The sequence below is a fragment of the Cryptomeria japonica genome, chromosome 9 (genome assembly GCF_030272615.1).
Source record: "Cryptomeria japonica chromosome 9, Sugi_1.0, whole genome shotgun sequence".
Lineage (NCBI taxonomy): Eukaryota > Viridiplantae > Streptophyta > Pinopsida > Cupressales > Cupressaceae > Cryptomeria > Cryptomeria japonica.
The window spans coordinates 587,071,793-587,215,971 of NC_081413.1; the positions used below are offsets into that span (position 1 = coordinate 587,071,793).

A 144,179-nucleotide genomic window follows, 5' to 3' on the forward strand; every position below is an offset into this window, starting at 1 on the left:
GAATTTGGTAATGGGGTTGGGATCCCAAATGCGATCTACGTGGATCTCTGTTGCAAACTTAGGAAGATATTCAACAATGTACACCATAGTCTGGTATACCATATATCCCTCCACCATAGAACCCTCAGGATGTGCTCTTTGTCAAACCAAAGCCTTCAAAAATTTCAAGTGCCTCTCAACCATCCACATTGACCTAGTGTGTACAGGTCCACACAATTCAATCTCCTCAACTTGGTTTATGAGGTAGTATTCTTGTGCATTGAAAAAATTTGAAGGTAGACACTTTTGTATTTCACATATTAAATGAGGAATTTTTCTTTTCCAATATTTTATATCTTCTTTATGAATTTCTTTAGATGACAACCACCTAGAAGAGATTCAAGACACAAAAATATACAAACGAGACTTTACAAAATAATATATAATATATTACATAACAAGTAAAACAAATCGCAAATATATTATCTATACAACAAATTGAACAAAGATCACTACTTATCTCATGTATTTTTCAAGATCATATATGACTTGCTTGACATTATTGTCAAAGTTGTCTGGGAGAGATAGAGGTAGAACGTATTGTAACAATTATCAAATGATCTTTTCATTGTTTTCTAACATAATACAATGAAAAGTACATGAGTAGTATACAAATATTTAGTAAATACACAAGAACATGAACTACCTTAATGAAGGTATGCCAATCATGTGTTTTCATCCCTGGCCTCACTTTTCTTTGATATGAGATTGTTTATGTTCGCAGCAAATCCTGTGGGAAATCGAATTTTTGTATGACTTCTTTTATAGAATTGCTTTGTTGGTTCATTAATAACCAAGGAAGGGCACTTATATTAATCTGGTCTCCAGTGCTATTTGATTGAATGACATTTTTCATTGCATTATTGGATTCCTGAATGTCACTACAAATTTTGACAATTTTTTTTTGTCACGCCTTCCCTCCAATATTTTCCAAAATGTCTCTATTATTTTCTTTCCAATATGCATAATATCAATGCACAATTTGTAGCTGCTCGTAGTAGGGCAACCTACTAAATTATCGTGGAGAACCTTTTAGTCCCTTTGGAAGGTGGTCATTAATGCCTTGACGACCTTCGCGATCATCAATTACATCATTAGTAAACAAAACACAATAGAAAAATACAAATTCCAAACATAAACCATTAGATGGAATGACATTACCTTGATGATTAATTCTATTATATTCTAACTTCCATAGGAAAGGTGTCATTCTTCGTGGCTTTGTTGCAGTCTCTTTTTTCCCATTGAAAAAATGTTTTTCAGTATTTCGAGACTTGTGATTTCTGTGGAGGAAGTGCCTATAGTCATCAAACACTTGCTTTCCTAAACTTTTTGAATGACGGGATTTCATCTTTGGACCACAAACTGGACATGCAAATTTTCCCTTTGTTTGAAGACCTACAAAATAATGTATAATTAGATTAAATATGTTAATTTTTATAATTATAATTATAATGCACAACTTGAACACTCTAACATACCACAAAAATGTGTTAGCCCTTGGGCATCATGTATTGTCCATACAAGCATTGCATGTAATTGAAATTGTCTTTGTCCTATTGGTCTAGAGACGTCATACATAGTGACACCATTCCATAACTCTAACAACTCGTCGATAAGAGGCTCAATATATACATTCATATCTTTAACTTGGTACTTGCAAGTCCATAGGAATTTACAGGCATGCAAAAATCTACAGGAATTTCACCATCTCCAATAGTTCGATACCCTCTAAATTAGCTACTCAATCCTTCGATATCACGTGCTAGATAACCAAATTTTAAACCAGGAAAAGATAATTCATATAGATGCCCTTGAAGTGATAGTCTTGTTCAAGAGCAAGTTAAAATTGAATCCTTCGATATCCCTGCTAGGCTTTAAATATAACAAAACAATCGACTATAAATTTATTGTTGTTAATTAGAAAGTCAAGAGTTAAAGGGAGAAGGACACATCGAACCCGATTTGCAGAGGCAGAGGAAGAGGCAAAAGAAACAAAGGAATTGACAGAGGCAGAGGAAGTCGAGAGTTAATTCAATCCGTCGCGTGCGGTTTTCAAATCAACCCGCGCTTTTCTTTTCTTTTTAATAATGCATGTGGTCATCCAAATTCTGACTAACACGAGCTTCGTCAAAAAACATTGCCGACATTTCAACATTATCGAGCATTTTTTACATGTAAGAAAGACCATGTCAAAAACATTTTGTAGGGACAATAACATTTTCCATCACCTTTTGTTTTCAAGTTATAACACAATCTAGCAATTATCTCCTTATTTTGTTCTTTGCTGGTATTTTATGACATGGTCTTTCTTCACACACAAAAAAATCGGGCTATCGAAACTTCGGTGCATAAGCTTCACAAACTACGCAAAAGGATATCGCAAGTATGGAAGTCTTCTTAGAACTAGTTATATAGAAGTTGAAATGTTACTTAAACTTAGACTCTCTTCAATTATGAAGACTATTTTATTTAGATAGTTTTATTGGCTAAAAAAGAAGCTTGATTTTGGCAAGTTGATGAAAATATTTGAGTTTTTAAAAAAGAGAAACCTTTTTGTTGTGCCATCTAATAGAATCATCTTAGGAATGATGAATTTATGAAGAAGTCAATCAAGTCATTCATAATGTATTAAGGTTTTAATTTGAGAATTTTAAGGTTTCATCATTCATAATGTGGTTTTGAGTCAATGGCATTTAGGCTCATTCCACATTTAGCCTGTTAGGGCATAAGATTTCTTATAATTTATACAACCAATCAACATGAAACCAACTTCATATGAAAGAGAATTGAATTGACTATTAGAATCCAAAATATGAAGAAACTTAAGCGGTTACATTAAGAGTTATAATCAATTCTTTTGCTGCAACCCTGTCAACAAGGGTTTTATGACAGTTTTGACAAAAACTATTAGAACTTTCTTTATAATCCATGGCAGACCATCGAACCTATCTTGAATTAAAGATAACTCTTCATTCTACAACCTCAAATAGGTTATTAGGGGCAGAAGAGAATGTAATATTGGGACAAAGAGACAAAAGTCCAGCTGTTCGTTAAAAACCCACAGAAAGGAGGAAACAAAAATATATGAAGTGAATAAAAACCCAATATACTTAGCAGAGCTTCCACGTGGGACTAGCAGTAGTCAACGAAAAGTTTGCAACTCCACAAAAAGTGAGAAAAATGACCAAAACCTTCCTGGACAGAGAATTTTTAGGGCTTTTGCAACTTTCAACATATGATAATAGCAGGTGGAATGAAGAGGAACGACGCCTAGACAAATTTGATCGAGGGAGATCCATTTAAAATTTCTCAAATATGTTATATATGATGGGCAAACTAAGGCTATATGCACAAGGGGGTATTCAAGCAAAAATTCCAACTGTTAGATTGGATCCCAACACACTCTACAACTAGTGCCAAATTAGACTATGGAAGATTCAAATGCTTATCACCTTGTTTGATTTTAAAAGATTTTTTTGTGGATTTGACAAAACTTGGAAGTTGAAGTCTATTTTGTAACACTACTTAGATAAATATGGGGACATCACTGCTGCTTATGTCCCGATTCTGGTATAGTAAATAGGGTTTATTTATTGAAAAAAAATTATACAATAATTTTATCCTTTTTCTAACATAATCGATAATTGGAAGACTTTTCAATAACTAGGAACTGCAGCATTAGGAAAGTAAAGAAAAACAGATAAATGAGAACATGTTGGTAGGATGACAAGCTCAAATTTATGAGACACGCACTCTGAAATGAACTTGTATGCAACCAACTTTACATGATTCAAACACACAACCTACAAGTCCATAGGAATTTACAGGCATGCAAAAATCTACAAGAATTTTGCCATCTCCAATAGTTCGATACCCTCCAAACTAGCTACTCAATCCTTTGATATCACTTGCTAGACAACCCAATTTTAAACTAGGAAAAAGATAACCAAACTAGGAAAAGATAATTCATATAGATGCCCTTGAAGTGATAGTCTTGTTAAAGAGCAAGTTAAAACTGAATCCTTCAATATCTCTGCTAGGCTTTAAAGATAACAAAACACTCGGCTATAAATCTGTTGTTGTTAATTAGGAAGTTGAGAGTTAAAGGGAGAAGGACATGTTGAACCCGATTTGCAGAGGCAGAGGAAGAGGCAAAACAAACAAAGGAATTGGCAGAGGCAGAGGAAGTCAAGAGTTAATTCAATCCGTCATGAGCGGTTTTCAAATGAACCCGCACTTTCTTTCTTTTTTTAATAATGCCCATGGTTGTCCCAATTCTGACTAACACAGGCTTCGTCAGAAAACATCGTCGACATTTCAACGTTATCGAGCATTTAAAAAAAATGATCACAAAATGCCTTGTCCGTCGAAAACCTCCGTCAGAATTTGAGGCCAAATGTATTAGTGACATCTATGTCCAACACAAATTGAAGTCCATACAACTAGTCTTTTGCCATAGACCCCTTCAAAGCCCATTCTACATCTTCCTTCTACCCAACCTCTAATCCCCAAGCCGTCACCATTGTGACAATATCAACATTTGTCCAATATCTGTGCTTTGTCTCCATGAAATCTTCACCAAGAAGTACTTCCATAATCCGTATGAAGACATCGTCATTGAATTTAAAGAGGTTATTCATTCTTTTCTCACTGATTTTACCCATAGACGCTAATTCTTGTCGAGGTGTAATGAAGGAAAAGATGGCCTCCATCCTGACTTGCGTTCACCACCCGTCCTCAAATGTGGGCTCCAAAGAACCATCTACAGGTTTTATTACCTACTCAACCCTTGTTATATCAATTGATTGCCACTTCTTTCCAATAAAATCTTTTTAAAATGGCGGCGTACCACCTCATCTCACAAATCAAGCTCCAAATTACGAAGATCTTCCACTGTACACTTCATCCCATTATCTTGCACTACCCATTTAGACAACCTATTTGCCACGTCATTCCCTGATCTCCTCACATGCCCAATTTTAAAATATTCAATGGTTTCTAAATTTTGCTTGGTAACGGGTATAAATTTGTTCAACTTCCAAGCATTTATTTCACCTTTCTTTAAATCATTTATAATAATAAATGAATCTCCCTCTAGGTGAATTTTTTAAAGGCTTGTTTTTTCCCCCATTTTCAGAGCTTCAATAACTGTCCGAGCCTTAGCTTTGCTGTTCATTGTAAAGCCCGCCAAAATACCCTAGAGAAACTAACCAACTAAACAAAGAAATAGAGACAAATTTTTATTTTTAAGGAACTAATACAACACATGTAACTAAAGAAACATGTACAATTAGTTAAGTGTGATTATATGAACATAAATACACAAGCGAAAATAACTTAAATCACATAGATTCACATTCCATAGGGTATCTGATGTCATTACTTAGCATAACATTAAGAACATAAACAACATCATATAACTACTGTATACACCTAAAAATGGTCTGAAGATAATTAATTAAACAAGCAATTATTTAATTAATCCTACTCCCCAATTTAATTAAATTCACTAAACAATTTGATTAAATTTTCCCTTTCATCTACTTATTAATAAATCTAAGGATTTATTTAATAGGTTCATTTCATTTTACCCCTTTAATTAATTAATTCAAATTAATTAATTCCCTCCATCCAAATTCATTTCTTCTAAATCCCCTAATTAATTAAAACAAATCAAATCAATGAGTTGTTGAGATTAATTATCCTTTCCCTATTATTTGAATTTTTAAATTCAAATTCTCCTAACTTCTACCACTCTTAAACCTAACAATTCCTAAACCTAACCCATTCTACCTACCACCATGTCCCCTTTCATCTAACATCTTCTAGAACCTTGTGACACTTGTCACTAAGTTTTCCCTTTCATCTAACCTCTTCTAGAAGCCTCATGACACTTGTCACCATAGAGATGACAGATGTTCCCTTTAATCCAACCCCCTTTGCCAACCTCCTCCAATTTAACCATTGATATCTTCAAATCAATCTTGACCATTGATTCTTGCCACCTCACCCCTAGCCTTGGAAATCCTATAAATAGACCTCATTTTGGAGCGATGTGGGTCCCAAATTCATATCATTTTTTATTCATCATTTGCATTGTTACTATAGGTATCAAGCTTCTAGTTTATCATTTTTAGCAATGTTATCATGCTCAATTTTAGCTTAAATCTTAGCTTAATCATGCTAAGTCAATCATTCATGTAGCTTAATCATGTTATTCTTGCTAGATCATGCATTTTCATCATTCAAATCCTCCATCTAAGTGTAGTCAAGTCACTGGAATTTGCATAATCAGATCTGAGAGCATTTTTCATACTCGCATTTACTAAGAGGCAATAAGTCTATTAGCTATGGTTTTGTCTTTCATTGTTTCAATTTACTAACCATTGCTTGTAATGATTTATTGAGTGCATTGTGTTTGCAGGTACAGGTACACTTCACAAAGCACGACATTTTGGCGCCCACCATGGGGCCGAAATCATCATTTTCGGCCTCTGAATCTTCAACAAACATCCATCTCTGTCGGATCAGAATCAGAATGTCGTATGAGTTGATTTTCCAACTTGTACGAACTACCTTTTAGACTTGTGTGAGACTTCATTGTGGCTCATTTGAGTCCATTTTCCCTGTCATATAAGGTATAATTTCATGTCATATGAGTTCATTTGCTAGTAAATCATGTGTCGTACGAGCTCCTCTTCATTGTCGTACAGGAGCTAAATCCTTCTCATATGAGTTTCTGCTTTAGCATTTTCTGATTCGTTCTAGCTCATTTATGTTTCGTACAAGTCAATTTTGGTCCCTGTGTGAAATCTAAATATTTGTTGTTATGTCTGATAAAGCATGTCGTACGAGTCTCTAGTTCTTTGATTTTTTGATAAACTGCAAATTAGAATTTTCAAGTTTGTCTATACGTTGGTAATTTGCATTTTTGAAGGCCTTCTGGTCATTTTTAGCCCTTGAAAGCACCAGCCTAGCTAGGCATACTCTTTCAAAATCTGATCTACAACTCTTGGAGATCTTTCCAACGAGTTAAACAGTTCATAATTTTGAGTCCCGAGCAAAAATTTATGCCTATTTGAAGTTGGGATAAAATTTCATATAGTTTTTTTTTCTGAAAAATTCGTAATTCGGATCACTAATGCTAATCTTGTTTTGTTTGTGAGATTTTTGGAACCCTAACGAGTTTTGCAGGATGCTTGTCAAAGACAAATTCTTTAAGTTTTCTAGGCACACTTCAATTTTGCTAAAGGAATGAACAATCATGTATTTCATGTCTTTGATGATAGGCGAGTATGCTCTCACCTTTCTTAGGTGATCAGAAAGCTAGACTCATCTTTTACTTTCATAAGTGCATCTCTTTAGCAGGCATGCCCTCTCGAGGAGTTATTAACTCTTAGCCCTTAAGGCCGGTGAGAGGGGAACGACCTAAGTGGGAACGGCTAACGCCAAGTAATCCAACCCACTATAAAATAAATGTGTTTTTGATGAAAATCAAAGCAACGACAGTGCTCGGGAATAGCTCTCCTTAGTACCTTCTGGTATATCAAACCTTGGTTTTCAAGGTTGGGAGACCTCTTAATTGAGTTTATACCCCAACGTGTCGAACAGATCCCTTACTAGTTCCGGTTAAAATAGAAGCTACCTGATTCACCTCTGAAAGGGTGATAATCTTTGTGCAAGAGAGATAGTAACTCTCCCAAGACACTTGCCATATTGTGCCCCCATTAGCATTTGGAGTCGGATAATACGATGTTGAGAATCCATTGCGTGAGACTCAGCGACCGTATTCTGATTAGCTATTGGGTGTGTACCTAAGTCAGCGAGCAAAGGTTTTCATTCTCAGCCAACTTCCTTAGGGTTTAGCTTGATTGAGAGTCATGTATCACATCATGTGTTTGTTGTGTATTCATCCCTAAATTGTAAAATCGGACACTTAAAACCGAAAAACCAAAGTAAAACATCAAAATTCAGTGATCAAAACTCAAAAAAGCAAGCACTTTTTATAACTGCTCAAATACCTGTCGTACGAGTCAGGAGTCTTTGTCATATTGCTTGATCTTCTGTCATACGAGTCAAGGTTATATGTCGTACGAAAAACTGCTTTTCACATGAAGTCACTAGTATGTCGTTCTATCTTGTATCTCTTGTCATCCTATGTTGCATAATTTGTCATACGAAACTCTGCATTTGTTAGTCCAGAACTGTGTCTTACATGCCTATTTCAGCTTTGTCATTTCTACCTGATCAATTTGCAGTAAGCATAAACACTTGTTATCTGTCAATCTGTGCTTAGATTGTCTGCTTGGTTTGCTTGGTCAAGTTATCATCCGTCAAAATCAAACTATAGGAGATAAACACCTCAAGATTTTCAAAGTTCTCACCCCCAACAAGTTCAAGATCTAAACATCTCAAAGTGCATTATCACCCTCTTTGATAAACTGATCACTCAAACAGAGTTTCTCATCAGGATCAATCATCCTTTATCACGAAACTGAAATGTTTGGTCAGGATAACCTTGTCCCACATCGTAGGATATATCGTTCCTACTGGACTTGGTTCTTATCAAATCACCATCATTGCACTCCTAAACCGAAGATCGAAAAACTTGAAAACTTTTAAACACTTGAATTCTCTTTTAGTGTCATATCACTCTATCGCCTTGACATTGACAAATGATCACCTATCAAAACAACCTTTTGGACAATCAAATCCTAGTACAATATCAAACACAATGACCATTTTAATTAGAGCACAGAGACATAAGATCACTGAAACATTTGAAATAGCTGAAGATCATATCAACATGACATACCAAAGCAAAACACAAGAAGAAAACATGACAAACCAACATATCAGAGAAATCAAACAAGTTCAAAATCAAAATCCAACTATGTTAAAACCTCACAAGGATTCAAACACATCTCAAAAGAAAGGTGGCTCTTTTACGCACCTCTTAAAGAGATCCCTAAAGGATTTGTCTAAAGAAGATCAAAATTGTTCACCCATGTCTAACAATGATCCATCCATCCATAAGCAAATTGATGCTCCAAAGGCATCTATTCCTACACCTCCTGAAAGCTTGCAAGAACCTTTCATAGCATCCTTGCCAAATAATGCATCCAAAGTTGAAGTTCCCAAAGTTGTATCCATAATGACCATCGAAACTATTTCAGAGGATCATATTCAAAGCTCATCTCCTTCATATCCAAGCATTGATTCCTCGCAACATCCCAATGCGCTTCCTTGCAAATTGAAGTCCTCATTCATAGAACGCTTGTTAAACCTGTCCTGATAGATAAGGGAGCTAGCTTGAACATTTGCTCTATGAATCTTGTCCGTGCTCTAGGATATAAAAAAGATGCAGCTGATCCCCTTAAAAGGATAAAAATCAAAACATCTAGTGAAGAAGAACATTACTCCAAAGGAATTGTGATATTACCTATCAAAGTGGGACCCTTGCAAAAAGATACAACATGCCAAGTTCTAGACGTGGACCTACCATACAATATACTCTTGGGGAGACCATGGATTCAGGATATACAGGCTATTCCATCAACATGTAATCAGTGCTTAAAATGTCCATATGATGGACAAGAAATCACAATATCAGCACACTCAAATCCATTGTAGTGTTGTAATAATCTGAAAACAGCTCAAGAGGTCATAGTTTCACATAACAGAGAGGAAGCATCTTCAAGCACACAATCCAAGGAATAATCATTTGCATCAATCTTGTCAAACATAGAAGAACAAATACAGCTAAAAGATCAAGGGAATGAAGAATATTTGCTATCATGGAAAAACAAACTAGAGCAACTTGAAATTGAAAGGGAAGAAACAAATATAGTAGTTAATGTAGTTCACACGTATGCAGGACAAATGTTAGGAACTAGCCCACTTGAATCAGAATCACATTCGACTGACATGGACTTAACCGAGGACGATCAGGATTTTCTTATACGAGGTCATTTTGATGAGAGTACCATTCTAGACATCGACATACATACTGAAAGCTCTGACATCTCTATCATGACCCCTAATATCTTTAAAACATCTCAACCTGAAGATCCTTTATCCTTAAGCTATCCTGAACCTATCGACTAGGAAAATGAAGAACAAGTTGACATCTATAACTTACCTAATGACCATGTTGTATCCTTATATCTTGATGAAATCAAACCTGCAACAACTTTCACCAGGGATTCTGCCAATGTATCTTCCAGTCAAGTGGGTGTTAAATCTCCTAGTCGCAAAAGTGAAAATCAAGAAAACAATATCAGGTATAATGTTGAAAACCATTTATTGGCAACATTAGACCAAGAAAAAGTAAAAATAAAGGACACATCTAATGGTGAAAACCTCCTCGAGGTGCTGGAAGATGGGAGATTTGACACTCTACCTATGTGCTATCAAGAAAGCTCATCTATTCTGATCAAACTAACAGAGGTAGTTACCATGAGCACAACTGATCTACATCCAACAATCTTTCTATCAAAACCAGCAAGGTAGAAATACTGGGAACCCTCCAAAAGGAGGCAAATCAATTTCACCTGGTCATATGCAAGCATTACAAGGGCAGATTCACATCTTATAATACATCACCCGAATATCAGTCCGGGAGCAAGCATCAATAATAGAACACAACATGGATCAGGAGCAGGCATTCTATTTATCAAAATGGCTGTAGAATGGAATATAACACAACTTCAAGTCTTCGGAGACTCTCAGCTCATCATTAATCAAATCAATGATGACTATCAAACAAAAGATGCCAAACTCGTGCCTTACAAAAAGATGGTGGATGATTTCAAGAAGTACTTTGTAGAAATAACTTTTGAACAGATTCCAAGAAATGATAATAAAGCAGCAAACGCCATGGCTACACTTGCTTCTCTCCTATAGACATGGGAAAATCAATAGCGTTATGAATTCCTGGTTGAAGAGTTGTTTCATCCCACCTTTAATTGTCCTAATTCCCAAACCATCTGTCAACTTATTGGACATAATTCCTCCCACTATGGCCAAACCTACACATACCTGAAAGACAATATCTTACCTCTTGATTTATCAAAAAGCCAAAAGAGAAATTTTATTTGCCAATCCTCTCATTTTACTCTCGTCACAGATACCCTATAAAACGAGGTCTAGACAGTACTCTCTTAAGATGTCTTGAACAAGAAGAATCTGAGAAGGCCTTACATGAAGTCCATAATGGCATTCATGGCACTCATTCAAGTGGTCTTACCCTTTCAAAAAAACTCATATGCTTGGGCTATTATTGGCCGACTATGGAACGAGATTCTTTTAAGATAGCAAGAACATGCAAACAATGTCAAATCCATGGGAACTTGATCCATGCACTAGCACAAGAACTACATGCTTTAGCAACATCTTGGCCTTTCTGTCAATGGGGTCTTGATCTGGTTGGAAAGATAAATCCTTCCTCATCTAATGGACATAAATTCATCCTTGTAGCTACTGAATATTTCACGAAATGGATTGAAGTTGTACCTCTCATAAATATCATAGGAAAACAAATTGCTACATTTATCTTGAATTATATTATTTGTCGCTATGGAATACCAATGACCATTATCAGTGATAATGAGCGACCATTCAAGAATCAAGATATACAAGAGCTATGTGATAAGTTCAAAATCCAACATAGATTCTCCACACCATTTTATCCATAGGGAAATGGACAGGCAGAAGCATCTAACAAAACAATTCTAAAAATCCTCAAAAAGATAGTGAATGATGCTGGAAAAGATTGGCATATTCAACTAAACCTTACTCTCTGGGCCTACCGCACCAGTATCCGCACACCAATAGGTGCCACACCTTTCTTTCTTGTATATGGATCAGAAGCCATATTGCTAATCGAAGTAGAGATACCCTCTCTACGTGTATCACTAAAAGGTCTCATCCTAGATGAAGAACGAAGAGTATCTAGACTGCAAGAGTTAGAACTGATCCATGAACGAAGACAAAATGCCTTTGATCATTTAAAGGTATATCAACAAAGAATGTGTCGGAGCTATAATCACAGGGTCAAACCACGAGTCTTTCAAGTTGGCGAACTAGTGTTGAAGGAAAATCCACGCAACCAAGCAGATCAATAAAAGAGAGGAAAATTTGAACCAAACTGGTTAGGTCCATTTGTGGTCACAATAGTATTTAGGTCAGGAGCATATCAGCTATCAACACATAACGGGGATTAGCTAGAAGAACCTATCAATAGCATGCACCTGAAGAAATTCTATGTCCGAAAAATCAGAAAAATAAAAAACAGTAAAAAATTAGAAAAATAAAAAATAGTGAAAAAGACAAAAAGGAAAGAAAAAAATCAAATATCAGAAAAAGTGCAATAAAAACAGATGGTGAAAACCTGGCAAACAGGCGCTATCTATCTGCTAGCTCTTCCATCTATTAGTTCATGCATTTTTCCGCTTGTATCCATGCATTTTCCATCAGCGTTGACCACCATCATAAACAAGCCTTTGTACATATGCAAGCATCCCAGGTGGCTTCTCGACATGGTTTGGGTCATTGGATATATCATAACAACTTTGTTTCTAGGCTCGGGGCAAAATCCTACACCTAGTTGGGGGCAAAACTCTTGATCATTTTGAGCTTAACCAAACAAGTAGAACAATAGTTAGACAACACTTATCAAATGAAAACTGAGACATATCCAACATTGAACACAAGATCAAACTATCAACTATCAAGCTATCACGGAGTCAATCTAAGCACATCACACACTTTTCAGTGGATAATATCTTTTTCGATAATGATTGTAACATGATTGTTCAACTTTTCTATATTGCTTTTCGCTATCATGATTTCTGAGGGACTCCAGGATGTCATTGACTAGAGGAACAAGGAAGAAACATGATATTTTTCTTGTCTGCTGTCTGAAAATTAATCATTAATATGTGCAAATTTGTCTTAGGACATGATCATCAAAATATCATTGAAGACATTTCCAATTTGTGTATTGAAATGATTGATACTACCTGTTTTATGCAATCAACACTCAGGTCATCTCAGTTCAATTATACCCCGGTGCTTGTGCTAACTTGCTATATCAAAATCCAGGAAAATAGTGCTCAGGTCATCATGGTTTAATTATACCATCGATGTTTGCACTCACTTCCCACATTTCAAAAGCTCAATGATGACAAAAACGCAAAATAATTCAGTGATTGGTCGGGTCATAGTTTGCATTCCTTTGCATTTCATTGCATTTTAGCTTGCATTTCATTCTTGCATGGGATCCTAAAAGCTCCTTTTATCCAAGGTTAAATCTATCGCATGAATCATCAAAGTATCATCACAAGTGTATACACAATCAGAATGATGACTCATATCTCTCATGATATTGTCGACCTAGCAAAAATCTTATGCTATCTCTCTCAACAAAATCAACATCAGCATATCCAAATATTTCAGCAACTTGATATCAACAAACTATCAGTTCTTTATCTAATCAACCTTATCAAATCAAATAAATCAATCAAACCTAATCAATCTATCATGTCTTATACAGGATGAATCCTTCCTGAAACTAGACAATCTGATTCTAATTCATGTCTTATACAGGATGTATCCTTCCTGAAACCAGACGCTTTGATCATGTCTTATACAGGATGAATCCTTCCTGAAACTAGATGTTGTGGTCATTCATGTCTTATACAGGAGGTGTCATTCTTGAAACCAGACTGAATCTAATCAACTAGGATTTTTCAATCTTACCAATCTAAGAAATCAAGCTAATCGAAGAACTCACATTTTCAACAAACCACAGTTGTAGAAATCAAATCAAATCTATCGGGATATCAATCTCGCAAAACTCCAAAGATCAATTATCTCATATGATCTCTCGAGGGGGCATCATCGTACCAGAATTCAGCAATCAAGAGCTAGGGCATCCTATCAAATCAATATCAACATCAAAATGAGATTATTCTTTGAATCAATGCGTCATCACACCTCGCTTCAAACAAAGGCAAAATGTATACACCTAAAAATGGTCTGAAGATAATTAATTAAATAAGCAATTGTTTAATTAATCATTCTCCCCAATTTAATTAAATTCACTAAACAATTTGATTAAATTTCCCCTTTCATCTACTTATTAATAAATCTAAGGATTTATTTAATAGGTTCATTTCATTTCACCCCTTTAATTAATTAATTCAAATTAATTAATTCCCTCCATCCAAATTCATTTCTTCTAAATCCCCTAATTAATTAAAACAAATCAAATCAATGAGTTGTTGAGATTAATTATCCTTTTCCTATTATTTGAATTTTTAAATTCAAATTCTCCTAACTTCTACCACTCCTAAACCTAACCATTCCTAAACCTAACCCATTCTACCTACCACCATGTCCCCTTTCATCTAACATCTTCTAGAACCGTGTGACACTTGTCACTAAGTGTTCCCTTTCATCTAACCTCTTATAGAAGCCTCATGACACTTGTCACCATAGAGATGACAAATGTTCCCTTTAATCCAACCCCCTTTGCCGACCTCCTCCAATTTAACCATTGATATCTTCAGATCAATCTTGATCGTTGATTCTTGCCACCTCACCCCTAGCCTTGGAAATCCTATAAATAGACCTCATTTTGGAGCAATGTGGGTCCCAAATTCATATCATTTTTTATTCATCGTTTGCATTGTTACTATAGGCATCTAGCTTCTAGTTTATCATTTTTAGCAATGTTATCATGCTCAATTTTAGCTTAAATCTTAGCTTAATCATGCTAGATCAATAATCCATGTAGCTTAATCATGCTATTCTTGCTAGATCACGCATTTTCATCATTCAAATCCTCCATCTAAGTGTAGTCAAGTCACTAGAATTTGCATAATCAGATCTGAGAGCATTTTTCATACTCGCATTTACTAGGAGGCAATAAGTCGATTAGCTATGGTTTTGTCTTTCATTGTTTCAATTTACTAACCATTGCTTGTAATGATTTATTGAGTGCATTGTGTTTGCAGGTACAAGCACACTTCACAGAGCACGACAACTACCACATATTTTCCTACATTAATCGCAATATTCATTTCCACTAAGATCATAGGAAAGTAACCATTTAACTAAGTCATTATGCTCTCATGAAATATAACCCATTAACAATATCCATTTCCCATGCTATCACTTGCTCATGAATTTAAGACGTAGTGCTACTAATAAGAAAGGTTCATTTTAATGTTCCTACTCAATAATCTCAACCATTAGACATCCATAACAACTCTAAGCATTATCATTAACCATTTCTCAATAGAGATAACCACATCAATCCTTACATATTGTGTAACTCCTATTACAATTAATACAAATAACATCAACTACTCCAACACGAAACCATAATCTCTAATTACAAGAATCATTATCCCAATTACATAACATGTCTTACTCAAAGGATCATAACCTATATACAATATCTATTCCAATAATGAATCATAGTCTCAAGATACTTTATTAATATTTAAAGTACACAAGATTATAATGATATATTCCAATCAAATAGATACATGATAAACTGCTCCAAGAATCCAAGCACAAGATAAAGAATCTTCAACCATGCACATGAACATCCAACGAAGAGAAAATCCCAAAGGAAGAAGGCATCAAAGCACCCAACCATGTAGAACCAATAAGGTCCATCCCCCATGCTTCAAAGAATGACACGAGGTCCTACACACACTCTAAGCCTAGGCTGACACCTAACAACCAAAGGACATAAACATAACTAAAGACTAGCCACAAAATATATCCAAATCCACAACATAAGGATCAAACATAAAGCACAAAGACACCAGGGACTACCATCAAGAAAGGCTTAAGGTACCAGGACACATATAGGAGAGAGTGTCATCACATGCTATTACAATATAAATGGGAGTTCCTGGGGTCTCTTGCTTCGACACCCGTGATACCCATGCAAAATCATCTTGAAACCTTTGAGAGAATCAAGGGAGTATGGTCATGCCTACCTAAGGCCTTCCCAATCTCATCTCAAGCCTATACTACCACTCTAGGCCATGAGTGAGTCACCACAAATCATTCCATTATCTTATTAATGTAAAAACCTACTACGCAACCCATCTAGATTAATTATTTAAGATTATCACTTGTTTACAAAATAACTTCTAATGAGGTTTCTTGGTGGTCTAGACCCCGACACCCAACACAAGGGATTTCTTGGTGATCTCTCTCTCATGACCTCGACACCCACTTGGAAGCCCACTCCCCCTATCATGTTCGTAAACCTTGGGTATAACATACAATATTCATGCAAATATGGCTCTTCCAAAGAAATCACATAATATCCATCCAAAGGATCCATATCTGAATAGAACCATAAACACATCTGGTTCATAATGCCATAATGCAGTATTATCATGTAACAAACATCCAACCAAGAGCCATAAACCTTATTTAAGGTATAATTCCAAATAAAATTATCAATGATCACTGCGAGATACACAATTTCTCCAAAAGCCATAAATATAGACTATGAAAACGACTAAAAAATCATCAAATAAGTCAAATCAATAGTACAAAATCTATACACAAAACTATGGCACCTTTACACCAAACTTTGATGCATAAATTAACTAAAATGATACATTTAAACAATAATTTAGTGCATATCTTACCCAATTTAGTGCATCTGGATAACAGGCTAGCGCATTCACAAGACAAGACAACACATATAAACAATAGGATGGCGCATATGATGCCCAATTTAGCACACATACAAAATACAATAGTGCATACACAAAGTATAATAGTGCATATAACAAATAATTTAGCGCATTCGATAACCAGGGTACCACATTTACAACAAAGGATAAAACATTGTCTCAGATGCAAAGAAAAGTAAATGAAAAGTCCAAAATCAACTCAAAAGCAAATATGACATCAACATGAGGTTTCAAGGGCATAATTCAATCCAAAACAAGAGAGTACAACATAAGATAAATATCAATATATCAAGACAAATAAACAACTTCCCGACACTGCACAAAAACTTACTCCTGACAACACCAATAACGAGAATCATACATAGGAGTTCAATACAGCTAATATCCATCAAGAAGGCGAATCCAAAATATCCCAGCCAAAAGATCAAGGCAATATACAACAATAATAAACCAAAGGTTTCATTACTAGCAACCCAAAATAAGGTAACCAAAGCCACATAAATAAAGATCCACACCAACTGTATTATGCACAGAAACAATCTCACAACACACAACAATCATAAAATTCCTTTCCATAGACACAATGAAGACAATATTTTTGAAATCAAAATGCTTAAGAAAGTTGAGATCCACTGACCTAGAAATGAAGAAATGGACAAAGGAAAATTGAAAGAGAATTCTGAAGTTGCCAACCAAAATCTAACAAACTCTCCCCATACAACACATCAACAAAGAAAATCCAAAACCAAGCTCCAATCCTCAAGCATTCACAGAAAAATCCATCCGAAAACCAAGTTTAGAAAATACAATAATTTCCAACCATGAGAGCCATACAACAATATCAAAAAATCTCTATTTAAAATAATCATAATAATTATATCTGTATATGGTGAAAATGGATAACAATAATAACAATATTGAAAGGCTAAAATGAATTCAACCACCAAACCCTAGCCTAACAATCAACAAAGATCCACCATAACATATGAAGATAACCTAAGACAATGCAAAATAACTCAAAATCACAAAGATTATACCATCACATGCCCAATAGGGTTTTGATCTCCATTCTTCCTATCTCCATTGATCTTGCTTGATATATTTGCTCTCAGATTTTTGTATACACAAGAGCTCAACAAAGAACGGAATGTGGTTGCAAGTAGGATCGTAGCGTAGTCAATTGATCAAGTAGTTAGGGTTAGACAATGAAGAAAGCATCTCCTTAAATAGAAGACACAATGAGAAATGGAGGGTTAAGATTGAGAGGTGTAAAAAGAGAGGTCGGCTAGGATTAGAGGGTAGGTAAAAGAAATACCAAAATAATGAAAGGGGTAGGTAGTGTAGGAATTAAGAGATGAATGACATGTGTCATGTGTAGAAAAAGATAATGAATTAATTAAATAAATAAAGATTTATTTAATTAATAGAAGAAGTAAGACAATTAAATAAATAAAATATTTATTTAATTTAGGAAAAGGATAATTTAAATAAATAAATGTATTTATTTAAATGAGAAATAAGGCTAGAAGAGGATAAATGAATTAATTAAATAAATAAAAATTTATTTAATTAATAGAAGAATTAGGCTTAGGCAATTAAATAAATAAAATATTTATTTAATTAGACATGACAATTTTGAGTGTCTACATTTTGCCCCTCTTTGAGACAATGCGGCTTGTCGCGTTGTTTCAAAGAAGATAAAATGAACTGATACAGAGTTGCCCCAGAATGGGAATGATATGCCCCCTCGAGAGATTGGATGAAAATGTCTGAAAAAATTGTAGACAATCTCTCGATAAGAAAGAGAGGCTAGAATGGGTTGACCGAACAAAGTGACAAAGTCACAGGAAGAAGAATACTGACTCGGGAAATGAGGGCGAGGGCTAGGGTAGGCTATAAGATAGACCACGGGCAAAAGACATCCTCATTGTCATCCACACCCTTACAAGATCACAGTGCAGAGCGAGAAAAGAGCAGCAGCAGTCAGCAACGATGGCTTTGGTTCATAGATTCGACCGCGTTCGCCGATTCCAGCGACCAACAGATGCAGGAGAGCCGGTAAGTACCCGAAAACCTCCTCGTACTTTCATGCATTTCAAGTTTTGTCATTAATGCATGCTAAGTAGCAATAAATGCGTTAGGAATAGGGTAATTGAAATATGCAAAAATGCGGAACCGCGTCTGTGTCAGTGCCAGGCGCGTCTGTGTCGGACAGGCGCGTCTGTGTCGGGTCTAGGCGCGTCTGTGCCTGGAACCGCGTTTGTGCTGAATACGGACGCGTTTGTGAAATGTAGAGGTGTCTATGCCCTGTAGGGGCGTTTATGTCATGTAGGGACGTTTGTGTTCCCTGGTCGCGTTTGTGCATGGTATAGGCACGTTTGTGTTCAGAAAGCGCGTCTGTGTTGCAGAAGCGCGTTTGTGCAGTCTATAAGCGCGTTTGTAAGCTTAAAGCGCGTTTGTGTTGCAAAATGCATAGGTTGAGTCTTTTTAGGTCAAATCGGTAGTTCTGTGATGAACATACGCTGTCGATTGGATAAGCTGCTGAGAGGATACACTCAAGCAGGTCCTCTAGGAAGACTAGGATAGATCAAGGCACTTTGTGATGAACAGGGAGCACCAAGACAGGCAGCACTTTGTGATGAACAGGGAGTGCGAATGTGAGTAACACTTTGTGATGAACAGGGAATGTCACACACGTAGTACTTTGTGATGAACATGGAGTACTACTAGGATAGATAGCAACACTTTGTGATGAACAATGAGTGTCACTAGGATAGGTAAGCGTATGCATTTAGGTAGCAAGTAGCATTTTGTGATAAACAGTGAATGTCACGATAACTGACATGATTGATTGGTTGACTGCAGGAGTATCTGCCTATGTTGGAGTCACGGGAGAGATTCCCATCGACTCAGAGGTTGCGACCAGAGTTGTCGATTCAGGACATGATTTCTATTGAGGAGATGGGTCTCACACATGTGTTATATGTGCCTGAGTTTCGAGCAAACATGGGTTTGCTGACTGCACTGGCGGAGAGATGGCACTCCGAGACTTGCACGTTTCACTTGCCTATGGGTGAGATGACAGTGACGCTTGAGGACGTCTACAGGATTCTGCATATTCCGATCGATGGAGAGTTGATTCCATATGATCGAGATGGTGACAGGGAGGCACTGAGACGGGTATTCCAGGATCTCGGGTTGGAGATGCGAGCAGGTCACGTGGCATGGGATACCATGACCGCTACAGGTTTAGCTTTACCAGCTGTTATCAGAGGAGTCATCGGTGGGTACTTGTGTCCGGACAGAGCTACACGAGGATTGGCAGTTGGCTGGGGAGGGGCATTGGAGACACTGGTGACTGAGCACACCAGATATGCATGGGGGCCATGTGTCCTGGCCCATTTGTACTATGAGCTGCATCAGTTTGTGTACCACGGATCAATGGGCTTGGGCTGCGGAGTGACTCTCCTACAGGTGTGGGCATATGAGCACCTGCCGATCACACGACCTATCCACTTCAGAGGCAGAGGGCATGGACGGAGCTTTGTGCATTTGTACGATATGATTACATCACAGCCTCGGATTGGTCGACTGGAGCATTGGAGACGCGTCATAGATGATATTGATATGGTTATCTGGAGGCCGTACCTGGGGTGCGAGGAGTGGGATGACGACGCAGTGGAGCTACTCTATGCATTCAGGAGCAGATATCTGATTGGGCGGACGCCCTATATTCTGGAGAGGCAGCTTGTTGACAGGGTATGCAGACAGTTCGGCAGGATTCAGCGGATGCCACGAGGCTCGGGCATGTATGCCCGTACAGTCAGAGATCAGGTACAGTTCGGGCTGCTATTATCATATGATCAGGCCGTGACACAGCTGGCAGAGATGATGCCATTACCATGGGACATGTGGCTGGAGGTAGAGGATGCAGGGATGGACGCAGAGTACTCTGCGTATTGGGCAGAGCATCCGTTTCCGAGGTTGACAAATCTGGGAGAGCCGCTGGAGGGAGAGGTGGGAGGGGATGATGATGATGATGGTGGAGGAGATGGAGGTAGGGGTCGGCGGAGGCGGAGGGGAGTGGTGGGAGAGAGGCGAGTAGCACCTCGGAGGGAGGGAGGACAGGAGAGAGCAGCTCAGGTGGTGAGGGGTCGAGGTGGATTGCCCCTACAGGTACCAGCAGCACAGGGTCTTAGAGCACAGGGACCTAGACAGGTGCAGGGACAGGGACAGGGACAGGTACCTATTCAGGCACCTAGACAGGTAGAGGGGGAGGCACAGGTGCAGGCACCTGCAGAGGAGGAGCCACAGGCAGAGGCTGAGGGTGGAGATCCTGAGGAGGATGAGCTGCTAGGGCTGAGAGAGATCTGCCAGGGCCAGGCAGACGAGATTGCAGATTTGGAGCGGGAGAGGGATCGCCTCAGGATCAGGCTCAGGGACACAGAGCGAGAGAGAGACCAGGCCATCCAGCGATATACTGAGGCCGAGACAGCTCTGAGGGCAGGGAGGCGGGCAGCAGAGGATGCAGGGGCAGGCTACGCATATGTGCTGCGAGCCGGGGAGGAGATCGCCTACTGGAGGGATCTGTACTATGGTGCTATGCCAGCGGATCAGCGGGCGAGGAGCTTCCATAGATCGTCGCGCACAACGACGGCTACGGGAGGGAGTCGTAGGAGGCAGGCATCCAGCGGTGGGGTCATGGGTCCTCCACCACCACCAGACAGGCAGGGGGATCCTGGAGCAGGATCATCTACAGCTCAGCGTCCGTCGAGGCCAGCGGCTCCGAGGGAGGGAGTTCATCATAGCCATAGAGGGCTCCCCTTTGTATCAGTATATGTATCATTTTTGTATTGTAGACACCTGCGGGTGATTTTGTAGCCATAAAATTTTTGACATCATTGTATCATGACACATTTTGATTATATATGAGATGATCCATTTTTGCGGCAGCTATATGCATGTGTACCTTATGTGATGAGATGTTCTTATGTGATGCATGTTTTATGATATGGATGTTTATATGATGCAATGCAATATTTTTGTTCTTTTATGTTGTATATGTGATGCATGATGCAAATGTGAATGTATGTAATGCAGATGAATATGATAATGCAAATGATTATTTACATGATGAAAATGTGAGATGTGCTAACATGTGTTGTATGCAGGATGTGATGCAATTGTGATATCTATATGTATGTATGAAATGCTTATATGTGGTGATGTAGGTGTAAACTATATGAAATGCAAATGTTTTTGGTGTGTCATTATACTCAGTCATGTGATAGCGGGCTACGCGGACTCGAGAAGGACAATGGAAGTCAATCAAGAAAGGGGGATGGAAGACAGAAGATATGAACGTGAAAGAGCTTCTTGTGCATTATCATCATTGAGCTTATTATGGCAAGTAGGTTATGACAATCGAGGCATCTGTTCGACCCAGAAAGTCATTGTACCTGTTTGCATGGAGATAAGACAGTCACAAACAAGGAATGCCCCAGTTCATACTAGACTCACAATGTCCTCATATCCTTGGACAAGTCATAGCATTACTAAGAGACAATCCACAGACAGCAAATGCAAATAGGTGATGATACCCCATCCTCGCCTTTCTAGTCAAAGACATCTTGGAGATAGAATCTCTAGTCAAAGACATCCTGGAAAAGCTAAAAGACATGTCACCAAAAGATAAAATCAAAAGAAAACCAAGACTCGACACCAACATCCACTGTAGTCCTCAAGTTTAGTGTCTTTTGTCACTTGTATAAGTCTTATTCGATTATGGTCACAATGTTTACTTTCACAAAAAGGATAGATAGCACTGAACCATATGTTGTCTGAGTCTGTTGAAAGATTTGATTTTGTTGAAGCTCATTGTTGCTGCTGTCTCATCTGAAACTAACTGAATCCATGAAACTGATACTTTATTGCGGAGAAGATGAAACTTTATTGCGGATCTGTGATGCAGATGTTGCTTTATTGCGGATTGTGCGCAGATAGACTGAAGGAAGCTGGAAGAAACTGTACTCCTCGAAACATGTGATGTTCTCAGTTCCACACCCATTACTAGACGTAGGATTGGCCGTAGTCACAGATAGGATCTGATTTATTATGGATGGAAAGGGAGTGAAAAGGGAGGGTTATTATGAATGGCTAACCAATCTTGGGTAGATCAATAACAAGCCATGATGGGACTGGGTAAGTTTATTGTGAACGAATAGGTTGTGAGTGTGTGCAAAGTGAAAGATGAAAGAGAATCCTGAAGGAGGGAGGAGCAAAGTCTCCACGCATGGCGCTGGCGACCCAGTTTTCACCATGGTACTTGCCCAGGGCGCCACCGAAGTGGTTTTCACCGTTGGACGAAATTATTTCTCTTTACTTTTTTCGGTTTTTTAATTTTTTTTTTGTCACAAGGCGCCTGTTTGCCAGGTTTTCACCAAGTAACGATTTTTTTTGTTTTATAATTTTTTTGTATTTTTGAATTTTTTTGATTTTTTTGTGTTTTCGAATTAGGATACTCTGAAGAGCTATGTGTAAAACCTGCGAAGGTGCATGTTGTTGATAGGATCCTCCAAAGGTTCACCTTCTGTAGTTGAGAGCTGATATGCCCCAGAGCCATATACTGCTGTAATAATGTAAGGACCAAGCCAGTTTGGTTCAAACTTGCCCTTCTTATCTCTGTCTTGCTGATTCTTGGGGTTCTCTCTGAGTACTAAGTCACCTACCTCAAATGTGTGAGGTTTAACTTTGTGATTGTAACTGCGACTCATTCGTTGTTGGTAAGCCTTGAGATGATTAAAAGCAGTGTGCCTTCGTTCCTCCAGCAGTTCTAGTTCTTGTAAGCGAGAGACCCTGTAGTCTTCATCGTTGATTATGTTTCTCAAGGAGACCCGTAGAGAAGGTAGCTCGACCTCAATAGGCAAGATGGCTTCAGAGCCGTAGACAAGTGAGTAGGGTGTAGCTCCTGTAGGTGTGCGGACACTTGTACGATAGGCCCAAAGTGCAGGATTGAGTTGGATATGCCAGTTACGGCCAGCGTCGTCGACTGTCTTTTTAAGGATTTTGAGAATTGTTTTATTAGACGCCTCAGCTTGGCCATTACCTTGGGGGTAATATGGTGTGGAGAAACGGTGAGAGATATGGAAGCGGTCACAGAGTTCACGAACATCCTGATTTTTGAAGGGACGCCCGTTATCAGTAACAATGGAAGTAGGAATCCCGTATCGGCAAATGATGTAGTTCAGGATGAAGGTAGCGATTTGTTTCCCAGTAACTTGTGTGAGAGGCACGGCTTCAATCCACTTTGTAAAATACTCTGTGGCTGTAATAATGAATTTATGTCCATTGGAAGAAGGAGGGTGAATTTTGCCTATGAGATCGAGTCCCCACTGACAAAAGGGCCAAGGAGATGCAAGTGGTTGTAGTTCCTGTGCTGGTGCATGTATGAGGTCTCCATGAATTTGACACTGCTTACATTTCTTGACAAATTGATATGCATCTTTTTCCATAGTAGGCCAGTAGTATCCAGTCCTGATGAGTTTCTTGGCCAAGGTAGGACCACTAGTATGCGGACCACATATCCCTTCATGCACTTCTCGTAACGCAATCTGAGCTTCGTCACTCTCTAAACATCTAAGAAGGGTGCCATCTAGACCTCGTCGGTATAGGATGTTAGCTAAAATGACGTATCGAGAGGATTGGCGAATGAAAGTGCGGCGTTGATTGTTCGATAGATTGAGAGGTAAGATATTGTCGCGAAGGTATGTGAATACGGGACCATATAACTGGGATTCAAGACCAACAACACATATCATTTCCGTAGGGGTGATCTCATATGATGGAATCAGCAGGTTGTCTACCAGGAATTCATAGCAGGTCTCATTTTGTGGTAGATCAATGAGCGAAGCAATTGTAGCCATGGCATCAGCAGCGCGATTTTGTTCTCTTGGTATCTACTCAAACTCTATCTTTGCAAAGTGCTGTTTCAGCTCATCTACCAGTTGTTTGTAAGGCATTAGTTTTTCATCTTTTGTTTGATAATCATCAGTTGCTTGACGGATGACAAGTTGAGAATCCCCAAAAACACGAAGTTCTTGGATCTTCCATTGAACTGCAATTCTTAACCCAGTTGTTAATGCCTCGTATTCCGCTATATTGTCAGTGCACGGAAATGATAAGCGGTATGACTTTGGTATAGAATCGCCTTGGGGAGTTATAAAGAGTATACCCGCTCCTGCCCCATGCTGTGTGTATGAGCCGTCAAAATATAATTGCCATGACTTTGCAGGTGATATTGTTAGAATGGACTCATCTGGAAATTCTGACTGTAGAGGAGCATCATCTATCATGGGAGCATCTGCCAGTTGATCTACAATTGCTTGTCCTTTTATAGCTTTTCTGTCCACGTATTCAATGTCGAATTCACTCAAAATCATTACCCACTTGGCCAGCCGCCCAGTAAGTGTAGCTTTGTTGAGAAGATATTTTAGTGGATCAATTCTGGCAATCAACTTAGTCTTGTGAGTGAGCATATAATGTCGTAATTTTTGTGAAGCAAAGACCACAACGAGACATGCACGCTCGATTGGTGTGTAGTTTAGCTCATATCCCACCAATGTGCGACTGATATAGTAGACTACTTTTTCCTTGCCGTCAGGTATTTGCTGTGCTAGGAGTGCCCCCAGTGTTGTCGGAGTAGCTGATATGTAAAGTAGCAATGGTTGATCTGGAATTGGTGGCATCAAAACTGGCGGGTTCAAAAGATAGTCTTTGAGCGCCTGAAAAGCCTGTTGACAGTTTTCATCCCATTTGAACTTGATGTTTTTGTGTAGCAGGTGCTGGAAAGGATTACACTTATCTGCAAGTTGTGCTATGAATCTTCGTATGGACTGGAGTCTCCCTTGTAAAGATCGAAGTTGACTGATATTTCTTGGTGGTTGCATTTCCAAGATAGCTTTGACTTTTGTTGGATCCGCTTCTATTCCTCTTTTAGACACAATGAATCCTAGGAGCTTCCCGGAGGTTACTCCAAAGACACATTTCTTTGGGTTTAATCTTACCTTGTATTTTTCTAGCCAATCAAAGACAACTGAAAGCATGTCCAAGTGTGTGTCTCTGTCTATTGATTTTCCCAAAAGATCGTCAATATAATCTTCCACGGTTATGTGCATGAGATCATGAAAAATAGTGGTCATCGCTCTTTGATAAGTGGCGCCTGCATTTTTCAGCCCAAAGGGCATGACATTCCAACAAAAGGTTCCCCATGGACAAGTGAATGATGTTTTATGTTGATCTTCAGGTGCAATCCTGATTTGATTATATCCAGAAAATCCGTCCATTAAAGATAGCATTTCATGACCTGTTGTGAGATCCACAATCAAGTCGATATTTGGTAATGGGAAATCGTCCTTTGGACAAGCCTTATTGATATCTCTGAAGTCTGTACATATTCGGATGTTGCGATCCGGTTTGCTGACAGGTACTAAATTGGAAATCCATTCAGGATAATCAATTGGGCGTATGAATCCGACATCCAATAATTTCTCTAGCTCTGCCTTGACTAGCAATGCCACTTGTGGATGCATTTTCCTTAATTTCTGCTTTACTGGTTTTGCCCCTGGTTTGACTGTTAAATGATGCATAACCAAATCCGGATCCAGTCCAGGCATATCAGCGTATGACCATGCAAAGTTGACTTGTCGTTCCTTGAAAAAGCTTATGAATTTTGTCCTTTCGGCCTCTGTCAATGATTGAGCCAAAAATATGTTGTGTGGAACCTCTGCTGTACCAATGTTTGTCTTTATAGTCTCCTCTACCAACATGGATGATTTTTCCTCGTATGATGCTGGGAGAATGTCGAGCCTTCCATCTTCGGGTGCCTTAGAGAGGTTTTCGCCCTCAGATACGTCCTTTCTTTTTACTTTTTTGGGGTCAGATAGCGCCACAGTGTGGTTTTCGCCATAAGACCCTTGTTTTGTTTTTATTTTCACATTTTTGCGACTAGAAGGCCCGACACCCTCACCAAAGTATGCTATGTTGTTGAGCTCTATGGCGTATCCTGCTTTGTGGTCTCCAGGGGGAAGATCATCTCGAATGCCAAGGTAGTCGATAATAGCTTCGTCATTTTGAAATGTATCAAATTGTGCTGGTCCTTCATGATCCTAGTCAATGAGTTGAGGATGAACAAGGGGAAGGTCATTAGTGTTTTCAGAGTTTGCTGGACTAATAGTGAAGATGTGGTTATATTCAGGTATGTCAAGGTAATCGTCGAGGTCATCAATGGCACTCTCCTCATCAGTTTCGATCGTGAGCGAATCCAAATTGTCATCACTAGTAGAGCCTTCTGGGACAGGTGTCCTCATCCTATGTGATTTTGACCTAGGACCTTGAAACGAAGCTTGTGCGGGATCCTTATGGGTTGGTTCTTGACCAACTCTGAACTTTTTGTAAAATTCCTCCTCCTTTGTGGGTTCATCTGGCTCTCTGAATGTTTCAGTGAGCTCATAGTCACTGGAGGATTTGTCTGAACCCCACTCCCACTCATTAGAATCTGTGGAAGGATAACCCTCTTGTTGAACTTCGGCAACTTTGATTCGCCATACCTCTTTTGTTCTTTTATTATGTAGTCTGGGATTCAGAAAACCAAGCCCCTTGGAGCGTTCTCTTCTTGTAGTTAGCTCAGGTTGTAAGGGCTCCATGACACCTTCTTTGCGTAGTCCGAGAGGGCTTTTTCCGTCATACCCGAATCTTTGCAAAATTTTGAAGCCTTTGCCATAGTTCTCACAGGGTATAATAGTCTGATCATGTGTGTCCTCTTCAACGTCCTTATAGAGCATTTTATATAAATTTTCTTCTTCTAGTTCACCCCATTTTTGAAAGATGGTAGGATCCCATTTGAGCATCATGATGGAGATTTTCTTGTTAGGATGTGGCCTCCCATATTCCTTGGGAGAGGTCATGACTTGTCGTAAAAACATTGTTTGATTCAAAGTGTATTCTCCCATGCCTTTGTCTTGAAACTTGGCTCTAAGTTCACCTTGTTTGGATGTCGAGGGCTTTAATGACTCAGGATCAATATATGCTGAAGAAGGAGTAGCCTCACGATTGCTGGGGATGATAGTCTCAGTATGTGCTCTCAAGTTATTACAATATATGAATGGATTTGGATCACCATTGACAGTCACTTCAACTCCATTGTGAGGAAACTTAATGCACTGATGGTATGTTGATGGGACTACCCTCATTTCATGAATCCAAGGACGTCCTAGCAATATGTTGTATGTGAGATCAAGATCTAGGACTTGACAAACCACATCCTTTGTGACTGGCCCTATTCTTAGCGGTAAGGTGACTGTGCCCTTGGACGAGCGCTCTTCATCATCATAAGCCTTGATGGTGATTTGGTTTGTAGCATTCACAGCCTTGTCAGAATATCCCAATTGTCTTATGGTACTCAAGGTACAAATATTAAGACCTGCTCCTCCATCTATCAGGACTCGTTTTATTCTATGTTTATGTATGAAGGCTTCAACATGTAGAGGTGCATTATGTGGCTGACTTATGGAGGCGTCATCAGCTTCTGTAAATGTGAGGGAGTGTGGAACGGATAGGTATCCCACCATGGCTTGAAACTGGTCCACGTTCAGATCAGTAGGGACGGCAGTATCTCTCAAGATTTTGTCAAGGATAGCTTTATGAGCAGGGGATATGCGTAGAAGCTCAAGAATGGAGATGAGCGCGGGTGTCTTCCCTAACTGTTCTACAAGGTCATACTCAGGCTTGATTGATGAAGAATTGGTATTCTTAGTTGAGGCACCTGGCAACGTGATCTTACCTCGACGGGTTGTAACATGACATTCAGAGGTAGATTCGAACGAAGATCCCACACCTTTTAGGACAATTTTGGGTCTCTGAGAAGGATTCTCAGGATTTTTGTTTTTGATAGTAATGGTAGAGATATGATTGTCCATTGAGATGTGATTGATAGTAGAATCATAATTGTAAGGTGCTCTAGTATAATTGGCTTGATCATATGTGACTTTGCCTTTTCCTTTGTCATGTTTTGGGAATGGTCCCTTAAACATCTCATGCTCTTGATTAGATGAATGTCCCTCAATCTCTATATCTCCTCTGTCAATGAGATCTTGCACAATGTTTTTCAATCGATGGCAATTACCTGTCTTGTGACCCTTGCTCTTATGAAACTCACAATACTCATCATCATTCCACCAATTTGGTTTTACCTTTGGTTCATAAGGAGGAAAATCTGGAACTGTAATTACTTTGTTTGCTACAAGCTTTTTGAATACTGATTCAAGTGGTTCCCCCAATGGAGTGTACTTCCTTCGTGGTCTAGAAGTTGTTTGAGTGTTCACCTGATTGTTGGTAGAACTTGATCCTGAAAAGATGAACTTGGGTCTCACTGTGTTGGCATCAACAACACCATCATTAACTGTGTTCTTGTTTTTATTCCAAAATTTTGGTTTGTCCTTTCCTTTGAAGTCCTCTTTGTTTTCTTTGAATAGTTTGATAACTCCTTGTTCAATTAAGACCCTTTCTGTTGCTAGGCCCTTTTCAATGACATCCTTGAATGTAGACAAACAAGCTTTTCTGAGATCATAGCCAATAGCCTTGTTAACATTTTGTGTGAACATTTCTACCATTTGTTTTTGTGGGATTTCGCAAGAGCATCTCCTAGCTAAGTTTCTCCATCTTTGTAAAAATGTTGCGAAAGATTCTCCTTCCTTTTGTTTCGTATTGCACAAGGTAGTAACTGAGACATCTATTTCAATGTTGTAAGAGAAATGCTGAATGAATGCCTCTACTAAGTCACCCCATGACTTAATACCAGGAGGTAATTGAGAAAACCATTCCATAGCTTGATCGCCTAAGCTCTGTGGGAATAACCTCATCAAGTATGTTTCTTCTGCCGCTACCTCAATGCAAGCTGTGAAGAATTGTCTTATGTGTGCCTTGGGGTCTCCTCTCCCTCTATATTTGTCGAATTTTGGTGTCACAAAGTGTGGAGGAAATGGAGGCATTGGAATGCTCTTATCAAAGGGATAAGGACATATATCTCTCATAGTGTATGTAGGTTTTGGTGTACTCATGTCCTCCATTTTCTTTTGTAAATCTCTTATTTGTTGCTCCAAATTATTTTTGGGAGGAGATTGATTTCTTGTAGCATACCCCATGTTTGAAACACCCATTTGAGGAGGAGCTTGTTGCATATATGGATGATACTGATCGTAGACATGTCCATATGGAGGTCTATATTGTTGCGATATGTATGGAGCATTTGGCATAACTTCTTGTTGGGGAACCCCATATCTGTTTTGTGTGTATAAACCATATTCAATAGGCCTTTCGTTTTCCATTATGTTGCCCCCAATTTTGACACGAGGTCTCCTTGTGTCAAAATTTTGAGGATGTCCTTGAGTATCCACTTGTTTTGATTGATTCATACCTTGAGCATGTGATTGAGCATAAGGCCTCCATGATGGTCCTTGAGTGTAAGTATCATATGTTTGAGCTTGTGCATGTGGGATTGTTGGCTTTTGAAGCAAAGCTGATGGTGACTCCGGCATCATATTATTCGGTCCTCTATTTCCTCCACTATTTGGTCTCCTTTGATCCATGTTAGGTTGAGTTTGTTGTGAGGGTCGACTTTCCATAAGTTGAGATAAGTCAAAATCATGCGGTATTTTAGCTCCACTTTGTGCCATCATGTTTAAAAAGTATTGACGATCTCTCCTCATTATCTCTTCAACCAATCTATTGAATTGAGGATCCATTGTGGATTCTTGTATGTCTGCTGATAGTATTGAAGAGTTGTCCCCTGTGTCATTGTGCGTAGCATTGTTGTTTATAGTGTTTGCGCTTTCCACATTTGGATTGTGTCTATAAACATTCATGTCTGGTAATGTAGTGTGCTCAGAATTGTAGAATAGATCATTGTCATACTCATAAGAACTCATATTTACGGATTCTTGAGCTTCTTTAGCTATTCTCCTAGATTTTTGAAGGTGGGTTTCAACCATGAACTAGGTGTTAGACCAAGATGTGAGAAACTAGATGAAAAATGACAAGAGTATGGAAGACCAAGAGTTGTATGGAGTGTAAGTGAATCTTGAGGTGTACTTGCAATGTCCAAAGTGTAAGACCAAGTATTTAAGTAGTAGAGTAGGTGTGACTTCCAAAGAGAGGATAGTTTCTCTTGATGAGGTAAGCTGACCTTGACCCTAAGTAAGACCAAATGAGACCCAAAGGTAAGAAACCTTGATGAGGGACCACTTAGCAAAGTGTAGTAGTATGTAGTGTGTTGAAAGAGTATAGTGAGGACAAGCAAGTGACCTTTTTGACTCAAGTTTAGATAATTGTGAATGTAAAATGAGATGTGAAGCAATGATGGACTATGTGAAACCTTAGAACAAGCTGAATGCTAGATGAAACCTGAAGAGACAACCTAAGAAGCTCAAGTATGCCGAAACTGATTTTCTTTGTTTGCTTGACTGTTAAAGTTTTCAAATCCTGACACAGACGCCTCTGTATACTACACAGACGCGGTTCCAATACACAGACGCTGATAAAAACACAGACGCTATTCTGTACTTCACAGACGCGCTTATCTGACGCAAACGCGGTTTGAACCGACACAGACGCGTTTCTGTAACCTTAGTGCAATTTTTCCTATCTGTGAAGTTGTTTTGTTGTGACCAAATCTGATTTTTCAACTGTTTTTCGTGACAAGAGGACACAATGTTGATGACTCAATGTTTGCAGACTGTTTAGATTCCAAAAGTGTGTTGTTTGATGTAAAAAGTTTTTGCATACACTTGAAGACACAAAAGACACAATGTTTTGTTGTTTTGTCTTGAATGTTTGAGTATTTAGCATAAGACAAGCACAAATCTTAGGGCTGGCCAAGACAATAGTTGTTGATCCCACATAGGGTTTTACCCCCGAGGCTACGCTATTCAAAGCGGATACTTAGATGCTTGACCTCACTGGCTCCACCCTCGGCACTCACTTCTCGGGTCAGCCAAGCATCAGTCCCCATGAAAACTCCCCATGGCGAACTTTGTATCTTTACTAAGAACCGTATGTGTGTGGGCCACTACCAGAGGTCCAACCTCCTGCCTCAACAACTAGAAGGATTTGGGCATCTAAAACAAAGAGGTGCTAGTAAGGGCATCCGCTCGTGTGGCCATACATGCGACACTTTCAGCTCTGTAAATACAGAAGGCTCCCAGCCGGTAGGGGTTATGCCCTACAAATGATCAAATAAATTTGATCAAACGGGTTTATGGGGAGATATAGTGTCGGTATGAACTAATCAGCACACATTATTCATAGTTTTCACCATGAATACATTTGATTATAGTGGTTTGGATGAGGTGGGTTTTCCTCGCTACCACTTGGGTCGTTCTCTTCTCACTAGTAGTCCTAATGACCACACGGGAAGACAGACCCTCTAAAGATCAAACAAAAAGAGCCTATTGCTCAAGACACAAAAGACAATGATTCAATTTTAGTGCACCAATGGAAGTGTTTGCTAATCTATGCAAACAAGGCACACAACAAAATTACAAAACCCTAGCCAAGGCCTTGCAACAAAATTGTTAGTAGTTTGGGTTGTTTCAAATGATAACCCCTTCCTGCAAGCACACAAGTTAGGTAAATTTTTAGAAAACCCAAAAGACTTTGTGAAAAGGGGCCTTCAACAAAAACGTTTTTGCCTCCAAAGCAAGCTGCACAAACCAAGTTAGCTAGATCTGCAAGGGTTAGCCGAAAATAAACCAGATCTGAAATCCTAAGTACAAAATCCGAAAACCCGAATCTCAGAAAAATTGAAATTGCAAAACAGAAAGCACAGACGCCTCTATACCAGACACAGACGCGTCTGTATGACACAGACGCGGTTCTGTTATGCACAGACACGCTCAGAGATCACAGACGCTGTCAAATGACGCAGACGCGGTCCGATGAAGCGCAGACGCGGTTAGGAGTCACAGACGCACCTTTCGGAAACCTGCAAAAATAAAAATTGACAGAAACACAGACGCGATTCCCTCTATCGCAGACGCTTCTGAAACCCAAAAACGCGATCCGAACGCTCGCAGACGCGGAAAAAACCTAAAATATCGTCGAAATTGTCCGATCTGCAACTTCAAAAATGCAAAATCTGCAACAAAAATTGTTAAATGCAAAGGGACAAGAGTCCCACCGGGCGTGCCAAAATGTATATGGTGAAAATGGATAACAATAATAACAATATTGAAAGGTTAAAATGAATTCAACCACCAAACCCTAGCCTAACAATCAACAAAGATCCACCATAACATATGAAGATAACCTAAGACAATGCAAAATAACTCAAAATCACAAAGATTATACCATCACATGCCCAATAGGGTTTTGATCTCTATTCTTCCTATCTCCATTGATCTTGCTTGATATATTTGCTCTCAGATTTTTGTATACACAAGAGCTCAACAAAGAACGGAATGTGGTTGCAAGTAGGATCGTAGCGTAGTCAATTGATCAAGTAGTTAGGGTTAGACAATGAAGAAAGCATCTCTTTAAATAGAAGACACAATGAGAAATGGAGGGTTAAGATTGAGAGGTGTAAAAAGAGAGGTCGGCTAGGATTAGAGGGTAGGTAAAAGAAATACCAAAATAATGAAAGGGGTAGGTAGTGTAGGAATTAAGAGATGAATGACATGTGTCATGTGTAGAAAAAGATAATGAATTAATTAAATAAATAAAGATTTATTTAATTAATAGAAGAAGTAAGACAATTAGATAAATAAAATATTTATTTAATTAGGAAAAGGATAATTTAAATAAATAAATGTATTTATTTAAATGAGAAATAAGGCTAGAAGAGGATAAATGAATTAATTAAATAAATAAAAATTTATTTAATTAATAGAAGAATTAGGCTTAGGCAATTAAATAAATAAAATATTTATTTAATTAGACATGACAATTTTGAGTGTCTACAATATCTCCTCACACAACCAAAATTAAAATGATAAAAATAATATTATCGTTACCAACTCTTTCACAATAATTGAGAGAAAATAATTAAAATAAATAATAATCTCCAATTACAATTCCCAAAGACCAATAGTAAAATGGAGTGAGTAAATAAATAAATAAACAAATGAATAAACAATTGAATAATATTATCTTACAATCAAAACTCCCAAAATGGCCAATCATAACAAGGGGTAAGTAAGTAAACAATTAAACACATAGATAAACAATAAAACAAATAATCAAATAATCAAAACAATAAATAATTAACTAAACAACAAATAAATAATAAATAAATAAATAAAACCATAAATGCACAAATAAGCACAAATACTTCATCAATATAATTCCACCGAATAATCATCAATTAATTCTAAGACTCCCAAAATAAATATATATTTATATTTATTCATACCTACCATCATTTAATAATTCACAACAATGAGTTATACATAATAATTAATTAATTTTTACAACTCCAAATAACCAATAAAATAAATAATCAAATTCATGTATAATCATAAATACTTGAATAATACAATTTAAACTCAATACCATTAATATCTCCCACATACAAATATAATATAATATTTTTACAATATAATAATCCACAAAATAATACCATTACCTTAATAATATAGGACTTGCAATCTTCCCACATGAATAATTAATTACTCACACACAAAGCTATGCACAACAATATATACTATCACCTCAATCATAAATCAACAATCAAACTAGGAGCACAAAAGGACCCAACAAGACAACCAAGACTTAAAACACTAAAACTGACAAGACATCAACTAAGCCTAGAGTGTGATAAGACCATATGCCATCTCTAATCAACTTGCCACTGAGATTAGAGACACACTCAGACCTATGAAACTAGGTGGAGTTGATGTCTAGTACTTGCATCTTGTGAAATACCACACGTCTATACAATAACATATACACTTGCATATATCATAGATAATCAAATAGGTGAAAGAGAGTTGTGACATCACACCCTACTCATAAATAAGTGGTATAACATCATCCCTTTCACATTCACAATAGTAATACAATCATGGCAACCACAACATCATTAATAACCTCAACATATCCAATATGAACATGAAGTAGGGTTAACACATAACATGATATCATCATCCACATAAAACCATAATGTATTAGCTGTCAATATGAAATGTCTAGCACAAGATAAATCATTATAAGAAATAAACATGAACCACATGTCCTAAATAGCGAAATTCTCACAAGGCTAATTGTAAACCTAACTTCAATAATTAAACCAAAGCATAGAGTCAAAATCGCCATAGTAATCGGAATGAATCCACTAATGTCAAAGAGCATATCAATATAAATAATGAAACAAGAGGCATCAAGAACATGAACAAGTCCATAAGTATCTATCACATCCTATCATAAAGAATGAATCAGGGAGAGGCACTACATTCATTCCCTCAACAAGCTTCAAGGAACCAAAGGCTACAATATTGTCCTCCCAATCTCTCGCCACAACCCAATCCCCAACAATCTTGGGTTGCCTTTTGAGGCCCTGTCAAAGTTTATCTTATACCAACCTTCCCTTGGTATAGTCCACTCCACCACCTTCTTTAGATAATCCTTCGGATTAACCTGAATATGCCCATTACAGGCCAAACTTGAAACAATCTTAGTGAAAGACAAATGAAGTATAAAACAGTCTAATAAATACAAAATAACTCATCCTAATTGCCCCTCTTAGGACAAAACCTCCCCAAATGTTAAAAAATCCCTATACAAAAGGCTAAAAAGATTGACAGTATTTTTTTAAATTAAAAAAAAAACTAAAAAAATCTTTTGTCTATAGGGCTTAACAAATAGGACTTTAATAACTTGAATGAAAGATTGTCACCACCCACTTAATTGTTCTAACTTGGTTAACTTTAAATTAGTATTCTAATTGAACCCCTAATTATTGTCAAGAGACATTCCACAATGACAATAAAGGATATAACATAATAAGGTGAATATGTTAACAAAAAATTATATCTTTTATCTTAAATTTGGTTTCTATTTAGATGTCAAAATATTACTATTTAACAATAAACATAATCTTTCAAGAGAATAAACAACACATTTAATTCAAATCTCCATTTATGTAGTAAATAAAATAGTGCCAAAGTAAATTAAAAAAATAACTTCTATGTAATTAAAATACCTCTAAATTGATATCTCTTGGCATTTTTTAGATAGGTTTATTTCAAACATCTATACAACTTAAATAATTTTTTCACATTTCTATAGAGATGTGTAAGAGATTAGACAATTGATGGATAATATCTATAGAAGATGGACAAATAATATCTGTAAAAGATAGACAAATAATATAATGATGTGAAATTACAAAATTACCATTGAAAATCTAGTATTAATTTGATTTTAATACAAATCATTATAAAAACATGTCCTGCAACTCAAATAATCAATACTATTTTTTAAATAAAATGTACAAACTAATGAGTAGTATTTTAAAAATCTTTTCATACTTCCATAAGCTTTAAGTTTATGCTCAAAATATTTTGTATATTCAATAATTTTATTATTTAATGACAAAGTCCATGTTGTATGCATCTAAATAATATTACTCTTTAATTTTGGATAGCACAAGAGTAAAAACTTACACATTTCAAGTTTTGCTTGATACTTACTTAAAGATGCCCTAATATCCGTGCACTTAATATCCCAATAATCATACACTTAAAGATGCCCTAATATCCATGCACTTAAAATTGCTAATTCCTTATACAAATATCCCATTAATCTTAGACAAATGAACCAATTATAAAACAAAAGAAGTAAAAAAATGAGCTCCTAATAACCCTAAATTCAACAATGTTCAAAATAGAGAGAATTCTAGAATATATATATTTTTTGATTATATATCAAAAAGTCAGTACAAATCACCATAAATGTCTGGGTATAGCGAGTATCAAGGCATCAAAGGAAGGTGCAGTCATCAAAAATTAATAAACTACGAGTATCACCACATATGGAAGATGATAATCACTATTACATCATATTATATGAACAAGATAGAGAATCTAAGGAGTAGTAATAGACTATGTGAATGAAATTTCAGAGCCTAGAGAAGAGATAACTCCCACTATTGGGATCCATGCTACCCAACCCATGTCTCCATCTTGCCATACTTCCATACAGCCATCAAGAATGTCCTGCCTGTGAGGGCGTGAGGTGCTCTGGTGGATTCGGCCAGCTTCCCCCCGAGAAATTTCCATATGTAGGTGTTTGCGATCAATCTGTCTCATGAAAGCCACGAGTGCTTGCTCAAATGCTGCCTTTCTTGGTTCATCTCTCTCCCATGTGAATCCATGGGATAGCTCTCTGATGTAGACAATGGTAGCTCCTTCCTTTATCCATTTGTCAAACTTCTCTGAGTCAAGCTTTAAGACCACAGTGACCTGCAATGAGACAGTATGAAAAAACGAGTCTCCTAAGAGACTCAGTGAGGTGCCTGGTGTTGTTATTAAAGACATCATCATTACGATATTTCCAAATGAGCCAAAGGACTTCTAAAGATAAACAAGACCAGAAGATATTTGCAATTTTCCTACAACCCTTAATGTAGCCTAAAACAACATTAATGATTTCAACACAATTAACATCCAAATTTAAACCGAACAAATTCCAGATCTCTTTTGCAAAATGATAGTAAAAAAGGATATGTTTCATAGTCTCAGGAGTTCTACAATTTGCAGATTAGGTGGTTACCTTCCTTATCCTTAAGAGGGAGTTTATTTAACAACAGTCTCCAACCAAAAAACTATTTTTTTGGTTCATTCGGGGTCATCCAAAATTTGCCTAATCTGTCCTTCCAAATCCTAGGGTCCACTCTAGATCCTAGCATTTATTTAGGTGAAGAAAAATGGTATCTGCTTCAGTGAGTGATGCATAGATGATTTTGGCCTTCAGAGAGGAAAGAGGTGTGCCATCAACCCAACCAATTGCAGAAGAGGATGAGAGGGAATGAGATATGAGCAGTTGGGGAAGAGCGTTGGATAAGGCAGATCTAAGCATGTGTATAGATTCTGTGTTGGGATACCGGAATAGCAAAGGCAAGTTTCAGATCCTCCCATGTTCTCAGTTGGCCATTCTCCAGAATCTGTGCAAAGTGTCTAATTCCCATATTGTTCCATTTAAGAGCAAAGCAACCTTGAAGAGCTACTAGTGGTTTTCCATGATAACTTAGATTCCACCAGATAGATCTATCACTAGTGAGTTGTCCCTGTTTACATCCCTTCATATTGTATTGCACCAAATGTTTCACCTGTTCCCAAACTTTCCATAGGGATTTGAAAACTCTTGATCCAGCTGGGGCTACATCCATCTATCCAAGAAGAAGGTCAATCATAGGGAGGCCTTTCCATTTCTTAGCTTTTTTTGGAATTGAGGAAGATATATTGTTTCTTATTAAAACTTTCCGTGGCTCCTCACCATCAATGGCATGGAGAATCCATTTGGAGGCAAGGGCTATCCCTTGAGTTCTTAGATCTTTTAGTCCCATCCCACCATATAGTTTGTGCATAGCACACCATTCCCATTTCACCGCATGCTGCTTCTTGATACCTTTCCCATCAGACCAAAGGAATGCCCTTATTTGCTTTTGAATATGGTTAAATTGGTAGTTTTTTAAGAGCCAAGCAGCAGAGAAATAGATGTTGTATGATGCCAAAATCTTTTGACATACCTGAAATCTTCCAGCCAGAGATAGATAGTTCCTATTCCATTTGGAGAGTTTCTTTTCTATCTTATTCCTTACCCATTCCCACATCTCCTTTAGGTTTGGACAAACAGAGAAGGGGATACCTAGATATTTCACCAATTGGGAAGGACCCAACCAATTGAGAGAGAATTTTGTGAGCCAATCCGGAGGTCTGTCATCCCAGCCAAGTAGGTTAGATTTATGCATTGAAATCTTACTTCCAGAGGCCAGGCAAAAAACTTTTATATTTTCTAGCAGAGTAGTAAGGTTCTCTTCTTCTAGTTTAATTAGCATTGCAGTATCATCAACAAATTGGACATTACATATTTCCTTTTGAATAGATAAGGATATGCCCCTGATAGGAGGAGTGACAGAGGAATCTTTGATTAGATAGGCCATTGCATCAGCAGCTATAACAAACAAGGCAGGAGTAAGAGGACAACCTTGCCTTATTGACTTGGATAGTGCAAATTTGGGGGATCTTATTCCATTTACTTCAACTGAGGCATTGACATCACACAATAGAGTTTTAACCAATTTACAGAACCCTGAGGGGAATCCTAGAGTCTGGAGCATCTGAATAATATATTCCCATTCTATTCTGTCATAGGCTTTCTCGAAGTCAATGAGTAGCATTGCCCCATTCTGACCTGTTTCTTTAGCCCAATGGAGTGACTCCCAACATGTGATTAGGTTCTCTAGAATATACCACCCTTTGACAAACCCTGTTTGTGTAGTACTGATGATTTTTGGTAGAATATTTTCCAATCTACTTGCTATCAGCTTTGCTAGTATCTTATATGATACATTTAATAGTGTACTGGGTCTCCAGTTTTTGACAAGGGTTCTATCACCCTCTTTGGGGAGGAGTTTGATCAGACCTTGGTTTATGTTTCCCCCCAGGGATACCTTGTGAATATCCTCTGAGTATATCTCATGGAGGTCCTCCACTATCCATTCAATGTTGTCCTTGTAGAATTCTACTGGGAACCCATCGGGTCCAGGAGACTTGTCATTACTGAGGGTCTCTATTGCTTCTTTGATTTCTTTTTTGGAGATTGCAGCCTCTAGAATCTTGCTATCCTCATTATCAAGGAGTTTGCGGACTAAGGACATGATTAATCTCCTTGCATTGTCCTGTTCTTTCCTAATTGGTTCTGCAGAAAACAATTTTTTGTAGTATTGAGCAAAACATTCAAGAATTTCCTTTGGATCAGAGAGATTTTATTGTCCTCCCATATGGAATCTATATTCTCTCTTGCTTGTTTCATTTTGAGCAGATGGAAGAAAAACTTAGTTCCTCGATCCCTTGCATCTAACCAGTTGAGTTTAGCTCTTGCTCTCCAACCATTAATTTTTTGGTTTTGTATCCTTCTAAGTTCGTTCCTGGCCCTGATGAGTTGATAGGTGAGTGTTTCACTTTCTAGGTCCCCTTGTAGTTCTAATTCAGCCACTTGTAGTGCATTTTATAATTGCATCTCATTAGCTCTGATATCTTTAGCTTTCTTTTTACCTACCACCTGACAAAGTAAGGTCTAGGTTTCAATATTTTGGTTCCACCTTTCTATTTTTGATAACTTGCTGTTTGCACATTTATTGAACATTCTAACCAGGTATATTGCACACTTGAGATCACCATCTTCTAGCAAGCTAGTGTTCATTCTGAAATTCAAATTAAGGCTGGGTGGGGCAATTTTGCTACTCGATATCTTCAACCCAATCATAATGGGGTGGTGATTAGATAATGTATATGGAATGACTGCATACTGAACTCCCTCCTCATTCTTGACAATTTCAAAGTAGTCCCTGTTGAAGTAAAATCTGTCTAGCTTGCAACACTTTCTTATTGTATTGTTGATGGTTACACCAGATGTACCAGATTAATTTGTGTTCTCCTTTTTTACCCTGCTATTGGATCAATGAACTTCAACTTGTTGATCATCCTTTCCCAATGAATCCTCTCCGCTCCTTTCCATTCAACTTTGTTTCCCCCTTGTTTGTCTTGTGCATTGAGTACCATATTAAAGTCACCTCCTAGGAGTAAGGGGATGTCTTCTAACTTTGAAATCTGTGTAGGGTTTTAGTCTGTCGTAGCTACTTTGCAACTCAGTTTTCCTACGGAGAAAATGGTGGTACTGGTGCGAGCAGCCCTGTCATTGAGAACTTGTTGATCATCCTCTCTCAATGAATCCTCTCCGCTCCTTTCCATTCAACTTTGTTTCCCCCTTGTTTTTCTTGTGCATTGAGTATCATATTAAAGTCACCTCCTGGGAGCCAGGGGATGTCTTCTAACTTTGAAATCTGTGTAGGGTTTTAGTCTGTCGTAGCTACTTTGCAACTCAGTTTTCCTACGGAGAAAATGGTGGTACTGGTGCGAGCAGCCCTGTCCTTGAGAGCAAGTCTCAGTCTCTGTTCTTCTAACAGGGTTTCGCTGTTAGCAAACAAAGGTGTAAGCCTCAGGGGCTTAAGGATTTCTTCACATCCATCTGTAGGGTTTCGCAATGGACGCTTTCTTGGAGGGATAACAATACCGCAACCTGTCATTCTACCGACACTGAGACGCTATGCAACAATACCCACTACATCGTCTGTGAAGACCTTTCTACTCGATGGCTGCGATTACGAGCACTGGCTCATTGTCATGGGAGCCCCCGAGGGTAACCCCACCAGAGATGAGATTATTGATAGCTACATCAAGACGCTTGCACAGGTCGTGGGAAGGTGAGGACCTCTAATTTTACTGTTTTTTCTTTCCCAAAACAGACAGAATTGCTATCTTAATTTTTGTTTATTATGTGCAGAGGGGGTTTTCGATTTAGTGTTTGAGGTTTTTATGCTTGTCATGTTTTATCTTGGGTATTGGGAAACAAGCATAGGTTTGACTATGTAATTGCAGCAAAGATAAAATCTTCGGTGCTGGGAATCTCCATAGTTCTGGCTATGTAGGTTCAGAAGTGCAGCAAAGATAAATTCTTGGGTATTGAGAAACAAGTATAGGTTTGGTTGTGTAAGTGCAAGATAAAATGGGGCATTAATTTGATTTAAAATGGTTTCTGATTGTTTTGATTTTACAGCGAGGAGGAAGCTAGGATGAAAATGTACTCGGTTTCAACAAAGCATTATTTTGCTTTTGGCTGCCTGGTTTCAGAGGAACTGTCCTACAAGATTAAGCGTATGCGTAGTTCTTGGATAATAGTAGCTATGCATTTTTTTTTACATCTATTTGAGTTACCTAATGTAAATTTTAATGAGTTTTTGTCTTTAATTGCAGCTCTTCCTAATGTTCTCGGGGTGTGGCCTGATGCGTACTCGGATCCACGTACCAAGTCGTATGGAGGTAAGAATGTTGTCCAAAACTGTAAGGTTTATATTGTGGTCGACAACTCACTCTGTAATCATGTGTAATGGTGACTTATTATAGATCTTCCTAGACACATGGTGCATTTGGAATATTTTCCAATGATTTTGATGTAGAATACTTGATAGGCTCATGTAGTATTATGTGGATTGTGTTTAACTTTGTTTAGGTAATGCTTTTCATGGTGGAACTTCTTTTCGTGCAGTCCGCTGCAACGATTTGAATGCATAATATTTGTATTTTTTTTAGCTTTAATCCACTGGTGATTTGTATTTGATGGCACTAGCCATCCAACATTCGGGATGTATTATGGGGGCATCATGAAGAGCATGTTCAATCCATCACATGGCTTCCGATCACGCTTTTCAAGACCATTTGCCTCTTGATGTTTTTTCCCACTTTGATAACATTTCCAAGTTTATAAGAGGAGTTTGTGTCTCCTCTGTGCAATGAATTACAGCAGAAACAAGTCCTACAGTCATATATTGAAAGCAAACTGTAATTTCCTGCAGGGCTTCAAGCTGAGCTCTCTTATCCTTAAGACAGTCTTGTAGGAGACCCTTCCGGAATCCTATCAACATGATCTACTTTGGCCGAGAGAACTGCGAGCAAGTTAGCCTGTAGCTTTTCAAGACCATTTATCTCTTGACATTTTTCTTCTGCACTAATAACAATTCCAAGTTTATAAGAGGAGTTTGTCTCCCCTGGGCAATGAATAACAGCAGAAAAGTCCTGTAGTCATATATTTGATAGAAACTATGTCTAGTTCATCATATAGAAGGAAGCAAAACAAATGCAATCAAAGAAATCCCAATTTCTAATTTTAAGAACATGAGAATTGTTGTGACCACATCACACATCGCCCCATCAAGATGGGGACCCCCCGTTTTTTTTAGGTTTTGCCTCCTCTAGGAGTAGTCTCTCTTTGCTCTTTTCTAGTGAATGGAGTGGAGTAGGTCATCAAGTGTTGCAAGAATGATTCGAAGATGAAGGACTCAAGATTGAACAAGCTAAGTAAAGTCATGTGAAATAGCTAAGTGAAGAGTCATTCATAACGTTGCGTACCTTGTCCCAATTTGAGAGCAAAATTTTGTTAAGACCATGACCTTGCTCACTCATTGGAGAGAATTTACCTAAGTAACTTGACCCTGTACCTTGCTGGGGTTCTAGAGCGAAAAAATTTCACCAAGGTCATGTCATTGCTAAGGTCCTAGAGTGAATTTCCTCCATAGATGTTTTTAAGGGTCGAATTGATAATGTTTTCATATGGACATGTTGGAAAAATCGAGGTCAAAATCAACCAAGTGAAAGAGCGATTTTCAAGTCTTGTCCTTGGAGAGGTCCTAGAGTGAACTCAAAGGTCATGTCCTTGCTAAGGATCCATAGCGAATCCTTCTTTATATGATGTACCTTGTAAAAGATCAAGAGTGAATTTGCCCATATTGAGACATGGACCAGCTAGGACTCAAACCTAGGACCTTCCATACGCTGCTGGAGTGCTCTACCATTGAGCTACTGGCCCCTCTTGGACTAGTCCATCGTTGGTCAGGGTGTGGCTTATTTCCAACACCAACACCCCTTAAGCCACACCTCTTGTGTGCTTGGGGCTACTAGCTTGGACCTGGCTCTGATACCATGTTGAGACATGGACCAGCTAGGACTCGAACCTAGGACCTTCCATACCCTTTTGGAGTGCTCTACTATTGAGCTATTGGCCCCTCTTGGACCGGTCCATCGTTGGTTTTGGTGTGGCTTATTTCCAACACCAACAGTCCAATTGAAAATCAACAATGAATTTCACCTCCAAGTCTTGTCCTTGCCAAGGTCCAAGAGCGATTTTTATCTTCAAGGTTATGTCCTTCCAAAGGACATAGAGCAAAAATCTTTACCAAGCTCATGTCCTTCCAAGGGTTATGGAGCGAGATTTTATTTTAGGTCTTGTCCTTGCTAAGGTCAGAGAGCGAATTTCATCTTGTCCCTACCAAGGTCCTAGAGTGAATTATTTCCAATCGATGTACCTCCTGAAGGTCTTGGAGCGAATTGCAATACAAGGTCACGTACCTTAGAAAGGACATGGAGCGGATTTTTTATCCAAGTCATGTCCTTGGAAAGAACACACAACGAATTTCATTTTTGAGTCCTGTCCTTGGAAAGGACCTAGAGCGTAATCCTTATCATAGAGTCTTGTCCTTGCTAAGGACATGGAGCAAACTTTTTACCTTGACCTTGTCCTTGCTAAGGTCCTAGAGCGAACTTGACCTTCCCCTTCCAAAGGACCTAGAGCGAACTTGTTTCAAGATGGCGTACCTTCCTAAGGTTCAAGAGCGAAAATTACCTTAAGGTCATGTCCTTCCAAAGGACATAGAGCGAACTTTTTACCTTGACCTTGCCCTTCCAAAGGACATAGAGCGAACTGATTTCAAGATTCATGTCCTTGCCAAGGACCCAAAAGCGAAATTCCCAAAGACAAGCATTTTGGTGCCATAAACTTATTCAAATTCGAATTACCAAGAGGGAAAGTTCTAATCTGTTAAGTCGGCCAGCATTAAGGAAGCAATTTATTTTTTGTTTTTATTAAACCAAGTCGGCCTAAAACACCAAGAGTCATGACTCTACCCTAATCGCATATATAGGGGGGATCAAATTAATCATTTTAACATCAATTTGAAACACAATTCCTATCTCTAAAAGCGAATTTTGTCAGCAGATTAGTGAATTTCTCCAATTGAACAACGAACTTCATCAAGCATCAGCAATTATAAAGGACAAATTTCATCATTGAATGCAGGTCTGGTCTTTTAAAAAAAAGGCGAATATATCATTTGAAGATCAGGTTGAAGCAAATTTATTCAGCTAGGAGCCTACCATACAGCGAATTTACCTTGGACAGCCCAGATTTGCTTTAGACATCAGAATTGCTTTCCAAACAGTGAATTCATTAGTTAAGCAAATCATCAAAATCAGAAGTAAGGATTGCATTCAAGATAAAAAATTAGGTCTGATTAGAGGCAGAATATCATAGTTCACTCAAGTTAGGATGCATGTATAGAGTTAGATCAGTCTTATTGAGCATTTGATTAGAGTCATTAAAGTGTAGGATTGGTTTAAACTAGTATTTCATCTTCATTCTAAGGTTTTGCAAGCCTAAAAGTCTATAATTTTCATAACCTTATCAAGACCTTAACTTGAACACTTTTAATAGTTGAATGATGGCAGCACCCAAGGCAAGTGGATCTACCTCATGACAAGGTCTCATCAAAGAAGATCAGAAGACTGATGACTTGGAGACCAAAATTACATCCTGGTGGAGCAACATTGGAGATACAAACCCGGGGATCTTCAATGTGAAGAAGTTTCGTGAAGCACCATACATTGGCAAACCATCACCCCATAGCAAGAGGATAATAGAAAGCGGCATCATCAAGGCAGTTGGCTTCCCTCCTATAGTTAGATGTCATGAATTAATGATTGAGTGTGCCAAGCACTATGATTCACATTCAAGGACAATTGTGGTTGAGGATGGAACCGTTCTTGCTTACCTATCAGAAAAGCTATAAGTGAAGCTTTCCACCTACCAGAATAGAGGGATATGAGTTAGAGAAGTTTGGAAGGAGCGAAATCAATATATGAAGATGATCCCGATGCATGCCTATCAATCATCAATAGGGATTGGTTGCGAAAGAGTAGACCTCGTCTAAACAAGATACCTAATGGGCCACACCGAATTGACTTCCAAAAAGAATTCAGGGAGTTGATCACCATGCTTAGCCGAGTTATAGGTGCTCCTCAAGCCTTTAGTTTTGATAAATGGATGTTCTTCTTCATACAAACAATCATCCAAGGGAAAGGAATGATCAATTGGGCAAGAATCATTAGTAATAGCCTAGATGTACAATTGAGAAGGTTAGTTCCCACCAAGTCATTCCACATGAGCTCATATGTCATATATTCTTTAGCAAGGAGCTATGAATATGCGGGACTACCACATAGAGGCAGAGTTGGAAGGAGGCTTAGAGAGATAAGGGTTTGTGATTCCTATGAAATATTGCATCACCCACCTAATCAACACTATAGATTGGTCGATGATACTTTCACAATGCACATCACTAGGATCCTACAAGGTGGAATCCATCAGAGATTGTCTCTCGAAGCACAATCACTTGTCAAACAATATGGTGCATGGTTCATTCAATTTCCCAAATTCACATACATAAGGATCCAATGATGTCCTTCCCCTCTTTATATGTTGCCACATTATCCAACAGACCGGATAGTACGACTTGAGGTGACAAGACAATTGTTATCATGTACCAAGGCATTAAGGTATAAACATGGAGGTGTCATCACTAATTCCATCTCACTTGGGAATTCAATAGACGTTTGTCCTTCTCTTCAAGTAGCTGAATGTGTTGAGCCAGAGTTATCTCTTTATTCATTTACACCATTTGCTTCTAGAGATAACTTTGATCCCTATGGTAATGTAGAAGAAATGGCTGGAAGAAAACATAAGCATGTGTTTTAAGTAGAAGACTTTTGGATGAACGCACAAGACGACTTAGAGTTAAAGAAGAAGATGCACTCCCAAATACCTCTTGATCTCATCAGGAAATGCAAAGTCTATAGAGTGGCTGATCAAGCACAAGATAGTGGTAGGTATATCCAATCTACCTATGAGATGGAAGAAAAAGGAATAAAGATTAATTGGGATGAAAAGGAAGTCACGGATTTGAGGGAATTGATGAATCAAGTTTTAACTTGCGCACATAGATGGGTAGATATTCAACATTAGAAATTGGACGAGCAAGATGTGACAATGACATTCAATTTGGAGACAAGGACTGAAGAAGAAGAAAGGGCAAGTGTAAGTGAGAGCACTTCTCATTCCAAAGGATCAAAGAGGAAGAATGAACAGGGAAAGAAGGAGATGCCCAAGAAGAAGCAAAAGACAAATTTTGATCAGCCTCCTAGTGATTCTTCTAGGCATGAGAGAGAAATAAATCATGGCAAGGATCAAAGGATAGATGAAGGCGTGGTCCATGAAGTAGATGAATCAATGGAATCAATAATACAAAATGATAGGAATGATAGACAAGATAAAGGAAAAAGGCCTCAAGAATCATCAAATCCGGCCCTTCATATCCAGATTTGTGATGATGAGGAACAAATGAGATAATAATGAAGTAACTTCTCCTCCTAGGAATGAGCCATTGCCCGAAGAAGTGAAAGTAAAAGAAGGGAGGTCTTCTATCCCCGACTGGCTCAAGGAAAGACTTGCCAAGGAGGTAATAGTGGAAGAAGAAGAACAAGCATTTGATTTGGAGAGTCTTCTAAATGGACCTCAAGAAGTCATTGAGAAGAAGAAAGCTTCAAAGATGTCTAAAGTAATAAGAGATGATACATGCTCCAGGAAGATACAGATTGCCACTTTGGTAGTAGATAAATATGAGGATGAGATTATGGCAGATGAATATGATTTGGAAACATTTGACTTAGGTCCACTTTTTTTTGAGCAAGCCATGGAGGAAGCAACCGATTAAATGAAGGCAGTCAATGAGAAGCTAAAGGCTGAAATAGAGAACAAAAGGTTAGAAAAAGAGGTAAATGCATGGAGGAGCTATTTCGATCATTTCAAGGAACCACTAAGACAACATGATCCAACAATCACACCTCCACCAATGCTTTTCATGAATCAGTAAAATCATATGGAGAAGATAGCAAATTCAACACAACTTCTAGATACATGGGTCAATAAATCTTTCACAATGGCTAATGAATTTGTGAGAAATATGATGAAAATACTTGGTAGAGCCATTTGTGTTCTTGAGATAGTTCATAACCTCATGGTGACAGTTGATGCCTTCACTCATACCAAAGATGTCACCATCCCAGTATTGCAAGCAATAAGGAAAGCACCTAGACAGATACTGGCACAAGAAGGGGTAATTAGGAAGGAATCGACTCCTAATTTGTTATAGTGGTCTACTTTGCTTCAAATGAAGAAACTCCTTTTTGAAGATATTAGTAATAGATGTAATCAAGTTGAAGATATCGTCCATCCTATTCATGACAAGATAATTGAGGTGATGTGCATCATTCTTGATAAAAGGGCAAAAATTGAAGTAGATGTGGACATTCAAGAATTAGAGGGCAAGATAAAAGTCATTTTTCAGGGAGAAGGTGGATCGATCACAGAAAAACAGTTGGATCATATGCATACCACTATGTTACTTATTGATAAGACAAAATAACTTAAGCATGGATGGGGATAACACTTCTTGCAGCCTTTGATGAAGTAGTCCACCTAGAGGAACGAATGAAGAATCTACCTGAGATTCCAATTTCTGAAGTGGAGAGTATGATGTCCAAATTCATTGAATATGCCAAAAAGGAACGTGAGAAAGGGAACCAAATTCTAGAAGAAAGTTTGTTATGATTCCACTCGGCGTTCTATTTTCCTATTGGAGGATGCTTCCTCATTTTCCGTGTCCGCACATGTTATCTTCTCATTGGTTAATTTAGGATGATGATTATCTTGATAGGGTTTTCATTTGTATCAAACCCTAATTAGGGTTTAGGTGGCAATATCTTGGTCCTTGATCTTTATTCGATCTCGGTCCTTTATTGTATTTGGGAGTCTTATATAAACTCCACTCATTTCATTTGTAATGGTTAATAAGCTATGATAGCAATAGTAATAGCAATAGAATAGAAGAGAGAGTAATAGTGCTAGAATAGTGGCAAGAGAAAGACTTGAAGAATTGTTGTTGTTTGGCTATTGGATCAATAAAACATTGAAGTTATGGTGTTTTTGCTCAATCCTTGAAGCCTATTGCATGGTTCTTTTAGTTTCTTAAGCCTATCTTTGATGTTAGTTTTAGTGTTTAGATTGAATGATAGCATGTTGCACTTGATGTATTGTGAAACTCGTTATCCACACCACTAGCTTCTTGCTGATTGTAAGCGAGCCTTGTGTGGTCAACTAGAACTCTTAAATTTGTTTAAGTTCGATTATTGCTCAATCATTGACATGCATTCAACTAGTGGTGTCTATGATTAGTAGTAATTTGAAAATCTCCAAACATCCTTAGAAGATTGCATTAGTTCTAGTGGAGTTATTCATGTATGGCAATGCTATAACTAGTTGAGTTTTACTTGTGTCATTCTTCATCCATCCGTTCTTAGGATAGTTTAGAACTTCTTTAAACCCTATTTTTTGCCATTTTTGATAATTATTTAGTAGTGTTAGTGTAATGTCCCCTAACTAGATTTAAGCCTGTTTTAACCAGAATTAATCCATCTCCACATACTTATGACTTAAACTACATTGACTAGGAGATCAAACCATCTTAACCGGAATTCAATTAGTGATAACATAATCTTCTTCCTGATATTGAATTGATAATTCAATCAAATTTATAATCTCACATTTATTTGTTCATTCAAATTACTGTTCCTATATATAAATATATATATTTAAGTTCAGATAGTATTACACTCTGTGGTATTAATTATAATTATTATATTAATATCTATTATTGTATCAATATCCATATTTATAACCCTTCCTTAATTCTTATCAGATTTGTATATATATATAAATGAATTAATTATACCAATAATTTATGTATTTGCTAATTACTTATTCTATAGATTATTAATATTACTACTGCTTTAAAATATTTATTATTAATGATATATGTAATGGTTGGTAAAGACAGACAGATCTGACATGCATTAGATCTGGTCTGCCAATATGTATATAATTTGAAATGTAACTCATACGTATTGCAGTCTATAATAATATTACTATTAAATTCTGCATACAGACATTGTATCGGGTTTCATGTATTAGGCATACGTATCAAGCACATCCCCTATGCATACCACCTAGAACCAAGATGTAACTGGCTGGAACTTCATAACAGTTTTGAATTGATCTGATCAGATTAACTATACGTCCCCTTTTTTTGATGGAGTGGATTGATGGCCTTCTTGTATCTTGCAATTAGAAAGGGATGCACTTCTTCACATGTGATGAGACACCTCTTTTACTAACAACCTTTTTCATAACAGATCATGCCTTTTGGTTTATTGATTTAGTTAGTTGTGCAATCGCTGCCACTCATCATTAATAACTATTGTTTGATTGTAACCCTTGTGCCAATTCAAATTATTGATTTATTTAAATTGATGCCTCAATAATATCAATCCTTTCTTATTGATAATTGAATAATTATTCAACTGCTGCCATCTAATAATAGTCGTTGACTTATATTAGGCTTGATAAATTATTATAGATAACTAATTGTATTTATGTCATTGTTGTCCGAGGCATAGAAATTGATAGATGGGGTTGACTAGTCTTCATCGTCTTATTTCCCAAACAATTGCTGATTGTATGTAGTCACAGCTTCTCATACTTTATGAACTGATCGGACTACGCAATGTTTCCCTTGTATGTTGTTTGTCACAGTTTATCAAATTCCCGAATAGAGGTGTGCGTGATTGTTCCTTGGTGTGTTGCACTATGCTTTGGATCATGCCCTGTTAATATTTTGATAATCACCTGAAAGAGTAGAGATCCGTTCCAAGCCTCCGATTGCTTTCTTAGGCTTATTGTTACGTGTTAGTCTTTGTTCTATAATCATCCTTATGCATCCATAATATATCTTGAGAATATCAATCATCGGTTAGTGTTTATTTTATTTGAATATTTGAAAGATATTATTAGTAATAAAAATTGATAATAATATTTAATTAAATAAATAATTATTTGTTGGTAATATATATATTAAATAATATTAATAATTACTTAATTTAGTATATATATCTATGACGATCAAGGAGGGGACATGACAGTCCTCCCTTCCTGAAATTGCTTGTCCTCAAGCAATTGATAATTCTCTCTCAACTGAGTCATCTCCTAATAAAGCACAAGGTATACATATGTATAATGACATGAAGCATACATGAAGTATACACACAATATATTTAGTATGCAAGAATACATGCAAGGAGTGAAGCATGAGGCATTAAAAGTATGTAAGACATGGAGGGTATGAAGTAATACACACGAAGTCATGTAAATACATGCAAAGGCTTGAAGTATACATGGAAGTCTTGAAGCATAGACAAAAGTAATACCTGTAGTAATATTCACAAATACACATAAGATATGAAGCGTACACATCACATGGGGGTGCAAAGCTTGTAAACACTCCATGTACAATCCCAATACATCAAGCATAGACATGAATACATAAGACCTTAGTCGTACATACAGATACACATAAGATGTAAACACAAAGCACATCAGGCAAGAAGCATCTACATAAAACATGGAGTATACACATGAATATACACAAGGTGTGAAGCATAGTGAATACGATTAAGGCATGCAACATACAAGTGAAATACATGTAACACATGAATCATGTAGTACATAAGTTATGAAGCCCATAAAGTATGAAGCACGCATATAAATTCTCTTAAGTCACGAAGCATATATGTGAATGTATGTTGTTATAAGATAGACACTTATGTAGAACAAGCATACGCTAGATAGGATGTAATTGCATGTAAAACATACATGAGATCTATACTTAGAGAATGCACATGAGGTCAACATTCTGAAAACACATCAGTCCTGAAGTAACTCTGTTTAAGATATGAAGCATTTGAGAAAGGAATATAAATTGCACATGGAATAACACATTGAAAACATATGAATCATGATGCAAAGCATATTCAAGACATAAAGCATGCGTTAGGAAGGTGTGCGTGACACAGTCATGCTGAAAATGTGACAAACATGGAGCAATCACATACAATACAATACAAGTATACATGTACACATACAATGGAGCAAACATATTGAAGACACAGTCGACACATAATTATCCACAAATTATGAAGAGTATATATATATTTAAGAGAAACATACATAAGGCACGTGAATACACTTAAAGCATGAAGCAATTCACTTAAATACATATCAGACATGTAGCACAAACCCCTAAGTATATACATAAAGTATGAAATAGTACGCATGTAAACATAAGGTAATATACATAAGGCACGGAGCATAGATGTGTAATGTCCCCTACTAGGTTTAGGCAAGTTTTAACCAGAATTAATCCATCTTAACATACTTATGACTTAAACTACATTGACTAGGAGACATAACCATCTTAACCTAAATTCAATCACATAATCTTCTTCCTGATATGGAATTGATAATTTAGTCAGATTTATAATCTTACATTTATTTGTTCATTTAAATTACTGTTTCTGTATATAAATATATATATTTAAGTTGAGATAGTATTACACTATATGTTTTACTAATCAACCTTTGTATATATACATATAAAAATAAATAAATTAGATTCTATTCCCTATAATATAAATTACTAACACTGCCCTTTTACTAAGTCACTAATCATTATTCCACTTAGTAACTGTAGTGGCAGACAGATCTGATGTGCGTCAGATCTGGTCTGCCACAGTATGTGAAATTATTAATTATGGTTGCCTTAATATTAGTATTATTGTAGTTTATGTTAATATTATTAATATTACATTCTGCATACAAACATTATCGGACTACATATATTAAGAATAATATATATGATAAAATCAGAGTAGCACAGCGGAAGATGGATTAAGGATAGATCTCTATGATCATTCAATCATTGCTTGAGGACAAGCAGTTTTGGGGAGAGAAGGATTGTCATGTCCCCTCTTTGAAACTAGAGAAGATGGATTAAGGATAGATCTCTATGATCATTCAATCATTGCTTGAGGACAAGCAGTTTTGGGGAGAGAAGGATTGTCATGTCCCCTCTTTGAAACTAGAGACTTTGACCAAATGGCATTATCGATAGACATACCTCAGTGAATAAGGAGCAGTGAATAAGCCTATAATATATGACAACTGTAGAGAAATTGTTATTGATGTCCAAGAATTGGCACCTACTCGTAACAACAAATATGAAGAAAACTAATATATATATATATATATATATATATATTTGTAGTATACATATTCTACAATACAGAATACATATGCACTTTGAAGACTTAGCTATACATATTCTACAGTTGGCAATATATATAGAGACAACACTGCATAATCTCAGTCTGTTATGGCAGCGAATATATATACAGACAACAGAAAAGAGTATAGTCTCATAATGACAATAACAGTAAATAAACACAGTAAATACACTCAGCAACAAGTGTATTCTAATACAATTGCATCACAAGATTATTTTAATAATTTATTATGGATTGGAAACTATCATTTCAGTTTAGACATGGATATTTAACACAGTCCAATCCTATTACATAATCCAAATAACAATTGTTCCCATACACCATAAAATACGAGTCATTAAGAATCTGGGTTTTTGATGATGCCGGCTAGTCACAGTTGCAGTCGCTGTCACTAAATGCGGCTGCTATCTATATACTTCTAGACGTGGTTTTGATTGGCACATATAACACAAGCTGGCATCTACATTTCCCTCATAACCCAGCCGCTCCTCTACCGCCTATCTGAGTTCTTCCTGTAACTCGATGAGTATCACACCATTAAATTGGTTCTGTGCAGCCTGCTTGCTGTTAGCTGAGTTAAAACCCTCTGCTGGAGTTTCCTAGGCGGCACAAGTATTACTGTCGGTGCTGAATGTAAGCCGCACCATTCACTATATGCATATCTGAGTTAATAACCTTCAGCGCTGTGTGTAGTATACTCATCAATGAGGCAATAGTCTGCAAAAAAATCACGATTATATCATTATACCCCATTAATCCTGAATCCTGGAGCTAGCTGATTTATTCCCTGAAGAAATCCTGATTCATGAAAAAATCGTTGACCAAGTGTTGATCCAATTCACGTTAAAATCATGTTAAAAACCCCCAAAATGACAAAAAAGTGAAAAAAAAATCATTGTAATAACTTGCAAAACCCTAGAAAAATGAGTAAAATTACTGAATTGCTTAGAAATAGGGTTGGTCTGAGATAAATCAGAGTCAATGTGGAATCAATGTCGAAAAAGTTTGTTAGTTTGGCCATTTTTGGGGGGTTCATCATTCCCCACACTTGTTCAAACTCACGAGCTCAACGACCCAACAAAGGTAGAAAGCCCATGAGCTCAATGACCCAGTAGGGGTTTGAATTGGTGGCTACCTCACCAATGGAGTTTTTCTACCACAGCACTAAACGTTCAAAGACATATTTAATATATGTAGACATAGATATATGATTTTTAATTTATAATTGATATAGTTAATTTTTGCTCAAACAAAGACATACAATTCATTATGTGAGCAATATATCTAAAGTGCTCCACGAAATAAATCTGAATGACAACAAACAAGCTTACATAGTTGTAATAAAAGAGTATCCAACACACAATCATTAAAATTTGTCTCTACCTAAAATAGTAGTTTCAAGCTAGGTATTGCCAAAACCAGTGGCTTGCTAATCTTTTACTTCAGCTACCAATTGCCATTAGGGAATATAAAACATTGCAACTATGGAATATGATTTGATAAGCTTTCTCAAATATTGAACTACCCCTAGAAAACTCCTTGCCTCAATCACAATGAAAGTCTTGGATCACTTCAAAATGGCTTCCACTTTTACTAAATTCCTAACGATTGTTGGATCTTTGTCTAATAAATTTTGATCTCAGCTACTTCATAGACTTAGCTGATCTTTGATCTCAGACTTAGACAACTATTTGGTGTATTTGGTGACTTCCCTTTCAAAAAGTCAAATGAATATTTGCCTATGTAATCGGCAATATCAATATAAACAACAAAAATCTATTTTCTACAATTCATGGGTTAAACTCCTTATAATGTAATACTATATGTAGTAAAACACTATAAAAATAAAACTTTACACTATATGTTTTACTAATAACCTTTTTATATATACATATAAAAATAAATAAATTAGATTCTATTCGCTATAATATAAATTACTAACACTGCCCATTTACTAAGTCACTAATCATTATTCCACTTAGTAACTGTAGTGGCAGACAGATCTGATGTGCATCAGATCTGGTCTGCCACAGTATGTGAAATTATTAAGTATGAATGCCTTAATATTAGTATTATTGTAGTTTATGTTAATATTATTAATATTACATTCTGCATACAAACATTATCGGGCTACATATATTAAGCATTCATCTTAGGCACATCACTACCCCCAAGAACAAATATGTTACTACCTGTAACTTAATAACAGTTCTGAACTAATCTGATTCGTGGTAGTCCCAAATGGAATGATTACTTCAAATCAGAGATTATATTGGTATGAAGTTAATACGGTGAAATAGATATTACCTGCAATTGTTATGATGCTGGTTCCTTGTTTAATACTCACAAGAATATGTCCAATGGTTGTCTAGTATAAGCTGATTCAATGGGAATTGCTGATGAGATAGCCCCCGATGCTTAAGAATTTGCCTCCTATTCAGATTGTCCTTTCCGCCCTCCCGTTTCTGTTTTCTACTTCCTTTCTTTATATGTTTCTTATGACCTTTTATAGAAAGGTTGTGTCCCTTTATTTTTCCCTTAACAGATTGTTTATTTTGATTGCACCTCATTATTAATCGCATTTTGAAGAGGCATTTATAATATTTTAGTACGAGTCACATTCTTCTTGTTAACAAATTTCAACCTTTAACACCGATTGGCATCTTTCGATACAACATACCTTTTGATGAATATAAATAATTATACTCACAAACGTTTCGTGACCAATGATTATGATTATGAATTAATAGTTCATGAAACCGGCCATCTTCAACACATACCACTTACTTACGTATTATTTGAGTCACCATCTGCTACATACTACGTATTAGCATTGACTAGGGATATGTTCTGCGATCTGCAAAAAAACCACAATCTGTCATTTAGTGTCTTTGAAAAACGATCTGCCACAGTATCCATCCACAGGTGTATAAATACGATCTGTTGAGTGTGATGTAAATACTTTCGAGCACCATAATGCAAGGATCGTACGACATCTTATTTAGCATGTAATCATGATGTATGAGGTATCGAGTCTTGCTATAGTATGAAGGATCTGCTGCCACTTCTGATCAGCCACATTGCTGATGTATATTACTGTATTACCGTATTAAATAATAATAATTAATAAATAAATAAATTTCAAATAATTATTCGTTGGTAATTAATATATTAATTAATAATAATAATTGTTTCATTTAGGATATAGCGATCAAGGAGGGGACATGACAAGATGCAAGGCATGGAGCATTCACGTAAGCACAAGTAATACACAAATACATTGAGGCATGAAGTATGTACATGAGACATGAAAGACTTGAAGCAATGCACACAAGTTCCAAGTATTTATAAGAAAGGCACTCATGGAGTGAACACTCTAAAGACACATCAGTCATAAGGCATACATAAAGATGCAAGGCATACATGCTGAAAGCGTATCAGACATGAAGCAACACACAAATATATATAGTATATAAGCAAAGAGTACTTGAAGCAGAAAACATATCGGTCATGAAGCAAGACACAAGGTATACATGTTGAAAATCACATTAGACATAAAGCAATCTATGAATACACGTATTATATATATACTAAGAATACAAGAAACATACATTAGAAAGGTGCATGATGTAATCATGCTGAAAACATGACAGTATTAAACAATCTCATAAGCATTCATACAAAACATACATATTCAATGGAGCAATCGGGTTGAAGACATATATAGTATAATCATAAATTAACATTTTCATATGCAAATATCATAATATATCTTGTGATGTCATTAAGACCATGCCTAAACTTAAACCAATCCGTCCCTTTTCCCAGAAGAGGGTTTGGCTGCCTAGGGCGCTTGACACCACCTCTTTAATGTAGCCTAGATTACCGGACTTAGTCCATTCACCCTTGGGGCCTGCAGCCCATATTTCAAGAGGAGTCTTTCACCCTTGGGGCTTTCTATTGGATGGATTTACTCCGCCCCTCCCTAGCAGCAGCCCCCATCTCCTTTGGGGATGTGGAGAAATACAGGACTGATTATAGTTTTAGGACAATTATAATCTGTTAATTATCAAAGGCAACATCTATGTTACTACCTCAATTAAGCCTAGCTAACTAACTTTGTAATATAACTTCTTAAAATTATCCCTAATCTCCACGGTTTCGTCCCTTTTCCCAGAAGAGGACTTTGGCTGTCTAGGGCGCTTGACACCAACTCTCAATTAGCCCAGATTACTCAACTCAGTCCATTCACCCTTGGGGTTTGCATCCTAGATTTCAGGAGGAGTCTTTCACCCTTGGGGCATCCTATCAGATGGATTTACTTTGCCCCTCCCTAGTAGCCCCTAGTAGCCCCCATCTCCCTTGGGGATGTGGAGAAATACGGAACTGATTTTTAGGACAATTTAAAGATATTCTGTTTATCAACTATTTATTTATCTTGTTATTTATTCATAAATTACTATTTATCGCAGTTGGACTTGCTGCTAAAGCATACCTCAGATAACCTTGCATGGCAATTTATTGCCCAACTGTTTACTCATTTTGTTTCCTTTTCTAAGCATTAACTAACTCCCGTAGGATGGCAGGATCATAGCTTTGATACCATTTGTAATGTCCCCTATTAGATTTAAGCCTGTTTTAACCAGAATTAATCCATCCCCACATACTTATGACTTAAACTACATTGACTAGGAGATCCAAACCATCTTAACCAGAATTCAATTAGTGATATTATAATCTGATATTGAATTGATGATTCAATCAAATTTATAATCTCTCATTTATTTGGTCATTCAAATTACTGTTAGCTATATATAAATATATATATTTAAGCTCAGATATATGAATTAATTATACCAATAATTTATGTATTTGCTAATTACTTATTCTATAGATTATTAATATTATTACTGCTTTAAAATATTAATTATTAATGATATATTTAATGGTCTGTAAAGACAGACAGATCTGACATGCGTCAGATCTGGTCTGCCAATATGTATATAATTTGAAATGTAACTAATACGTATTGCAGTCTATAATAATATTGCTATTAAATTTTGCATACAAACATTGTATCGGGTTTCATATATTAGGCATACGTATCAAGCGCATCCCCTATGCATACCACCTAGAACCAAGATGTAACTGGCTGGAACTTCATAACAGTTCTGAACTGATCTGATCAGATTAACTATACTAATGCCCAATCGTCTATATATCCTGCATATTCGTCACCCTTTTTTGACGGAGTGTATTGACGGCCTTCTTGTATCTTGCAATTTGAAAGGGACGCACTTCTTCACATGCGATGAGACACCTCTTTTACTAACAACCTTCTTCATAACACATCATGCCTTTTGGTTTATCGATTTAGTTAGTTGTGCAATCGCTGCCACTTATCATTATTAACTATTGTTTGATTGTAACCCTTGTGCCATTTCGAATTATTGATTTATTTAAATCGATGCCTCAATAATATCAATCCTTTCTTATTGATAATTGAATAATTATTCAACTGCTGCCATCTAATCATAGTCGTTAACTTATATTAGGCTTGATAAATTATTATAGATAACTAATTGTATTTATGTCATTGTGTAATGTCCCCTAATTATGCCCTGTTCATTATCAAAATAACATCTTTGTTATGCTCCTTATTAGAGCAAATTCAATCTTATTTTCTAGTAACTCTAGAGAACCAACCCCAATCACTAACTATTCCGTCCCTTTTCCCATAAGAGGCTCTTGCTCGTCTAGGGCGCTCGACACCAGTTCTCTCAGGTCCCAGATTACTTGACTCAGTCCTCTCATCCTTAGGGTATGCAACCCAGATTTAGGAGGAGTCTTTCACCCTTAGGGCACCTCTTGACTGGATTTACTCCGCCTCTCCCTAGCAGCGTCCATCTCCCTTGGGGATTTGGAGAAAACGGATTCAGCTGATGATTGGATTGAATTCAGAATTTTGTCATAAGACTTGATGCTTATATGTTAAATTCATTGTGTAATTATTGGTAAATATTTGGCTTCATTTATTGCAAGTTTAGATTAATTCCATACATTGTATTCTGTGAAAGTTCATTCGTTCAACTAGACTTACTGGTATTGTCGAATGTAAATATTATCTCAATTCATTGATAAATGGTGACTGTAAATTCATTCTTAAATTTATATCTACTGTCGTCGTATTAATATTTCTAAATTATAATATTTGTAGCTGTATTATTGATATCAGTCTCATGCCAAATTACTAATGAACCCAGCAAGAATAAACGATAGAATACATACAGATTACATATGCCAGTCCACGGTGACTGTCGCTGCTGTTATCACGTATTCTATTTTCCCACGATTATTTCCGCAAAGGTTCCACCGTATGATTATATATATATATATATATATTAATGTAGAACAAATATCAGATAATGTTATCATTATTATATTATTATCTATATTTATATCATTATTAAATTCTACATAATAACATTATTGGGCTTCATATATTAGGCATACATATTGAGCATACCTCCCCACGCATACCATCCAGATCAAGGATGTTACTGCTGTAACCTCATAACCGTTCTCATCTGATCTATTCCCTTAATATATATAGCACTCCTATCCCTTCATCGAAAGGTCACATCTTTATATTAATTATTAAGAATATACTAAACTGATTTTACTAAGTTAATAAATCTTAACTTATTTACTAATTTTGTTGTTATATCCTAGTATAGCAATTTTTTAATTGTTTTAGAAGTGAATGACCTCTTTAATATAGTCGTATCCTTTCTTTAAGGAATCGCAACACATGTCTGAAGTAAATCGCATCAATTCACAAACATATCTCTTCGTGGAGTCATTTTGTAACTAGTCTTTTTAAAATATGATTTTTGTATTTTTTTCCAGATGTGACTTGGTGTTTACTGGCTTTTCCAAATATGAGTTTTATTGGCCACGATATCTTTGGAACTGGTCAACATACCTTTGTCTGTTAGCAAGAGGAAATATTTGAATATCCTTTACACGGTGCTTAATAATATTATCATATTTATTATTAGTTTTGATGTTGTATTTATATTAAAGTTTCTGTAATATGATAATATAATATTTTATAATATTATATTATTGATGTTGAGTGTATTACTGTATTTATTTACTGTTATTGTCATTCTGAGACTAGTCTTTTCTGTTGTCTATATATATTCGCTGCCATAACAGACTTAGATTATGCAGTGTTGTCTCTATATATACTGCTGATTGTAGAATATGTAGCTAAGTCTTCAAAGTGCATATATATATATATATATATAGAGTATTTATTCATTAGTTTTTTTCATATTTGCTGCTATGAGTAGGTGCCATTTCTTTGACATCAATGACAATTTTTCTATAGTTGTCATATATTATAGGCTTATTCACTGCTCCTTATTCATTGAGGTATGTCTATCGATAATGCCATTTGGTCAAAGTCTCTAGTTTCAAAGAGGGGACATGACAGTCCTTCCCTCCCCAAAATTGCTGGTCCTCAAGCAATGATTGAATGATCATAGAGATCTATCGTTAATCCATCTTCCATTGTGCTACTCTGATTTTATCATATATGTTTTATCCCTTTATGACAATCTATAAGCAAACTTACTATACTCAACAAGTTGCTTAATATCATTTCATGGTTGGAGCCAATGTACTATCACACGTTCTTCCTTGCTCTAGGTTTTACTACTATTGTTGTGTTCAATGATCTCTATGTTGTTCCTTCTTATGTTATTATGAGTGTGGGACTCATGTTTGTAGAAAGGATCTTAGCAATCTATACATACACTTCATATTAGATGGGATGTAAGAGTATAGCTCTCAAAACATTTATGAGTACTTATGAAACATGCAAACATTTATAGTATCGGTTTTTGATTGTACTTTTTGTTTTCATTGCCTATAGTATATATAGTTTTTGTTGTTTTTCATAACATATAGTATAAATTACTTCTGCACAGTTTAAATTGTTGAGCCTTGTTTGCACCGACATTTGGAAGTTTTAACATTGTGGCAAACTATCACAAAACATCTTGGGGTATTTGTTATTCAAGGTTTTGACTTGATCTGTACCTATATTTTAGGTTCTTCATCTCTAATTTTGATGAATCTTGCATATTTTATGAATATCAAAGTCATTACTCTCTTAAAATATTTAAATTGTCTATTTAACTGTTTTACTTTATCACATATTTAGCCTCTTATATTAATTTGTGGAAATATTTTTGTAATGCGTTTACTATGTGTAAGTTATTGATACTCTGATCATATCGGGCGTGGCTTATTTTTTTATTGTAATGTGATCTTTAGGGGAGCCCTTCATTAACGGACAAGCAGTACCCTATGATCCTAAGTACCATGAGGAGTGGGTGAGGGACAATGCACGTTGCAATAAGAGACGATCTGATGACAGACCAAGAAACTTTGATTGGTCAAGGGACTTTGAGAGACGAAGGGAAATGAGGAATAATGCTTACCAATGGCGACCCTGGAAGTATAACCGAGGTTATTAAGATATAGAAGTTCTCATACCATGAACCGAGACAAACAACTTATAAACAATCTATTCATGTTAATCTATGTAGGTGTCATGGAAATTTATGCTATTTCTTTAGGAATTTTGGCACACTTAGCTTATAATGCAACAAATTTGTTCTATGTATTGGCAACATATTCCACTAGGAATTATCTATAGGAAAATAACAAATCTAAATTACATGTAAATTCTCTGGACTGTATAACTCACAAACTGTTAATGGTTTCTTGTCTAATTCATATGCTTTGTTGTCAGTATCAGTTTGAATTTATTTTGTTGGAATGTATTTTCCACTTTGTTATAATGAATTTGGCTCAAAGGTTAGATTTATGGATGTATTTACCATTGTTATCATGAATTGGCTTGGAAGGTAAATTTATGGATAAAAGTTTTCTAGTATTTAAGTATAATTTTGTATGTCAACATGTATACTTTGGTAGTGTGAATTGTGTGTTGCTTCGAGTTAGATACACTTTTGTATGAGTCACTCTGTTATTATGTTTGAGGGTTGGAATATTTGAATTCAAGAACTTGTGTTTATCTCTTCTAATTGTGAACAATCAAAATTAACTTGAATGAGATTTCTTCACATCAGCTTGCAGTGGGTTGAAAGGAGTAAAGCAGAATGTTGTTTTGATGTTTAACCCACTTCTTTAGGCCTTTACAATTTCACGTGTCTCTAGCATAAAATTAAAGCCTCACCATAGTGTAGCATGCAAGGCAGGAGCTTGAGCTTGAAACTGTGCAACCTTGTTTACCATTTTAAATGTTAGGTTTTGTTTGTAGCAGTGCAATTTTATCACAAATTTACCTACACTGAACCAAGAGATGATGTTAAACCAGTACACCCAAAAAAACAACCATATAGAAATGGATTTGCTTGAAATTAAGGATGATTGCAAAGAATAAAATAATTAATGTTGTTGTTGAGGTTCTTAAACTTCAACTAAACATTCATGAGGTATCCGGAGGATATGGTCAAATGAGGTTGAAAATAAAATTTCATTCCATTTTATCAAAATAAATGGTCTTGATGATGAAAATCAAAACACTCAGTGTGCTTCCATAGTGAGATTTTCCAACAATTTAAGTAAATTTTTAGAAATTGTTAGGGAAGTGTGTTTTGTTTTAGCAGATGGATTAAAGGGCACTTCTAGATCACACTTTTCATTTGATTGCAAATAGAAGCGATAAAGCAGCTACGAAGAATTTATATAGTCAACCAGTTCTCTTCGAAAATATGTGACTTGAAAATATTTTAACTACTATATAATATTTTACACCTGTATAATTTTGATTGTGATTTATTTGATTCTTTCTTGATTAATTATGAAGGCAATTTATCTGATTCTTACTTGATTTGGTTATATATTAAGAAATTAGTACATTATTCATATAGTGGTACTATAGCTGCTATGAGTAATTTGAATTAAAAGAATATTGTTAACTTGCAATGCAATAATATCAAACATATTGTACTAGTTCTTCCAATAAAAAATGTACTATCATGCAATCATCAAAGTTAACAAATATTACTTTCAGAGTTCCCATATTTTTGCTTGTTTGCTAAGAGCATATGTTGGGGCATTTTGATCTATGAAGAGGGACTCAAATGGAATCAACATTGATGAATATTGAGACAGCTGAGGGTCGGGATGTTTTTGGTAGTGCAACGTTGAAACATTAGATTTTTGTGGTGTTTTGGTGGCAAAGTATGTGAATGAGAACAAAGAGCCACGGATGTGACTGAAATATGAAGCAATCTGGCAAAGAGAAGTTTAACAACAAAACTAGACAAAAACTCATGGAAATGGATGATGTTTTTGAGGTGAAAGGAGGAATGAGAGACTAGTCTGTTTAGTATGAAAAATGGCAGGAAAAAGAAATGAAGACAATGGAATGTTAGCAACCTACAATGGAGATAAAGGTAAAACCTTAGAATTTCTATTGCTTGATGATGTGATTAATAGCATTGTTGAGCTTCAATATAGATCTATAAATTTTTTTTCTTGGGAGGCATACCATTTAAGACTGATTTTTTTGAATGGGCAAAAGTTAATTGGGAGGACAAAGGATGGGAAATCAAAACTAAGAGGATTGGGAAAAATGTATGCATCATGTAAATTCAAGCATATGGTACCTAGGTGATGCATTGGTGCAGGCTTATGGATCAATAAGTTTACCACTAATAAAAGGGAGGACCCGTCACACATTTGTGTGTGGATCTTTCTTTTTATCAATGGGCAAATTTTTGGTTTTTTTCTATTTATGCTCCTAACATAGTGAGAGAAAGATTTGAACTATGGGAATGAATGAATAAAAATTTACACCAAGATGATTGGGTGATTGGTTGTGATTTTAACATGGTAGAACATGACTCAGATTGTAGGCCCTAATCAGAGTTTTTAAATCCGGTTTGACCTTGGTTGAGTTTTAAAGTGGCTTTCTTGGATGGTTGATTTACCATGTTGTGATGTTATAGTCAAGTATTATGCTTGAGGTGTGCACCATGGGCTAACACTTTCTCTCTCTCTCACACACACACACACACACACACACACACACACATGTGCATGTGTGGTTTGTTGTAACAGGAGATTGCAGGTACAAGTACCTTGTATATATATATATATATATATATATATATATATATATATATATATACACAAGGTACTTGTGTGTGTGTGTGTGTGTGTGTGGTTCGTTGTTGCAGGAGATTGCAGGTACAAGTACCTTGTAGGTACGTGGTATCATCTCCACCTGGCTTCGCAGGTCGGAACGTTCCTGATTGGTCCGATGGAAATGGATTAGGTAGTCGTAAGACCCTACGTTTTACCCTAGTCGTGCTCTAGTGGGTGTCGTCTATCGTTCGTCTGTTTTTCCCCTTTGTTGAGTATGCGGGTCGTGGATTTGTTTGGTGCTCTTGAGTTACGTGTTGTCTGTTTGGTAAAATTAATTATTAAATCTTACGCATTTACTTAGATTAAATGTGTTTTTACGCATTCATGAATTAAAGAGACTAAATTAAATATGAGGACCCCTTTGTGTGATTAATCAATAAATCATATTGCTTAATTCATATTTATAGAAAGTTTGGTTAAATGGTTAATTTTAAATGATGAATTAATTAAGTATATGCATTTTGAAAGAAAAAGTTAAATAGAATTGGAAAATTAATATCCATGACCTTCTTTGGCATTTTGAAATAGAAATGTTAGTTCTAATTTTTTTGAGAAAATCAATTTTGGGAAAAAAAACAATTTTTGGATAATAAATTGTTTGGAAATAATTTTTATTTGGTTGAAAATAATTTTAACCTAAAAAATAGATTTTTGGTCAAAATTTTTTTCCTTTTTAATCTAGGTTTTCAAATAATTTTGGAGAGTTGTTTTTGGAATGAAAAATTGTTGGGCATTCTTGGTTGGAAGAAATTCTTGAGCTTGTAGGTTGGGCTCTTCATCAAATCACTTCCAGGATTGCATATGGAGGTAGGATTCTGGTTAATTTCCGTTGTTTTAAAGAAATTACTGATTTGTTTTGGAAGAAATATGTGTTTTTTGTTAAAAAATCTCTTAGATTTGTGAAATAAGGAAGAGTAGCAATGAGATTTTGAATTTATCCCTCCTTGAATTCATTCCTCATTTCCAAATTAGTTTCCGGTTTGCTGAGATTGATTTCAAGATTGAAATTGGGCATGGGTTTTAAATTGAAAAATTTGTTTGTGTTTGGTATAATGGGAGTGGAAAATGTTTGAAATTTGCTGGTAAAACTTTCCCAATTTGAGTATTTTGGCATGCTGGTAATTTGCAAAAATAAAATAAAATGCATTCCCTGGCTTTTTTTGAGTTTATTTTGTTGGTTGGGGGTTTGTTTTCTTATTGAAAAAAATAATAATAAATGAAAATCATTATGGATTTTCTGAAAATCCCGTGACTGTGTGCAGAAAAATGGGGGTTTTTGTTTTTGTTAAAAATATTATATAAAAAAAATTAAAAAAAATGTGTGCATATGACTGGGCATGGGGAGCCATGGCTCAACCCACGACCCACTGTGGATACCACAGTCTATGGCTCCACGACTATGGAAACCACAGACCATGGGAATCCACGGCCGTGGAAGGCACAACCCTTGGAAACCACGGCTGTGGAAGCCATAGCCCGTGGAAACCACGACTGTGGAGGCCATAGTCTGTGGAGACCACAGTCTGTGGTTCTCCACGGCTGTAGAAACCACAGTTCGTGGTGACCACGGATTGTGGGGACTACCTCCCCTTTTTTCTTTAAAAAAAAAAAAAAAAACGTTATTTTTTTATATATTTAATGTTATTTAAAATATATTTAAATAAATATAAAGTTTGTATATTTTTAAATATAAGCTCGTTGAAAATGTAATAATATATGTTATTTGGAAAATCTTAGAAAAAGAAATAATATATATTATTTGGAAAATCTTAGAAATGAAATAATATGTTATTTGGCAAATTTTAGAAATGAAATAATATATGTTAATTGGAAATTTTAGAAATGAAATAATGTAGTATTTGAGAAATTGGAAAATGAAATATTATATTATTTGTTAATTTTTAAAAATTAAACAATATATTATTTGGAAATGTTTGAAATTATATAATATATTATTTGGGGAAATTTGAAAATGGATAGATATAGTTAGAAACTTAATGACATTTTCTCTTAGTGAAATATGGATATTAGATGAGAAAATATATTTATTAATGTTTTTTTTATGTATTGGAAAATAGGCAATATCATATAATTGTCATTTTGGTATTGAAATTATTATGTAATGGTGATTTTGTTCAAATATTGTATTTTGAAATTTAGATCAATTAGAAAACTTTGATCGTTTTGTATTTTCAGCGATATAAAAAAAAAAAACATGATTGTGATGATAGATTAATGTTAATGTGTGTTTAATTTTTTGTATTCGCATTTGATTTAAAAAAGAATGGCAAGTCCTTGATTGCGAGTGTTGGATATTGTCATGTGGTTACTTAGTAACTGGTTATGTCCTTGATCATGAGTATTGACTATTTTTATGTGATTGATTTGAAACTGGTCATGTCTTTAATGCGAGTGTTGGATGTTGTTATGTGGTTGATTGTAGCTGGTCATGTCTCTAGTCAGAGAATCGCCAGTTAGTACACCTCGTGTGAGGACTTGTTTGGCCAAGTGGGTTTTCTTACTGTATTGAACTCCGTATACTAGTCCTTGTGTATACCTTGGGTTGAGTTAGTTTATTTATGGTTTAGTGTCATACGGGAGAGTGGCTTTCGAGTGGGCGCCGCACCCAAAGTGGTAGCAGGGTAACCCATCGAAAGTGTGTCTAAATAAATGATAACTTAATAGTATATTAGGGAATTAGTTGATGAAAACTCTAAGTGAGATAATTGTGCCTCATGCATGGAATGAGTGCTAGTACAAACTCGAAATGTAGTGAGAAGGCCTGAAACAACAAACCAATAACCTTGTCTTCATGAAAGGATATGTTGGGTCCACATGAGACTGGGATGGGTCCGAGGGTTTGGGAAAGGTTGCCAGGGTAACCCAGTGGATGGGGCCGGGACCTATGGAGACTTGCCAGGGTAACCATACCAAGCTATGTGATGACACTCGTCCCTTATGTTCACTAGTATGCAGTTTGTGTTGTCTTCGCTTAAGACACTATTGTAGAGTCATATCTGATTGTTTATGCCTTTGAGAGTACTTGATATTCATGTTAGACCATGGGTTTCTTATGATAGGTTGTGAGGATTTAGTTTCGTTGGTGCTCCAATTGTTTTTTTGTATTTGCTCCATATCATGCTTTAGATGGATCCTCTTTCTTCTTCTTGGATCATTCATGTATCTTTTGGATAGATGTGGTGATAGGGAGGACCCTAGATTGATTGAGTCAGCTTGACTCACTTCAAGGCCTTTTTCCCTACGGGAATACTCCTCTCTATTCCCCTATTCCACTCTAGGTCCTCACTACCGAGGGTTGTTACTCTACTCTTTGTGAATTCACTTTTGTAAATCCACCAACTCACTATTCCACTGAATCTAACCAAACACCTTGCAAGGTTTATTCCACCATTAATTATACCTACAAGTTCTCCTAAGTTGTTTTCTCCTCATGTTTGGACCTTCTCTCCCTTCTCTCCCTTCTTCCCCTGGTCTGAGGCTAATAGCCTAGACTCCGGTCTACCCTGCAAGTGATTCCTCTTGGTCACTTATTCCTAGCCGAGCTATCATCAAGCTCGCTTAGGGCCAGTATGTTCATACGACTGATGCCATTCCCTGGTCTACTACAAATAGAACTCTACTGTACATGGCTAGCTCTTCCTGACAACCTCCAATGGTCGTGTGGATCCCACGATAGAAAATCAAGACAGAGCCATGTTATAACTACTTGTCACCAACCAACATAAAACAAGAACAAAAAGACAACTTTATCTACAGAGTCGAGCTTGGCACGACTTCAAAATTGTAACTCACAAAACATAGAAAAGTAACATTTACTCTATCGCACTGACATTTAAAGATTTAAGCCATTATTTACAGTTTACAAACACAAATTGAACTCTGAGAAAAGAAACTAGAAAACGATCTTCAGATTGCTATTCAAAAGAAGTTTGTTCCTGTGGAATCAACACATCCGACAATCCCAATCCAACCTCCTTCTAACCTCTTTACAAAATGCCCATTGGGTCTTTTATAGCCTCCGGGACATGTCATGAATCTTTCCTAATAGATGAGATTGAACTCGACACAATTGGTTTCTTGCTGTAACTGACTTTTTATTTCCATCGGGTCATCGGGAGAGCGTCAAAACATTCACTCCGATGACCGATGACAGTTTACAAAGTGCGCACTTTCTCATCGGGTTATCGGCATAGTATCAAACACCTCTTGCCGATGGCCGATGGTGTGCTCCCAACAGAATGCTTTCCCATTGGGTTATCGGGGTAGCTTTAAACATGTTGGACTGATAGTCGATGATGCGCTCCAAATCATATGCCTTCCTATCGGGTCATCGGGGTAGCTCCTAACATGTTATACTGATAGCCGATGGTGCCCTCTGAACTCACTACACTCACTCCAATCCGCTGGCGACCTCATTGGGTTATCAGGGTAGGTGGAAAACACTCCCGCCGATATCCGATGGTTCCACTTCAGTCTTAGCGTACTCATCTGGGCATCGGGATAGGGTAAAACCGGTTGTTCCAATAGCTGATGGTTGCGCTCCACATGCTGGCGGTGTTATTGGGGCAAGTCTTGCCAAAACACAAAGTTTCACAAAGAAGTAAAAAAAGCAATGCACGACAAGCTCCCTATAAACAACCTGATGGACTTGAACCAGTCCTTATGCCAAAATTGAAAAGGGTATTTGCTCACCCTTAGGTGCTCCTGCACCATGTGGTCATATGTATTATTTGTTTATGTACGCCTTTTGGCCGAATGTAATTGATGTGAACCTTATGTATACTTCACCCTATTAATTATTAGAGGGGTCTTGCAGTTGAGCAGACTCGGAGATGTAGCCCATTAGGGGTGAACTCCGATATCACTTTGGTGTTATGCGGTGTTTGTGTTCATCTGGTTCCTTTTTATTTTGGAAGTATGAATGGCATTACGATTGAAATGTATAATGTAGATTAGATGATATTAATCTTAAATGCATGTATGGAGTTATTAAATGCAGTAATATGGATAATGAAGATTGTAGGTTTAGTGTAATGCAAAGCATTCATTATCTTTTAATGCAAATAAAGTACGCATGGGAATTAAATGTATGGCATATGTTTTAATTTAAGAATGGATGTAATGTATGGTTAAATTTCATGAATGAACTTAATCATGCTATCTATATTTTAACCTATCGAATGAATTTAACCATTGTTTAAGTATAATAATGCTATTAAGTTTAATCAACTTAATTGGATTAATTAACGTGAGTTGAGTTAGCGATGAACAAAGTAATCACGGTGGGAAACCCTTTACGTGTTAGTTAAGTCTTCCGTTGTGTAATCTGAACTTGATGTTAACTCAATGTATCATTTTACTGTTTTAAGTTTAAAAAGAAAATATTTGCACTCTATTATGATGTTTTAGTGTTTTCCCTTTGGCGTTTCCTAGTGGGGCATTACAACATAACCATGTTAAAATTAAGTAATGAGGAATTTGATAAATGGTTTTTTTTGTTGAAGCTCATTGGTTGTGATTGATCCTATTCACAATTTTTTTTCCAGCTATCACCATAACTAGTTCACTTGGACTGATTGTAGATTGGGTGTAGATAGAAATCTTAGTAGATTGGACATGTTTTTGATTAAGTAAAAATAGGTTTTAAGGGACTTGAAACCCTTTACAAGGCAGGTTTTGGAAGGACTTGCAACCCGAACCAAAAGATAAACTTGAAAGTCCACTCAAAGAAACAGGACACAAATGAGACACAACATGGCCAAACCAAGGATGGGGTACAACACAAAAAGGACCCCCAACAAGAAGCAACAAGCTTGAAGAGACCAGCAGCCCCAACCCAACCAGGATGGATCAAGAGTTTGACCTACCCTTATGGGATCGAAGGGTCATATCAAAAGAGGACTGAGATGATTTAGATTTTTTACTTTTAACAGTAATCCATCCCACCTCAACCCTAGCAACAACCTTTTGCCAAGAGGATGGATCCAGAATAGAGGACCTCCCATCACCAAGAGGAACAGAGCCAGCTTCCGGAGAGGCAGGGATAGCAGAAATCAAAGGATTAGACAAAGATCCAACATCAATCTGGGAAGCCGGAAGGTCATCCACCAAGGAAGAAGATCCAACAATCTTCAGACGATCATTATCACTCCCAAGTTACATTTATCACAACACTCTTGTGGGTATTGTGTGAAAGTTGATTATTTTACTTCATTGTCAGATTGTTTCCCTATATCATCCGTGTCATTTCCTGGATTGATGTTAAGGAATTTGACTTTCAACTTCCCTTCAAAATGAATACTTTGCACCTTAAAATATATTTTTGTGTAACAACCATATTTGGGATTTGGAACTTTAGCACATACTTTTAGTAGAATGGAAGTAGAGAACAAACTACAGATTAGAGAATGCCTAAATATATCATTTTTTCTTTCCAATCAATGCGTTGTGACTTTGTTGCCTAATGAAAAGGTACTGGTCTGAAGCCATCCTTAAATACCATCACATTAAATCAAATAAATAAATCAGTAGTTTATTTGGGAAGTCCTTCACGTGCATTCATGACCATTAATATAACCAGAGAATTATTCTTAAGAGAACACTCAACATATATATTTTATATGGGCCATGCTTACACAATTTAATTAGCTATATAGGGCTTATTAAGGCAACTACTTGTTCTTGGTGCAATGACAATATTTGGAACCAAAAAATCAAGTTGGGTTTAGCTATTCCTATTTAATAATTTTTTATTTTATATGATTTCACAACATATTTAGGTATGCCCCTGGGAATACTCTCTTGAGTTTCAACTAAGATTAAGATGCAAAAGATAAAACCCACTCTTGTTAATTTTGCTCAAAATCATCTATAGTTCTCTTCATCAACTGTTTTCAGTTTATTTTTTACACTCTAGCCTTGTGATCGAAACTTGTGCTCTAGGAAATGGAGTACCTATTTTGAGACATAACAAGTAGAAGTCCCTGGAATTCCTAAACATAAGGAAATAGTTTTATCATGTATAACTGTTGCAAAAGAAATGAAGCAACCTTGTTTTATCTTTGATAGAGTTTCAAATAATAGGTATGTTAAATAGACCATTGAGGTATACTTACTGAATTCCCTAGCCAACAATCAAATTAGTGTTGAACCTTTCTATACCATGTGGCTAATCAACAAATGGCTAGTCCGTAACTACATGTTGGACTCTAGAGTTTCAAGAAATGACATTTTTCTTCAAGTTATCAATGATTGATGCAAGAGTCCAATTCCTATATTAAGTATTGTTTCATGGATCTCATATGTAGGAATAGATAGGCGACTCCTCAACATGCCTAGGAATCCTACAAGACCAAATAATTTCCACAAAAGAGAATGATGGGTAAGGAATTTATGCTATCTGGTAAGGAATTTTGGCACACTCAGGTTATAATGCAACAAATTTGTTCCATGTATTGGCACACATTCCACTAGGAATTTCTCAGCTATCTAAGAATGATTGTCATAACCCTCTTACTTGGGATATTCGAAAAAAATTATTTGATTAATTTTGGATAAGGTTGGAATTGATCGATTATTTATTTAGTCTACATTAAAAATTAACCAATAAATCAAGCAAAAACTCAAAAATTTATAAATGCATTAAATTATATAATAAACTTGATTAAATATAATAGTAGACTAATATATAAAGAACATGGTGTAGGAGAAAAGAGGAAGGCCAAGACACATGACATGCTAGAAGAGGAAATTTATTATTAGCATATTCTATGACAAGCGGAGAATATAATATTTATTTATTTTGGAAGGAATGCATTTTATTTTAGCAAATACTATGACATGGGAGATACGAATTAATTCTATGACAAGAATATCTCTATTCATGGCATTTTTATGACAAGGGAGTTACAAAAATAATTCTTGATAAAATGGAAGAAATAAATAAATTGACAACAAGGGAGTTACAATTTTATTTCTGACATATTCTCTTACAAATATTAATTGAAGAATCTCCCTATTTTGAAAATTATTTTTACAGATGGTGAAAGTTATTTACATCTTCAAAATCTATAAATTAGGAGGATGTTGGGTGCATTTTACAGACTCCTTTCCGAGAGATGTTATTGAGTTTCATTTTTATGAATAGTTATAGTTTAGAAGAAGTTTTGTGAGCATGAAATATGGGTTGAATATTGGAAGTAGATTCTTTGATAAAATTTATAGAGAATATAGGTGCTACTTTTGAGGGGGGTGATTGCTATCAGAATTGTTGTAGGAATAAATTTGAAGAAAGGAAGTTGGAAGCAAGAGAATGGTTCAACAGAGAAGGATTTGATCTATTTTGTGAATCCAGGTTCTTTCTTTTGTATATTTTCAAATACCAGTATTATCATTTTGTTAAAAGTGTTAAAATAAATCTCTGTGTTTGTTTGAATAAAATCTGAATGCAAGTAAATTTTGTTTGAATGCATGCAGTTTCCTTTGGTATTTTTGAGGGGATTATTTGAATCCATTATATGGTGAGTTAGATCTGAATGCATGTAAATTTTATTTCGGATATTTTGAGGACGATTATTGAATGCAAATACATTTTGAAACTCGAAGAGAATAGTTTAGATTTACTTGGTCAAATATTAAATGTTAGAAAAAATTTTAACTTGGAAAAAACGAAAAAAAATGAAATGCCTCAATAAATCTGTCAGTATATTTCTTTGTAGAAATTTCTTTCAACATTAAATTTCAGTATGTTTCTCTGTAAGAATTTCCTTTAACATTTGTGAATACATTTCTTTTTAAAAATTTCTTCCAACTTTAAATTTGTGAATGTGTTGCTGTAGAAATTTCTTCCAATAAAATAAAATAAAATTCTTCTAACATTAAAATAATAATAATAAAAATACTAATGATATTTTTTTTATATAACATTTCTTATTTTTCTTTTTAATTAAAAACATGCTTTATAAAATAAAACAATATAAAAATCAAGAAAAGATAACAAAAAGATATTTACACTTATCTTATTCTTCCCATTCTATTTATTATCAACTTAAAAAGAATTTTTTCTCAAAATGGTATTTTGTTTAGTTCCATATAAAGATAAGCAAATAAATGAAATATTATAGAACCAAATAATATTAGTATTTAAAATGCAAATATGTGTAGTGCTAATAAGTTTTCTGCAATGTCCTAAAAATCCAATATGTTATTCTCTTGCATTTCCATATAAACTTGTGAATCAGAAAAGTTTGAGGGAGACTTTCAATCTCTGGGGTTTTTTGTGCAAATATTTTGTAAAATTTGGGTGTCTGCAACATTTTAGGAATTTGGGTAGCTTTTCTAGCTCTTCGATAGCCATTTAGAATGCTAAAAAAAGTCAAGATTTGGCTTTCATTTCACCAAAATTAAAACACAGAAAATCAAAGAAAGATTGGAGGTGTTCTAATTTTTGCATTATATTTGTGCCTTTCGCCTTGTTGAATAAAAAAAATGGATTTTAAGTTCTATTATCAACCCTAAAAAACCATCTAGGTATTTGTTAGATTTTGAGCAGATTTGACAAAAGGTGTTGTGTGACCATTTTTTTTGTTGGTTGAAGGTTGAATTTAATTCATCTTTTCATCTTTTGCTTAGATTAAAAATGTTTTCTAGGTTTTGTTTATTGTACAAAAGTATCTTTGGCTTTTCGTTATGGTTTTCATTTAATGAATAGATATTACAAAAATCAAATTAGAAGTTCAAACCTTGTTTTGTGAGAAAGGATAACAGTGGGATTGGAAATTGAGCCCACTATAGATGTAGAAAAGCTTAAGTGGTTTAATAGATGTGATGAAACATATGAAACTTTTTGTTTGTTTGTTTGTTTCTTTTGATTTTCTCGTTCCTATTCAATCCTTGAGTACTCCTAATGAAATTAGGACAAAGTTAGCAACTTTATTTGGAACTCAAGATTCAATGAAGGGTCATATGTTGGATTATGAATTCATAAGTCCGTGTTGAGACAATTTTAACACAATTCAAGATTTCTTGACAAAATTGAAATCAATAAGGCTATAGGTAAAGTAATGTGGAATTGAGAAGAAAGATGAACAATTGATTCTTAGCATAGTTCTCATAGAGTACTGTCGCGAGTTTTTCAGCTAAAAAATCGCCAAAAAATTCGCTGAATTTTTGGGAAAACTTGTCGAGTTTTTTTGCAAATCTTGTTGATTCTATGGAAAAAACTCGGTTGCATAAAAAAAGGCTCAAGATTAAAAAATTATCTTTTTTTTTTTTTTGTTTCAGGGGCATAGTCTTTAACCTCCCACTAGTTAGTGGGATCTCTTGTCATTTAAAAAATTTGATTACAATGAGGGGGTCTAGGAATGGAGAACAAAATCAAGAATTGATACAACTAATTTTATCACTATCATAATATCATTGATCAATGATGAAATATCTTACTATCAATATCCAAGATTCAAGTGATTATTAGAAATTTAGAAGCTCTCGAATTTTTAACTGGACCAAGGAAAAGGAAGATGTAAAATGTTGTAATATGCAGTTTATGAATTATGTTGAATCATAATGGTGTTCAAAGGCAATGATCATAAATTCATGATAGTTGGCAGCTAACTATTGTATTAGGATTCCACATGAGGGTGTGTTTTGTACTTAATATGCATTCAAATCAATCAAATTTAATAGAAAATACTTTAGTACTCATTTATGGACTTATTGGATACATCTTGTCATGAATTTTGCAAAACAAAAAAGAAGTGTTTTTAATGAAATTTAAGCAATTTTTTTTAAATTGCCACATTTTTATCGAGTCACATATTTTGGGATTGTCAAGTTTTTGTCGAGATTGAGTTTTTCAACTATGATTCTTAGTATTCTCTCTAAGGTAAGTATTGAATATTCAGTATTTGTGTCTAGCTTCTATGCTTCTAAGGGTGCACTTTTGACTCAATTTACCATGTCATTGTTGAATGATTTTGCTATTTCTCTCACACAAGAGCAAGATAAGCTAATCCAGATGGGCACTCTTAAATCCTCTAAGTCACATGCCCTGGTTTTCAACCAAGGCACAAAAGAACACAAAAGGAAAAAGTAGTATTAATAAGAATGAGAAACAAAAGAATAGCAATGAGAGTTTAAAAAACAAGCTAACCCAAAAGTAGCTAATGAGACCTAATCTTCTAATGGTGGCAAGCCTAAAAAAGAGATGGTCAAATGTGCCTATTGTAAAAGACCTCACGATGAGCATAAATGTTTGAAGAAACAAATTGATCACTTGACACATTCTTGAAAAAAACAATATCAGTGTTCTTGAATTAGTAAAGTAGAGTTCAAGTGAGGTGTCTAACAAAGCTAAATAAAACAACAAGGGAAAAGAAAAGGGTGAGGCCCTTGTAGCATTTACTTCATCACCATCCTCTCGGGTTTTTTATTTGGGTGCCTTCATGACATGGCTTCATCAAATGGTGAATAGTAACTTGTGGCATCAATGGTTTGGCCACTTAAACTACCGTTACTTGCAATAGCTCAACCAACATGACATGGTTATAGGATTGCCTCCAATTCTTTTTTCGGATGGTGTTTGTCAACGATGCATTATGGGAAAGCATCTAAAGGAGAAGTTTGACAAAGGCAAAGCTTGAAGAGCTTCACAGCTTTTGGAGTTGTTACATAGTGATTTGGTTGGACCATTTCCACATCTATCTTTTAGTAGAGTGCGATATGTTTTGACATTTATTGACAATTTTTCCAGATACACCTTTGTATATTTTGTCAAACAAAATTCTAAAGTCTTTGATTCATTTTTGAACTTCAAAGTATTTGTAGAGAAATAATTTGGGAAATTCATTAAATTTCTACATGCAGATGATTGGGGGGAGTATGTCAATAGCAAGTTTGAGCAGTTTTTGTGTCTCTAAGGGCATTGACTTGTAGCATATAGTTCCCTGCAGTTCTTAGTAAAGTGGAGTTACAGAATGGAAAAATTGGTCCCTGAAAGAAATGACCAGCTGTATGATACTCTCCAAATCTTTGGCACCACCAGATTGGGTAGAAGCCATTAATTGTGTGTTATATCCAAAATCGAGTCCCTTACAAAGCTATGCAGTGGGTAACTCCATTTGAAGCATGGATTGGTCAGAAAATATCAGTTAAGCTCTTTCAAGTGTTTGGTTCTCATGCTTGGGCCCACATTCCAACAGAGAAATGCAAGGTCATGGATACACAAAGTAAGACTTGCATATTTGTTGGATATCCAAATGATGTTAAAGGCCACAAGCTTCTTCATCCTATCACTCATGTGCTCATTGAGAGTGTTCATTTTGATGATTATCATCCAATCTCTTCTCCTAGCATTTCTCGATCCACCATCAATTTGGAGACATTACATCATGATGATAGTTATTCAAATGATCTTAATCCTCTTTCTTTCGATGAAAGTCTACTCTCTCCACTTTAGATGGTGACAATGATGATGAGGATTCACATTCCTCCCATAGTCATCATTCAGAGGATGATGATTCTCCCTCATATTCTCTAGTCTTAGGACATCTTTGGGCTCGTCAGACACTAGAGTCAACAGGTGATTGGGTTGATGATTCTTCAGATACTAGATGAATAAGGTCACGATTTCAGTAGGCTCCACATCTCTTAATTGCTTCAGTTTTAGATCCAGAGTCCTTTCAGGAAGCTTTAGGTATTCCCAAGTGGGATGTAGCCATTGAATTAGAGTTTAGTTCCTTGGAGAGGAACCACACTTGGGATCTTGTCCCTCTTGTTAAGGGAAGAAAACTTGTTCGATGCAAATGGATCTATTAGACAAAATTAGCTTTAGATGAATTTCTTGATAAATATAAGCCTTGATTTTTTGCCGAAGGGTTCTCCAGGGTTCCTAAGATTGATTACTCTGAGAATTTTGCACCATTTGCGAAAATGAATTACATCTGACTTGTCCTTGCTATTGCTGCAACTTATAGATGGGAAGGTCATTAGATGGATTGAAAGAGTGCTTTTCTTCAAGGTAACCTTCAAGAGGATAAATACATGGAGCGGACATAGTGGTTCATTCAAGATCCTTCACTTGTTTGCCTTTGTCAAAAGTCTCTCTATGGTCTTAAATAGGCCGTTGAGCCTGGTATGCTGATATGGAATCCATTTGACAGTTGGGTTCACTTGTTGCCATTTTGATATGAATGTCTACATTTTGTAGCATGATGATATTCTAACATTTTTGGTTCTCTATCTTGATGACTTAATTTTAAGGAGTCACTCATCCACAATTTAGGTAGTGAAGACTGCCCTTCATGATTATTTCTTGATGTTAGATGTAGGCTTTTGAACTACTTTTTGGGGATTGAGTTCACTTAAGTATTCTTTAGAGATATTCCTTGCACAACCTAAGTATGCTCTTGATTTTCACCCTAGTTTTTGCATAGCTAACTATAAGCTTGCATCGACTCCATTTCTGTTTTGGATCAAAATTGAGGCTAAGTGTTCTTCACCTTTGGTGGATGGAACTTTGTATCAACATCTTGTTGGTTGTCTCATATACTTGATTCACGCGAGACCTGACATTTCATATGTTTTAGGCATAGTCTCTCGATTCATGTAGGAGCTGTATGAGGTGCATTAGAGAGCAACTAAGAGGATTGTTCTCTACATTTAGGGTACTCACAAATATAGGATTCACTATGCAGCAGGCATGGATGTTGACTTGATGGGATACACAGATTCAGATTAGGTAGGTGATTCTTAGGATTGCAAGTCTACTTTAGGATATTGTTTCTTTCTTGGTTATGGTCTAGTTTGTTGGTTGAGCAAGAAGAAGTCTGCAATTTCTCTTTCATCTATAGAGGTTGGGTATTGAGGAGCAGTTAATGTTGCTATTGAGGCTATTTGGCTTCAAAATATTCTCATTAAGCTGGGCAATGCTTTTTCAGAAGCCTACAATTATTTTTTGTGACAATGAGAGTGCCATACATATCGCTCACAATTTAGTCCATCATTAGAAGACCAAACATATTGAGATCCACATGCACTATATTTGGGACTTCATTCATAAGCAAATCATTGATGTTAGGTACTTTTTTATATCATGTCAAATTGCAGACATCTTCACCGAACCCTTCATTGAGAGCAAGTTCCTTCGTTTGTGAGCTTTGTTGGGGGTGCGATAGGTGTCTACATTGGGTTGGGGGGGGGGTGTAGGCTTCTTAGTCCTCTTTACTCTCTTTTTGGGGGTATTCTATCTCTATTTGTGTGGGAGGATTCTTTATCTTGGGGGGACTTCTTTGTACATGGGTACCTAATATGACCTCTTTTGTCGAGACCCATTATCTTTTCACCCACCTAAGCTACACTTAAGGGTGGGGGGCAGGTGGGGTGGGGGTGTTTATTTTCCTATTCCAAGTTTTTTTGTACACTTATAATTAAGCTTGCTTAGGATTAATTGAGTATTAGTGCAAGTGGGTGCAAGGTGTCGACATCTTCCATGAGAGTTACACTTGTCTATTTTAGGTTATTGTGGTGGTCTCTTCTCCCATTGGTCATATTTTCCACCTCTCCCCTCTCATTTTCTATATATGCTGACTCCTCGCTAGTTTTGGTATTCCATTCTATTGCATTCTGCAAATTTTTCTTTTGTATTCTACTAATCCTATTTTGTTTCTTTAGCTTTTGTAGTTCTTTCTTGGAGGCTAGCTATATGTTTTTATTTTGATCTTGTATCATTTGCATACACAATTTTAATTCTATTCATTTGAATTTGGTATTTTGGGATATTCATCCTTTCAGATCCTAAGACTTATACCTTGCCTTCTATCATACCTTCGTTTGAGTGAGAAGAAGTTGAATATGTGCCCAAAACCTGGAGAAGTCTACAATGTCTTTCCAATAATCCTCTTGTTATGCTCTTAAGAGTGTTGATAATGCGTAGTTATGACATGGTTGCTTTCTAATTTGATAGAATGACTTTTTAATGGAATTTGTTAATAATATGGCTTGGAGAGAGTTTGATTTATAGATGTTGAGGATGGAGGATGGATGGTTGAGATTTGATTTATAGATCAACGATTGAGGATTCATGAGAGATTAGGGTAGAAGAGATCACCAAGTGGCACATTTGATTGAATACATTTGGCGAGGACTAAGACATCAAGGGCTAGGAATGGTTTGACCAAATCCAAAGGAAGATATTGAGTCCTCTAACATGTGTAAGACGATATATGGGGAAGAGAGACTTGTGACAAGTATTCTCTCATAGATACTTATGGAAGATGGACCTATGCAAAGCATCCTTTCGCACGTGTGAAGACACATAGGGAAGAATAACCTATGACAAGTGTCCTCTCACACATGCAAGGATACATAAATTGTTTGCATTTATTTAGTTCTTGGAGGATTGGATTTAATTAAATAAATGTGAGGAATAGGGATAATAGATGAGCGAATTAAATCAATGATTAATATTTGTTTAATTAATGTGTGGAATATTATAAGTTTGGCACAATTAGGTGTGGAAAAATTTAGGTGTCTATAGAATGTACTCAAAATGTAGCCAACCATAAATTTTTAGGTTGTACTTGTGTATTGTATGGATACCCACACACTCATGCCCATATAACTGCACTCAATTCCAATTCAACAACTTAGGTTTAATCTTGAAGTTGATGTTACCAAATATATGTGAGGTTGTATGACTTTTGACACAAGCAGAAGAAATAAACATGGGTTGTACACTCCCTTGCTAGCACCAACAAGAGCTTTGGGAGTCAATTCCATGGACTTTATTTTAGGTTTGTACCTTACAATGTATGACCATGGTTAAGATATTCTAGTAGTGGCTATGTTTTTAAAACTGGCCATCTTAGCAATTTATCAAAATATATCCTCTATGCTGGATATTGCAAAACTTTATTTCTACCATATATGGGTATGCTTTGGTTTCTAGATTTTTACAAATGAAGACATTAAATGTTTTTGTAATTTAAATAGAATCATACACTCTCGGATGGATACAAAGTTAATGATTTGGAGTGGAAGTGATTAACTGATTGATATTGCATCCATATTTGTAAATATTAATGTAAATGGATTAGAAGAGCCTATCTTCCATTTAACACAACAATAAAGGTGTGTACAATTATATAAGATACTACATTTAAATTATGTATTGGGGTTTAAGCCTTTTGTCAAAAAGGGGCAAAAAAAAGTTTTTATATTATATAAAAAAACAAAAATAAAGTTAACCATGTTTATTAAAGGCTCTACTCATATTGGCTTCCAACATCAAACAAATAGTGATCGAACATAGTTAGAAACTTGCTATTAGAGATATCAAATAAAGACTTCGTCGACAAATTGGTCTTTCACGGTATCCCTTCTCCCCAAAATCTAAAGTGGAGACAAAAAAAATGACTAGGAAAATCAAAGTTGGAGGCAGTTCTAGTCTAACTATCCTTGCTTGATTTTTGTCAACTCCACTAAAGTCTTTTCAACACCTTTTTCCACCAAAAAGGGTCGTGATTGAACATAGTTATAAACTTGCTATTAGAGATATCAAATATAGACTTCGTAGGCATAAAATGGTCTTTCAAGGTATCCCTTCTCCCCAAAATCTAAAGTGGAGACAAAAAAAATAACTAGCAAAATCAAAGTTGGAGGCAGTTCTATTCGTAAACTATCCTTGCTTGATTTTGTTCAACTCCACTAAAGTCTTTTCAACACCTTTTTCCACAAACAAGGTCGCTCGACCTATACTTCATTCTTCATGAAAGGGCTAGTCACAAGGCACAAATACAAGTTATAAAGAGTTTGCTAGTCACAATGTCCTCTGTTGTTGATATCCATGAGACATCTAAAAAATTTCTTAACCATGGTGGTTACATCTTGTTTAAAGTCTTCCATGTCAGTGTTAGGTTAAACGAGATGAAGTCCTTAGAAGTGTTAACCTCCATCCTCCTAGAAGGTTTTGTTAGATCTCTAAGTTTTATTTGATGCTATATGCCAATACTTTTGAAGTTTTCTATTTCCTTCGTGAATTTGCTATGGTTTTGCGGTGTCGTTTCCAAAAAATTATTTATTAAAAGAGGCAACAAAGGAAATCACACTAAGAGAAGATGGACATTTGAAAATTGAAGAGGTAATGTGGTCTTTTAGGACAACAAGGTACTTAATCATTGGTTCAATCTCCTCTAATAGAGCCTCCTAATATAAAAAATTACCACTAAAAGAACCATTATCTAGGTTGACTTCAATGCCATAAGAGTTTTAGACTCCTTGTATAAACCTAACACCTTCATCTTCGCCCATGGAAGAAGTATTGATTGTGTATGGTCAATGAGTTAGATAATTGAGATTCCACAAGGTATGAAATGGTAAATTTTTTAAAAATAATGCTCTACTCTTGTCTGACATTTCATGAAGATATTTTAGATGCATCTAAATCTCTGTAGTTGTCTTGCCAACCAGCACTTGTAGAAGCATGTTGTTGGTGATTGATGACTTAATGAGCATAAACACTTTCCGGTTGCGCTCATCGAATTTGTCTTGGTCTTTTCCTGCTGTTGGGGTACAAGTAGTCTTACCCACAATAATCTGGTCTAGACATCGATATTCAAAGATTCTTAGCATGCCCTATTTTCACATGTCGTAGTTTTTTCCATTGAAGTGTTGACTGCTATCCAACGTGATGTTGGTCAACGATGCCATCCCTCTCGCTTTTCAGTGTGTGAAAAACAAGGTCATCAACAAACTTTGAAATTTTGATTTCCTAGTCAAAATCAGTCAAAACCTGAGTGGCACAGATCCCAAGGTACTAGAAAATGTGAAAATTCTTTTTGACACAAATTCCAAGGTAGCAAATTTTCAAGAAATTAAAAAAAAACTCTTCTATTTTGAAAGAAAATTGGAAAAAAGGAACCTCAGTTTTTATTCAAAAAACTGGTAAAAAATTATGCAAAAATAGAAAGCCAGGAAAACCCTAGTCTGGGGTAAAACAAAGTTGAATTTGCATAAATGTTGAGAAATACACAGAACTCACAATTTTAGATAAATGCCATGTTTTTTCTTTTAAAAAATCGATAAAAACCACAAGCAAGGAAGACTGTGTTGCAAAACCCATGCTTTTTCCATAATGTTCCATGATTGTTGGGGACGGGGAGATAGGGGGACAAAGGGCAAAAGTTTCGGGGACAAGGGGGACTTGGGCCAAGGGGAGAGGGGAGTGGGGGAAATGCGTTTCTGTGGAACACTATTTTTCTAGAAGACATCACACAAAACCATCAAAAAATCATGTCCAGACACAGTTGGCGCTCAAGTCCTATTGTGGAAAATAGAGGCATGATGGGAGAATCTGAGAAAAAAATTTCTGTTGTGAGCAACATCGTTCATAAGAATTTGACATGATTTTTCAGTTGTCATGAATCAGTAAGTGATGCAAAAGATCTCAAAAGACGCTACACAAATACACCAGAAAATAAACAAAGGGTAGATGTGGGATTCGTAGATGGAGGGCACCCATGCAACTTGAAAACAAACCCGCGGAAAAATACTCCGCAAGTTTTAGATGTATTTCAGACAAAAATTCTCCTCAAATTTCCCTTAAAACCCTCAAAAATGCCTTCGACAATTGTCTGAAATAAACCTTTCATTCTTATTGAGAACAAACTTTTGATTTTTAACAAAAACCCGAATCAAAAACTTCTGAAAAATTAATTTTCAGGATAAACATGAATTTTGTGTTAAATTTTTTTTTGTCAAAAAATAACCGGCTTTGATACCATGAAATGGTAAATTAAGACGAAAGACTCCATATTAAGGAATTTACAAGATGATGTTTTTAAAATAAAAATATTCGTAAACAGAAAATTAGAAACTACCTAAATAATGAAATGAATAACTAAATGACCATTAAATAATACATTAGTTACTTCAATAGGATATGGGGGGTTGTTAGCAAGGTTTGACTTTTTCTTCTAGGGATTTTAGATGATTGAGAGGAATTTTGACTTAGAGGCATAACTACAATCACAACAAGGTTTTTGTAATCTAGTGAGTAGATAACAAAAACTTTTTAAGATAAATTTGATATTTATTTACATTCCAAACCCTCATTATGCTCAATTGTGGGTGGTGACAGTGTGAGATTTTATGCTAAAAATCCAATAAATATCAACATGTATATTTAAAGCTTTGCCACTTGGTGGTTGCATTTTTGCCTTGGCTTTGGCACCCTTATCTGGCACTAAATTTAGTTATCTTACTCTTCTTAGGTGGGGTTGTGTTGATCCTTTTCAATTAGTAGCCATTCTATGCTGGTCAAACCACCTTAAAGTTGTGCCTCCTTTGCTTGATTTGGTATGCCACTTTCAAAGGCGTGCTTTGCACTGATTTTTGCCACTTTGAGATTGAGGCCCGACTTTGTCATGACTAAGCCACTAAAAAGTTGTGTTTGTCTTTGTGAATTTATTATCTTTCTTTCATGTTCTATGGCACTGACATTTCTATTCAGAGGGCATGTTGGGGAGTTCTTTCTTCATGTTGGTTCGAGGCTTCAACCCTACATCCACTTCTGTTTTTTGCTGGAGCTATCAAACTCTCAAGAATTTGATCATCTTTCTGCATTATTCCTTATCCAATAGAAATCTGCAAACGTCTTTAGTAGACTAAATGATGAGTTGGTAATTATTCTGAAAGAAAAGCTTACTTGACTTTGATAAAATAACAAAAATGACATTGTTAGTGACTACAAACTTGATTTCAGGTAAAGTTTGGTTGGGGTATCAACAAGGATGTGAAGTAGGTAATAGTTTATATGTTGTGCACAGGGGCTGGGAATGAATAATAAGAACAGATTCAACATGAGTGCGGCAATTAATGATAACTTCTAGAAAACCAAAACCAACATGAAGTATAAGGAAGTCCATGGTCAACATTGAGTGCTGCGCCAATACAATGTGGGTCACGTGTAAAAGGAAAGCCTCATAGGAGAATCGACCCTTTTTGCCATGGACATTACACCATATCATTAAGAATTTAAGGAATCCTCTATGTGCTCACTCATCCATCTTAACTTCTTTACATCTGATTTTCAATGTGGAACTACCTCTGAATTTACAACCTTTATTTTAGATGCATTGGTCGTGAACAACTTCATGGGGAGAAGTTGAGTCCAAATTGTAATGCATTTGCAGAAGTGGGTCGAATCATGAACATCAAGAAAAGGCATATGAAACTAAGAAATACCAAAGATGGGAAAGCTTGTTGATAATTCACTGATGAAAATGGTTTGTGAAAGTTGTTTTGATAAGTTTTGTGAGTACCAAAGTTGTTTTGCCAAAGTTTTGTTTTGATAAGTTTTGTAATAATAATACTAATGTGTTATTGTTGAATGTTTTGATCAGTTGAAGCCACTGGTTAAGGCACCAACTAGGGATGTTATTACAACCGATCGCATTAACCATATTTAATGAGTCTCCCTCCAGATGAATTCTCTGCACCCCAAGCTCCTTCCCTAACTGAAGACCTCTTAAGGCCGCTCTGAATTCAACTTCATTGTTTGTAGCAACTCCAATCTTTCCAGAGATTTCTTTCATATAGAAACCATCGAAGTCCCTCAAAATACAACCAATACCACTTTGACCCGGATTGCCTGCAGAAGCACCATCAAAGTTTACCTTGCTCCACCCAGGCTTTGGCACATCCCATTTCACCCCCACTCTTGGATTGACCTGATCCACTGGGGTTCCCAAGACAAAAAGCTGTGGAATGAGTAGATTTGGAAGAGCCAACTTAATCTTACAATCCCAGTCTGTGAACAAGTTCTTCTTTAATGATTTGGATTGAGCAACCTCATTTAGGAGCTCAATCAGGTGGATCTCAATTTTCCCACAAAGAGACATTAAGCTCATGTCTTTACCTTGGAAGATTCTACGATTACTTTCTTTCCAAATTTCCCAAATCAGAAGCGATGGTAGGATATAAAGAAAATCAACAAAAATAGCCTTTCTTGCCGGTTTAGGCCATTGCGAAAACCACTTATCCAGCCCTGATGGGAAGGGGCCAAAGATTCCCAATTTTCCCATGAAATGCCACCAACAGTGGCTGGAGAATTTGCAGTGGAGAAGTAGATGAGTCACAGTCTCTTCATGCTCTAGGCATAAAGTGCATCTACTGGGTCCATTGATACCCATTGAATAGAGCCTTTCTTTAGTTAAGATCTTTTTCTGACAAGCCAACCAGGCAAAAGAGCCTGCTTTGGGAAGGAGGTGTAAAAGATTAACATGCCAATATTTTTTGTCTATGGCCACTTCTTTCAATTTGTAACCAAAACATACTTTGTATTTACCATTAGAGGAACCACACCACCTAATAATGTCCTTTTCAGTGGAAGGGAAAATAATCCTTTTGCTGAGAATGTCGGCAAACAAGTCTTTTTGATGCTGATCCAAGTCCAGGGGATCCAAGGAGTTCCATTTCCAATTTGCGAAACCATTTTATTGGATAGGATAACTATAATCACAAATATTATGCCCCCAAAGGTGATAGGTTTCTACCATAATAGGTTGCAATGAGGGATTGAGACATAAGGCATCTTCACCAGCCCAAGAGTCAATCCAAAAGGAGGCATCCCTACCATTCCTGACATCCTAGGTAACCCGATCACTTATGATTTCCCTGCTATCCACAATAAAATTCCAGATGGCCAAGCCTCTGGGGGGGTTGTTTATAGTGAGAATCCTTTTTGGCTCTAGGGAGTCCAAATATTTATGTTTCAGAAGCCTTGCCCATTTTTGCTTCCCACCACTACAAATTTACCAAACCAATTTTGCATCCATAGCTAAATTCATACTCGAGATTTGGTGAATGCCAACACCCCCTGCCTTTTTTGGTTGGCAGATATTTTTCCAAGCTACCAAAGGAAATTTCCCTTTGTCATCCAAACCATTCCAAAAGAACTCTCTCATTAGAGAGATCAATTCATCTTCAATTGCCATCGGTAATCTCAGGAAAGCCATGGAAAAAACCGGTAGTGCAGAAAGGACCAATTTTATCATAGTGAGTTTACCAGCGGAGGATAACCACTTACCTTTCCAAATTGCAAGCTTGGATTTGCACTTATCAATAAGATGCTTCCAATAGTGATTTTTGTTATTGCCAATGAAGAGGGGGGTTCCAAGAAATTTCCCTGGGAAGTTTGCAACTCTGAGATTAAGAATCCTTGATAATACACCTTGCAAGTTAATCGAAGTATTGACAAAAAACACTTCAGATTTGTGCCAATTGATTTTCTGCCTGGAAGCCATACAATAATCATTGAGGCATAATTTAATTGTTCTTGCATCCCTCCTGCAAGCCAAACCAAACAGTACGGGTATCATCGACAAACTGCAAATGAGTCATTTTTTCTACCCCTGTTGCCACATTGACTCCAATCCAACGATCATCTTGCTGAAGAGATCTTATTGATCGACCTAAGGCTTCAGCCATTATGATGAAGATAAATGGTGATATTGGATCACCTTGTCGAATTCCTCTTGTTGAGAAAAATAAGCCGTGAGATGAGCCATTAACCAAAACAAAGAATTTGGGGGAGGATAGACAACTCGTGACCCATGTGATCCATTCCTTGCAAAAGCCAAATTTATTAAGAACATCAAATAAGAAATCCCTGTCCACCATATCATAAGCTTTCAGAATATCCAGTTTTAAAATCATACATGAATCCTTGGTTTTCCTGGCCGTGTGAAGCGTTTCATGAGCAATGATAAATGCCTTCCACAATGGATTTTCCAGGGGCAAAACCACTTTGTTCATATGATATGATGTGTTTAAGGAGGGGCTTCAATTTGTTGTCTATGATCTTTGTTACAATATCATATACCGTGTTGCATACAACAATGAGCCTAAAATCGCTCATCTGTTGAGGGTTTTGCTTCTTCAGGATTAGAGTAAAAAAGGTGTGATTAATATCACCTAACATAGTCATTTTCTTTCTTGATTCTTCTACTGCAAGATGAAGATCTTGAGCGATGATATCCCAGAAATGATGGAAAAAAGCAGCAGGGAAGCCATCAAGGCTAGGAGTCTTGTCAATACTTAGCTGAAAGGTAGTTTTCCTTACTTCATCAATTGAAATAGGAGTACATAGAGTTGTATTTTGACTATAAGATATTACAGATGGGATTGAGTTAAGAATTCTGGCTCTTGCTTCATGATCGATCTGGCGATCACCATTCAACAAGGAATCAAAGAATCTTACAGCTTCTTGTGTAATGTCCTCATAGTTCCTGACAGTGACTCCATCCAGTCTCATAATCTCTGATATTCTGTTTCTATTTCGAATGGCAATGGCTGACCGGTGGAAGAATTTGGTGTTTTTGTCACCTTCCTTTAGCCATAACTCCCTTGATTTTTGACGCCAATGGATTTCCTCACACTGAAGGATTTCATTTAGATCAGATTTGAGAGTATTTTCTTTGATAAATAAATCCTCATTCATTCTTGAAGTAATAACAAAGTTGGTTATTTCTTCTAGCTCAGCCTTAATTCTTAATTTTTCCATATGAATATTCTTGAATTGGGTCTTATTCCATTCTTTGATCTTAACCTTAATATACTTGAGCTTCTTATTGAGTACGAATAATCTCAAATGGTTCCCAAGAACTGGTTCATTCCACCAAAAATATATAAGATCATATAGCTTAGGCACTCTAAACCACATTTTCTCAAATTGGAAAGGAGTACCTCCCTCCGCTTGTCCCATAGCGACCTCCAGACAGATCGAGTAGTGATTTGATCTGATAAGTGGGAGAATCGATGAATCTAAAGCTAGATTTTGTCCTAGCCACGCACCAATAACAAGAAACCGGTCAAGCCATTCAACAATATTAGTAAAACCCACTCTCCTGTTCGTCCATGTGAAAACTCCATTATTAGGAATAATGTCTAGAAGGTGATTCTTCTCAACAAATTCCAAAAAGTCCTTCTGGGACGTACTAGTCCTCTAGATACCCCCACTTTTCTCAATGCTGGAAAGGATCACATTGAAGTCCCCGGCTACCACACAACTGCCATCGGTAATACTGTTTAGTTTGATGGTTAAGAGATCCCAGAGAGCGCGTTTATCACCAGCAGAAGATGGTCTGTACACATTGAAAAGATTAAAATTCTCATTCTATCCAAGAATAGTTACTAGGCAATGTTGCCAATACTTATCTTCCCCAACAAGAGAGATCCTAACATTCATGGGATTCCAAATGATTCCCAAGCCACCAGAGGCTCCATCTGATTGCCTAAACAACCCATTCCACTGTTTCCAAGCTCTCATTTTAGCATCAGCCTTAGCCTTACTCCACTTAGTTTCTTGTAGTAGCCAAATATCTCCTTTGGTGTCATCAATATGGCACTTAATCAAGCACCATTTGTCAGGGGCATTGATGCCGCTGGCATTCTAAGATAAGAGTTTCATTACTCCTGGGGAAGGGCATTTCCCTTCCCTAAATTAAGTTTGGTTTGACCACTGGCAGCACTAGCCACTGCTAGCATAATTTTTTTTGATTTTCCCCCCCGCACACCTTTTGGCTTAAAATTTGGTTTTTCAATAGTTGAATCCAACTTCCCAAAACATTTTGTAGTAACCTCCAATATAAGATCAAAGTCAGGTTCAAAGTCTTCATCACCCTCTGAGGAGGAAGATTCAATTTCACCATCTTCCAATTCAATACCTATCGAGGAGAAAATCTTCCCTCCCATCTCCCCAGAGTACTAGCCTCCATACCCTGAGTGTGAAAATTGCAATCTTCAATTACCAACCTAGGCACAAGAGGAGAGGGTGGAAGCGAATCCGCTAATTTGGATTCAATATCTGCCTATAAGGTTTTAGTCTTTTCCAGAAGTATGAGAAGATATTGTTGTCTCTTGCTTTGACCAGAGGAGGGAGGAGCTATGTTCAGAGGAGTTGCCTCTGTCAATGGAACATTCTCATTATCATGAGTTTCGTTGCTAAAATCTACCCCGATATCAGTGGAGCTAGGAGGTTCCGGTTGCAGCTTTTCTTCAATAGGAAATTGCATACATGAATAACTTCACTATATCGTAGCCGAAACATCACAACTAATGCCGGTGTGATCCAGGGAGAAGCATTTAGGAAAAATATGCAACTGATCTTCTCTATCAATCTTTTGGATCCAGATCTTTCCAGCACCAATAATTTTGACTTCATCGGGGATCTTGGTGATTTGATCTATGCTAATGCAAATTCTGAGGAAGCTTCCCCATGATTTATCCTCCAAAATGTCATCAACTGATACAAAGGTGCCAAGGTTTTTTCATATATCCTTACTGACATCAATATGCCAATAATCCGAGGGATAGTTGTACAATCTTAACCATACCTTGCTGTCCAGTAATACATGCGTTCGAGGATTGAAATTGGGCTGCCAATCAATGCTGTGAACTTCAATGCCATCCAAGATATATGGACCTTTGTTTTTAGCTTGCCATTTCTCCTCATTGCTCATAAATTCAATCATATAGAAATCATTTGGGAGAATATTAATGTTAATATCCTTTCCCCATTGTGCTCTACACCAGGATTCAAAGTTGTCCTTAACCCGTTTTCCACCACCCCACTTGATGAAAAGGCAAAACTCAAGCAAACTCGACCTAGCATAATTAATTTTATTTTAATCCAAAAAGATGGTAGGTCTTGAGGTTTTTCTTACCGGTTTAGGATGACGAGGTCGCTGAGGGAGGAAGGTCCATCTTCGGAAGTCAGGGTAACTGTCTCAGTTCGACCAAGGGTTCTGAATTTTAGGACGGAAGTTGGATCTCCAAAACCTGGCATGGTCCGCCCTTGAGTTATCTTGCTCGAAGCGCCCATTCCGCATTTGGAAATTACCATGAGCTTTCAGAGGGACCAGAGTAGGTTCAGAATGAGGATTGCCTCTCTAAATTTCGGCATGGGGATGCTAGATTCAGGCGATGGATACCAGTTTCAGGGGGCCTCGGAAGCAGGATGCTTAGCTTTGCGAAACCAACCTTTGTTATTCCAAATGAAACCATTTTCCTTCTATTTATGCGGGTCAATAGGGCACTAGTTACCACTTGAATATGGATTTCCATAGTTCATCCGCGGTCTGGAATATCTGTTACCTTGGAACATGTCTGCTTCCCAGCATTAACTGGTTTCTGAGCAGATTGAAATCTACCTGTTTGGATGGGAAAGACAATATCTGCTTCATCAGTCCATGAACCAACCTTTGCGGCCTGAGCGTCAGAACTTCGCACATCGGTAGACCAGCTCCTATCACCACTTGCGATCCTGCTACCTTCCAACGTCCTTCTCAACATTTAATTTGACTAACTAAAAATATTTAATTTTTATATACAAGTTATTTTATTTAATTAAAAAATAAATTATCAAATATTATATCTTTATAAAACCCACTATAATTATTTTAATTTGTATGAATAAAATACATTTTATAATATTATATAAAAATTAAATATATAAATATAATAAAAAACCTTTCCAAAATATTTATAACATATTTAAAAACACAACACTATTTTTGGGGTTTTATCCTTAAATTTATGGATCATTAATGATAAAGAGGGCTTGCGAAACCAAATAAAAAATTAAAGAGGGCATACAAAATGAAATAAAAAATTGCATGTGCTCTGTCTACTGTCTCATAATTTCATTCCCGCTTATTTGCATGTTTTAAATTTTTATTTGGGCGGGAGGAGACAAATTCAAAGAAAACATTACTTAAACTTGTGACTAATTGCGGACTGTTCACAACACCCAATGTACCATTCACAAACGAAACGGAAAACAGAAAAGGACACGGCTTCTGAGGGCCCCACACTAAGCGGTCAAAGCTTAGTGTGTGCTCTTTAAGGCTGGCCGAACCATTGCTACACAGAGTAGGTTGTTGATGCACGTGGCAAGCCATAACATTTAATGATGGATGGCGTAGCATTCTCTTATCCAATGTCTTCTCTACTTGTTGAGAATTGTGTAAATATGTATCATGAATATTGGTGGGATCGGTCTCCAATATTATTATTCATCTATTGATTCTATTCCAATTATTCAATATGTTGCCAGAGATTGTACAATTTTTTTAAACAATTCATCTTGCAACTTGTATCATTCATTTCTTTAAAAATCCGCTGAATCCTAAGTTACAGATATACAACATATACACTACTTTAGATTAATAGTATTGGTTTTTGTTTGTACTTTTTGTTTTTATTGCATATAGTATATACAATTTTTTGTTGTTTTTCATAACATACAGTATAAATTACTTTTGCACAAGACATATATTTCTGTAGTTTAAATTGTTGAGCCTTGTTTGCACCGACATTTGGAAGTTTGAACATTCTGGCAAACTATTACAAAACATCTTGGGGTATTTGTTATTCAAAATTTTTGACTTGATCTGTACCTACATTTTAGGATCTTCATCTCTAATTTGATGAATCTTGCATATTATGAATATCAAAGTCATTACTGTCTTAAAATATTTAAATTGTCCACTTAACTGTTGTACTTTATCACATATTTAGACTCTTATATTAATTTGTGGAAATATTTTTGTAATGCGTTTACTATGTAAGTTATTGATACTCTGATCATATCGGGCGTGGCTTATTTTTTTATTGTAATGTGATCTTTAGGGGAGCCCTTCATTAATGGACAAGCAGTACCCTATGGTCCTAAGTACCATGAGGAGTGGGTGAGGAACAATGCATGTTGAAATGAGATACGATCTAATGATAGACCAAGAAACTTTGATCGGTCAAGGAACTTTGAGAGACGAAGGGAAATGAGGAATAATGCTTACCAACAACCACCACCCCCACCGCCATCACCAAGTAACATGGAACACCCAGTACAAAGCAATGCACAACCTGGAAGTAATAACCAGGGTTATTAAGATATAGAAGTTCTCATACCATGAATTGGGACAAACAACTTATAAAAAATCTATTTGTGTTAATATGTGGAGGTGTCATGGAAATTTATGCTATCTTGTAAGGAATTTTGGCACACTCAACTTATAATGCAACAAATTTGTTCCATGTATTGGCACACATATTCCACTAGGAATTTCTCAACTATCTAAGAATGATAGAATTGGGTGAAGTTGTAGGTTTATGGCTGTTTAGATTATTAGAAAGAGATGCTTCCAAATATGGATGTGTTGCTTGCAATTTAATTTTATTTCCATATGTAGGAAAAGAACAAATCTAAATTACATGTAAATTCTCTGGACTATATAACTCACAAATTGTTAATGGTTTCTTGTCTAATTCATAACTTTTGTTGTCAGTATCAGTTTGAATTTATTTTGGTGGAATGTATTTTCCACTTTATTATAGTGAATTTGGCTCAGAAGGTTATATTTATGGATGTATTTACCATTGTTATCATGAATTGGCTTGGAAGGTAAATTTATGGATAAAAGTTTTCTAGTATTTAAGTATAACTTTTGTATGTCAACATGTATACTTTGGTAGTCTAAACTGTGTGTTGCTTCGAGTTAGATACACTTTTGTATGGGTCACTCTATTATTATGTTTGAGGGCTAAAATATTTGAATTCAATAATTTGTGTTTATCTCTTCTAATTGTGAATAATAAAAATTAACTTGAATGAGATTTATTCACATCACCTTGTAGTGGGGTGAAAGGAGTAAAGCGTAATGTTATTTTGATGTTTAACCCACTTCTTTAGGGCTTTACAATTTCACGTGTCTCTAGCATAAAATTAAAGCCTAGCCATAGTGTAGCATGCAAGACAGGAGCTTGAGCTTGAAACTGTGCAACCTTGTTTACCATTTTAAATGTTAGGTTTTGTTTGTAGCAATGCAATATTATCACAAATGTACCTGTTAAAGATTGTGGTGGCCTATACCGAACCAGGAGATGATGTTAAACCAGTACACCCAAAAAAACAACCATATAGAAATGAATTTTCTTGAAATTAAGGATGATTGCAAAGAATGAAATAATTAATGTTGTTGTTGAGGTTCGTAAACTTCAACTCAACATTCCTAAGGTATCCAGAGGATATGGTTCAAACGAGGTTGAAAATAAAATTTCATTCCATTTTATCACGATAAATGGTTTTGATGAGGAAAATCATGTACAGACTAATGAGTTCAGAGAAACACTTAGTGTGCTTCCATAGCGAGATTTTCCAACAATTTAAGTAAATTTTTAGAAATTGTTGGGGAAGTGTGTTGTGTTTTAGCAGATGGATCAAAGGGAACTTCTAGATCACACTTTTCGTTTGACTGCAAGCAAAAGCGATAAAGCAACTATGAAGAATTTATATAGTTAACCAATTCTCTTAAAAAAAGTGTGACTTAAAACATTTTAACTACTATATAATATTTTACACCCCAGTATAATCTTGATTGTGATTTATCTGATTCTTTCTTGATTAATTATGAAGGCGATTTATCTGATTCTTACTTGATTTGGTTGTATATTAAGAAATTAGTACATTCATATAGCGGCACTATAGAAACTTTGAGTAATTTGATTAAAAAGAGTTTTGCCAACTCACAATGCAATAATATAAAACATATTGTACTAGTTCTTCCAATAAAAAATGTACTATCATGCAATCATCAAAGTTAACAAATATTACTTTCAGAGTTCCGATATTTTCACTTGTTTGCTAAGAGAATATGTTGGGGCGTTTTGATCTATGCAGAGGGACTCAAATGGAATCAACATTGATGAATATTGAGATAGCCGAGCATTGGGATGTTTTTGGTAGTGCAACGTTGAAACATCGGATTTTTGTGGTGTTTTGGTGGCAGAGTATGCGAATGAGAACAAAGAGCCACGGATGTGACTGAAATCTAAAGCACGTCTGGCAAACAGAAGTTCAACAACATAACTAGATAAACAACTCGTGGAAATGGATGATGTTTTTGAGGTGAAAGGAGGAATGTGAGACTAGTTTGTTGAGGATGAAAAATGGCAGCTGGAGAAATGGTGAATGCCAAATTGGCAAAAGAAAAAGCATTCAATTGTAGAGAAGTAACTGTTTGAGGAAAAAGAAATGAAGACAATGGAATGTTAGCAACCTACAATGGAAATAAAGGTAAAACCCTAGAATTTCTATTGCTTGATGATGTGATTAATAGCATTGTTGAGCGTCAATATAGGTCTATAATTTTGTTTTTTTTGGGAGGCATACTGTCACAACCCTCCTTTATCTCTTTTTGATTTAAGTACAATTCTGTTATATTTTTGGTTAAGCTATTTAAAATGATTGAATAAATGTTATAAAAGAATAAAAATCAACACACACACACACACACACACACACACTCGGAGAATATAATTATTTTTATTTTTATTTATTTTCCCACTCCCAATTATGGCACATGTTGTAGGAGGAATTAAAAGCTTCTAGAGGAATCTTCAAAGCTTGCATGTAACTCACCCACTAGGTTTTTAATCAATTTGCATGAGTCCAATATTGGAAAAGAATCCCACTCCTAATTAATTTCTCTAGATAGTGGAATTAAGGGATTTTTCTTATAAATTGTATGCAAGTTTTCAAAGAAGGGAGTTGATTATGTTTTGAAATTTTTTTTTCCTTGTTGTTAGTAGTAGGATCTTCCTTGGTAGCTACATTTTGGTTGTAGGTTTGTTAAATTTTTTTGAAGATCCCCCTCAAGTGGCAAGGAAGGATCTAAGGAGGATAGCTAGAAGATTGGAGAGGATTCAACATCAAACTTCGATAAGCCAGGTTCTCTTCTTTGTTATTTCACATTCACATATGAGAAAATTGTATTATCCAAAATATAGTTTCTAGATCTTCCTTTATAAATTTTTTTAGTGGTAAATCCTTCTTTAGGGATAATATTGATAAAGATAATTTTATTATTTATTTAATTTTTCTTTAGAGAAGAAATATTAGATCTTGCTTGCATGTGAAAGATAGCTTTATTTTTATTTAAATTTCTTTAGAAAAATATATATATGATCTCGCTTTTGCTTTTCCCAAAGTTTTTTTTGATATATGCAAAAAAATCATATTTTCCCTTCTTTTAAATTTCTTTTTTTGAGATTAAAACTCCTCTCTGTGTGATTATATGATATGAATCTTAATCTTTATTATTCTCCTCTCAAATTCATTTCTCTGGCTCTTCGAATGGAAATATGAAAATAAGTCTCATTCTTTAAATAAATCTCTCTCTGTGAATGCTGGAAATAAACTCTCTCCCTGTGAATGCTAGAAATAAAGTCTCTCTCCCTCCGTGAATGTAGGAATAAATCCTCTCTGCAAATGTAGAAATAAATCCCTCTCTGTGGAAAAAGAGGTATTAAACTCTCTGTGAATATTAGTTGAATAAAATGAGGTAATAATCCTCTCTGTGAATAGTTCTCTGTGCTATCTCATCCCTGTGTATAAATTCTTATTCTCATCTGTTTACATTAACATTTCTGTTATGCATATATTTATTTATATATTGCTCTCTTATACTATCAAATAAACTAAGAAACCATATATATATATATATATATATATAGACACACACACACACACACACACACACACACACACACACACACACACACACACACACACACACACACACTATACATTAGACTTCGCAAATATTAAAACCTTAACAAAAAAATGTATTCGAATTAACGCGCACCGTTATCGAAAACAATTATTAAGGTGGTCAACGCATGGGAGGCGGAGTAACTGCCGGGACAATAATATTGGTAACCGCCGGGGGCAGTGGTACCCTCCACTACCCCTGCGGTCACTATCACAATAGTGGCCGCAGGGGGAGTGGAGGGGCCCACGGTGTCCCCTCAACCTTGCGGGCCTGCGCATGCAGGACCGCAGGGGTGATGGGACCCGTGATCCCCACCCCCCCTATTTACTATTAAAACAAACAATTCGCTTATCATTTTTTTTTTTTGTAGTTAGTTTTTTTTTAATATATTCTTTTTAAATTACAAATTGGAATTGTTAGTAATTACTTTGGGTTAAAATTTTAAGTTAATTGCTAATAATTGTTTTAGTTAAATTTTAAGTTAATAAATTAGGATTATTGTGTAAAAAATTTGAAATTTAAAATTATTGTGAATAATTGGAATCTCTCAATCCCTTGAGGATTTATTGGATTACTTGGTTGGTGATTTTAGGCTCACTTAAAACAAATAAGTCTTATTATTATGATTTGATCCAAAATTTCCAAAAGTATAAACTAATTGCTCATTTTGAACTAGTAACTCTATAATTATATATTCTCACGATAGAAGTAAACATTGCTTAATTTTGTATGTAAATGACACTATTCTTGCATCATACGCTTTACTTATATATATTAAATTGCATTCATTGATGAGCAAGTTACATTTCCATTATCTTCACGCAAGTTACATGTTTTAATATGAGAGTTCATAATTGTCATTATCATACCATTATATATTAATTAGTTTAGTTGTAGAAGAATGGTATTTCTTTTTATCAAATGGTACTTGGATGCCATCGAAGTAGTTATTCAAATAATTAAGCTTCGCAATGTCTAATTATCTACATTCTTTTCGTGATTATTTTCAAGTATGATGTTTTTTTTCATAGCTCTTAGTTAGAAAACTAAATAAAGGAAGATGGAAACCAAAACCTAGCAGCGTTCGGTATATACAGTGCCTATGGGTCACACTTATGGGTAATGCCATCATGTTGAACTACTGCACTTAACGCCTAATAAAGCTGCATCAACAACATCTGTGGCATCGTCCCTATAAATCGTCGGGGAGTAATAAGGGGCATTTGGAAATTAAAATCCAAGGGGCGGGTAATCCCCCTTAGATCGATAATTTAATAAGATAATTCTAAAATGATCTTTCATCCGCTGAGTTAAACCATAGTAAACTCCTATAGGGATGATGAATGAAATGCTCTTATGAAATTGATTTAATCTCAAAGAATTGTTGTCGATTGACAATTGGTCAAGGGTGACGCTTATGATAAGAATTAGGATCTAGTAGTTTTAGGCCACAAGAAATAGGCCATCTTGAGCCTTTGCTTAAGCGCTACCACCGTGGGTAGCAATCGCAGAGAAACTATCTGGGAAATTGACCCTAGAAAGGGTTGCGTACCCACTAATCAGTTTACATCAAACCATAGAGTAGAAAATAGAACTACATACTTTACGCCTTGATCCCGTGCTGAAACGGGTATGTAGGCAGTCTAGGGACGGAGTTTTCCCTAGTACTCAAGCGTTTGTGGGTGGGGTCTAGGCTTGGTAAGAAGAAGGATTGAGTAAAAATCCCAATTTGAAAGATAAGTATAATAAAAATGAAAAAGTAATTCAATGCATACTCGGAAGGAATCTCGTATGGATTCGCTTGACTTCCCAAGGCTTTAAGCCAAATTCTGAGGCAAATTTCAAGCTTGTATTATGTTATTTAATTACTCCTAAAGACGACGACCTTGGTGCACTCCTATTAGAAGAGTGTAGTACTTAGTGAGTGGCTCAGGACCTGAATGGTCCCGATGAGTCTAAGTCTTTGGCCAGAGCACCTCCTATCCCGATTGGATAGATGCCTACCCCGTAAGGGTAGATGCCTATCCCGTATTGGATAGATGAAATCTTATGTCCCGTATGGACAGATGCCTAACCCGTATGGTTAGATGCTCATCCCGGATGGATGAATGCCTAATCCTAATGGATGGATGCCCAGAGTATGCGATTGAATCAAACACAAATGATTAAATTAAACAAAAAAAAAGAATGGTCAAATTTTGTTGGGTTAAATATGGTGGGTTATTACACATACCATCTAAGATTGCATTTTTTGAATGGGAAAAAGTTTATTGGGAGGACATAGGATGAGAAATCAAAACTAAGAGGATTGGGAAAAATGTATGTATCATGTAAATTCAAGCATATGGTACCTAGATTGTGCATTGGTGCAGGCTTATGGATCAATAAGTTTACCACTAATAAAAGGGAGGACCTGTCACACATTTGTGTGTTTATCTTTCTCATTATCATTGGGAAATTTTTTGATTTTGTTCTATTTATGCTCCTAACATAGCCAGAGAAAGATTTGAACTATGGGAATAGATGAATAAAATCTTACACCAAGATGATTGGGTGATTGGTGGTGATTTTAACACGGTAGAACATGACTCAGATCGTAGTTGGCATAACCATGTTAAAATTAAGTAATGAGGAATTTGATAAATGGTTTTTTTTGTTGAAGCTCATTGGTTGTGATTGATCCTATTCACAATTTTTTTTCCGGCAATCACCATAACTAGTTCACTTGGACTGATTGTAGATTGGGTGTAGATAGAAATCTTAGTAGATTGGACAGGTTTTATATCACTCCCAATTTACATTTATCGTATCACTCTTGTTGGTATTGTGTGAAAGTTGATTATTTTACTTCATTGTCAGATTGTTTCCTTATCATCTGTGTCATTTCCTGGATTGATGTTAAGGAATTTGACTTTCAGCTTCCCTTCAAAATGAATACTTTGCACCTTAAAATACATTTTTGTGTTACAACCATATTTGGCATTTGGAACTCCAAATGATATCTTTAGCACATACTTTTAGTAGAATGGAAGTAGAGAACAAACTAGAGATTATAGAATGCCTAAAGATATCATTTTTTCTTTCCAATCAATGTGCTCTGACTTTGTTGCCCAATGAAAAGGTACTGGTCTGAAGCCATCCTTAAATATCATCACATTAAATCAAATAAATAAATCAGTAGTTTATTTGGGAAGTCCTTCATGTGCATCCATGACCATTAATATAACCAGAGAAATATTCTTAAGAGAACACTCAACATATATATTTTATAAGGGCCATGCTTACATTGTTGCAAAATAAATTAAGCAACCTTGTTTTATCATGTATAACTGTTGCAAAATAAATGAAGCAACCTTGTTTTATCTTTGATAGTGTTTCAAATAATATGTATGTTAAATAGACCATTGAGGTATACTTACTAAATTCCCTAGTCAACAATCAAATTAGTGTTGAACTTTTCTATACCATGTGGCTAATCAAAAAATGGCTAGTCCACAACTACATGTTGGACTCTAGAGTTTCAAGAAATGACATTCTTCTTCAAGTTATGAATGATTGATGTTTGTAAGAGTCCAATTCCTATATTAAGTATTGTTTCATCGATCTCAGATGTAGGAATAGGTAGGCGACTCCTCAACATCCCCAAGAACCCTACAAGACCAAATAATTTCCACAAAAGAGAATGATAGGTAAGGAATTTATGCTATCTGGTAAGAAATTTTGGCACACTTAGGTTATAATGCAACAAATTTGTTCCATGTATTGGCACACATATTCCACTAGGAATTTCTTAGCTATCTAAGAATGATTGTCATAACCCTCTTACTTGGGATATTCGAATAAAAATCTTTGATTAATTTTGGATAAGGTTGGAATTGATTGATTATTTATTTATAATAAATTAAAAATTAACCAATAAATCTAGCAAAAACTCAAAAATTTATAAATGCATTAAATTATTTAATAAACTTGATTAAATATAATAGTAGACTAATATATAAAAAACTAATTTTATTAAGAAACCATATATATATATATATGGTTATACACACACACACACACACACACACACACACACACACACACACACACACACACACACACACACACATCCTTTACATTATAATATTAAATAGATGCATGTAATTAATTTTAAAATTTAAAACAATAGATAAATACTTATACTTATTTTAATACATATATTTTTATTTAAGAACATGGTGTAGGAGAAAAGAGGAAGGCCAAGACACATGGCATGCTAGAAGAGGTAATTTATTATTAGCATATTCTATGACAAGTGGAGAATACAATATTTATTTAGTTTGGAAGGAATGAATTTTATTTTAGCAAATACTATGACATGGGAGATACCAATTTATTCTATGACAAGAATATCTCTATTCATGACATTTTTATGACAAGGGAGTTACAAAAACAATTCTTGATAAAATGGAAGAAATAAATAAATTGACAACAAGGGAGTTACAATTTTATTTCTGGAATATTTTGTTACAAATATTAATTGAAGATTCTCCCTATTTTGAAAATTATGTTTACAGATGGTGAAAGTTCTGATTAATTAAAAAAGCAGGTTTTCAGGACCCGAAACCTTTACAAAGGAGAAAAAGATAAGGCACCAGGAAGTTCAGTGCATAATATCCGCATACAAAAAGACTAGCCAAAAGGCCAGCGAACTGAAAGAACAACAAAACAACAAAAAACAACAACGAAATAGAGAAGGCGTTACACAATAATTTTCTTCAGCAAGTCCTCCGCCTTTATCACTAGCTCGTTGTAGGTGGCTCCGATAGCTTTAAGGTCTTCTAGATCCTTGTTCTGTTTCTTTTCCTTCTTTTTGCCTCTAGTACGGGTTCTGGGACCTTGAACTTCCCCTGTTCGTTCAGCCTCTGGGTCAATATCCTGGGTTTCCTTTTCATCATCCAATTTGCTGATGAGAGTGTGGGTGTTGTTAGCAGAGATCTTCGGGATGCTAAGGCTCTGTTCAACAATATTCTTTAGACACTCCTCAATTTTACCAATTTTGCTAGCAGTGTCCGAGAGACTTTTGTCGTTAGTGTCAGCAAGACTTTTCCTTTCCAGCAGATCCTTCTCAATTTTTTCAAACCTGGGGTTGAAAGCATCTCTTATGTTTTCTGCTTTGGCAATGGTGTTTTTCAGGTCCTCTATGTAGTTGGCCATAGTCTTCCCTTCCCCAGTATTGATGGTTTCCATAATCAAGACTCTATTGCAGAGCTTTTTGTTTTCGTCCACAACTTTCTTGTGACCATTAATAAGCCACTCCATAGTTTCCATGAAACCTTGCAAACCGTCGGGGGGAGGACTAGAGTGGGGGTCAGCTTTTCCAGGGGTTACCTATTCCTCTTTAGGGGTGTGCTGGGTGGAGATTGTGTCTACAACCCTAAGAGTCTCTTCCATGACCTCCTTTTCTAGATTCCGATCAGCTTCCAGGGCACTTACCTGCTTGTGGACTTCTAGTTCCTTACTAGTCTCCTCTTTCTTCTTGTGCTTCTTCCTGGTTTGGGTATGAGCTTTTGTTTTCTTCTTCAGCAGCCCTTAGGGGTTCTCCTCCTCAAAATCATCTGAGTCCTCCTCTTCTGAAGAGATGCTAATCAGGGGTTTGCCTTTAGGCTTTTTGCCTTTAGAGGATGAGGGTTTAGTTTTGCTGTATTTCCTCTTCTTCCCACTTTCATACTCCGATACATCCATGTGGTCCTCAGTATTAGTTGAAGGGTCGCTATTAGATTCCTCTTCCTCTGAGAAGGTAGAATCAGACCCCTCATCCTCAAAATCCACAAAGGGCCTCATTTGAGCAATTTGGTTGGCCTTGAGGTGGTCATAAATTAGGACCATTAGGCCTTGGTGCATAGCGGTATCACCCAGAGGGTTCTCTTTGTAGGCCTTAAGGGATGCATTCATCAAACAAAGCAGGAAATAAGGGAAATTAACCTTATCATTGTGCCTAAAGTGATTCAATAGAACAAAGTGATAACCATAAACTTTCATGAACCTACCATCTAGCGTGATACAACGCATTAAAACAAAGAGAAGCTCCGCAGGGTTTAGCAAAAGCCCTAGGCGGGTAGTAGGTTTTGTTCAACTTTACTAGTCATTTTTTCTCTTTCTCAGTGACCGGGTACCTTTCAATAGCTTCCCTGCTGACCTTCCTATCTTTGTAGAAGTTGCACCCTTTTCTTGTGAGGCCCGTGGCTTGAGCAATTAAATCTTCATCAATTTCAACCATTTGGTCACCCATTTTCAGCATGCCCTTCTTCCAGTTTTTGTAGAAAAAACTAGTAACCATACCATCACGACCGTGGAGTCTCTCCATGAAATTCGAGAAACCACCCTTTTGTAGGATACCCCAAACCTCTTCCTTCTATTTCCATTCTTTACAGCTACTTGGTTCATATCGCCTCCTATTACCACCCATGTTGTCGCTGTTCAAAGCCAAGCTTCAAAACTTGCAGAGAAAATTAACCGGAGCACTTTTTAGAACTATGAAAGTTACCCAGAAAGCATGGGAGTTAATTGCATTTATATTATAATGAATAAGTCTCTCATTATTATAATAACTTGAAGTACTCACGTTTGTCCTTTTCATAATTATCCTGTCCATCAAGAATCTTTGGAGTACTTCTGTATTGCTCATTACAAATGATTTGCCTGACATCTTCGGGGAGTCCTCGTTCTCCCTTACACGTGGTCATTTCCTCCCTTTTAATCGCCGCATTGGCAGCCCAGTCAGCAGAGTCATTGGCCTCCTGGTAAATGTGGGAAATGTAGCATTTTTTAAAGGTGCTAATAAGGTCAATTGCAGAGATGATTATGTTGTGGATCGACCATGAAGGTTTTGAAATCCCCTTGAGACAATTTATAGTATTATTTGAGTTCCCTTCAATCCATAGGTAGGGGCATTTCCATTTTTTGGCTAGGAGGATACCTTGAAGAGCTGCCATTGCTTCAACTTTATGGTTTGTTTGGGTTCCAATAGGGACAACAACCATTTCCTTGCAAATTCCTCTATCATCTCTTAGGATAGCTCCACAACCTGAAGGACCCAGGTTACCTTTGGCAGCACCGTCAAAATTAACTTTAAACCAACCATGAGGTGGGGTTTGCCATTTAGCTTCAAGCCTTTTGTTGTGGTTGAGTTTAGGATCGTCCGTGATCTTCTTATTCCATACCCTTAAGATATTTGATTCCAGAGAGTTGTTCGAATAGCAAGGACCCTCAATGATCCCTATATTTTTCTGAATAGCCCATTGAATTTTCTGAAACATAATATCTCGATTGAGGGAGACATCCCTGGAGATTTGATTATTTCTTTCTTTCCATAGTCCCCACAGGATATGAGGAAGAGAAAGCTACCATAAAGATCTCAGAAAAGAGTTAGTCCATTTTATATTCTAGGAGGAGAATAGATCACTGATGTTATTAGGAAACACCCAGGCAATACTAAAACTCTTAAGAAATCTTTCCCAGACTGAGGTTGAGAAGGAACAGTGGATGGCAAGGTGGTCCACATACTCTTCCTCTTGAAGGTACAACACACATCTATTAGGGAAGGCAAAGCCTCTGCTTTTTAGGTTGTCTAGGGTCAAGATGTCATTTTGGAGGATGGTACAGAAGAAGAAATTGATTTTGGGGGTAAGACCCTTAATCCAGGCTTTAGACTAGTAAGGATTAGTAGATGGGGAGGGGGATAGGACTACAAATGGTGAAAGTTATTTACATCTTCAAAATCTATAAATTAAGAGGATGTTGGGTGTATTTTATAGACTCCTTTTTGAGAGATGTTATTGAGTTTCATTTTTATGAATAGTTATAGTTTAGAAGAAGTTTTGTGAGCATGGAATATGGGTTGAATATTGGAAGTAGATTCTTTAATGAAATTTATATAGAATATAGGTGCTACTTTTGAGGGGGGAGATTGCTATCAAAATTGTTGCAGGAATAAATTTTAAGAAAGGAAGTTGGAAGCAGGAGCATGGTTCAACAGAGAAGGATTTGATCTCATTTGTGAATCCAGGTTCTTGCTAAATATATTTTCAAATGCCAGTATTATCATTTTGTTAAAAGTGTTAAAATAAATCTGTGTGTTTGTTTGAACAAAATCTGAATGCAAGTAATTTTTCTTTGAATGCATGTAGTTTCCTTTGGTATTTTTGAGGGGATTATTTGAATCCATTACATGTTGAGTTAGATTTGAATGCATGTAAATTTCATTTTGGGAATTTTGAGGAGGATTATTGAACGCAAATACATTTGGAAACTCAAAGAGAATAGTTTAGATTTACTTGGGTAAATATTAAATGTTACAAAAATTATTAACTTGGGAAAAACGAAAAAAATGATGTGCTTGAATAAATCTGTCAGTATATTTCTTTGTAGAAATTTCTTTCAACATTAAATTTCAATATGTTTCTCTGTAAGAATTTCCTTTAACATTTGTGAATACATTTCTTTTTTAGAAATTTTTTCAACTTTAAATTTGTGAATGTGTTGCTGTAGAAATTTCTTCCAACAAAATAAATTTATTAAATATATGATTGAATAAATTTATTAAAGACCTTATGAAGGAATTTCTAATCTTCTATAGGTTATTAGTTGTGCATTAATGGAAATAATGCATGTTGTAGTTTACTATCAAGTGAGTAATTGAATCTCTAACCTTTGTTTCTGTTATAACTTGGTGAGTATAATCTTGGTAGAGATAAGATATATTGATTATTAGTCATGGTATGAGTATATTCCTTGTGCATGTGTGAGTGCGTAGTTTCTTTATCTCTTCCTACCTATGTCAACTTTCATAAAGGATAATTGCCTATATTTTTGAAAATTTGAATTGCTTTAAAAAAATAATGAAAGTAATACAAACATATGGATAAAATAGAAGTCTTAAATATGGTGTGCACTCTCTAACACATTCAAGGCATTTCACCCTTGGATGTTGTGTAGCGATTACTCCCTTTAGTGTGACTAATGTTGGTCACCTCGTGATGTGAGTTGGATGAATCGTTTATTTTGCCTTGAGTTAATTTATGATTTATGTGATGTGTCATTAGGATTAATGTGTATTTTTTAGATTTCTTTACTTTTGGATGACCACTGATTTCTTCTTTCTTTTATTTTTCCCTTGTGGTGGCACTTGTCACTTAAATTTCTTGATTGATTTCGCCGGCAACTTTTCTTCTCTTTTAATTTAGTGAATTGATTTGAGGATATTTCCTTTGACCTCCTCTTTTGTTGTTTATGGTGGTCATTTTAAGTGTCAATGTATTGTGGGCCCAAATATTGAACCAATGTTGTCTCTATCATGTTCATTCTAGACCGCTGATAGTGTGTGTGAGGAGGACATCGCGGAAAAGTGCACTAGACTAAGAAGACAATTAGATAATGTTGTTATTAGCCGAGTAAATGAAGTGTTAATAAGATGAATTTTATTGGTAAGTTTCTAAAAGTTTATAGTAGATAGAAGTGCCTTGGAATTGTGAAATTGAAATTTATGGAATAGTTAAATAAAAAGCAGTTGTTGATTTCTTGTCTTCAAAATCTTTGTGTACACATAATGGATTAAGAATGCCCTTTGAATGATTTGATTGGATAAGGATTGCAACTAATGTTTGTATAAAGTATAGCACAAAATAAGCATGGTGGAAATTAGGATATTTGAATGCCATGAAATTTGTTGTTTAAAATAAATAGGTTATATATGCTTTGATTATCATGTGATGTCTAGAACATATTTAATTTGAGGAAGCTTATTTTTGGGAAATTTTCCCTCATTTAGGCTTATGACATGATTTGTTCAATAATATAATAAGTGCATATGTGTAAGATATTGTATAAATGTCTCTCTCTCTCTCTCTCTCTCTCTCTCTCTCTCTCTCTCTCTCTCTCTATTTGCATGCAACTAGATGTTGAAGGAGGGTTACTCTGAATATTGATGTGAAATATAGTGATTTCTTTTTATTGATGCTTAACTCAGTGACTAAAGTTACATTTTTGTATTTGCAAGCATGGTTAAAATGAAGTTCCCTTGTAAATATTTTAACAATTTAGTGTACATATCATAATTAATAGCAGTTGGTGCTTCATTTACCTCTTGTGCAACAAGTTTATTTTGAATAATTGGAGCATAAGGAGGAAATTTAGTTGTCATTATCTTTCTTGGAGTTAGAAAATATTATAATATGTTTGTGTTAAAAGAAAGTTTTTGATTTATGTGTGCTAGTTGTCACCCCAAATCTTATGACTTCCAGGAGTAAGTCGAGTCTAAGGAGGAGAGGATGTAGTGTCCACCCTTGACTTGCCTTGTTTTGACTAGAGTTGACTTTTAATTCATGCATGATAGGAATTATTGGGCATAGACTATTTCAGATGATTTATATGATGTTGATATTATCATTATTGATCACATGATTTATTAGATAATATATATACTTATTATGTGATTGATTATCGAAAGATTATATTGATCATGTGATTCGATGAGCATAAGTGTTGATGAATTTTACATGCCTTACTATAATCATGAACTGTACTAATCATGCACTTGATGATGCTTTTATGTACTGACCATATTTAATGATTATCTATGATGCGTTGATCGTATGCTGTGTTTGATTGTTGTTTGACTTTCTTTGGGATAGAGACAATGCCACATCACTCATTGCGAGCAGGATGTGTCGTTGCGACTCTCTAACCCTTGTCTGTTATAATATATATATACATATGTCGTATCGTTGCTTTGTGGATGCAAGATTTGCAGGTACCAGACATCGACTCCACCTGGCTCCACAGGTCTGAGCATGTCTTTAAATCCCAATGGTATGTGGTTCGGAGTTGGCACAATTTCCCCTCACATACTCTAGGTCTAAGTTGTTCACTGTGAGTCGTCAGTGTCTTGACACAAGTCGTCATGATAGTTAGTAAGCAGGGTTTCTTCAGTGTTGTGAGTATGTTAGTATTGGCTGATTATTCCTTTTATGTTGAGATTGACTATTTGATTATTGATACGAGATTAAATAATTAATGATGTTTATTTTAATTATTTTGATTAATAGCGATTTGATTATTTTGTTATCTAATGTTTAATTTAATTTATTGGATTCTTGCCTTTTTGGTTATTTGATTATTTGATATTTAAATGTTTATTTATTTTAATGATGATTTAATATTTATTTAATTTTTATTGTTTAGCTTATGATGTGTTTTATATTTATTTGTAATTTGACCTTTATTGGTATTTATTTATTTATTTAATCGCCTATGATTTAATATTTATTTGGCTTTTAATGTTTATCTGGTTCATTAATTAATTTATGAGCCTTTGGTTTATTTAATTTAATTTCCCCATTTAATTTATTTAATTGTGGCTCATGTTTTATTTATTAGTTTGACTTTTATATTAAGTGGGTTGTATAAATAATAAAATGATAAAACATTCCCACCAAATTGTAAAAAAACATGATTTATATTTACCTTACCTACCCTCTTGTCTTATTGGTTGAATTTAAAAAGGGAGGTAAAATTATATTATATGGTGGGGCTGGTAAAATATATTATAGATTGGAATATTTTGATTGGCTGAGATTGAGGCTAGGGTTTTTGGTTAATATTTGTCTTTTTATTTTATTTTCTGTGAATTTTTCGTGGGTTGATTCTTCTTGGAAAATTTTCTTCAGCAAGTTTTCTTCTTGGTTTTGGTTTTCTTCTCTCTTGGATTTTGGCTGGAGCTTGGATTTGATTTGGTTTGGCTTGTGTGATCTCTTCTTCAACTTCTTTCATAACACGGGTTGCAGGTTGGAGATGTATTCTACTTTTTTATATTTTATTTTATAGTTTTCCTGTATGCTCTGTATGCTCCGTGTCTGTAGATTGAATGTGTGAGCTTGGGAAAATTAATCTAAATTTTGTATAGTGAGGAAGGAAATATATGAAGGCATAAATTTGTTGTAAGGTTTTATTCTATAGTTTGTGGGAAATATTTGTATTTTTGGGTTTGTCTTTCTGAGTCTGTGTCATACATGGAGTTTTGAATTAATATTGGCCTTCAAGTGTGTATTATTTATTTAATGTTGAAGTGAATTTTATTTATTGGGTAATATTATTTTACCCATTAAGTAATTTAAAAGGGGGTAATTTGTATTCTTTTATTTAAAAGTTATTTTCACCCCAGGTCAATGGTTTAATTTATTTTACCTACCCTTGGAATTGATTGGCTGGAAGTTTATGGTAGGTAGAAAATATATTTTATTTTCTTGAACTTTGGGAAGGTAAGTATGGAATATAATATTTTTGAAATATTTTGATTGGAGCATGGTTTTGCTTGGTTTTGTTTTATTTATTTATTTATTTTGATAAATAGGCCTTCATTTGCTAGTTGCTTGAATTTGTGGTACTTTCTGGATTAATTCTTGTACCAGAGGCATTGTTGAGGGTGTTGATGATTTATAGTTTTATATCTGATTTTATTTGATGTATTTTGTTGGTTTCAAGCATATTTGCCTTCCTATGTTATTGGGGAAAGAATTGTGCCTTCATCCACATTGATGTGCTATGGTTGGTGAGTTGGAAGTGTTGTTGTTTTGGGGCAGCAAGTGAGTTGGCCTTGCTGTGGTTTTACTTTCATTAATGAGAGCAAATTTAATGGCTTGATATGCCTTTGTTGATTGCTAGCCAAGAGGCTCATTTTGTTATATTAATGTTGTTGTAGCCTTGCATATGTTGTGAGAGTATGTGTGGAAGTTATTGGCTGCATTGAGTATCATTTTAATGTATTTATGTTGGTAGAGCCTCTTGTGATGTGTTGTTGGGCCATGTTAGGAGGAGTGGGCTTCCTTGTGATGACCGGGGTCATGAGAGATAGACTGTCATGAGGTTCCTTGTAAGGATGCATGGAGTCTAGACCACTAGGGCACATTGGAGTTTTCCATGATTTGTAAGCAAGTGATAACATTGATAATAAATTAATTGGGATGGGAAAATTATAACTCACTTAAACAAGATAATGAATAGTTTTGAGCCTCATGAATTATGTCCTAGGGAGGATGTTTTAGGATAAGCATGAGAAGACCGTGAAGATGGTAAGCTAATCTCCCTTGGTCTCTCATAGGTTGAGATGGCTCCACATGTCCATCAGGTTAGTGCCTTATGTTGCTATGTTATGAGGATGGCATGTGATGACACTCCACTCCTACATGTGTTCCCCCTTTATGATTTATGATTATGCTTATTGGATGCATTTATGTCCTGATGAGTTTTATGCCTCTGGGAGTTTATTCTTGTGGCTCTGTGTGAGTTCTTGCTTGAGAGTCCTTGTCGGTTAGTCTCTTTGGTTTTGAGTGTCAGCCTAGATGTAGATTGTGTGTTGGGACCTTGTGTCATCTCCTAGCATGGGGGGTGATTCCTTTGGTTCCACATGGTTGGGTGGTTGGTGCTTTTAAACCATTGGGATGTTCCTGTCTTTGGATTCTTCTTGCGTGGATGAGGATGTTTCTTTAGATTGTTCATAGATAATAATTGTAGCAAGAATGTAAATGATGATGTGATTTATGTAATGAAATTCTTATGTAACAGTTGTAAAAGAAGCCATGCTTATGAGAAATGATTATGTTGTTCTAGTTATAGTAATAGCTTTTGGTTATGGTATGTGATTATAATGATGAACCTTGAGTTGTATTGTAACATATTTATATTAAATGAAATGGATGCATGAGATGTGGATAAGTATTGTTGTTTAAAATGAAATGATGTATTTTGTATTCTTGATGAGCCATGTTAAAAGTAAATCGGGTAAATATTATGATAATGGTATTAGATTTGAAATGATGTCTTTAGCTAATGATTTAAGTAGAAGAAATGTTATGTCTTGATAGGATGTGTGAGTTTGAGTAATGTTGGAAGATGTCTTAGGACATGTTTATGAGTTGTGATTAAATAATTTGAAATTATTGTATCATACTTCGTAGATAGTGACCTAATGATTGAATTGAAATCTTATAATGATTGGGGTGTGATTGAAGGTTCCTTATGAAATATTGTATGGATCTTCTTAGTGAATGAATTACTAATATTATTAATGGAAATTACTAGTAAGTGTATGGGTAGATGGTAAAATGAATGCTTGCTATATCATGTGTTATGGTTTAAGGTTATATCTCCATTTGGTGGATGCTATTAGTGGTTATGGAATTAGGATATTGTATCATAGTTTGTGTTGAGATGAATTTGTGTAGTTACCTGATTTGTAATAAGATGATTCTTGGTTAATTGATATAGTGTAAGAGATTTTATGAGTATTAAATGAGCTATGGGTTAAATGTTTAAGGAGACTTTGTGAGTATTGCATTATGTGCTTTTAGAATTGATGGAGTAATAAGTATGTTAGGAGTATAGAATTATAAATGACTATGTAGAAGTTAATTGTAAATGGAAATCATGTTAATACAATGTAAGGGATTACTCTTGGTATGTGTATGGCAATGTTCATAGTAAAAGGTTGGTTAATGGTAATAGGAACATTTGGACTTGGTGTATAAAATGAATCTAAGTGAAAAAGGAAATAGTGGTGCATTGAAAGATAGAATCTCATATTAAATGAAAGATTAAGAAGGTTGCATATCATGAGTGTTAAGTATTTCTATGTTGCACCTATGTGTGTATAATGATTAAGATTACGAGGTATTGAACTGGAAGAAAGTAAATGCTTATTTCTTATGTAGGTAGATTAAGTAATGTTGTTGAGATACCCTAGGGAGGCAGTAGTAATGATTTATTGTATTCTGCTTGCATAATTGTTTGAATAGCTTGAGTGAATTATTCTATGTTCATAACACTTAATTGTTGTTGTGTGCTCACTGCATTTCTTAAGTGATTTTATGTGTTGTATTGTTTTAAAAAAAAATTAAATTAGCATGTTTTTAGCTATATTTCTTTGGGGTATTTTGGCAGGCATTACATGAATTTTCGGGAAAACTTTTTGGGTTTTTTTGCAAATCTTGGTGATTCTGTGGAAAAAACTCGGCTGCATAAAAAAAGGCTCAAGATTCAAAAAATTATCTTTTTGTTTTGTTTTGTTTCGCGGGTATTGCCTTTAACCCCCACTAGTTAGTGGGATCTCGTCATATAAGAAATTTGATTACAATGAGGGGATCTAGGAATGGAGAACAAAATCAAGAATTGATACAACTAATTTTATCACTATCATAATATCATTGATCAATGATGAAATATCTTACTATCAATATCCAAGATTCAAGTGATTAGTAGAAATTCAGAAGCTCTCGAAGTTTTAACTGGACCAAGGAAGAGGAAGATGTAAAATGTTGTAATATGCACTTTATGATTTATGTTGAATCATGATGGTGTTCAAAGGCAATGATCATAAATTCATGATAGTTGGCAGCTAACTATTGTATTAAGATTCCACATGAGGGTGTGTTTTGCACTTAATTTGCATTCAAAACAATCAATTTAATAGAAAACACTTTAGTACTCATTTATGGACTTATTGGATACATCTTGTCATGGATTTTGCAAAACAAAAAAGAATTATTTTTAATGAAATTGAAGCAATTTTTTAAGTTGCTGCATTTTTCTTGAGTCACATATTTTGGGATTGTCAAGTTTTTGTCGCGATTGAGTTTTTCAACTATGATTCTTAGTATTCTCTCTAAGTTAAGTATTAAATATTTAGTATTTGTCTCTACCTTCTATGCTTCTAAGGGCACACTTTTGACTCATTTTACCATGCCATTGTTGAATGATTTTGCTATTTCTCTCACACAAGAGAAAGATAAGCTAATCCAGATGGGCACTCTTAAATCCTCTGTCACATGCCTCGGTTTTCAACCAAGGCACAAAAGAACAAAAAAGGACAAAGTAGTATTAATAAGAATGAGAAACAAAAGAATAGCAATGAGAGTTTAGAAAACAAGATAACCCAAAAGTAGCTAATGAGAACTAATATTCTAATGGTGGCAAGCCTAAGAAAGAGAAGGTCAAATGTGCCTATTGTAAAAGAGCTCATGATGAGCATAAATGTTTGAAGAAATGAATTGATTACTTGACACATTCTTGAAAAAAACAATATCAGTGTTCTTGAATTAGTAAAGTAGAGTTCAAGTGAGGTGTCTAACAAAGCTAAAGAAAACAACAAGGGAAAAGGAAAGGGTGAGGCCCTTGTAGCATTTACTTCACCACCATCCTCTCGGGTTTTTGATTTGGGTGCCTTGCAAGACATGGCTTCATTAAATGGTGAATAGTAACTTGTGGATCAATGGTTTGGCCACTTAAACTACCGTTACTTGCAATAGCTCAGCCAACATGACATTGTTATAGGATTGCCCCCAAATCTTTTTTCGGATGGTGTTTATCAAGGATTTATTATTGGAAAGCATCTAAAGGAGAAGTTTGACAAAGACAAAGCTTGGAGAGCTTCACAACTTTTGGAGTTGTTACATAGTGATTTAGTTGGACCATTTCCACATCCGTCTTTTACTAGAGTGCGATATGTTTTGACATTTATTGAAGATTTTCCAGATACACCTTTGTATATTTTCTCAAACAAAATTATAAAGTCTTTGAATCATTTTTGAACTTCAAAGCATTTGTAGAGAAACAATTTGGAAAATTTATTAAAGTTCTACATGCAGATGATGGGGGGGAGTATGTCAATAGCAAGTTTGAGCAGTTTTGTGTCTCTAAGGGCATTGACTTGTAGCATATAGTTCCCTGCAGTTCTTAGTAAACTGGAGTTACAGAATGGAAAAATTGGTCCCTGAAAGAAATGGCCAACTGTATGATACTCTCCAAATCTTTGGCACCACCAGATTGGGTAGAAGCCATTAATTGTGTGTTATATCCAAAACCGAGTCCCTTACAAGGCTATGAAGTGGGTAACTCCATTTGAATCATGGATTGGTCAGAAACTCTCATTTAAGCTCTTTCAAGTGTTTGGTTCTCATGCTTGGGCCCACATTCCAATAGAGAAATGAAAGGTCATGGATTAAAAAAGTAAGACTTGCATATTTGTTGGATATCCAAATGATGTTAAAGGCTACAATATTATTCATCCTCTCACTCATGAGCTCATTGAGAGTGTTCATTTTGAGGATTGTCATGTGATCTCTTCTCCTAGCATTTCTTGATCCACTATCACTTAGGATACATTGCTTCATGATGATAGTTCTTCAAATGATCTTAACCCTCTTGCTTTCGATGAAAGTCTTCTCTCTCCACTTTCGATGGTGACAATGATGACGAGGATTCACATTCCTCCCATGGTCATCATTAAGAGGATGATGATTCTCCCTCAGATTCTCTAGTCTTAGGAAATATTTAGGCTCGTCAGACACTAGAGTCAATAGGTGATTGGGTTCGTGATTCTTCAGATACTAGATGAACAAGGTCACAATTTCAGTAGGCTCCACATCTCCTCATTGCTTCAGTTTTAGATCCATAGTCCTTTCAAGAAGCTTCAGGTATTCCAAAGTGGGATGTAGCCTTGGAAAGAGTTTAGTTCCTTGGAGAGGAACCACACTTGGGATCTTGTCCCTCTTGTTAAGTGAAGAAAACTTGTTCGATGCAAATGGATCTATTAGACAAAATTTTCTTTAGATGGATTTGTTGATAAATATAAGCCTTTCTTTTTTGGCGAAGGGTTCTCCTGGGTTCCTAAGATTGATTAGAGACTTTTGCACCAATTTGCCAAAATGAATTACATCTGACTTGTCCTTGCTATTGCTGCAACTCATAGATGGGAAGGTCATTAGATGGATTGAAAGATCGATTTTCTTCAAGGTAATCTTCAAGAGGATATATACATGGAGTGATCACAGTGGTTCATTCAAGATCCTTCACTTGTTTGTCATTTTCAAAAGTCTCTCTATGGTATGGAATCCATTTGACAGTTGGGTTCACTTGTTGCTATTATGATTTGAATGTCTACATTTTGTAGCATGATGATATTCTCACATTTTTGGTTCTCTATCTTGATGACTTGATTATAAGGAGTCACTCATCCACCATTTAGGTAGTGAAGATTGCCCTTCATGATCGTTTCTTGATGTTAGATGTAGGCCTTTGCACTACTTTTTGGGAATTGAGATCACTTAAGTATTCTTTAGTGATATTCCTTGCACAACCTAAGTATGCTCTTGATTTTTACTCTAGTTTTTGCATAGATGACTATAAGCTTGCATCGACTCCATTTCTGTTTGGGATCAAACTTGAGGCTACGTGTTCTTCACCTTTGATGGATGGCACTTTGTATCAACATCTTGTTGGTAGTCTCATATACTTGTTTCATGCGAGACCTGACATTTCATATGTTGTAGGCATGGTCTCTCGATTCATGTAGGATCCCTGTGAGCTGCATTGGAGAGAAACTAAGAGGATTTTTCTCTACATTCAGGGTACTCACAAATATAGGATTCACTATGCAGTGGGCATGGATGTTGACTTGATGGGATACATAGTTTCGGATTGGGTAGGCGATTCTTAGGATTGCAAGTCTACTTCAAGATATTGTTTCTTTCTTGGTTCCGGTCTATTTTGTTGGTTGAGCAAGAAGCAGTTTGCAATTGATCTTTCATCTATAGAGGTTGCGTATTGAGGAGATATTCTAGTAGTGGCTATGTTTTTAAAACTGGTCATCTTAGCAATTTATCAAAAGATATCCTCTATGCTGGATATTGCAAAGATTTATTTCTACCATATATGGGTATGCTTTGGTTTCTAGATTTTTACAAATAAAGATATTAAATGTTTGAGTAATTTAAATAGAATCGTACACTCTAGGATGGATAAAAAGTTAATGATTTGGAGTGGAAGTGATTAACTAATTGATATTGCATCCATATTTGCAAACATTAATGCACATGGATTAGAAGAGCCTATCTTCCATTTAACACAACAATAAAGGTGTGTACAATTATATAAGATACTACATTTAAATTATGTATTGGGGTTTAAGCCTTTTGTCAAAAAGGGGCAAAAAAAGTTTTTATATTATATAAAGAAACAGAAAATAAAGTTAACCATGTTTATTAAAGGCTCTGCTCGTATTGGTTTCCAACATCAAACAAATAGTGATTAAACATAGTTAGAAACTTGCTATTAGAGATATCAAATAAAGACTTCATAGGCAAATTAGTCTTTCAGGGTATCCCTTCTCCCCAAAATCTAAAGTGGAGACAAAAAAAAATGACTAGCAAAATCAAAGTTCGAGGCAATTCTAGGGTAACTATCCTTGCTTGATTTTTGTCAACTCCACTAAAGTCTTTTCAACACCTTTTGCCACCAAAAAAGGTCATGATTGAACATAGTTATAAACTTTCTATTAGAGATATCAAATATAGACTTCGCAAGCATAAATTGGTCTTTCAGGGTATCCCTTCTCCCCAAAATCTAAAGTGGTGACAAAAAAAATAACTAGCAAAATCAAAGTTGGAGGCAGTTCTAGTCGTAAACTATCCTTGCTTGATTTTGTTCAACTCCAATAAAGTATTTTCAACACCTTTTGCCACAAAAAAGGTCACTCGACCTATACTTCATTCTTCATGAAAGGGCTAGTCACAAGGCACAAATACAAGTTATAAAGAGTTTGCTAGTCACAAGGTCCTCTGTTGTTGATATCATTGAGACACCTAAAAAATTTCTTAACCATGGTGGTTACATCTTGTTTAAAGTCTTCTATGTCAGTGTTAGGTTAAACGGGATGAAGTCCTTAGAAGTGTTAACCTCCATCGTCCTAGAAGGTTATGTTATATCTCTAAGTTTTATTTGATGTTGTATGCCAATACTTTTGAAGTTTTCTAGTTCCTTCGTGAATTTTCTAGTTCCTTTGTGAATTTGCTATGGTTTTAAAAATTTACCATTTCATACCTTGTGGAATCTCAATTATCTAACTCATTGACCATACACAATAAAGCCTTCTTCCATGGGCAAAGATGAAGGTGTTAGGTTTATACAAGGAGTCCAAAACCATTGTGGCATTGAAGTCAACCTAGATAATGGTTATTTTAGTGCTAATTTGTTATATTAGGAGGCTCTATTAGAGGAGATTGGACCAATGATTAAGTACCTCCTTTTCTTGAGATTGGACCAATGATTAAGTTGTGCCTTCTTTGCTTGATTTGGTATGCCACTTCCCAAGGTGTGCTTTGCACTGATTTTTGCCATGTTGAGATTGAGGCCCGACTTTGTCATGACTAAGCCACTAAAAAGTTGTGTTTGGCTTTGTGAATTCATTATCTTTCTTTCATGTTTTGTGGCACTGACATTTCTATTTAGATGGCATGTTGGAGAGTTCTTTCTTCATGCTACTTCGAGGCTTCAACCCTGCATCCTCTTCTGTTTTGTGCTGGAGAGTTCTTTCTTCATGTTGCATGAAAGATAAAACTTTAAAACAAAATTTAAAACATGCAAATGAGCGGGGAAAAAGAAAATAAAACTTTTAATTTCCATAAGAGCGGCTGAAATCAAATTCCAGATGTAGATACTTTTTTGAGAGCAGAGAAAAGCTAGGTATGAAATTAGGAGACAGAGTGGAGGCTTCCATGGTTTCAACAACTGTGTTGAACTATGTTTCCCAATCTAAGTTTTATATGTTTGCAGACCTGAGTTTTTCAAGGTGATATTAATATGACATTCCATTTTAATGGGGAGATTTCCATTTTCATAATATTTCACTTGTAGTTTTTTATTTGGTTTTGCAGGTCAGTGATGATGTATAAATTTATGAAACAAACCAAAAAAAAAAGTCTAAAATAGAAGAATTCATTGTAAGTGTTTCTTCTTTGGAATAGAAAAATTTATATGCAATCCTGGAAATAACAATAATTTTTTCATATTCATAATATTTCACCTGGAATTTTTTATTTGATTTTGCAGGTTTTCGTTAGAGGTGATGTATAAATTTATGGATCAAACAAGAAAATAGTGTTGTATAATAGAACTCACTGTTAGCGTTAAGTGATCTTTGAAAATAACACAATTTATATATAGTTCTAGAAATAATAGTAAATTTTTTTAATTTTCTTTTTCACATAATAGGATTGAATGTTGTTGGTTATTTGGGTATTTGGTGATGACTTTCTTTTTAGAATTAGGTCCATCAAAATGTAATAGTTCGGAAAAGTGTAGAATAGTTTTTTTAAAGACATTACTGTGTGCTTATTTCAATGTCTTTTATTGATTAAAGTTTAGAAATATTTGAAATTGTTTTTATAATGTTTATATATGTTAGAAATATTTTGAAAAGATTTTTTATTATATTGATTTGATTAATTTGTATATAAATTTGTAATTTAAATATACAATATAAAATAATTAGAATGCATGTTATGGTTATGTAATTTTTGATAATTTATTTATATGTTTTTCAATTTTTTAATCTTAACCCACACATATACATATAAATTTTTTGATTTAATTTGTATGATGGTAAAGCAATCTTATTTTTATAAGACAATAATAACTATATAATTTTTAATTTGTTAGTTTATAACTTGTAAAAAGTTATTAAAATTTTAACATATCAATAATAAAATATTTATTTATGTTAAAAATTATATATATTTATGACACATAATTTAATACGTCTAAATAATCCAATAAATATAATAAGAAATAAAATTAAAATAATAATAATTATTATTATAGGTGAGATAGTTCAAAGAATGCATATGTATAATATTAACACAAACATTAATACTAATTATCTCAACATTTAATTTGGCCAACTAAAATTATTGAATTGTTATTTGCATCCCATTGGTAGGTTGATCATCTAGAGTGTTGTAGGGATCTTTGTGGATTTTGGTGAAGAGGTTGAGCATCTAGAGTGTTGTAGGGATATTTATTTTTTTAGTGGTAGTAATTTAACAACATGCATAAATTGTGTGTGCACAAACTATTTATCTTCTTAATTTTAATGAATTTACATTACTTACAATGAAAAGTTAGGCTTTTGACATTTTGTAAGAGTTTTAAGAATACAAAATATCATTGATAATATAACACATAGTGACATAATAAAATTAAGAATTAGGGTTTGTTGATGGGAGTGTTGTTTTGCAAAACATGATCACAAATGGTCAAATTAGGTAAATTCATGACAAGAAGAAAAGTACTTAAAAAATTAGGATGAAAAGTGAAACACACACTTTTAATTTCTAAAATATATATTAAAAAATATAATACAAATATTTTATATTAATAAAAAATTATATGTTATAATTAATTTTATTTTTATACATATCTTTTTATTATTTATTTATTTATTTATCGGTAATGGGCCGAAGCCGATAAAGTGTACATACCCTACCCCCTTGTGGGATTTGAACTAGTGACCCCTCTTTTAAGAACACAAGTTCTCCACCACTAAGCCAACTCAGGTTGTAACATATCTTTTTATTATTAATTTTGAACTATTATTTTATTTCTAATTGAATTTGATTAATCAATTTTTTTGAGAAATCATATTATTGAGTGTATTTTGAAAATATTACAATATGACTTTTTATAAAGCCTTCCTAATAACTTTTAAAAATACCATATCTCAATAAATCCCAACTAACAATTGGATATTAATAAAATATATCTCTAAGTCATTAAAATTATTTCGTTATAAAATACAAACTTTAAAATTTTGAACATTTTTATAAGAATCCCAAATATATTAATCTAACAATCTTATATACATTACCCAAAACCATCAAATATTCAATTCTTAGGTTTATATTTTATTATAAAGTAACTTACTGACTTAAAATTATATTTAATTAATATTCTTATTTTATATATATATATATATATATATATATATATATATATATATATATATATATATATATATATATATATATATATATATATATATATATATATATATATATATATATATATATATATATATGAAATAAAAAAGTGCGTTTCACTTTTCACCCTAATTTTTGAACTATTTTTGTTCACAACACCTAATTCTTAATTTTCTTATTTGTTTAACTTGAATCCCACCATGTATTATTATACAATGCTATGCAAATAACAATTAAATATTTTTATTGAAGAATGGAGCGGAGTGGAGCAGAGCGAAAAGGAGCGGGAATCCCAAATTTCAAATTGGGAAATGGCGGAATTTCTGGGAACGACGGATTTCCTGGAAACTGTTGTTCCCCTGGGATCGAATCTGGCACGCAGGCAAGAGGTCAGACATCCCAAGGGTCAGAAGAGGACAAGGAAACAACAAAACTGGGAGAAGATAAAGATTCGATCCCCGGGGACCCACACGACAGACGAAAATGGAAAAAATGATCCTCGCTCTTTGGAGTGAAGCCACTGGTTAAATTTGGGCTTCCAGAAGTTACGAACATTTCAGACCCCATCTCTGGTCTGGTTGCTATTTCCGTTCCGGACAAAGTGGTCGATATGACAGTAGCTGGCCTATCGATGACCTTAGTGGGATGATTCTCTGGCTTTAGGCCCAACATTGATGATGTTAGAAATTTCATAAGGAGAAAATGGATGGTAAAAGGACAAGTGGAAGTGGCGGCGCTGCCTAGAGGGTTTTTTACTTTCGCCTTCAACTTCGAAGAAGATATGAACAAAGCTCTCTGCGAAGGCCCCTGGATGTTTGGCAAGTCTTCCCTGGCTCTCCAGAAATGGGCCCTTAATCTCGTCTTGGATGAATCCTTCTTCGTTTCTGTGCCCGTATGGACACGCCTCCCGGGTCTCCCGCTCGAATACTGGAATGAGGAAGTTTTCAAGGGCATTGTGAAATCCTTTGGAGAACTCTTATCGATTGACCCGATGACGGTGGCTAAATCAAGGTTAGTCTTTGCTCGCATTTGCGTAAATGTTAACCAAATGACAGATATGCCTCAATCCATAGATATCATATCTAAACTAGGAAAATGGTCCCAAGCTATTGAATATGAATCTCTACCATTTGCCTATTTCCACTGCAAAAAATTGAGGCATTGGGCAAAATCTTGTTCGCTCAAGAAAGGCAAGGAACCTAAGACAGATAGCATCCCTAAGAACAAAAAGATCTGGCAAACGACAAACAAAAAAGTAAATTCATCAATATCCGAGAGCAATCAAAAAAAGGATGCAACATAACATATGAATGAAGTCAAGAGGACTGGGAGTAGCAGCAATGACAAACAAGATTGTGTTTGCTCCAATGACCTACCAGAGAGATCCAAAGAAGCAGAGCCAAGAACTGAGTTGATCAACAAAGAAAGCCCAGTAGCCCAGGAGAATGAAACTGTAAACCAAGAGAAGGATGAATCCATTCCAGACCAGAAGGATGGATCAGCTAGTGAGGAGAAGGAAGATCCATCTCCAGCCTCTTCTCTCCCTAAATTGGCTGACTCAAACTTTAATGACTTTAATGAAGCCCAACACCCTTCTAATTCTGAGCCCTTATTGCTCTTAACTAATGGAAGCGCCAAGCCTCTCCAATGTAAACCCCCTCCCCAAAGAGTGATTTTACTGGATGAAACCTTCCGGATTTTTGGGTCGAGAGAAGGAAAATTGAACAAGGAGGAACTCAAGGAAGGAATCTCAACCAGAAGCAAGATTAAGAAAAAGGTAGATGTTGGAAACCAAAATAAAAAGTAGGGAAGGCCATCCCTAAAAAATCAAAGGGAACAGGAAAGCTGGAAGAACCGTGCTGATGGAACATAGTGCTCCATCTAGTCAACCCTATCCCGAGTTAAAATATGAAGATTATATCCTGGAATATTAGAGGGCTAAACACCCCCCATAAGAAGGATGTATTACGAAACGTCATCAGAGATCATAAACCAGATGTGGTCCTTGTTCAAGAAACCAAGATGTCTAAAGAAAAAGTTGAAAGGATCAGAATTTTCAAAGAAAACAGAGTCATAGGAACTAACTCGGAGGGTGCCTCTGGAGGAACTGCGATCTTTTGGAACAAAAATACTATAATAGGAAAGGAAATCATCTATGCCTTTAATAGGAACTCAATTTTGCTCGAGCATATTAAGGACAACTTTGTTTGGGTGTTATCTAATGTCTACGCTCCTAACTCTAAAACTGGGAGAGCTAAATTCTAGAAAATCCTGGCGACTGACAGACTCCAGTTTGTTGATCAAAGCTAGATTATCATGGGAGACTTCAATACCCCGCTCAGAGACGAAGATAAGATGGGAGGAATCCCCTTACATCTTGATGGAAAACAAGACCTTATGGATTTCATTAATGACCAAGCTCTCATTGATGTTGATCTCCAGGGCATCAATTACACCTGGACTAATAGAAGATCCGGAGCTGATTTGATTCAAGTCAAGCTTGACATATCCTTAATTTCCCCTGACTGGCTTTCTAAGTATAGCTATTCCCTTGGTTCTGTTATCAAAATCGGTTCAGATCATTTCCCTATCTCTTTTTCTGCCAACTCTTTTTCGGCTAAGAGAAATTTCCCTTTCAGATTTGAAAAAGCTTGGCTCTCCCACCCTTCTCTGGAAGCCTGCATTACTGAATGGTGGAACTCTGAAGTGGAGGGTAAGGCTCTCTTCAGAATTGCTAAAAAGCTCAACATCATAAAAACCGAAATCAAAATCTGGAACAAGGAGATCTTTGGGGACATATTCAAGAACAAAACTCAAGTTAAAGCCAACCTAAAGCTTGTTCAGGATAGAATCCAAGAGATGGGGTTGTCTGAAGAACTTAGGATGGCTGAAAATGATATGCTTTCTAAATACCACTCCATCATTTAATGAAGAGACTTTCTGGAGACAAAGATCTAGAGCTTTGTTCTTGAAGGAAGGCGATAAAAACACTCGCTTCTTTCACTTAACTGCCCTTAAGCATAGGGCAGCCAATAGAATATCCAGACTTACTTGCAATAAAGGAGTCCTAACAAAGGATTGCAACATCAGAAAGGAAGCTCTTGAGCATTTCAACACCTTGCTGGGTGAAGTGGAAAACCTGGATCACACTAAGCAAAACACTCTTTTACAAGCCATTCCTTCTATCCTATCAGAAGCCGACAATTGCCTCTTATCCCGTATTCCTTCTAATCCTAAAATTAGAAAGGCGGTGTTTTCCTTTCATGGTGATAAATCCTCTGGCCCGGACGACTTTCCCATGTTTTTCTTCCAAAAATTCTGGCACATTGTGGAGGGGGACATATGCAATGGTGTTAAGGAATTCTTTGGCTCCAGAAGACTTCTTAAGGAACTGAATGCCACTTTCATAGTTCTTATCCCGAAGATACCCGAAGCTGATTCTCTCAACAAGTTTAGACCCATCAACTTATGCAACTCTGTTTACAAGATCCTTTCCAAAGTTTTGACTTCCAGGTTGCTTGATGTTCTCCTAAGGATTATCTCTGTCCAACAGAATGGCTTTGTCCCTGGAAGACAGATTTTGGACTCCATTATCTCTATTCACGAAAATATCCACTCCCTGAAAGTGGCGAGCAAACATGGATTCTTCCTTAAGTTAGACATGGCAAAAGCATTTGATAGAGTAAACTGGCAGTTTCTCCTCAGGATTATGGAATAGTTTGGTTTTGGTGACAAAGTTATTTAGCTCTGTTCTCAACTCATGGGAACTTCCTCCTCTGCTATTATTGTCAATGGCTCCCCATCTAATTTCTTCAAAAGCTCCAGAGGTCTCAGACAGGGAGACCCCATCTCCCCCATCCTGTTTACTACTCTTGCCAAATGCCTGGGCAGATTCATCCTTAAAAATGTGGAAGAAGGCAATCTTAAGGGTCTGAAACCTTCTTCCTCCAATGATGTTTGCTCTCATGAACAATTTGTTGATGACTCTATCACCATGGGGGAAGCCACCATCTTGGAAGCCAAAAACATGAAAATAATTCTGAATACCTATGAATCGGCCTCTGGTCAAAAAATCAACTGGGATAAAAGCTCTCTGTTTTTCATTAACACCTCAGCCCAAAGGCAAATTAGGATTGGCAAGATTCTTGGTTGTAACATTTCTGAGTTTCCTTCTACCTATTTGGGGCTTCCTCTCTGTCTCAAGCCTGAGGATTCCTTCTAGAATAAGTTAATTGACAGACTCAACCTGAAACTCGCTGGCTAGAAAGGGGCTGTCCTTAGTCAGGCTGGTAAAGTTACTTTGCTCAAAGCCACTCTCCAAAATCTTCCTGTGTATGCTCTTAGCTTGTTCAAAATCCCCTCTAAGTTTGCATAAGCTATTGAAAGAATCCAAAAAAAGTTCCTTTGGTCGGGAGTGGAAGCTAAAAACAAAATCCCCCTTATAGCCTGGAATAACATTTGTACCCCTAAGGCCTTAGGTGGGCTGGGCTTAAGAAGTATTAGCTCCATGAATAAAGCTTTATTAGCCAAACAAATCTAGAGACTCAAAGGGGAGGAAAGAGAATGGAACTCTATTTGGAAAAACAAATACCTCTATATGCAACCCTCCGAGGAAGAATTCTTTGACAATTCTTTCTCTGTTGATGGATCTGCCATTTGGAATGCAGTGCAATCTGCTAAAGGCTAGGCAACTGCTGGTAGAACTTGGAACCTTGGGAATCGGAGGAAAATTAGATTTTGGGAAGATAGATGGATCTTGGATAAACCTCTGGAGGATATCCCTATCATCAAAGATTGGAAAGACAGCTTCAAATGCAGGTATGGTGAAATGGTTAGAGATTACTAGAATAACGGGAACTGGATTGACTTTAGCCAACAGAGTTCGGATCTCAAGTTCCTTCAGATTGCTCTTTCTGCTAAAATCCCTACAGACAACAAAGAGGACATTCTAATATGGGGGAAAACTGTGGATGGGAAATACTCTGTTTCCTCTGTTGTAGCTATTCATAATGTCTTGGAGGAAGCCACCCCCATCTGGGCCAAAGTTTGGAATAAGAATTTAGTCCCCAAAATCAACATCTTCTTTTGGATTTTCATCCAAAATAAAATTTTAACCCTGGATAATCTTCATAGAAGAGGCATCATTTTTCCTAACATGTACTCTCTTTGTTGCAGGGAAGAAGAGATAGCTTGCCATATTCTCAATCAGTGCTCTTTTAGCCATGACATATGGAAAATCATCCTGACTAGGTGGAACCTGAGCTGGGTCTTCCCGAATTCTCTTGGTGATACTTGGCTTCAATGGCATTGTCCCAACTCTAATCCTAAAATTGTGGAGATATGGAGACTTACTCTGCCAATTGTCATCTGGAATATTTGGAAAGAGCGAAACAACAGGATTTTCAGAGATAAAAGGGCTACTCCTGAAGTGGTTGCTAACAAGATCTATAGGAGTATTTTCGAATGCCTCTATGGTACTGATCAGGGAATTGCTGCAAAAGAGGATTTCAAAGACAGATGGAACCTTTCCACCACCACTACTAGCAAAGAGAAAGGCAGAGAAGGTCTTGTATGGTGTTTCCCCCCTCAGAGATGGATTAAGGCCAACTTCGATGGGGCCTCTAAAGGAAATCCGAGTAAAGCTGGATATGGGGGCATAATCAGGAATTTTGCTAGAAGTTGCCTTAAGGTGGTGGCTGGTCCTCTGGGAAATCAAACTAGCCATTTTGCTGAAGCCTCTGCTGCCCTGCATACTTTAATTATAGCCAAAAATCTCAATTATGATAAAATTTGTCTTGAGGGGGATTCACTTAATATTATGAGGTGCTTAAAAGGGGAATCAAAGCCTTCTTGGTCCATTGAGAATATCATCATGAAAGCTAGAGAGATTATCGCCACTTTCAAAGAAATTATTATTCGACATGCCTACAGAGAGCAAAATAGTGTTGGTGACTATTTAGCGAATGCAAGAGTTATTTCTAATGTTCAAATGATTTGGCACGAGGATGACCTCAATTCAAACATTAAAGAGATCCTCAGAAAGGACCGTTATACGAGGAGAGAAGGACATTTAAATCATGACAAGTAAAAAGTACCACTCGCGCCTCGTTGGAAAGGCCATCATTACCTGGCACCGCGACAGATCTCCCACTATTTCCAAAAAATTGCCGCACGCTTTGTGGGTTATTCAGGGCGATAATTTGGGTTGCAAAGGGAAAGAAATTCTAAATTTGCAGAGAAACAGAGTCGACATCCTGCATCCGAAAATGGGAGGAGATCTTCGACGCGAAGAACCTAACAACACATCGACCTGGAAAGCAATGCCTAAATTCTGGGCAAAGATGGAGAAGGGCCATCTCACCAGCTTCATGGAAAATCTTGAGGACTACGACAAAGGTAGGGTCAACCTCGCTATTTCCAAGATTTCTGAAAACTGGTCTAATGGTTCTTTTAAACTTTACGGAGTTAAATTTAAGTTGGATGCTGGGCTTATTTCTACTGTAACTGGTATGCCCCACTCTGGGCTCAACTTCTTTCGAGACCTCAAGGTCTCCAACAATGCTGTTTCCCTGTTCCCGCGTAAAGAGAAAGAGCGGGCCAAAATCGGCAAGGCTACTGGGGGCTACTATGATGCTGCAAACATCAAGAAGTTGTGGGGTTGGGTCCTGAATGCAATCATGGAGTATATTACGATTGAAGGTCACTACTCTAGGACCCACACTTACCACTTCGTGCTCTTGAACCATTTTAGACACGACAAAAAAGTGTCTTTGCCCTACTACCTTTTTTGATCCCTCTCTAGGTCCCTGAACAAGCACATGACGAACCCTTCCAGCCCGATTCTCCACTGTGGGCTCCTGCTGCTCATCTATGAGTATTGCAAAACCCTCACTCTGTAGGAAATTAAGCGGATTTTCGCCTCCCCTGGTAAAAGGAGGATGGAAGAGGGAGACACTAGCAAAGAGAAGGCATCATCCAGCAAGAAAAGGAAAAGCTCCCCCGGGCTGGAAACTAAGGACATTGTCAAGGAAAGCAGTGGTATGGAGATAGACGACTCTAACGGAGAAGATAGCTGGAAGGAAGAGGAACTGGGCAACGAGGAAGAAAGTGGAGATTTTGAGCTTGGTCAAGAAAGCCCTATTCCAAGTCATCACCCTGGTAAGGACAATAGCAATCTGATGGAGGAGATGACACCCAAGGATAATGAGGAAACTGAAGTTAATTCTGAGAAGGAAATAAACAAATGCTCCAAGAAGAACCTGGCTGAGGAAGGGGATAGCAAGGATAAGGATAGTGCTGGCGAGGGGCTTATCCTGGATAATCTCAAGAAGCTCTCGAAGGCTAGAATGAATTTTGACAGACGAACTTACGAAACACTGAAAAACCTGGAGAAGCACGGGATAAATTCGGATAAAAAGAGGGAGGATGAAAACAGAGAGCATGCTAACTGGGAGCAGGAAATGGAGAACAAGGTAAAATCGCTGGAAGAGGGAAAAGAAGCGATGAAAAATCTGATGGGAATTATCCCAAGCATCCTCTCCGCTGTCACCAAAAATCTGGAAGACATTGCTAAGGTCTTTGACCATACTCCTAAACCGGTTGTAGACCTTGACCTAGAGGAGGAGACCATCCAGACTGGAAGTGCTGGTGATGCTACCCCGACGGGCGGAACAACTAAGAGAACCAAGGCCAGTATCAAGAAAGTTGTGGCTGCTACGGCCAAGGACCCTCCCAACCTCAAAGACAACATCAAAGAGCTGCAAGAAATAAGCAGCACCCCGGCTAAAGCCCTGGATAAAATCTGATTCCTGGATGGCCTGCTGGCTTTTAGGGGCTTTTGTTGGCTTTTCTCGGTTTTCTGCTGGTTTTTTCCTTTTGTTCTATTTCTCTCTGTTTCTTGTAGCTTTGCTGTTTTAATCTTGCTTGTAAAGGGTTTCGGGGTCCCTTCAAAACCTGCTTTTTCATTAATAAAAAACAATTAAATATTTTTAGTTAGCCAAATTAAATGTTAAGATAATTAGAATTAATTTTTTTGTTAATATTGTAAATATGAGTTTCTTTAAATCATCTCACCCATAATTGCATTTCTTTTAATTATAATTTTAAGAGAAATAATTTTTTAATTGATTTGCAATGCAATTTTTATTTTTATTTTTAAAGGGTAAATGGTACCTCTTTCCCAATATAAACATTCAACAATAACACATTAGTATTTTCCTATTATAATTATTATTATTTTATTTCCTTGATTAATTAGATATGTAAAATAGTGTGCCATAAACATATATAATTTAAGTAAAAATATTGTATTATTACTATGTTTAAAATTTTTCACTTTTCTTGCTCTCTAACTCTACATCCTGATGATAGACCACAAAGTGTGATGATGTCTATTATTTTAACAACTTCTTACAAGATATACATCAACAAATTAAAAATAATATAATACAAAGTAAAATGACATTATATAATACAAATTACATAAGCTAATATTAAAAATAATATAATAATTACATTACGAATTAGTTAAGAAATTATTTGTCCAAAAGTTTTAAATATTAAAAAAAATGTTGACATGAACATTAATACTAATTATCTCAACATTTAATTTGACTAACTAAAAATATTTAATTTTTATTTACAAGTTATTGTATTTAATTGAAAATTAAATTATCAAATATTACATCTTTATAACATCCACTATAATTATTTTAATTTGTAAAAATAAAATATATTTTATAATATTATATAAAAATTAAACATATAAATATAAAAAAAAAAATCTCCAAAATATTTATAACATATTTAAAAACACAACACTATTTTTTGGGGTTTTATCCATAAATTTATGGATCATTAGTGACAAAGAGGGCCTCTGAAACCAAATAAAAAATTTAAGAGGGCCTACGAAACGAAATAAAAAATTACACGTGCTTTGTCTACTGTCTTGTAATTTCATTCCCGCTTATTTGCATGCTTTAAATTTTTATTTGGGCGGGAGGAGACAAATTCAAAGAAAACATTACTTAAACTTGTGACTAACTACGGATTGTTAGCAACACCCAATGTATCATTCACAAATGAAACGGAAAACAGAAAAGGACACGGCTTCTGAGGGCCCCACACTAAGCGGTCAAAGCTTAGTGTGTGCTCTTTAAGGCTGGCTGAACCATGGCTACACAGAGTAGGCTGTTGATGTACGTGGCAAGCCATAACATTTAATGACGGATGACCTAGCATTCTTTTATCCAATGTCTTCTCTACTTGTTGAGAATTGTGTAAATATGTATCATGAATATTGGTGGGATTGGTCTCCAATATTATTATTCATCTATTGATTCTATTCCAATTATTCAATCTATTGTCATAGATTGTACAAATTTTTTAAACAATTCATCTTGCGACTTGCATCATTCATTTCTTTAAAAATTTGTTGAATCCTAAGTTACAGATATACAACATATACACTCATGTAGATTAATAGTATTGGTTTTTGTTTGTACTTGTTGTTTTCATTGCCTATAGTATATATAGTTTTTTGTTGTTTTTCATAACATACAGTATAAATTACTTTTGCACAAGACATATATTTCTGCAGTTTAAATTGTTGAGCCTTGTTTGCACCGACACTTGGAAGTTTGAACATTGTGGCAAACTATCACAAAACATCTTGGGGTATTTGTTATTCAAGATTTTTGACTTGATCTATACCTATATTTTAGGTTCTTCATCTCTAATTTGATGAATCTTGCATATTTTATGAATATCAAAGCCATTACTGTCTTAAAATATTTAAATTGTCCACATAACTATTGTACTTTACCACATATTTATCCTCTTATATTAATTTGTGGAAATATTTTTGTAATGCATTTACTATGTAAGTTATTGATACTCTGATCATATCGGGCGTGGCTTATTTTTTTATTGTAATGTGATCTTTAGGGGAGCCCTTCATTAATGGACAAACAATACCCTATTATCCTAAGTACCATGAGGAGTGGGTGAGGAACAATGCATGTTGCAATGAGAGACGATCTAATGACAGACCAAGAAACTTTGATCGGTCAAGGAACTTTGAGAGATGAAGGGAAATGAGGAATAATGCTTACCAGTGGCCACCACCCCCACCACCATCACCAAGTAACATGGAACGCCCAGTACAAAGCAATGCACAACCTGGAAGTAATAACTAGGGTTATTAAGATATAGAAGTTCTCATACCATGAACTGGGACAAACACATTATAAAGAATCTATTCATGTTAATTTGTGGAAGTGTCATGGAAATTTATGCTATCTGGTAAGGAATTTTGGTATACTCAACTTATAATGCAACAAATTTGTTCCATGTATTGGCATACATATTCCACTAGGAATTTCTCAACTATATAACAATGATAGACTTGGGTTAAGTCATAGGTTTTTAGTTGTTTAGGTTATTAGAAAGAGACACTTCCAAAGATGGATGTGTTGCCTGCAATTTAGTTTTATTTCAATATGTAGGAAAAGAACAAATCTAAATTACATGTAAATTCTCTGGACTATATAACTCACAAACTGTCAATGGTTTCTTGTCTGATTCATATGTTTTGTTGTCAGTATCAGTTTGAATTTATTTTGATGGAATGCATTTTCCACTTTGTTATAGTGAATTTGGCTCAAAAGGTTAGATTTATGGATGTATTTACCATTATTATCATGAATTGGCTTGAAAGGTAAATTTATGGATAAAAGTTTTCTAGTATTTAAGTATAACTTTCGTATGTCAACATGTATACTTTGGTAGTCTGAACTGTGTGTTGCTTCGAGTTAGATACACTTTTGTATGGGTCACTCTGTTATTATGTTTGAGGGCTGGAATATTTGAATTCAAGAACTTGTGTTTATCTCTTCTAATTGTGATAAATCAAAATTAACTTGAATGAGATTTCTTCACATCACCTTGCAGTGGGGTGAAAGGAGTAAAGCATAATGTTGATTTTATGTTTAACCCACTTCTTTAAGCCTTTACAATTTCACGTGTGATCTCTAGCATAAAATTAAAGCCTCACCATACTATAGCATGCAGGGCAGGAGCTTGAGCTTGAAACTGTGCAACCTTTCTTACCATTTTAAATGTTAGGTTTTGTTTGTAGCAGTGCAATTTTATCACAAATTTACCTGTTAAAGATTGTTGTGGCCTATACCGAACCAGGAGATAATGTTAAACCAATACACCCAAAAAAACAACCATATAGAAATGGATTCGCTTGAAATTAAGGATGATTGCAAAGAATAAAATAATTAACGTTGTTGTTGAGGTTCTTAAACTTCAACTCAACATTCATGAGGTATCTAGAGGATATGGTCAAATGAGGTTGAAAATAAAATTTCATTCCATTTTATCAAGATAAATGGTCTTGATGAGGAAAATCATGTACAGACTAATGAGTTCACAAAACACTCAGTGTGCTTCCATAGTGAGATTTTCCAACAATTGAAGTAAAATTTTAGAAATTTTTAGGGAGGTGTGTTGTGTTTTAGTAGATGGATTAAAGGCCACTTCTAGATCACACTTTTGATTTGATTGCAAGCAGAAGTGATAAAGAAACTACGAAGAATTTATATAGTCAACCAATTCTCTTCGAAAATGTGAGACTTAAAAACATTTTAACTACTATATAATATTTTACACCCATATAATTTTGATTGTGATTTATCTGATTCTTTCTTGATTAACTATGAAGGTGATTTATCTGATTCTTACTTGATTTGGTTGTATATTAAGAAATTAGTATATTCATATAGTGGTACTATAGCTGCATTGAGTAATTTGAATAAAAAGAGTATTGGCAACTCGCAATGCAATAATATCAAATATATTGTACTAGTTATTCCAATTAAAAATGTACTGTCATGCAATCATCAAAGTTAACAAATATTACTTTCAGAGTTCACATATTTTCACTTGTTTTCTATGAGCATATGTTGGGGCATTTTGATCTATGAAGAGGGACTCAAATGGAATCAACATTGATGAATATTGAGACAGTTGAGCGTGGGGATGTTTTTGGTAGTACAATATTGAAACATTAGATTTTTGTGGTGTTTTGGTGGCAGAGTATGCAAATGAGAACAAAGAGCCACGGATGTGACTAAAATCTGAAGCACGTTTGGCAAAGAGAAGTTAAACAACATAACTAGACAAACAACTCATGGAAATGGATGATGTTTGTGAGGTGAAAGGAGGAATGAGACACTAGTTTGTTGATGATGAAAAATGGCAGCTAGCAGCTGGAGAAATGGCGAATGACAAATTGGCAAAAAAATAAAGCATTCAATTGTAGAGAAGTAACTGTTTGACGAAAAAGAAATAAAGACAATGGAATGTTAGCAACTTACAATGGAGATAAAGGTAAAACCCTAGAATTTCTATTGCTTGATGATGTGATTAATAACATTGTTGAGCGTCAATATAGGTCTATAATTTTGTTTTTTTTGGGAGGCATACCATCTAAGACTGAGTTTTTTGAATGGGCAAAAGTTAACTGAGAGGACAGACGATGGGAAATAAAAACCAAGAGGATTGGGAAAATGTATGTATCATGTAAATTCAAGCATATGGTACCTAGGTTATGCATTGGTGCAGGCTTATGGATCAATAAGTTTACCACTAATAAAAGGGAGGACCTGTCACACATTTGTGTGTGGATCTTTCTTTTTATCAATGGGAAATTTTTTGGTTTTGTTCTATTTATGCTCCTAACATAGCCAGAGAAAGATTTGAACTATGGGAATGGATAGATAAGAATTTACACCAAGATGATTGGGTGATTGGTGGTGATTTTAACATGGTAGATCATGACTCGGATCGTAGTTGGCATAACCATGTTAAAATCAAGTAATGAGGAATTTGATAAATGACTCTTTTTGTTGAAGCTCATTGGTTGTGATTGATCCTATTCACAATTTTTTTTCCAGCTATCACCATAACTAGTTCACTTGGATTGATTGTAGATTGGGTGTAGATAGAAATCTTAGTAGATTGGACAGGTTTTATATCACTTCAAAGTTACATTTATTGCAACACTCTTGTGGGTATTGTGTGAAAGTTGATTATTTTACTTCATTGTCAGATTGTTTCCCTATCATCCGTGTCATTTCCTTGGTTAATGTTAAGGAATTTGACTTTCAGCTTCCCTTCAAAATGAATACTTCGCACCTTAAAATACATTTTTGTATTACAACCATATTTGACATTTGGAACTCCAAACGATATCTTTAGCACATACTTTTAGTAGAATGGAAGTAGAGAACAAACTAGAGATTAGAGAATGCCTAGAGATATCTTTTTCTCTTTCCAATCAATGTGTTGTGACTTTGTTGCCCAATGAAAAGGTACTGGTCTGAAGCCATCCTTAATATCATCACATTAAATTAAATAAATAAATCAGTAGTTTATTTGGGAAGTCCTTCATGTGCATCCATGACCATTAATATAACCAGAGAATTATTCTTAAAAGAACACTCAACATATATATTTTATATGGGCATGATTACACAATTTAATTAGCTTATAGGGCTTATTAAGGCAACTACTTGTTCTTGGTGTAATGACAATATTTGGAACCAAAAAATCAAGCTGGGTTTAGCTATTCCTATTTAATCATTTTTTATGTTATATGATTTCAATACCTATTTAGGTATGCCCCTGGGAATACCCTCTTGAGTTTCAACTAAGATTAAGTTGCAAAAGATAAAACCCACTCTTGTTAATTTTTCTCAAAATCATCTATAGTTCTCTTCATGAACTGTTTTCACTTTATTTTTGACACTCTAGCCTTGTGATCGAAACTTGTGTTCTAGGAAATGGAGTACTTATTTTGAGACATAACAAGTAGAACTCCCTGGAATTCCTAAACAAAAGGAAATAATTTTATCATGTATAACTATTGCGAAAGAAGTGAAACAACCTTGTTTTATCTTTGATAGTGTTTCAAAATCATCTATAGTTCTCTTCATGAACTGTTTTCACTTTGTTTTTGACACTCTAGCCTTGTGATCGAAACTTGTGTTCTAGGAAATGGAGTACTTATTTTGAGACATAACAAGTAGAACTCCCTAGAATTCCTAAACACGACGAAAGGGTTTTATCATGTATAACTGTTGCGAAATAAGTGAAGCAACCTTGTTTTATCTTTGACAGTGTTTCAAATAATAAGTATGTTAAATAGACCATTGAGGTATACTTACTAAATTCCCTAGTCAACAATCAAATTAGTGTTGAACCTTTCTATACCATGTGGCTAATCAACAAATGGCTAGTCCGCAACTACATGTTGGACTCTAGAGTTTCAAGAAATGACATTCTTCTTCAAGTTATGAATGATTGATGTTTGTAAGAGTCCAATTCCTATATTAAGTATTGTTTCATGGATCTCAGATGTAGGAATAGATAGGCAACTCCTCAACATCCCCAGGAACCCTGCAAGACCAAATAATTTCCACAAAAGAGAATGATAGGGTAGGAATTTATGCTATCTGATAAGGAATATTGGCACACTCAAGTTATAATGCAACAAATTTGTTCCATGTATTGGCACACATATTCCACTAGGATTTTCTCCACTATCTAAGAATGATTGTCATAACCCTCTTACTTGGAATATTCGAAAAAAAATATTTGATTAATTTTGGATAAGGTTGGTATTGATCAATTATTTATTTATAATAAATTAAAAATTAACCAATAAATCAAGCAAAAACTCAAAAAAATATAAATGCATTAAATTATATAATAAACTTGATTAAATATAATAGTAGACTAATGTATAAAAAACTAATTTTACTAAGAAACCAAAAATACATATATACAAATATATATATCCTTTACATTATAATATTAACTAGAATTAATCTTAAAATTTAAAACAATAGATAAATATTTATACTTATTTTAATGCATATATTTTTATTTAAGGACGTGGTGTCAGAGAAAAGAGGAAGGCCAAGACACATGGCATGCTAGAAGAGGAAATTTATTATTAGCATATTCTATGACAAGTGGAGAATATAATATTTATTTATTTTGGAAGGAATGAATTTTATTTTAGCAAATACTATGACATGGGAGATACAAATTAATTCTATGACAATAATATCTCTATTCATGGCATTTTTATGACAAGGGAGTTACAAAAATAATTCTTGATAAAATGGAAGAAATAAATAAATTGACAACAAGGGAGTTGCAATTTTATTTCTGACATATTCTCTTACAAATATTAATTGAAGAATCTCCCTATTTTAAAAATTATTTTTACAGATGGTGAAAGTTATTTACATCTTCAAAATCTATAAATTAGGAGGATGTTGGGTGTATTTTACAGATTCCTTTCCGAGAGATGTTATTGAGTTTCATTTTTATCAATAGTTATAGCTTAGAAGAAGTTTTGTGAGCATGAAATATGGGTTGACTATTGGAAGTAGATTCTTTGATGAAATTTATATAGAATATAGGTGCTACGTTTGAGGGAGGAGATTGCTATCAGAATTGTTGTAAGAATAAATTTGAAGAAAGGAAGTTGGAAGCAAGAGCATGGTTCAACAAAGAAGGATTGATCTCTTTTGTGAATCCAGGTTCTTTAATTTGTATATTTTCAAATGCCAATATTATCATTTTGTTAAAAGTGTTAAAATAAATTTGTGTTTGTTTGAATAAAATTTGAATGCAAATAATTTTTCTTTGAATGCATGCAGTTTTTTTTGTATTTTTGAGGGGATTATTTGAATCCATTACATGTTGAGTTAGACCGGGACAACATAATGGCTTGAAGGGGAGGGAAGCAGGGAACAAAGGAAACGAAGAACGAGGGATGGAAACAAGTAGGGAAGGAAGCACAACCACCAATACTCATCTTACCTATCCAACCTTACCTACCTTAAGACCACCTACACTTACACCTACACTTGCACCTACACAACTATTTATATTACAACAACTCAAAACTCACCGCTACCATACTCAATCTATGTAAATTTTATTTCCGGTATTTTGAGGAGGATTATTGAATGCAAATACATTTGGAAACTCGGAGAGAATAGTTGAGATTTACTTGGATAAATATTAAATGACACAAAAATTATTAACTTGGGAAAAATGAAAAAAATGAAATGCATGAATAAATCTTTAGTATATTTATTTATAGAATTTTCTTTCAACTTTAAATTTGTAATGTGTTGATGTAGAAATTTCTTCCAACCAAAAAAATAAAATTCTTCTAACATTAAAATAATAATAATAAAAATACTAATGATATCTTGTTATATAATATTTCTTATTTTTATTTTTAATTAAAAATATGCCTTATAAAATAAAGCAATATAAAAATTAATAAAAGATAACAAAAAGATATTTACACTTATCTTATTCTTCCCATTCAATTGTTATCAATTTATAAAGAATTGTTTTTATCGTACATAAATCAAAATGGTATTTTGTTTAGTTCCATATAAAGATAAGCAAATCAATGAAATATTATAGTACCAAATAAATATTAGTATTTAAAATGCAAAATCTGTATATAAATATATTTTAAGTTATACATAATTTAAAATATCAACATTTATTGATATTGTAAAAAATAATTAATACTATTTTATTTTGCATGCCCAATATTTTCAATTCAATATATGTATATATTAAAATTAAAATTATTGTACTTTAAAAAAATAAATAATAAAGCTAGATTTATTGTAGAAAATAATTAAATAGAAATATTTATAATTCGAGTATTTAATATTATTTGATATTTATAGCAGTATTTAGATGAAAGAAAAAAAATGGTTGTTTTTTCTAAGTTGAGAATTTAATTAAAACATATTGTTTAAAATTGAACATGCAAATAATTAGTATTAATTGAATTGACTTTTTAATAAATTACTAAATTTAATAATTTAATTTGTTAGGAACAAAAATGATAATTAATATTTATGTGGTTCCAGTAAAGAAACTTAGTTGATGAATTATTAGTTTGAAGAGGTCTATTTATGAAATATTTACTGATAAATTAAAAGAAGTAGAAAGTAAATCCGATTTTAAGAGAAAAGCTATAAGATAAAAAAATTCAATTTGAATGTGGTTTATTCATTTCCTCCAACTCTAAAAAATTTCTTTTAAAAGACTTGATAAAGAGATATGATTAGAAATAGGACCTTCAAAAAAGTAATGACTATTTAGAAATTTTATATTTTGGTTTTTAAACCTTTTTTTTTTTATATCTAATTGTCGAGTTGCTTGATTTTTGCATGAAAGTAATTACATCATCTTTGAACGCACAAATTAATTTATTTGCAAGCAATTGAATAAATTTTTAGTAGCCACTTTAAGAGTTATAGAAACCTTCATTACTAAGTAAATTAAATTTAAATAGTTGATTTCAGATTCGATATGAGTAACTATTAAGTAAGTAAATTAAATGGTGTAAACCATTTTATTCATTTAGAATTAGCTCAATATGAGTAAATAAGTATTAAATATCGTGTCATATTTAAGATATTAGTTTGATCAAATATTTAGATGATATTATTGATGATTTGTTGACAATAACTACTTTGATGATAGAAAAAGAAAATTCAAACAAAGAGATATACAATAAGGTTTATTAGTAAAAGAGTAGGAATTATTCTAGTTTTTAAAGAGATTAATGGAACTTAGTTGTCCTAGAATATTGGGTCAATATATTATTAATCAAGTGAGCCTTATAAAGAAACCTACCTCGAACAACCCCTTAGAAAGATTAATAATATCCATGAATAAGTCCTCTTTTTAAAAAAAATTCTTATAATACATTTTAGGAGAAAATCATTAATTCTTTGTTCATAATTTGAATTTGATAAGGTTATCTTTTATAGGCAATAAAGTTAGATTACTTTGTCTTATCAATTATATTTTTTTAGAGGTATTTAGTATTTAGTTCTAAGAGTATGAAGGATTTAAGGAAAGGAATCTAGAATCTCGATGAGTTTTTAGTCCTTACTAATTTAAAATGTTTACCATGTATTTATATAGATATAGGTATTAGCTCATTTTAATTAGCTTTTATATGCATTTGAAGAAATATGATGTATAGAGTTTTATCTCTCAAATAATAAGGTCTTTTAGTATTAGTTGGAAAACAAAAGTAACTAGATCATTTTCAAAAGAGAAATGAGAAAAGTACCCTTCAACTATATAGTTAATCATTTCATAGTTCCTACTAAGGAGATAGTACTCAATAGCACTCTACAAGTAAATAGTTTCATTTTCAAACTTTATTGTAAATAATACCCAATGAGTAGATAATTCATTTTAAAATAATTAATTGCATATTTTCATTATTTTCAAGTATTTGAATTTGTTATTGGATTTTTTTTTTAAATATTATTATATTTTTATAATTTTTAATTTAATTTAATTACTATATTATAATATATTTATATAAATACATTGCGTGTGAAAATGCGATGCAACGCATCAACTTCCTTTTTAGAGCGTTCTTATCCGCCGCGGGGAAATTACAGAGGCTCTGCAAATCGATTTGTTGTTTTGGCTAATAACTCTGGGATTGAGGATCTTGGGAGGGGCATTTCTAGGACCCGCGATCAAGAGGCCTTCTTTGCAAAAACAAAATACTCTCTGGTTAATGAGGTTAGGGCTCCCCCCCCTCTTTACAAGGGTTGGGATCTGGACTGGCATTTGGTGAGCCATAGAAATAAAAGGGCTTTAAGGCTACCAAATGGCCACAAATGGATTTCCAATAATTGCAGGGAGGAAGGTTTTGTAAAACCTAACCAGACAAAGAGATCCTCTGCTTTCCATACTATCCCTCCATGAAAATCTCTAGGTAAATTATCAGAGGATATGGAAACCCCTGGATGTCACAATTCTAAGGAAGTCAAGCACCCATTGTCGAATCTACCTTCAAATTCCCTAGCTACCCCTAACAGGTTGGTCATTGAAATTGATAATCATACCCAAGCCAGGTATCAAATGCATTGCAGTAACATAATGATCTTTGCTTGGTGGAAAGGTTGGGGGATCCTGTCTGAACAAATTGCCAACTAGGTGTTGTCCTCCTAAAATAACCAAGTAACAATTGACATCCTTCTTGATAGTTTCTTAGCTATTTGAATGTGGTAATAAGAATTTGAGAGATTCATTGCTAAACGGGGATATATTATCATTTAAGGGTCTAGGGTTTGATTGCTGGGATTGGCAACCTCTCTTTCTCCCATCCCAATTCAATTCCTGCATGGTTAACAGAGCAATTTCACTTGATAAATTTCCTATAGAATTGCGAAATAATGACTTTTTAAGAATAATAGGTAACGAAATAGGTAAATTTGTAGAAGTAAAAAAATCAGCTCTAAGCTTCTTTAACCAGCTCTTAATCGTTAATATGAATATCAACATTAAATCTTTAGAGCCTATAACTCTGAAATGCGATAAATCTTGTTTAACCCTAGAATTACCCTTTTATAATGGTCCCTTTGAAGATTCTAAGCCAAGGAAGATCCCCTTCAAGAAAACCTTCCCTGAATCGTTGCTTAAGTCTAATGGCGCACCATTCAGATCCGTGGAAGGAGGGGGTTTCACCCTAGAGGGCTATAAGATTGATATTAACCCTAATCATCTCACCACAGACCCATATCCTCATAGCTCACCTATTAAGCCCCCTCCCTCCCCTCTTCCTCCACTGTTTACTATAAATTCACCTATAGCTGACTCTCTTCTCAAGGATCGAGATCTGGAAGAAGGTGAAATCAATGAGGTTATCCCTCAGATAGAGCAGCTTGGTCTGACAAATATGTCATCATCTAGCTCTCTCATCCCTCCAAAGAAGTTGAGTCTCTTGGGATCTCCCCCTTTAATGAAACTAATTTCCCCTGAGCAATCAACAGTAATGGATAGGCTTTCCCCGGATCCAGGAATGGTATCCTTGTAGGATCATCCAATCTCTCTAGCCTCAAGATTGGAGGGCCTTGAGGAGGTAGAGGCTCGCCCTCCACCTTTGAAGGCTATTTCTGATTCAATTGTAGAATCTGAGAGTGATCAAGTGGCTAGGGAAGTTAACAACATTGCCAATTTTGTAGGGGAAGAAGTAGTAAACGACCTCATGGATCAATTGGTTGCTGAAATTTGTGATGATGAGGAGTTGGAAAGACAAAGGGATCTTTTAATCAAAAATCTAGTGGATGTTACCAGAGCCAACCTAGAAACAGGTGAATTATTTATAGCATTAGATAACTTAGAAAATGATAACCCAAATACTCTAGGTATTCTTAGCTCTGATAGAAGTAAGGACTCTCCTAACTATGCTAAACATAGTAAGAGAAGAGGCAGGAGATCCCTTTCTGAAATAAGATCAAAGGATGGACATGCCAAGGGTCAGTCTAAAATATCTACTCTTTTTAATGTAGGGGAGGGGAAGTTCCTCCCCACAGAGCCATGAAAATCATAACATGGAATGTTAGGGGTCTGAATGCCCCTAAAAAACAACGCATCTTAAAGTGTTGCATCTCTGATTCTAAACCAGATATAATGTTAATCCAAGAAACTAAAATTAACTCCTCTGAGATATCCCTTTTCGATAAAAAACTGGGTGTTAGACAGCTAATGCACTCCTCTGCTACAGGGGCCTTTGGCGGCTTAGCCATCATTTGGGACTCTAGATTCATCTCGTTTACACCTTTAGAGATTAAGCAAAATTTGATGGGAGGAGAAGTAGTAAGTTATAAAAATAACCTAAGATTCAAATTGATTAATGTTTACGGTCCTATCCAAAATAGGGAAAAGGCTAGGGTGTGGGTGGAACTGGAGTCTTTCCTCAGAAGTTTCCCAAATGATGTATGCATCATTGAGGGAGATTTCAATGCTATCACTAAGGTAGCAGACAAAAGAGGAGGTAGAAACAAACTTCCTCCAGCGGCTAGAGATTTCAATCATTGGATCAATAGGAGCTCCCGGTTGGAAATCCAGACGAAAAATAATGCCTTCACCTGGAACAACAGAAGGCTTGGTTTCTGCAACATTGCTGAGAAACTAGATAGGTTCTTTATCCATGGAGGGCTCTCAGAGCTTAACTTTACCCTAAATGCAAAACCCCTCCCTTTAGCAAGATCTGACCATTTCCCACTCTAACTAACCTTATTATCTGACCACTCCCCTAAAAAATGTCCCTTCAAATTTGAGAGCATGTGGTTCAGAGATGATAACTTTTAAAACTTAATTGAGAACTGGTGGAGAAACTCTGTTTTCTCTAGTTCAAAGATGTTTATTAGCACAAGCAAGTTAAAGCTTATCAAAAGGAAGATCTTAGAATGGAATAGGACTAATTTTGGAAATATTTTTGATAAAAAACTCCTAATAGAAAATGATTTTAAGAATGTTAACATTGAGGTTCTTGAGAAGGGGATGGATGAGCATCTCTTCCTCAAAGAAAAGGCTCTACTCTTTGAAAATGAAAAGATACTCTCAAATGAAGAGATCTTTTGGAAACAAAAATCGAGGGAGACTTGGTTGAGTGATGGTGACCGAAATACTAAGTTCTTCCACAATAGCACTAAGCAGAGGAGATGGGTCAATCAAATTTCAAAAATTAAGAACTGCCAGGGTTCCATCCTGTCTGAATCGAATGATGTTGCCTTCGAGGCAACAAGGTTTTTTGATAAAATCTTAAACAATATTGAAGGCCCCAACCTTAGAGGCCAACTCAATATTATCAAGAATCTTCCAAAACTCATTAACGATGACCACAACAAAATACTGTCAAAGAAATTCTCTGAGGAGGAGGTTAAATCTATCCTTATGAAGATGAATCCCAATAAGGCCCCGGGCCCGGAGGACTTTCCCACTAGCTTTTTCCAGAAATGTTGGGGTTTTATGGGGACAGAGATCATAGACGCCTTAGAAGGTATTAGGAACTCTGGTAAGATTCTCAAAGAAATCAACAATACCTTCTTAGCTATCATCCCCAAAAAAGAGAATTCTGAAAGCTTTAATGACTTCAGACCACTAGCCCTCTGCAACACTCTGTACAAACTCTTAACCAAAACCCTAGCAGCCAGACTCCAGAATCTTCTCCCCATTATCATTAGTGAAGAACAAACTGGCTTCATAGTAGATAGATCAATCTATGATGGGGTTATTATAGCCCAAGAAGCCATTCATTCAGTCCAGCTCATTAGGGCACCAAGTATGCTAGTCAAATTAGACATAAGAAAAGCTTACGATAAAGTTGACTGGTGCTTCCTATGCAAATGCTTGGAGGCCTTTGGATTTTACAAATCCTAGATCAACCTAATCTTTGAATGTATATCCACCCCCAAATTCTCGGTCTTGGTTAATGGTTCTCTGGAAGGTTTCTTTAGCAGCTCAAGAGGGCTCAGGCAAGGAGATCCTATGTCCGCCTTCCTCTTCATCATCATGGCTGAAGCCCTAGGTAGATCCATCTCTAAGGCCAAAGAGGAAGGTGGGATCCAAGGAATCCCCATTACCAATGACCTCCCTTCCTTTACGGACCAGCAATTTGTCGACAACACAATGCTTTTTGGGCAGGGAAGTTTAAAGGAAGCGAGAGCCTTCAAAGGCATCCTTAATTCCTATATGCTAGCCTCGAGTCAAGAGGTGAATCTTGCCAAGTCTATAGTTTTTATGTTCAACATAGACCCCTCAGGAAAAGTGATCAGCAATGTCCTGGAGATTATTGAAGGAACTCTTCCTTGCAAATACCTAGGCATTCCCCTTGACAAGGGTAGAAGACCCTCAAAATTATGGGACAACTTGGTGGATAAAATCAAGTCCAGGATTAACACTTGGAAAGGAAAATGGCTCTCATTTGCAGGTAGAACAACCTTGGTTAGATCGGTCTTGTCAGCTATGCCCATTTACCAGCTCTCCTATTAACATTTATCTTCTTCTAAACTTACAGAGCTTAATAAGCATCTCAGTACTTTCTTTTGGCAAGGTGCTAATGACAATCGCAAAATATCACTCATATCTTGGGACAAGATATGCAAACCTAAAGAAGAAGAAGGAGTTGGCATTAAAAACCTTCATGATCAGGGCAAAGCCTTGGGTGCCAAGTTGGTTTGGAGGATGTTCAGAACCCCCCACCTCAAATGGGCTCGCTTGCTGCACCACAAATATCTTAATGGAGGGAATCCTATCCAAATATTCAGAGAAACCAACCCTCCCAGAGGGTCCTGCCTATGGAATTTTATTTTAGACTGCAAGAGGACTATCTCTGACAAACTTACTTGGAACCTGGGGTCCAGGGATAAAGCGCTTTTTTGGTCAGATTCTTGGGGTGGATATAAGGCTATCGATAATATCCATGAATTTGGTTCTACTCGTATCCTTCTTGAATCACATAGAGGACCACTATTAAACAACTATATCTCCCCCTCAGAAAATGGGGTCAGTTGGCAGTGGATCGAGAAAGAAGATGAGGATATCCTGGTAAGAGATAAACAAAAACTTATGAAAATTCTCAAATCAAGGAATATTGCCTTAGGTCATAATGAGGACAAGCTCATTTGGGATGGCTCCCTAAGAGGAGAATACAACTCCAAGGATGGGTACTCTCTTATCTCCAAATCGTTTATAAGACCTATGACTGAGATTCCCTTGAAACTTTGCTAGGATAAATACTGTCTACCTAAGGCGGGTATCTTCTCCTAGCTTGCGGTTCTGAACAAGCTCTTAACTACGAACAAATTTAGAAGAATGGGGTATGAGGCCCCTAGTAGATGTCCTCTTTACAAGGCAGATGAGGAAGACACTAATCATATCCTCCTTAACTGCCCCTTTGCTCACAAACGTTGGATCTGGTTCACCAACAAACTTGAATGGTCTGCAGCCTTCCCCCACACCATCTTTGGAATGCTCAAGGCATGGCCCCTCCTCAGGCATGGCTATCTCTTTGAAGGTTTATGGACAACCCTTCCTTCTTCCATAATGTGGGAACTATGGAAGGAGAGAAATAGACATCTCTTTAAGAATGAAAAGCTAGAGGCTCCCAGAATCATTAATAGGATAGAGTCAGCTATCACTGAGCTCATTAACAACCGACTATCATCAGACACATTGAAGAATTCCTCTATCACTTATTGGGATGAAAAAATGAAAAAATGATGGGAAGGATTATCCTTTCCTCCCTATGTAGGAGTTGGTCCTATTGCAAGTCTTCGATCAAGGGATGCATGCAGATGGCAGCCCCTAGGCAAAGGTTGGATGAAGCTAAACTTTGATGGGGCATCCCGTGGCAACCCAGGGCAAGTAGGGATAAGATGTGTTGTTCATAACTGGGAAGGCAAGGAACTAGCAACCCTTGCCTCTCCAGTTGGCATCAACACCAATAATTGGGCGGAACTTATGGCCCTGGTTGAGGGTCCACATTTATGCAAGAAACTAGGAGTTAAGAACTTGGAAATTGAAGGAGATTCGGCTATAATTGTCAATGCTCTGAGGAAAGGTAGTATGCCTAATTGGAGACTAAATACTTTGTTGTCAAAAGCTCTTGACCTATGCAGAGATTTCGATAGGTTCACAATCAATCATATTTATAGGGAGGAAAATAAAAGAGCGGATGAGTTGGCCAACTTGGGAGCAGATGGCATCAATCTCCTATCTGTGCCACCTTAAGGAAACCCCCTATTTTGTTTTCGTGTCCTAAGTTGTCATTAGCATGTTCCTCCTTTCATCCCCTTATGTTTCTCTTGCCCAGACTCTATTTTAACCCCCTTATTTATTCCTCTTCCCACCCCCTGTATTTTTGTATAGATACTCAGACAAACATTCAGTTTAAATATTGGCTTCTCAACATAAACCATTAACTAACACTTTTGTTCCGAATATCACTTCAATCACGTATTTCCTTCATTCATTGATATATTATTTTCGGTCGATAGGGCTGTCTCCTCACTGCTTCCTATTTGATATCCATTGGGTTTTATGTTGATGAAACCTTGGGCTTCGGTGACCTCCTTTATTTCTCCACTGAAATGCTTCTTCCATTGATATCAATGCCCCGTCGTTGAATGGATCTATTGTCTCACCGAATACTTCTTCCACCAATAAAGTTGTATCGGCGAAACAATGCATATTAGAGACATGCCTTTTAGCCTCCTCGAAACCTATTTCCTCATCAATATTTTTTATCAATGAAATTGCCTTTTGTCTGATCGACCTTATTCCTTTGACGTGAATGTTTCTTTGGGTGAGTCCCTTTGCACCGATGGTATTATCTCCTCGAATACCTTTTCCCGTCGATGAAAACCATCTCCACTTTCCTCGATATCTTTTTATCGATGAAATTACTATCTCCGTTGAGTCCTTTCTGAAGTTCATTAGTGTTTCCTTTCTTTTGAAACCCTTTTTATATCGATGAGACATCATTGGGTCTCATGTCGAAGAAACCTTGGGCTTCGGTAT

The 144,179-nt window shown here is 35.8% G+C and overlaps 1 protein-coding gene across 2 annotated transcripts; it reads left to right on the plus strand.

Annotated features, from left to right (window-relative positions):
- The first annotated feature begins 40,518 nt into the window (after positions 1-40,518).
- Positions 40,519-92,206, plus strand: LOC131052101 (multiple organellar RNA editing factor 8, chloroplastic/mitochondrial). 2 transcript variants are annotated; one of them, XM_059211096.1, is made up of 4 exons: positions 40,519-41,304; positions 41,658-41,755; positions 41,855-41,920; positions 91,958-92,206. In XM_059211096.1, exons 1-4 carry the CDS (start codon positions 40,943-40,945, stop codon positions 92,035-92,037), a joined length of 606 nt encoding a protein of 201 aa, XP_059067079.1. In that variant the 5' UTR covers positions 40,519-40,942; the 3' UTR covers positions 92,038-92,206. The 2 variants fall into 2 exon arrangements, with proteins under 2 accessions (XP_059067079.1, XP_057842673.2); XM_057986690.2 differs by lacking the exon at positions 91,958-92,206 and adding an exon at positions 61,346-61,828 and having other exon boundaries at positions 40,532-41,304.
- The last annotated feature ends 51,973 nt before the right edge of the window (positions 92,207-144,179 follow it).

Excerpts from the sequence above, each read along its gene's own strand:
- LOC131052101 (XM_057986690.2), top strand. The coding sequence starts at position 40,943 with ATGGTGGTACTGGTGCGAGCAGCCCTGTCCTTGAGAGCAAGTCTCAGT. Across the intron at positions 41,305-41,657 it reads CTTGCACAGGTCGTGGGAAG|CGAGGAGGAAGCTAGGATGA; the intron begins GTGAGGACCTCT and ends TTGATTTTACAG. Across the intron at positions 41,756-41,854 it reads ACTGTCCTACAAGATTAAGC|CTCTTCCTAATGTTCTCGGG; the intron begins GTATGCGTAGTT and ends CTTTAATTGCAG.